The sequence below is a fragment of the Ruditapes philippinarum genome, unplaced genomic scaffold, assembly GCF_026571515.1.
Source record: "Ruditapes philippinarum isolate M1 unplaced genomic scaffold, ASM2657151v2 ctg1259_1_1_1_1, whole genome shotgun sequence".
NCBI classification, from domain to species: domain Eukaryota; kingdom Metazoa; phylum Mollusca; class Bivalvia; order Venerida; family Veneridae; genus Ruditapes; species Ruditapes philippinarum.
Window position 1 is genome coordinate 1 of NW_026853391.1, and position 131,382 is coordinate 131,382.

Below are 131,382 nucleotides of genomic sequence, written 5' to 3' on the forward strand. Positions count from 1 at the left end.
ACACTGCTAGCCCGCTACACTGTTAGCCCGCCCACTTCACACTGCCAGGTAATGTATCATAACATTTTTATGTTCAATCAATAAAGTTTTAGATTTTAGCCCGCTGGCCCGCCAGCCCGCCCAGTTCACACTGCTAGCCCGCTACACTGCTAGCCCGCCCACTTCACACTGCCAGGTAATGTATCATAACGTTTTTATGTTCAATCAATAAAGTTTTAGATTTTAGCCCGCTGGCCCGCCAGCCCGCCCAGTTCACACTGCTAGCCCGCTATACTGCTAGCCCGCCCAGTTCACACTGTTAGCCCGCTAGGCTGCTAGCCCGCCCAGTTCACACTGTTAGCACGCTAGACTGCTAGCCCGCTCAGTTCATACTGTTAGCCCGCTAGACTGCTAGCCCGTTAGCCCGCGTACTTCACGGACATCATATTTTTTTACTTTTTTTCTACAGTTAAAATGGAAAGAGAGCAGCGGAAAATTTGTGCATGAAGAATTTTATTGCAGCTACCATCTTCCAATTCCTTAACCTGAGAAAAATACCAGAAACACACAGTTTAAGTATTGAAAAACTCTATAAACACCAAAGTAGAAAACACACTAGATATAAAGATTTTCATAGTACCACAGTAAATGTCATTTGTTATAATGGACAAATGACTATGATGTACATGATGAATATAAAAATATAGCATAATATGATATATCATCTTTTGTTCAGATAATTTTGAACAATTGAAATACCTGTATTTAAAGATTAATTCAAAATGTTATTTAAGAAATATCATTAAATATCTCACTGGGTGATTTAAAAAAGTTGTCATATTAATCTCCCATGCTAAATATTCTGTGTATTATATTGAAAATGGTACATCATTTTCTATTCTATTTCAATATAGTTTAACATAACTTTTAATGTTTTAAGTGTAATCAGTGATTCTGTAGGAGCTGCATTCAAAATTCTCAGACGTAATTAAAAAAAGAGAGAAGGATAAGTGCCACAAAAGAGCAAAGACTTGCTCGTGTTAGAATCTCCAAACAATTGTTGAAACAGTTCCCTAAATACAACAATCGACCTTTCGCGTATACCATCACTGGCGATGAGATGCTGGTTTACTTTTATGAGCCCAAGCGAAAGAAACAGAACAAAATATGGGCAACCAAAGGAAGCCAAAGATCTTGCATAGCAAAACACAAAATTAACGTCAAAAAGGTCATGTATGTAATTTTCTTTACCAGTCAAGGTCCTGCTATTCAAATTGTCGTACCAAAGGGTAAATCTGTAAATGCCAAGTTTTACAAAGGCAAGGTCCTTCATAAATTGAAGAAATATTTAAAAAAACCGTCGACTAGCAACTGGTCTGCATGGTGTCAGGTTCTTGCATGACAATGCTCCGTTACACAAAGCGGCCATTATACGAGAATATCTGAAACAGGAACAGGTTGTTGAGCCAGACCTTGCCAATTCCCTGTGATTTTTTCCTATTTCCGAGGCTAAACAATAAAAACTTGCTTGAAATAAATATCAAACGCGAAAAAATCTTGGTTCTGCTATTTTCCAGTGTCTGAGCAGTATACCTCGAAAGATTATGAAAACGCATTTAAAAAAAATCGGATTAAAAGACTAAAACTTTGTGTGTCACATGGTAGTGAGAACATCGAAGGATTTAGATAATTAATTTGGCACTGTTTTTTAAGCACTTCTGAAAATTGACCCTGTTGAACTGATATTTTAACACACCTCCTAATTCCCTTTTAACCTTTTTTATTTCAATTTGTGAAGATGTTTAAACAAATGTCTCACCTATCAATTTACGTAACTGACTTCCTTACACAGGTTTAGCCATATGATCCTTGTTTAAACGGCGTCTATCAGAAATAGCATACCCTATACAGTAATTATACAGTATTAGGCAATGTATTAGAAATAGATAAAAAAGTCTATTTAAATTGAGTATTAATAATTGTTGTTAACCAGTTCGAAAATAATTTCTATGAAATTGTAATGCACTTATATATCTACAAACCTTTTTTATATTAATTGTTTTAAATGAGATATTTTTTCTTCTTAAAACTTCTTTTTAATTTAAAAATTATTGTTTTTAGAAATTATTAAGGCATACAAAAAAATTTAATCATGCCAAAATATGATAATATAATATTTTCACCTGCATATTACATACCTACAAAGTATAAGTATACAAAACACAACTCAAGATGTTTACTGTACATGCAGTTTTTGGGGAGGCATAGCGTCCCCAATGTTAAGGTCGTTCATCAAATCTTACAGCAGCAGTTATCAGGCCAAAAGATAGCACCGTGATATTTCAAAGCTGACTCATCACTTATCACCGTTATTTAATATTTACTGTACATATGGATTTTGTTAACTGTACATGATAAATTTTGGTGCACTGTATAGTTATTACCCCAAAGTATCTTCATTCAACACATATCCAAGTTATGATTACCCTAAAAAATTTTGATTTTAGTGGAATTGTTGAAAAACTGCATATCTCAATATCTTGTATTATATTTTCTGTAATATAAGCTCAGAGTGCAAAGCAAAAACACCTCTACATGCTCTATACATGGTGTTCTTTTCAGACGCATTCATTTCATTGTTTTTTTATATTTTCAAATATAGTTACACCAAAATTATAGTGATAAGTGAGAAAAGTAATTTTGAGTTTACTTTAATTTCACGGTAAGTTGGGAAGACGTCAGGTATCAGAAAATCAAAATATATTTGCGAGCGGAAGTTGAAAAAGAAGTTTGAGAAAAATAGTACATAAACTTAATTATATTATCACTACATTTGATTATTCGAAAATCTGTCACTCATCTGTAGGCTTGCATTTTAAAGGTTTTAACTACATTAATAGGTATATTTTAATGAAATATTTTTCTTTTGAATTTTCTAGAAAAATTGTGATGTTTCATGATATCATTGGGTATTTCAATAGATATACAAAACATATTTCTTTCAACAATGTATTTTTTTACAAGATTTGAAATGATAATTTAATTAACTACAGGCAGCTGATGGCTTTATGCACATGTTATCAATTGAAAAAAAAATTTTAATTAATGTGTGCAGAAAGTAATATAAACATGAGCACATGCTTCATGCTACCGTCAATTCAAATTTAGTTTATGTTGTAAATTTTTCTATAATCAAACTTAATCACATATGCAGTATACATTATTTTAGAGACATAATGTATAATTTTTATTAGAATTCTTCATTTTATAAAGCAATCACAATGAGGTTTATTTATTGTTAAAAAACAAGTATTTGACAGTAATCACAAAAGATATGGATATGAAATATTACACAAACTTTTGGTGCCATATTAAATGGCATATGCAGGGTATTTCACAAATAATTTATCCAGAACAACAATACTTAAGTGTAAGTATCATTCAATTAGAAATTGCAAATTTATTAAAATATTATATGCTCCATATATAATAATTTCAGTGATGCACCCCCTGTGACTGAATTTCGCCTTTAAGGGTTAAGGCATCAGAATGGCAGCCACCGTGTACCCATGCTTCAGAGGCGACTAAATAGGTTTGAATTACTGGCGTTAATGCATATAATAGCTCTAGCAAATGAGATGGTTTTGACCACTGGTGTTGCATTAAGTTTGTAACATCCGAGGTTAGCCAAAATCATCATTTCTGTTCTGCACCATATGACCTAAATTGTGTTGTTGCTTCGTAAAACTTAAACAAAACAACAACCATCAGTCATGAAACAGTGCACTTACTAATACTTACACATGTGACATTTACAAACACAATAATTCTATAAGAAACAACTAAACAAGAAATTAATGGAACTTGAAGATGACTTTTGTTTTATATTTAGTTACAGAAAGCATGCAGATTTGCATAATGCAAGAAAATGGAAAAACCTATTCAATGGAAGGAACTGAAAGGAACTGTCCAGAATGTGAATGATTAACTTGACAAAAATAAATGATGAGTTTTCTTAAAGTTTACAAGGCAATTTCAGAACAAAAACACAATTTTGACGATATTTTCCATAATAGAAACAATTAAATAACAATTTGTAAACTTAAATTGAGTTTTTCACTCTTTTCTTTTCTACATGGCATATAAACATTTTACATTATATTTTACGTCACACCGACACAGTTTAGGTCATATGTTGAAGTTTTAGCTTTACTGATTGAAGAAGAACTCAGGTGCCCTTCCGTGCACGAATGGGGGCCTGAGTATTACCACCGAGGTTCCGTCAGCTTGCTGTATGCTTCCTCACACAAAAGAAACCAAAGTCCCTTTTGGATTTAAACCCACAGCGGCGATGAGCAAGTGGTTTGAATTAAAAATGGCCAAATGTAAATGTATCGTATAAAGTACTTATATTGTCACTTTGTATATATTTTCCATAGAAGACATTATCTGACCAATTTAAAAGCATTTTTGTTTTAAATATGGAACGGCTGAAAAACATTGGTTTCTTCAAAATAATAACGGCAGTTCAAAATGTTTGAAACCCGAATTAGCATTGAAATACTTTCACGATATCGTGATATCACACGGCGTCTTTCAACGAGAGCCGATTATGTATCACGTGACAGGAACATGTAACCACACGGAAGAGAAATAAAAAACTTTATGTTTAGTATATAAAATATATCGTTGATCTTTATTGCCGGATGACTGGTAATTAAATAAATTAAATTAAATGAGTTATATTTCCACAGTATAAAAAATGGTAAATATCGTAAAAAGACCTTCATTCAAGAAACCTTTTACCCTATAGAATAGGAAAAAAAACGAATCCCTTGAGAACGTCCAAAGCAACATAATTAAAAATGTTACACGCTCAGTTTGATAGCGCCAGTTTATGTCCGTTAATGCAAAATTTCCTTTTATTAATGCAAGCAAACCTCACGTGTCACATACAATACAGCATACAAACTTTTATTACATTAAGAGTATTACTTGACGTGAGAGATATTACCCAAAATATAAATTACCGTTAAATGTCAATGTATTTATTTGCAAGCTGGCTCTGTCTGTGATACTAATTGACGAAATTAGATTCAGGTGGCAGATTATGCTTTGATTTATAAGGAAGAAATAATGAGATACCTTATAGCATAGACATTTATCTTGGAATGTTTAGTCCCAACAATTATGTACCAGTTTGTAGAAAATAATATATATATATTTCACGATAAGTGAAAAATTGACATTTTTTATTTATAAGACTGGATTCCGGAGTGAGTACATAAGACAATAACTAGCCTCCGCTATCTCTTTGCAAGTATGCGATTTAGAAATACAAACTTGATTGCATATTTCATAAAATCATTTAGATACAAAATCGCCTACAAATAAGATTGTTTCATAACAAAATAAAATGTTACACGCTCAGTTTGTTACAGTTTGTTTTTGTGGCGGCATGGCCGAGTGGTTAAGGCGTCGGACTAGTAATCTCATGATCGCTAGTCGCATGGGTTCAAACCCCGTCAAGGGCAAGTCGTTGTTTCCTTGAGCAAGAAACTTTACACTCATTGCTCAGTACTGGTTGGTTCCAGGAACAGATTCGAAAGTGTGTCTATAAGCTTATAGCTTCCTACACAATCGAACTAAAATAAATTCTGTATAAACCAAAATAAAATACAATAATGGAAACCACCGAGATCGCTCAAACAATATAGAATGCAAAATAAGTTGATGAAGAGGTACTAAAATATATTAACATATTGCAATTTAGCAGATTTCTACATAATTTTGACATACGTTTTTTCAGTTCACTTTTGAGATGGTACTGACCTTGACAATAATTTTTTATATATTTTTTTAAAATCTGTTGTAAATGTAATGGAACATTACTTTACATTTAAATTCAAGCTGCGCTTTGTTTTTACATTTGACTAATATTTTTGATACAAAATGTTATAATAATAAACAAAACTTATCTTAACAAGAAACAAATTGCTGAAGATATTCTGAGCAAAATTTCTAACTAACTTCTACATGATTAGTTCAGCATGTATTCAAGTTCTTTTTTCGCATATTGTGATTTAAAATTATCAAAAGTCAGTTTCATTACAAATGCATGCATGTTTCTCCATAAATGATTGCAATGCATTTCTATATCACTCTTCATTCTTTTAAACATTTCATGTGTGTATTTTAATAAGCTCAATTTCATCCCAAGAGTGTACAGTGTCAGCTATATTGTCCGGCAACGTCTCTACAATTGGCACATCTTCTTCATCTATAATATCTACTAGGGATTTAAATCCAGGTAAAATATCCCAAATTCTGGTACACGAAGTTTATATCCACTAATGAAAAACATTCCTAGGGTATGAAGTTTGATCGAAGCATACAGTCTATCGACAAAATATGTGTACAATACTGATAGGGCCATTCGGTTGAAGAATTTCCGAGTAATCAAACGTAGTCATCAATGCATTTGTTTTTATCATGTATGAAGTTACAAGTTGCCGTTCTCGTCGTCAGCTTGATAAAATCTGACAAACTGGATCACGTCTGCAAAGTCTCTATCTGCTATGACAGACACCTCCGGTAGCTTATTGTTGTGCTGATCTCTTTCATATTTTAAGCATTTTATAGCAATCTTCACATTCGAATCTTAGTCAAAGCTTTCCATCAATACGTGTTCGGTGTATGAAGTTGAAACCCGCCATTTGCATGTGTGACCTCTGTCCGATATGTAAGATGTTAAATGATACCCATCTTTGTCCAGTGCAATTCTTAAGGTGTTTGAAATAATACTTCCGTCTGTTATCCAATCGAATGCGTTTATACATGTGCGCCAGTTATCTACTTTTATACAGATAGTTATATCTACGCTTACTGTGAGATTCTCCAATGACCTTCCATTCCATATAAATTTTAAAGTTACTGCAGGACCGTGTATAAATGTTGGTTCAGTTCCTTTTTTGTAAGTAATATGGCACATCGTCTTGTGAGAGTGTTTTGAAAACATCCAGAACATGGAAATATAAAGTGTTCTTTACTGATATGCAGTCAATTAGATAGTTGGGCTCTTTCTTTTTTCCAATTTTCTTCATCCAAACACAACTTCAATCTCCATGCCTATTGGTGCAATATAGACTATTTCCAACATATTGAATCTTTCTTCTTCCGGGTTGACCTTCTGAACATTTCCATACATTCTTTGTTCCATTGAACCCCGTTGATCTAACGTTGAAGTCTTTGCCTTCTTTCATGTCAACCATTTCTGCCAGAAAATCAAACTCGTATTGAATACCTATCTTAAGACCGTCATAATAGCTTCCTACTTTTCTCAGGTTTAAAGACAGTCGCATGTTGAATGCGAAGTACTTCGTTGCCTTTGCTAACTCTGATTTTCCTATCTGTATCTTAAAGTTTTTGTGATAGTTTATCCATAATAGTTGTTGTATTATCATCAATGGTCTACTCACTTATGATAAAACAAAACAGAAAATGTTCGTATTCAACACCATGGCATTTTGATTTGAACTTTTGAATTCTGATTCGTATATTATAAATTGAAGTAATTGATTTGTAAGCGTTTACAAATAATATGATAGCATATCGATTACTCGACTCGTTTTCAAGACATGACAAAACAGTTTAAACATTTTATTCTTTCTCAAAAAAAAAAAAAAAAAAAAAAAAAACAACAAAACAACATGACAAAACAGTTTAAACATATTTTCTTCTTTCTCTTGCCGTGTATGTTGTTGTTAAACACATTATAAACAAACAAATAAATAAATAAACAAATAATTGAAACCAATATGAACATAATTAGAATTAAATAATTTATAAGTAAACAATTAAGAATTATATTTTAGAATTAAACTTGATACCTATTTTCTTTTACATGCTTTTGTTATCCGAAATACACATTTATTTACTGATCAATAACTTTGATCGGACTTAAAAAATCAATACTTGTATCTATTTATATCCATACCATTATCAGTGCATTTGATTAATGTTATACAACCGGTGTTAAAGTTTAAGTTAGCCATTGCAAACATAACATGATAATATTAAAATTTTAATAAGTTGGAATTGCAAAAATATCATATTATATATTATATGTACTCTCGAGATTTTTACATTCTATCGCGTGTTTTTATATGAAAAGTAAATAAATACGAGTCAGCACAATTGTCATAAATGTAAATGTAATAGCCAGGCCCTCTACGTATATACTTTTAGAACTTTTGTATTTTAGTCTATACTTTATTCAAGTCATTGCTAAGTTGTTGGAAGAAATTATTTTAATTTCAACATTACCATCAGCACTAGTAACTAATCAGAAAGATATTTTTTGGAATACACCACAATTTTTAAAATGAACCCATGGGGCATGATATCAATATCATTATATTTAAAATCATCAAAGAAATACTTCTTTATTCATACGGCCATCTGATAGAGTATCAACTGTTATTTCTATAATACAAGCGTACTTAGTGTTTGTTGCATTTTATGAACTGAGTAAATTCAAGCGTTCGTGGCGTCATCCTGGCACGGAATTAGACCCGATCCATTGTAGAAAGTAGTTCTTTTAAATTTTTAAGTGGCCTATTACAAGTTATTCATTTTGAGACTGGTTATATTTTAAGTATATCTTTTGCTATTGTGTACTTAAAGTGTGATTTCTGATTACTCTTAAGCTCATTTTGTCCATTTTTTGTTGGACTTCATTTGTGGGTGGAAGGTTTAAGGAATTACTTTGCAAAAGAAAGATGCTAGGTTGCAATGTGGCCATTCAATCTTAACAATGTCGCGAAAACTGCACTTCTCGTATATTTAAAATACAGTGAAATTTGAGAAAACCGGACGCTGAGAAAATCGGAACTCTTTAAATACCGGACGAATAATTTAGTCCCAAATTTTCCCTTCTTTAAACTATTGTATTAAACATTGACAATACCGGAATCTGTCAAAACCGAATATCGGACGGTTGAAAGGGGACTACAAAGTCCATTATATAGACAATTACTCTGACAATACCGGACGACGAAGGTGTGAATAACGTTGTGTACTTATCAATTGGTTGTGTCTAATACGCTAACTGAGCGGTAACGGAACAATAATTATCTGATTTGTTAATTATGTCTCTTTTTACAGTTAGATGTTACCGTTTAAATGCACGAGAAATTGATAAGTTAAAATCAGTATGAATGAAAAATAGAATATTATTATACTGCATTGCTTTTTGTATATTCATTTCCCAAAATGACAACGCAACGGAAACGACATTTATCAGTGCGAGGTTCTATTCCATAGCCTAAAAGAATTCGACGAGAGCTGTCTATAAGTGACAAATTTGAATTAGTTAAAGACAGTGAAACTTTGCCGAGACCTACTTTAAAAATCTCTATCTGAATAATATGGTATAAGCAATATTTACAATTGGCGCATTATTATAAACAAACAAAGTAAACTATGTTCGTTAAATCATTATCCATTACCCAAATGTAAACATATACGGGTGTAATTGAACTTTATCGTTATGAGGTAACTGCTGTTCGTTTAAATCCAAAATTTTATTGTATTTATATGCAATAATTGGACAAAAACAATTAAAACATATTGTAAAGTATTTTTATCATTTCTTTATTAAGCAATATACTTACTCATGATCATGAAAATGCAAATATACGTTCAGCATCTTGTGTAAATTATTGCTCGGTTTATAGGATCCCGAATAGCTGAAGGGGACATTGAGAATACCGGACCACTGAAAAAACCGGACAAAACCCGCGGTCCGAAAGCCGTCCGGTTTTCTCAACAAAATACATGTATCTCTTTTTTCAACTCTAATAATAATAGTATAACTATTTAGATATATTTCATGTCGTGCATTCAAATGATATAACTTCATCCAAATAATTTCTCAACAAATATCACCATAGACACTAACCAATCTTAATATAAATATCGTGATGAAAACAAGTTGGACACTTTCCTTCGGAAGTCTGCATGGGACACCGGATAACATATATTCACTACAATATAATTTTCCTGTAAATGTTAGCATTGAAACAAGTTGTATACGTCTGCAAAATAATTGTAAATGTTGAATAATATTTGTATCACGTGAAAGATGAATCATTTATGAGGACATATAAAATATCCACCGCAATAATTTGAGAACAATATAATGATTTTTTATAATTGGTATCGATGACAAATTATTAGGAGATAGGAAAACTAATATAGCATGTTTGAATTAAATACATTTAATATTAAAGATGTTTTCTTGCGTAAAACGAAATGAAAACTACAGCTATCAACAAGTCCCATAGCACTTGGTTTAAGTAGAATTAATTGTTTAACCTATACAATATGGTATTCATTGTAAGTATATATACAATTTGATAGAATTGGTATCCACTTGTTTGGTTTATCAAGATGGGAAATAATTCGTTTTGCATACGCACATAATCTTTGTATTAAACATAAAGGTTAAACTCCCTTTACCTGCGTCATTCCATTACAGCATATTTCAACATATTAATTGCACACTGATCGATCCACGCTTGAAAATAACATTTGTCTGTTAATATAAAGTGCTTGATAGTTTGTCCACTTACATAGTTTCGCTCTGATTAAAATAAAAAGAGAATACCAAAATCGCAATAATCCAAGCCAAAACAAGGGGACCAAAACAATGTGTTAACATAGTCACGCGCTCTTGTTTTAGCCCGGTTTTACTTATGCGCAATACATACAGGCCCCAGTGAACAAAAAAGGAAAAAAAACAAAGAAAAGAAAAATGACGATTTTGCCTGTTTGCCAAAGAGTCATGCACTCTTGTTATATTGAAATTATTGATTCGAGGGTCTCAATCGTATAACGGCGAGCAGCATTCAAGTAACCAAGTAATTACCAAACAAACAAAAAGCTGTAGTAAAAAAAACACAAACAATTTATCTATAGAAAACGATATCTAAATTAAAATGTCTACTGAATATTATCAACTAATACTGCAATAAGCAAATCATTTCAAGATATTTATGGTGTGTGGCAGCTGTGAAAGATAAGTTAGTGTTGGTTTATTTTTTGCTATTCCTTTCACGATAACTGATGCGGCTTCTATTTGATACTAGTAAAGCTTGGTCCAGTAGGCGTGATGAATTTTCATTGTTGTTCATGAATCCGAGTGTATGATTGACCTCAATAAACGATCAGCGTTAACAATTTCGAAAACATTTACCGAGGCTTGAGTGCGTAACTCATTGCTGTGTATTTTGTTACAAAAAATCTTTATTCTCACTTACTGATTTGTATTTACACTGTAATCGTGTGATCTTTCTAATGATGTTTTCAAGGTGTTTTTATAAAAAAAACCCCTAAGTTTTTGGTTTATCTCTAATTTCATATTCTAAATTCTTTACCTTTGGAGAAATTACTGATAAGCTTTATAGCTTTCTGCCCAATCTCAAAATGTAATTTGTAAATATTGTTCACTTGTAAAATCTTTTGTTGAATAAATGTGTTTAAACCAAATTCTTTACCCCAATAAAACAATGTTTCATTTAAATTGATGCCATTTCATCTGTAACTTATTTTACAATAGCGTATGAATTTACTACTTCATTCATAACGGCAAAATGTTGTCACCCTTAGCATGCATTTTCATTTTTTATACGCCGAAATGATGTCATTTTAACGCGGTTCATTTATACTATGCAGTAAAATGTTATCGACGCATCTAACACCCCATGCCAGATGAAATTTCCGGCATGGGTAAAACTAAAAGAAACACCAGTCTGACATGCAAGAAATGACTTTTTGAAAGGAACATGTTATAAAGTTAAACAATAACGTTTTAATTTCAAGCCATTCCAATTACAAATTCAATTTCTATATTTTATTTTATTTAAACGAGATGTTCATCAGATTGATAATATTTGGCAATGCAATCACTAAAAGTGACATTATGCCAATCTAAGTGTAAATTGTGAGTGTATAGGGAAAACGTAAATCAACATTTTTCCCTAATTTCTTTTTTATCCCCCGCCGAAAGGCGGCGGGGGAAATAGAACTAGTCTTCGTCCGTCTGTCCTTCCGTCCGTCCGTCCATCCTTCCGTCCGTCCGACATTTTTGTCCGGAGCATATCTCAAAAAGTATTTGAGGTATCAACTTGAAACTTCATAGGTGCATAGATCATATTAAGGAGGAGTGCAGTGCACAATAATGATAACTATACCTTGCATAATTTTTCAGTTATTGCCCTTTGTTATTTTTCAAACTTAATTTTTGTCCAGAGCATAACTTAAAAGCCTTTGAGATATCATCATGAAACTTAATGGGTAGATAGATCTTACTCAGGAGGTGTGCAGTGCACAAGAATGATAACAGCACCCTAAATAATTTTTGAGTTATTGCCCTTTGTTATTTTTCATACTTAATTTTTCACCTGAGTGGAGCATTACTCAAAAAGTCTTTGAGATTTCAACATGAAACTTCATAGATGGATGTATCTTATTGAGGAGGAATGCTGTGCACAAGAATGATAACTCTACCCTTTATGATTTTTTAGTTATTGCCCTTTGTCATTTTTCATACTTTTTGTCCGGAGCTTATCTCAAAAAGTGTTAGAGGTATCAACTTGAAACTTCATAGGTGGATAGATCTCATTGAGGAGTAGTGCAGCACACAAGAATGATAACCTACCATGCATTATGTTTCAGTTATTGCCCTTTGTTATTTTCATAGTTTTCAAATCTGTAATCACTTCAGCCATTAGTTTTCATTACCAAAATACCTCTTTAGATTGAATTATTCTGCTCAACTAAATATACATTCTTACAATGAGCAAACTTATTCGGCGGGGGATGGCCATGTTGACATGGCTCTTGTTCATTTTGTATTCTGCATCACAAAAATAATCACAATAATGGAAAAATCAATAGATATCCATCAGAATGTATCTGTAACGTTAAATTGTTAAAAAGCGTGGGACTGTCTTCCTACATTTAATGCAGTTTTTTTATATTCTATCATCAACATTTTTATCATAAAATATTAGTGAGTGAGCGTTATAACAGTCAATATTTTGAAATACATAAGTAGTTAAGCTCAACTTAACAGCAACACAAAAGATAAGCATAATGCCACTTAGATATCCACATCAAACCAGAATTAACATGGCTTTTTCTGTTACCTCATAAAATTGTTTCTATCGATACTGATAAATGCAGAAGGAATAAACTTTTTATAGTTTATATCGATATTGTTAAATAACATCAAATTAAATTTCAAGTGAGTAATAGATTTAGAATTTTCTGTTTCGGTTTATGTTAACTGGCCGCCAGAACCAAAAATCTTTGCATTTGCCGGTCCGAAAATATTCATGGCGTCTTTTAAAGCAATTTATATTGTGGTTATAGAGTCTTCCTTTATCTGTAGAGAAAAGATACCAGATGACGATTTTGTTTAGGGCAATACCCTATCGAGTTAGTCCTGGTACTTGAAATTAGTTGACCGTGACCTGCTATATCGCTTCTCTGTCACGTGCTAGTCTCAGGAGGGATTGGTAAATAATTAGCTTGTATTGAAGATTGCATTATTTTAAATGACAATATTAGTAAACTAGTTGACTGATTTAAGCATTTGAAACATCAATGCATTTCTAAACTGATAATATTCTTATAATTTACATTTGTCGTACAATATAACCTATCTCGTCAACATTTAATAGATTCAAGATGATTGTACTTTTGATAAGTTTCTTTGCCGAATTTGATAACATTTATATAGGTTTCATTCAAGGATAACTTGTATTATATTACCATAAAAGACGCGTTTCAGAAGTACAGTTAGATATACTGACAATGTCATTGCTTGTCATAAGCGTTATTTCTATTTGCATAAAGTGAGCATGTTAATCGAGTTTTTTATATTACAAATTATTTAAGCAACATCACAAACGTATATTGTACAATAAAGGTTTGAAGAAAGTAAAACGCAAATTACATACGTATTTCTCACTCAAGGAGATTGTAAGTAATGTTATCATTTTGAAATTTATACATCTTATACAGGCAGTTACCTTTCCCAAAATGAATGATTTGGTTTCTTTTAAGGACAAGGTGCAATGCATCAAAATATTATACCTAAGTTTTTAGAGTTTTGATCGGTAGACTCTTAGTTATGTTGTAATGAATGAAACGAAAATTAATGGATGGAAACTAGCAACCTCTGTACATTTGGGGAACTGTGTCCGTTCTCTTAAGAAGGCATGAGCAAAATAATTGTTACATAGTTTACTGTAAACTAGCAGAAAATGGTGTTACCGTCGGTAAATAGGGCATTTCATGTTAGACACATATTATCTAGGACTACCTATCTTGGTCAATATTGTCCAACAGAGCATTACTTAAATATTGACCTTAACGCAAGTAGGTAATTGTATATTATACTCAAAGGCAAACTTATATACACCGTTAAGTTTCCTCAGTACTTAATCATATATTGATAAGCTGGCCAAACCACCTCATCATTACGATACATTTCTTATCCATTTCCAGAGCAGAGAAATAGTAAATAACAATTATTGCGATGTGATTTCGCAAGACACAATACCTCATTGATATGAATCCCATTCGGAAAACATAAACAAGGTCAATGATATAAGTATTTTAATATAAGAAACAAATGACACCTTTTCCTGACTAATGGTGAAACTTCGCCGAATAAAAGGAGCATCATGAATTCGTATTAAAGGAATGTTTTTATCATATATTGTTCGCATTACATTGTCTTAGAGCCTTTTTTCAGGAAATAAAATGTTTGTGCGTATGCATGGATTGGATATAAACATCTGTCAAAATGAAAACTGTACAAAAGGTATTTTTTCAAATTTGCATGATTTCTTTTTTCTGTTAGTTCAGGTCATGAAAGATCATATAACTAATATATAAGTCTTACAAACCTCAAATTTATTTACTATATTCTTCATTTATCCTTGACTAAAGTACACAATTTCACGGGATTACTTGTGCTCCCTCATTCAATTATCCTTTGAAATTTAATGTTTTTGTTATTTCATTATAAAATTATTTCAAGTTTGAGTAAATTCTATAATACTGTTTTTATTCTGCTTTGTGTCTATAAAGTAAAGAATATAATTAATGATTATAAAGCATATATCATTCAGAATTATTCTAGCCTGACCCAGTGTCATTATTAACTGAATAAAATACATGTTCTTCTTCTCAACTGTCTTTATCATTTTCTTAAAAATTACAGTTACAGTTTGTTCTGAAACATTATTATATCTCGTTTTTTCTTTTTATATGGCACATTGTCAATATATACAACAATACAAATACAACACTCCTTTCATACCAGGATCTATGACGTCAAATGAAAAACAAATAAGAGTGAAGAACGTGTTAAACGTAGGAGTTCTATTTCAATTTACATATAGGCCAAATTTATTAAGTCAGAATTATATACATCTGTTCAGCAAATTGTTTGTTGAATTTTATCAGTATCATTAAACAATGATGCATAACTACAGACACATAAAATTCATAATTAAATCCGATAACTAACAAAAAGATCACCAAGAGGTAAATAATATAATTAACACTTATAATGAAAACCGAAAACTCAAAGACTAACTGATATTGTAAACCTTTACGCTTATTGTTCGGTTTCCAGACGGTCAATTATGAGGCATGTGGTCTTGGGACTTCAGGGAAGCACATTCAGATATTTGGAATAGGGGAATTCCCCATGTGTCAATTGATTTAAATAACTTTTTTTGTCTGAGAGTCCTATGATATATCTTATGTTATGCATTTAAATTTAATTAAACATAAAACTCACATAAAATCGTCGGGTTGGCAGAAAAATGTGTCATTGAAACTGCTTAATATTGTTAGACAGTAACATAAAATCATCGGACTTTGCAGAGAATGTTATCATACGGGACAGATATTTCGATCCAAACCGCAACATATGAAAGATATATTTAAGAAAGGATAAAATATTAATCTGTTTAAAATCGTCCTAGATGACCAATGTTCGAACTTATCCAAGCTATCACCTAGACAAACATCCTGACCAAGTTCGATGATGATTGAGGCAAAATTGTGACCTCTAGAGTGTTAACAAGGTTTTTCTATTTTTAGCTCCGGTGACCTAGTTTTTCATCCGAGATGACCCATGTTCGAACATCTGAGCTATCACCTAGACAAGCTTCCTAACAAAGTTTGATGATGATTGATGCAAAAATGTGACCGCTGGAGTGTTAACAAGGTTTTTCTATTTTTAGCTCCAGTGACCTAGTTTTTCATCCGAGATGACCCATGTTCGAACTCATCCGAGCTATTATCTAGACAAGCATCCTGACCAAGTTTGACGATGATTGATGCAAAAATGTGACCGCTACAGTGTTAACAAGGTTTTTCTATTTTTAGCTCCGGTGACCTAGTTTTTCATCCGAGATGACCCATGTTCGAAGTCATCCGAGCTATCACCTAGACAAACATCCGGACCAAGTTTGATGATGATTTAAGCAAATATGTGACCTCTAGAGTGTTAACAAGGTTTTTCTATTTTTAGCTCTTGTGACCTAGTTTTTCATCCGAGATGACCCATGTTCGATCTCATCCGAGCTATCAACTAGATAAGCATCCTGACCAAGTTTGATGATGATTGTGGCAAAAATGTGTCCGCTAGAGTGTTAACAACAAAATGTGAACGGACGACGGACGACGGACGGACGACAGACAATCATCGATCCTAAAAGCTCACCCTGAGAATGTATTTTATAGCTTACAATCAGTCCTTGCGTGCTCAATTAAGCATAAATATGCAATATCAACATTTACTTAACCTATTACTTCATGAGCATTTTGTGAAAAATGGATGTTTTAATTGAAAAGTCTCCCATTAAAGTTCAAATTGCTATAATACTATAAAAACTGCTTCAACACTAATCAAACTTGGCACAAATTTTGACTGGACCATTGCCTTTGCAACAACATGCTCAGGCTTAAATTTTCTGTTACCATGGCAACAAGCGGTCATCTCAAAATTGCCAAAAATCACTATTTTGCGTTGATTTATTCCGCCTTCAACCCCCCAAACAGAAGGGGGCACATCCCCCTTCTGGCAACCCCCTGATGTATCTTTTGGTGGGGGCCGCGTCGGAAAAGTTGTCACTTTTTTAAACAACATTTCTCAAACAAAAACAAGTATAGGGGGGCCTAAATAAGGCATATTTTTTCACCATTTGAGACAACAAAAAGGGGGGTGTATATCGCGTAATTAGTTAATGGATATATGCTAAGCATGTTCTGCTTTAGAATGTTATAAGCTTTCATGCTATAAATATCCAAATATGTTTGCTATGACAATACAAACCTACAATATCTTCCCTACAAACATGTAATACCTTCACTACAAACATGTAATATCTTCACTACAAACATGTAATTTCTTCACTACAAACATGTAATATCTTCACTACAAACACAATGAAAATGTAATGTATGCAATATGTTCACCACAAACATATTTGCAACAAACAATATTCTCTACAAACACGCACTATGATCACTACAAACATGCAATACGTTCACTACAAACATGAAATATGTCCTCTACAAACATGCTATATGTACGCTAAAACACGCAATATGTTTATTAGAGACATGCAACATGTTCAGAACAAACATGCCAAAATGAAATACGTTTTACAACAAACATGAAATGTGTTCACTACAAATTTATATATAACGACGTTTTATTCTTTTTTTTAAAGAAAATATTCTGAACGAGGACAATAATACGAACTGCTAGCTTTGGCAAACACCTTTTTATGTGTAATTTCTTCTGTTGCGCAAGTAGCCTCGAACATTAAACTTGGAGTAATAAAATTGAAAGACAGAAATTGTGATTTATGGCAGAGGCAAATAAAGTCACGAGCAACGACCTTCATCTAATAAAAAAATGTTTTTCTAAAGCAAGATATCGTAAACAAGAATGAAGATTTTCTAAGAAGTCGTTTGACATTTATCTGATACGAAACATTGCGATAATACCGAGCGAAGCTTTTATTTCACGTGAAGGTAATTATAAATCTCATTTACTAAGCTTTACAAAGACTAAACTTCTTACCTCTTATCGTGAAACTGTAATTTATAGACAAAAAGGAGAGAGAAAAACTAAGTAAAGGCCTCAACAGACGGTACGAGTACGTTTGTCCTTGTTTTCAAATGTCAAATGTCAAAAACCATTTAAGAAAAGTGTACAGTACCTCAGACATCATAGTATTATTGTGACCGATCAGTCAGCCTTTAAACATTTCTCGAACCGGAGCCGAATCGTAAGATCTGTTCAATGCTTAGGGGTGATTTGAAGGTAATCGAACGTCGCTCAGCTCAATGAAAGGTAGTGTTTTATATAGAAATATTACAGTTTACAACAATCAAGACAGTTGTATAATATTTATTAGTATAATGTAGCTATATTAAAGTTTGATTACAAAGCATCAGATAATAGAACAGTTTTTCATTGGTGTTTCTGGAACAGGCAAAACTGTTGACAGGAATGACATTTGGAACTGTTACAAGAAGCGGTTCAAATAAACAAACAGTTGTAAATAACGAATTATTATTTACTGAAAGCATTAGGTAATAATTCAGAATGTCATCACTGTAACCTCGGGGCAACACATATTAATTTGAGTGGTCTTTTTTAGGAGCCACCACAGCTATAAATATTTTCTTCTACTGGATTAATGGATGGATAGATGGATGGATGAACACCAAACTTTGTCTGTAGCGTTTTTAGAGGGTTATTTTATTAACGCTGCTCAAATTAATTTGATTTGCCCTTTTTAAGGACCGCCAGAGCTGAAAATTAAAAACGTTCCATAAGCGTGAGTTGACATGCTTTAATTGCCATATGTACATAAACAATAAATTTTGGCCAAGGGGATTTAAAACAATCGGAAAACTATATAACAAAAGAGGCAAAGATAGGACTTGGCTTTCGTCCCTTGCTCAGATACGGCAAATAAGGAAATGATAGTTAATTTATTATCAATATCGTTTATCAAGTAGCAGGTGCTGTTTCTGTTTCGGGAAATACGCAAATTATTTAATGAACCATTAAACGTATATATACTTGCGCTCTTTCAATTGATAAAGGAATTGTATATTGCTCGTGCTAGGTTAAATCATTAAAACATTAGCTTAAGGGGATTAATGTTGGTGTGAAGTGTGTGCTTTATGAAATGACCGACAACTATTTGATGTTTTATATAATGATTAACGCTTTGTTCTCAAGAATTTTTCTCACATCTGAAAGAATGAAAAATACTCAAAACATCATATTTTCTAGAAAACGCAGAAATCTTCTGTAAGAAAATATCAAATATTTAAGTTACACTCTTAAGTATAGATTTTAGTTATTTTAAGCAAGTATACGCATTTACAATTAAAACTGTACAACATATGAAATGCATAAAAAGGACCAGAACAGAAAGCTGATGCTTATAAAGGTACTCTAGTATTACATTGGTTTAATCATAATATATTGATTTTCGTGCAGCATAATTGAATTGAACTCGATTCAGATGTTCTGTTTGACAGAGTATGTTTATAGACAACGATAGGATATAAAAAGATAGTTATAACCGCCGCTCTATCACATATCTTTTATTTCATCGTAGTGCACGCAATGACCCATTGTTAGCTGTAAAATATATTGTAACTGCACTTTCGTATATTCTAGCAGTGCAAAAAAACCCCACAGGAATGATAAGTCGTTGTTTGTTTGAATGTGTTATCTTAACATTTATTGTCTTCAATTTCTTACAAATTGATAATGTTACGTAAAACATAACCTAAAGTTTTTAATACTTCAAGCTTTATTACGAACATTAGAAACCATTTTGCGGGTTAATTAATTAACTTTTCAATATAAGGCACTTTTTACTTCAAATGTAAGGCTTATATACAGTTCACCACGGCATTATGAACATAAAACGAGGCTATTTTGCAAAAAGCTCGGCATGTCTGAAAACACTCGGCTATTATGAGATTGGAGAATTTTGATTGGCTCTCCAGTTTGACCATTAAAATCTACTTTTTTTCATTGAAAAAGCCGCCATTTTGAATTGCTGTAAAACTAGGTCACAGGAGCTAAAAATAGAAAAACCTTGTTAACACTCTAGAGTTCACAATTTTGCCTCAATCAGCATCAAACTTGGTCAGGATGTTTGTCTAGGTGATAGCTTGGATAAGTTTGAACATTGGTCATCTCTGATGAAAAACTAGGTCACATGAGCTAAAAATAGAAAAAAACCTTGTTAACACTCTAGTGGCTACTGTTTTAATCCAAATATCCTGTAAATTGGTCTGAAAGTTAGTTTTGATGATTTCTAAGTCAAGTTCGAACATGGGTCATCTTGGATGAAAAACTAGGTCACACCGCCCAAATATGGAAAAACCTTGTTAACATTCTAGTGGTCACATTCTCGACTCAATTATCATCAAATTTGGTCAGGATGCTTGTCTAGGTAATTGCTCGGATGAGTTCGAAATCACATGTGAAACTAGGTCACCGGAGCTAAAAATAGAAAAATCTTGTTAACACTCTAGTTGCTATTGTTTTGATCCAAGTATCCTGGAAATTGGTCTGAAAGTTTGTTTTGATGATTTCTATGTCAAGTTTGAATATGGGTCACCAAGGTTAAAAAACTAGGTCACACTGCTCAAATATGGATAATCCTTGTTAACATTGTAGTGGTCACATTTTTTACTCACCTGTCATGAGACTTGGTCAGAATGCTTGTCTAGGTAATTGTTTGGATGAGTTTGATGGGTCAGGTGAGCGATCTAGGGCCATCATGGCCCTCTTGTTTATGATTTCCTTAAGTGTGTTGTCTTTTTTTCTTCTTACAAAACAAACTCCTTATGTAATAAACTACCATAGACACATTTGATAAGCCAGACTTAGTTATGAAATAAACATTTTTGCAATCAGGTGTTCAAGTATAATTTATTTATGTCTTATACATATTACTAAACTTTCTTTTAAGAAGTACTGACGTTAAACTAATTCTAGAACTGTTTTTGATTTCATTTGATCATGAAATGTAAACTGACAATGCTTATCGTTCATGGCCGAGTGGTTCATGTCAATGACTTTACACCACTGGCACCTCACTACCGTCAGTTTGAATAACGCCAAGGGCTTTGGACTTTAAAGGAGCTATTCAAATAGCTAACGGAACGTCGATTGTTGTACTTAAGATGATTTCACAGTGTAAAGTTTACTGCTTTTTGCTAAAATAATGAAGTCAGTTTAAAAAGTATTGAAAGGACAGGACCAGGGATCAAATAGTGTTCAATAGTGTTCATATATATTTTGTAGAGCTTATTGTGTGATATGAAGTGGCGACGTTTCCTGTAGGCCATTTTAAATAGTTGGTATCAAAATTAGCTTTGTCCGGCATCCCTTTCTTATAACACAATGTACTTAATATACAATAAAACACATCTCTTACACCTGTAACAATCTAGAGTAGGAAAAATAAATAGGGGTATAAGTGTCATTATAAAATCATTTATATATTCATCACCTTGCCAATTTTCAAATTTTCTTAATACGGTTTTCTAATTTTTTTTATTTAAAAAATTGCTAATAAACTTCAGTAATTTTTATATGTCACAATTACTTTTAAAGATCAGTAATGTTTGTAGGCATTTGCATAATTAAATGCACGAAAATAAGTGCATTTAATAAAGCACTATTCTTGCCTCAAAATATTTTGTGTTATATTATTTCCATTCCGTATTAAGAGATCGGTTTGCGTTACATGTGTGACTGTTTATTTTGAATAGCAATAACATTGTATGGACTCAAAAAGTTCAAACTTCAATCTGTTTTTTTTTCTTTTCAATTGAATGTTTTAAATGTTGGATTTTTCGGTTCAACTGGGTTATCTAGCAATCACTATGGATATTTGAATATACACCCAACTGTGATTTCAGGAATTCATTAATGTTTAAATCATTTAATTTATTTGAGCAATTTGAATATACGATGATTTCAAATGTTCTGCAAAAGATACAAGCCATAGTATAACACTTGAGTTACTTCGAGTGTATTTAATCAATTTTTAAAGCGGAGAAAATGTCAAATGAGGGAAACGAAAATTGAACTCTGGAATAACAAAAAACTAATTAAAGTGATTATCCGGCGCCTATGTTGTATGCACAGTATTTATGCAAAAGTAATGATTATACATTCATTTCCTGATCGAAATTTAAGTTTATATCAACAAATGATACTATGTACTTTTAGATCTATCTCTACATCATTGTATATTAATGATAATATTGCCTATCCATCAAATAATATAAACAGCTTCATATGATATTAAGGGAATAGGGGTTTGGAATAAAAGTTTTTGACAATTTTGGGTAATGGATTAGTTCGAAAGGGCACTGATCAGTGTAAATTTTCATTCATTAAAAAGCACTAAAGGGAAATTTGTTTTTCTATTTTGATAACGATGTATTTTACTAATTTCCCCTAAAAATTTGTAATACAAGTTCAAAAAAGGGCTGTAAAATGTTTTTTTTCATTTTTGGTTACGCAAATAGATTTTGTTATCGGGAATATTACTCAACCCCCAAAAAACAAAAACCAGTAAATTTTTTGCAAAATGAAAAAAATAAAAATTATGTATAACAAAAAAGGGTACAATTCAAAAAATAAAAACAAACGATTGGACAGGAACTAAGGGATGCAACTAAAATTCTGTTTTTATTGCAAATTGAAATATAAAAATATTATTTAAATCAATTAATCTTTCGTAGGTTGACGTTGAAATTTGTCAAGAAGGTCATTTACAGTGATAATGTTTTAGATATTCATTTCTCTTTTTTGTCTGTTTATAACCATTGATGATTTATATTGTACCTATTCTAAGTTTAAACCTTTAACTTTAATACAGATTACTTTAAACGAACATTTGCAAAGTGTTTAAGATAGTTAAAATATTGTCAACAATGGAAATGAAATAATCTATGAGTTAATGAGACACGGATGCATAAACAATGCATACACTATTTTATATGTATAAATATCCCTTACTCGTTTTTTCAGCATTGGCTATGGATGTTTAAATACGTATTTATCAAAACCTTGATGCTTTGTTAAGAGGGGGAATGCGGGCAATAAATTATATATGCCATTGGGACAAAAAAATGAAAAGAGCAGATCTAATACGGATTGAGAGGGTGGATACATGTTCCAGTGAAGCATTATCAACCGTAACTACATAAAAAGTAAGCAATTAACAATGTACGTGAAGGAACAAAAGATCTCATACTAAAACATTAGCATAATTTGTGTTTCAGGAAACCGATCTATATTCATAACTTTTCTTTCAAAAATGAGTAAGGCTGTGTTTTTTTTTCTATTAGTTTATGTATTTTCTAAATGGTTTGCATATGTGATGAAACATGTCAAATTATTACGTTATTTGATAAATGTATAACCGCTACTGTCTAATGTATTTGAAATTTTCTGTATGAAAATCTTTTGAAACTCATGGGTTGTAACTATAGTTTTACAAGCTATGCATTTATACTATATATAATATACATTTACATGTATATAACAACATATTCACATTTACTTACAGCATTTGCTACGAACACAGTACCACACAATTTGTTTAGGGAGTACCTTTAGATTAATATACTCTTTTCATGTATAAGTATTTTAACATGCTTACCTTTTATTGATACCGAATAAGTATGATACGGGAGATAAAATTTGAGTTTAATAGGTTTAATACGATCAAAGATTAAAGCAACCTTCCATTATGAAAACTCTTAATTATTGACAAATTTATGAATTAACTTAACATAATCTAAAATAAAGTTGAGTACTTAGTGCAAAAAAGTAACTTAAGTGAAATTCTGTTGTTGTGAGTTTGCAAATAACTTTGTCTCGGAAACGTCCTTGTTGCAATTCAAAATGGCGACGTTTTTCAATAAAAAAGTAGATTTATAATAGCCGAGCTGGAGAGCCAATCAAATTCTTTAAATTCATAGTAGCAGAGGTTTGTCATAAAGGCCACACTTTTTCAATAAAAAAGGTAGATTCATAATTGCCGAACTGGAGAGCCAATCAAATTCTTCAAATTCATAGTAGCTGAGGTTTGTCATAAAGGCCACACTTTGTACATAATGGCCTCGTTTTATGTTCATAATATCATGGTGAACATAGTATTATTGTTTGTTTGTTTCATTTTACGCCTTTTCCCAACAGTATTTCAGTCATATAGGCGGGTAGTTTCCTAACCATCGTTCCTGGAGAGTTACACCAGTACTAGACTACTTTCCTCCGCGCTAAATTTCCAAAGCATCTCCCGGGGATCGAACCCACGCCAGAGAGGTAATTTGATTAGAAGTCATCGACTCTAACCCCTCGACCGCGGAGGCGGCAACATAGTATTACATTTGAAGTAAAAACGTGCATTATTTTGAAAATTTATTTAATAAACCTGGAAAATAGTTTCAAGCTTGGACTATTAAAAGCGTTAGGCGTTATTTTGTCAGAAATTGAAGACAATGAATGTTAAGATAACACATTAAAAACCAAACAATAACTTATCATTCCTGTGTTTTTTGCACTGCTAGATTATACGAAAGTGCAGTTGCAATGTATTTTACAGCTAACAATGGGTCATTCCGTGCACAGAAAGTGAGCTTTACGATGAAATAAAAGAAATATGATAGAGCGGCGGGTTAAAACCATCTTTTTATATCCAACCGTTGTCTATAAATATAGCCTGTCAAACAGAACATCTGAATCGAGTTCAATTTTATAGTGCTGCACGACAAGTTTGATTATGATTTTTACATTACAATATACAATTAACCTAAAATCAGATCTGTTTCTTATTTTACAACTGTCATTTCAAGCATATTTCATTCTAAAACCATTTCTAGCTGTTTTGATGTATTTTTAAAGTGTTTTTAGTATATCTAGAGGTGAAATCAAATTCTTTGTTTTTAAGATATTAGTATTCTATGTTATTATTGAACTGTTTAATTTTTTAGTTATGGCCAAAATCCAATAATTTTTAAACAGCAAGACAAACAAATTACAAACTCTCGTAATATAATTTGATAATTTGATAGTTTATTTATGACTTACGTTTTGCAATTCTTTGCTTCGTAGACCACATGATGATATTTTTTTCAGATTTACTTTTAATACCATGGGATATTTATTTACTTACTAGGCGTAAAGTAAAATTGATTGGATCAGGAAGTCAAACAGGTGGGTTTAAGACGTCAAACAAATGGGTTCAGGAAGTTGGGTATGATAACTAGAGAATAATGGTATTTTTTATCTTAAAGAACATCAAAAAGGTTCATCAGTATATTTGTTAAATATAGTTCCCCAAAATGAACCCATCTTTCTTTCAATTTTGTGAAGTGACCAATATTTTTCAGCTTCCAAGAAGTGGTAAAGAAAATGTTGTAATGCAAGTAAGTTTCCTTGTTTTAAGTAAATCAGTTATTTATTTGTATTACAAAATATTTAACAGAATAAACTAACACATTTTTGCTTTAAAAGGCCTTAGCTTGAATGTCATGACATGCAGCTACGTGTATGATAACTATAAAAATACCAAAACATTCACATCTTACATGGAATATGCAAACGTCCAATATCTTCATTAAAACATACTATATATTACCTACAATCATTCAATATCTTCATTAAAACATACTATATATTACCTACAATCATTCAATTTCTTTATTAAAACATGCTATATATTACCTACAATCATTCAATATCTTTATTACAACATGCTATATATTACCTACAATCATTCAATATCTTCATTAAAACATGCTATATATTACATACAATCATTCAATACCTTTATTAAAACATGCAATATGTTCACTACAAACAATCTATATGTTCATTAAAACATACAATAAATTCACTACAAACATTGAATGTCTTCATTAAAACATACAATATGTACACTACAACATTGAATATCTTCATTAAAACATACAATATATTCACTACAAACATTGAATATCTTCATTAAAACATGCAATATGTTCACTACAACATTGAATATCTTCATTAAAACCATGTAATATATTCTCTGCAAACATTCAATATTTTCATGAAAACATGCAATATGTTCACTACAAACATTCACTATCTTCATTGAAACATGCAATATGTACACTACAAACATTCAATATCTTCATTAAAACATGCAATATGTTCACTACATCTTCTTTCTAATTTAACCTCAACAATATGAGCAAAAAGATTAACATGCTTGGCGGCGGCGGAAAGTAGTAAATGTTCCTCTGACTATAATAACTTATAAAATAGTGGTGAAATTCGCTCTATCAAAAATCTAGAAATACTAGTATTGCTATAATTATTATTGTTAACGTACGCGAAAGTCCTTATGTATTTTCAGATTGGGCATTTACTTAGAATAATATTGGAAAGGATTGAGATTGCAATGGCAGAGCAAATAAGTTAACGATTAATAAGCAGATCAATTAAAAAGTTTTTTTTCCCTAAATATGAGAAATAGCGTTAACATGGATATCAACATAATAAAAATCGTTGCTAAATTTTAAAGAATAATTTATTTACTGAGCATTGCAAATACTTATATCTTTTCGAATCCTTGTCATGTAAAAACCACTACTATAATATATGTACGTATATAAAAAGAAAGAAAAGCATCTTAAGTAAGCTATGAAACTATGCACACATGATATTTACACATGTTACAACTCATCATGAATAGGTTTTCGATATTTAAATTTTGTTTTATGACAGAAATAAATGTTATGTCTTCTTTCAATAATCGGATCTTTGGTAAACCCTGCGATGATATAGAATATTCTAGTTATTAAGGAAAGTATTACCGTATTATAGTCGTGCTTTATGGAAGGCATCTGTGATAGATAATAAAGTTTGAAAATTGTTTCAAAAATAATTATAATGGTTCGTGTTTTCTAGATAATATGAAATTTGAGTAGTTTTCTTTCTTTTTTTTTCAAATGTCAAGACAAGTTTGCAGAACAAGGCATTAACCCTTAGATAATACATGAAATAGTTATCGGTTTAAGTTATGTAAATCATAAGAAAAAGTTCACAAAAAGAGAAATTCTCTTAAGCATGTGACTTTTTCGTGATAAACAGAAATTATCGTCTTTTATTCTGCGGAAATCCCGTCTACTTTATTTTTTTGTTTTATTAGGTATGCCTTTGTCTGCAAATGTCAAACAGTATTGTATAATGTGATTAGCATGAATAACATAGGCATTTTTGTTCGTTATTGGGACAAATGTCTTAGCGACAGAGTAATTGTTGCAAATAATACTGTAAATCATGTTGCGAATAAATTAAGGCTAAAATAATTCCTTGGTCTTTGTAACTATTTTTAATTATTCGCCGAATGTTGTATTTCATCTCACGCTGCCTAGGACTGATGAGGACATAACTCGGCCCGGCCTTCCGTGCCAAAATCATAGCATATTTTTGTTGAATTAAGTTCATTTATCCGTTATATAATGCAAATAACACTTCTTTTTAATACATGTCATTTAATTATATCACCTCATTATTATATATTCAAGTTACTGGCCATAGTGGTTATTCATTAGGGAAAAATATGAATGAAAAACGACCGAAAAATCGAACATGTTGAATATGTTCATGTTTCTTAGTGGTAATTAAAGTAAATATTATTACTAAAACATTACTTTGTTCAATATAAATATCAATACATTAAAATAATATAAACATGCAATATGTCTACTTCTAACATGTTACTATTTTTCTACAAACAGCCGATGTATTCACTTAACGATTTATAGAAACAACGTCACAAACAACGAGCCTACCTCCTATAAAAAGTTAATGTTCTTAATACGAGTGATCGTAAACAAGAATATAAAAATCATAAAAAAACCGTAATATGCAGATTTAAGACAAGACATTGCCGTCTTAACAAATATTGATTATATGGCATTTTAAAGAATTAATGCTATTTACTGAGGTTCCACTGTTACAATAATTACGCAAAAGTCGCGTTATCAACCATGCAATAACAAAGGATAAAAGCTTCTTAAGAAAGGTCTGATATAACCACATCTTTATAAGTCAAAATGAAAATAATTCAGAGGGATTTTGTATTTACGCCTTGTTTCTTAACAGAAAGAGATATTATATATTTGCGGTACATACGTGGTCTCTGGAAAAGCTTATATATTTTAGTGAGACTTAAAAGTGCAATTTCATTATCATTTTGCTTACAGAAGACTTCTTTGAGATATATTTCCGACTGTAAAGTGTTTTTAAAAAAGTAAGTGCTTTCAAGATAATAATTTTATGGTGTTATGAGTTTTTACTTTCGAAAGTTATGCAGAACAAAGCACTAATCATAATTTATTAAATAGTGGTCGGTTTAAGTTTTTTCAATCATATACTAGAAATAGTTTTCGTCTTCAAATGTCAAACACTGTTTATAATGTAAATAGCAACATTAATATAGGAGTTTTGTTTTTTAAAGAAACTAAATTTTTAGCGACAGGTTAGTTATTGCAAGTAATAAAACAAACAGCTTCAAATAGATTAAAGCTAAAATAATACCTTGAAACATTGAAAGAACCTTTCAAAATAAAGTTACTAGCATATTGCAAAAACAGTAGTAAAAATGAAATAAACTTTAGTTTTAAGTTTTTTATGTTAGTAATAAGGAGCAGTAGTCCAGTGGTAGGACGCGCGCTTAGGGATTTCGAGGTCCCGGGTTCGAACCCCACCAGGGGCACTATTAATTTCCTTGAGCAAGAAATTTACGTGCGATTGCTTCACTTCACCCAGGTGTAAATGGGTACCTGCGAGGGTGGTATAATTCCGTTGCGCCAAGTGTCGGCTGCACTAAGCGGAGTTAAAAGACTCTCCAGGGAGATTGATAGATAGATACCAGTAGCCCGATGACCAGGGGTAATAGCTGTAAAGTCGGTGAACGTGCGTAAGCATGAAACTTAGACTATAAAATGCAATTACTTAAATAAGTTAATTGCCATTCCGATGTTTAATAACATGAACAAGGTCCAGTTCCCTTATCATTGGCTTTATCAGAGTGTAACAACTTACTAAAATACGGTGTAAATAAAATTTAGTTTGGGCTCATCTGTTACGGGGAGCATAGGACTTTAATTGTAAAACTTTCGTGCCATTCCATGAAAAGCGGCATATAATATTTGTTTGAAATACTTTTCTACCAAATCTTGTAGCTTGGTGATTATTATAGGCTGCTATTACAAAATACTCCTAAATAGTGTTAGAATAATTTAAGACTCTCGATTTCATTATTGCTTCTAAAGATTAATTCACAATAAGATTAGTTGTTGTTGCTTTTTTTGATTAATGAACGTTTATTTGATGCTTTGTATCTCAACGGAGCATTACACACTTCACGAAATTTAAATAGTGTGAGATATTCACCATTAAAGCAGAAAGTGTCACATTCATAACCATGTGCATACTTCGGTGCAGAGTTCTAAATTCTTGATTAAAAACCTTTATCCTGTTTAAATGTTGCGCTCTGATTAAGCCAGTTGTAAATGGAAATTGGCATTAGGGCTTTAGTTTGCATTTACAACTGTTGTCAATGAACCTGCACAACGTTGTTAATTTTACCTTACTGACCGACCTTTTTGGTTCTAATTTTATCTAGTTTTTCCTCTGTGATAAAATTAAAGTAGCGTGTAAAAGATTTTTAAAGAAACACTAAAAGAGACCCTAGATGTGTGTGGGAGGTTGAAAGGCCCCTAATCACAAACGTTTAACGATTTAATTTTCAATTTTGAAAAATTATAAAAATTGTGTAAAATCAAGGATGCGTCAAGTGAACGTTGCCTTTGACTTGCTGATATTTATTCTCGTCTTTTACAAAATTTCGAATGTACATGCACTTCATTTGTTTTGGTATGCACGAGCAATACACAAATACTTTAGAAGCTTTCCTTTATCAAAAGCTATTTTATTCCCTCTTTTGATATACTAAGTGGATAACAGTTATTTGTACATCGCATGATATTGAAAGAGCACAATCATATATATGTCTAATGTTTCGTTTATCATGTACTTATTTTCCCACACAGTAGCAGCACCTGCTACTTGATAAACAATATTGGTAATAAATTTTCTAACAATTCCTTTCTTGCCATGTTCTGCGGTTCATAACAAATTCATATCAGTGCCAGAGAAATGCTCTGAAGGCCAGTAACAATTAATTGTGAAAATAAATAATCCTTGTAAATTACAAATACGTTGTGTAAGACATTAAAACACATTAACAAATCAAATATTTGAAAGTTAAACACGTAAAGTATTGATATACGCTCTAGGTCAGTGATAATATATGGTGAAAATAAAAAACCAGAAATTAGATGACACCCCCTCACGCAAAACAAAAATAAGAAAGTTTAGTTATTATCCATCAATTAGTTCAGTAGAAGAAGATGTTTAAGGTTTACTCTATTTTTAGCTCTAGAGGTCCCTAAAGGAGCCAATCAAATTAATTTGAACAAATTCGATAACAAACCATCTTATAATGCTACAGACAAAGTTTGGTGATCATCCATTAGTTTATTCAGTAGAAAAAAAAGTGTTTTCAGGTTTTCCTATTTGTAGCTTTAGCGGCCCCTAAAAGGAGCCAATCTAATTAATATTTGACAAATTTGACGAAAGACTAACTGAGAATGCTACAGGCATTGTCTCTTGATCATCCATCCATTAGTTCAGTAGAAAAAAGATGTTTTGCTATTATTAGCTCTGTTGACCCCTACAAAGGGCCAATTCAATGATGTGAGCAAATTTAAGTGTGACCGTCACATGGATGCTACAGACCATTTTTGAAATAAATTTGCCTAGCGGTTTCAGAAAAGAAGATGAATGTTGACGCATGACGACGGACGACGGACACCAGAGCATCCTCTTTGTTAGTAATAACTCAGAAAAAGAATCATCCATCAACTATTTCAGTAGAAGCATGACAACGGACGATGAACGCCGGATCATCTCCCTTTAATACCTAAAGCTCAGTCTGAACCTTCGGTTCTGGTAATATAAGCTTATAATATGAAAAATCTAAATAATATAACCTTATCCTGCCTTCACATTAAATGGGAATGGTTAATTTTAAGGAAGTTTATCATTTAACGCCGCTTGCATCGATTAAGACAATATATATAATTGTTTTACCTTAATGCTAATATCGTTTTTCGCTTTTATCTATCAAATATTATTTTTCGTCTTATTCCTGCATATAACATAACTTCCTTTCATTCTAAGTCTTTTAATTCCTGAGCATAGTTTCATTCATAGATATTCGTATACTGAATAAAAAGTTTTTCACAAAGGTCGACCAGCATGACAATATATCACTTGTTCATCGACGGTAGTGTTAAATACAAGCTACCGTCTATTTGTCTTACATGACTATAGCATTTACCCTCGTTATTTAAATTTTCGACACATGCGCAGATGTTTTGTCACACAACAATTATTATTAAAGCGTCTACGACTCTTTCAAAAGAAGCGTATTGTACTAAAATAAATGAGCGCGTGTGTTCTTAACGAGAAAAATAAGGGGCAGAATGAAAAGATAAAGCAATACTTGGTTTGAGGTAATCAAGTCCATAAATTGTATTGAAACTAAAGTTTTTGCAAGAAATGTCACATTCCTTTATTCAAATTGCCTTTTTATCATGATTTTGATATATATTTAAACTCAACACAGAGTTCATTGGCATCTAGAATACTGTATACTGTATTGCGTCATTCTACGTTTGTGTTTTATGGAAACTTATATAATTTCTCTTTATGATGCCAATAAACCTTCTGAAGCCATGACACAATTAACAAGACTTTATAGTATTGAGAACAAATTATTATGAAAAGACACAACTAGCGTTCTTATGAAATATCGGTAGCCAGTTATAATCAATAAGCTCTGAGGACAAACGTACTTACACAAAAAGAAAGATAATTGGATTATCCAAGGTTAATTGCTAATAGTTTCTGTTTACCACGAAGGAGTCGCCTTGATTAAGAGTATTTTTCATCATTCTTTTAAAGGAAAAAAGACACATTTCCACGTTTATTAAACCTTAACCGACAACTCGTTGATATATATTTACTCGTAATTCATTAGATAGACTTACATTTCATTGACAGTCATGTGTTTCAGTATATTGAAACAAGTTAAATTGGCAAAAAATAGAGAAAGAACGTAATCGAGTAAAGGGTTTGCAGGTTAGTTTTTATTTTGATAAATTTAGTATTTCCCTGATGAGATGCTTTAGGGATTTCAGGGCTTTAACTGCACATATTATTTTGATAGTTTTCGAGAATTTCTGTCAAATGAGCAAAGCAAATATTTGCAAGATGCAAATGTAATAACAGTCGTTGAAAGCACAAACAATGTGAAATGTAAGATTGCTTAACTTTTCTAGTCAAAGTTATGTAAAATCTAAATTATACATATTCGGTATCAAAAAATAGCGTCAAAATATCCATAAACGAATAGAATGTTACATGAAATGTCAACTGTAAGGGTAGGTTAACTGAGAAGATTCCTCCAGACAAATTTTGTTGCAATTTTTACAAACTTTCTGGCAAGTGGTTTAAGCAAACTGACAAAATTAAATATTTACCAATTGCATAGGGTATACAATTTTGTTAATTTTTTGTTGGGTTTTAACCTAATGTACTTTTAGTGTTTGGATCTAATAAAACACTTATTATTTTAGTTATAAGACACAAGATTTAATACTCGTCCAGATATGTATTGAATACAATTATTTCTCTCGTAAAACAAATTAACAAAAAATAAGTGTAGTAAGTAGGACGCAGTTAGCATCCTTCCTATAATCTGTCCATGGCTAATACATAATACTATTTTTTTTTAATGATTATTGACGTTTTACTCATTCAAAGACTGGTTTGAATTTCATTTCAACTTTAAACTAGCAATGCTTATCGTTCATGACTGAGGGTTTAAGATCAATGACTTCACATCGCTTGCGCCTCATTACTGCCGGTTTGAATCACGCCAAGGTCTTTTGAGTCTAGGAAGCTACTTAAGTAGGTTATGGAACGCCAATGGTTGTATTTAAGTACCCGTAATGTAGATCGTTTCTAAATTTAATGTTGCATATTATTGCTTTTTGCTAAAAATAATGATGTCAAATAAAAAATTGTTGACTGGATAAAGGATCATTGATACATCTCTTTAAAAGCTTTTGATGTGATATTAAATGGTGACATTTCTTGTAGAACATCTGAAAAAGTAGGCCATCACAAAAAATAATGCGCTCTGTCCACCTGTCCTTTCTAGCATGTAAATGAACATACATGTATTTTACTACATATAGAACAAAACAGATCTCTGAAACCTATGGCAATCTGGAGCAAAACTAACTATAAGGGATATAATCGTTCACATATTCATCACCTTCACCTACTCCAATTGCTTCAATACGGCTTTCTTATTTTTGCAACTTAAAAAGGCTAAAAAATTTCAAACTTTGAAACGTCACAATTACTTTAAGTGATCAGCAATTTTGAGGCTTTTGCAGTATTTAATACACGAAAATAAGTACATTAGAAATATTTTTGCATAACAATATATCGCGTTGGATAATAGAGTTTTGTTATTTCCTTCATTAAGAGAGATCGGTTATATGTTACACGCGTAAATGACAGACTATTTCGAATTGCAATAACATTATAAGGACTTTGAATAGTGTCTTTTTTCGAGTCAATATTTTCAAATAAAACTGTTTGATACTTTTGTGCACCTGGATAATCTAGCAATTACTATGGATAATTGAATATACCCTCATCTGTTCTTTATGGAATTTCACCAATTCTTGAATCTTTCAATTTTCTTTGCGCAATTTCAATTCATAATGAATTCAAAAATTCTACAATTGCTACAATTCATTGTAGATGACCCGACTTACTCCAGATTATTAAATCATTTTTAATGAAGGAGAAAGTGTCATGAAAATCTCACTCTGGAATAACAAAAATGATTTTGATGTATTTACCCGGCGCCCATGTTATGTGCGCAGCATTTATGCAATAGTAATGATTATACATATAATTTAATGCTCGAAATTTCAAGTTATATTAATATTAACAAATGTATACTTTGTACCATAAGATCCATCTGTACTATATTTATTTTTTATATTACCTATCCATAAAACAGTTTCATTTGTAATAATGGTCTTATCTGATTCAGAATAATACGTCTGCGATAAAAGTATATAACAATTGTTGTTAATGGTAAATAGTGTCGTGAGGGACTTGACCGAGGTGTCTTACTTCCATTTATCAATTATTGTTTTTCAGTTATGATAGCCCTTTTGTTACATAACCAGTCCTATTAAAGCAGAAGGCCTCCAAATCCCTGCTTATTTTCATGAACATTTTGAAAAGTTATGAAAAAGTTAACTATTGTGAAGTGAATAAAAAAATGCTTTATACAGTGCAACCGGAACAAATAACCAATGTAAATTACAGAAAAAAAGTAAAAATATGCAAAAATCCCTTACTGTGTTAGTGAAGCGGTAAAAATCTGGTGATAAATATTGCAAAATCAGTAATTAATCGTATATAGCATGTATTTTTTTTGATAAAAATATTGGGATATTTTTACTTTTCTGAAAATTATAGTACATTTTTCTCAAGTTTGTTTTTCTTGAACTTTTTTAGTTCATCTGGAGGCATGAAGCTTTAAAGGATATATCAGCTATATACAAAAAGACAATCATAATGTTGTTTTCCTATAAACCAGTTCATTTGATTACTGTTTCTCTCAGATATTTTATACTGCGAATATTATGAAACAACAACAACAAGAATAACAACAACATTTTATTGGTATAAACGTTACAACAACACTTATAGCTATAAACAAACAAATATTCCATGGAATAAAAGGCAGATACATGATGTAGTCGACCAATAACATGACACATAATTAAGAAAAATTAACAAATGTTACTATATAAAACAATAGGACATGCAATTGAAGGAACACACAGTGATACAGCGCATTGGAACAGTTAATAGCAAGGTCGCAAGTGGGAAATTCAAACTTGTCTTAAGCACAAGCTATAAAGTCCGTAAACGTATTTGTAGTTTTGTCTATATGGAAAATAAATTGTCACTGGACATTAAGTGCAAAATATTTAGTTCTTACAAAGATCACAGTTGGTCATAAGAAATAAGAATATATATTAACAAAGCAAAGGTAGCGTTCGCAGGACGCAGCTCCCGACACAAACCAGCCACAACAGCAGGGCACCCAGAAGGCACCGAGCCAAACAAAAACCAGGAGAGGACTTTGATATGGAAATTTGGCTGCGACCACGGTTATAGATAAAATCCTATTGTTTTCCAAAAGCAGGTTTGCGGGTAAGATTATGAGCATACGGGATGCCATATTATGGCTTTATGGAAATGCCGAGGTATTTTGATGATTTTGTAAATCTACAAGTGAAATGCAGTGATTTTAAGATAGTTTTTGCTTGTGGCTTACAGGTTTTTTATGTAATTCATTTACCAAAAATATGTATAAAGCTGCCCGACATTGCAAAATTGAAAAAGTTGCCAGCTTGGTAGAGTTCTCAGAATTTTTTGGATATCCTTCATGCACTGTTTTATTTCATTTATTTAAACTATATTATATATTATTTATATTATTGTTTTCCTTTAGCCATACGGGACAAACATTGTTTCTTGCTTACTTTTAAAGTCAAATGAAATAAGAAGTAAAACAATTGTAAAATTGTAATTTATGCATATAAAATGAAGGTACCGTCCTTCTGTGAAAAGAAACTCGCTGTTTGCCGTTACCACCGTTTTAGGCTTTTCTTTCAGCAAATAAAACAAACATTTGATTTTCTGTTCTAGCCACTACGCATCAGTTTCAAAAATTGCATACTTTACAGGGTACATTATAATAATCAAATTTAGCCACGATATCATGTACTATTCATTGCTTGAAGCAATGTTTTATTTTATCGTGTTGTATGGATTTTGATGTGTAAAGCGTGACTTTGTTGGACATGATTATCATGCACTGTTTCTGGAAGCAATGCTTAATATTCCAGTTGCTGAAGTGTGATATAGAATGTGTTCGAATTGTGTACTTATGAATTAATATATTCTGAACAGATGATTAATAATTATCTTAATGATAAAAATTCTACGATTAGACTCACACAAAACTATCAAGGTAACGTAAAACCATTTTAATTCAGTTAACATTTTCGGACGGACGGATCAAATCATGTTTGGTCTTACATCGTAGTAGATCCGTTGTGTGTTAGAATGCCTGTTGACTTTTAATTAGCATATTTGGCGTCTCAGTCCAGTTAAATTTGTTTGCGTTTTTCCCCTTCGTTTTGGATAGTAACTTTTTAATTTTTGTTTATCTTAACGAGAAACAAGACTTTACAGCCTTCTATTTCATAAAATCTATTCACTTTTGAAAATTCTTTTTTTTAATAGGTATTAAGCTGATGCAATACAAATTGTTGTGGTTTAGCACATTTTTATATATAGAGGATATTGAATTAGTGTTGGTATAATACTGAATTTATTGAACGAGTTGAATAAAATTATAGAAACGAGCATAGTATTTTTTTTTTAATCAACAAGTTTAATAAATATAGTAATGAATCTTCACGAACGTAATTTTCTATTTATCACATACATACGATAAGAAATATTTACAGTAAAAATGCTGTGCGTCTTTGCCCTGCAAATGTCATCACGTTAAAATATATGCACGGCCGCGCAAAACTGATTTTACAGCAAATATGTAATAAAACAATGTAATACATATCTCGTTCGTTTATTCTCTTTTCTTAACCAAGTTTAAAGAGTTAAGCATGCCTTTTTTACTCATTAGAAGAAATATTATTGATTTCGAAGAAATATAATTGATTTCTGATATTCAATTGTAGGTGAATTAGTGACCGTCTTTGAATTGACACGAGTTTTAATTAAAGAAGGTTCTCTTAAAGGAATCGACTTGTGTAGTGAAAGTTTAAGTAAATCATAGTTCTCACGGTGAAAAATTTATGGATAAATAATTCAATGGTTTTAATGGCACACTTCTCTTTTTCTGCAAATATTTGCGTTATACATAAAGATATGTGTCCCACTTTATTTTATATTATTTCAATCAAATGCGCTTTTCTTTAGATTCGAACTTGTCACCCAAATGACACCAGGATACCCTCTGCCTTACTATCGGTGAGGTCAAGTCCTTCCGTCTTGAAGACGTCCACCTTATAAGAGTTTATAATATCAGTTGGCCTTTGACTTATCGGTTTTCATTATTTGTATTATAATAAGAAAACGATGCTATATATAAGAAGAAGCCGTCTTGTTATAGAGAAGTTATTTCTATTCTGATATTCAGATGCGAGGTTAAACATTTGATGGATATCGATTCGCAGTAATTTCAATTTTTAACTATTGACTTATTGAAGTAATAAAATATCGCTTATACAGCACCTCAAAACAACGGGTTTTTATTGTTAGAAGAAATATAAAAATTTTAATTCAACCGGTCAAATATCTTTTTTTTAAAAATGGGAGACTACATCGAGGAGATAAATAAACAACTTGTTGGTATATGGGAGCTCGACAGAACAGAAAATTTTGATGAGGCTCTTGAAGCTATGGGTGAGTTATTTTAGAGATTTTATGACAGAAAAAAGTGCAAAATGTGTTCCTGGATGTTACATTTTGCAATTAGATACATTATAAATTATTAATGTATGATTATAGTGATCAATGAGATATAAAAATGAGGAGTAGTTATAAAATCCAACTGTGCAATATTGTAAATTTATTAAAGTATACATTTTTCTACTTATAAAATATATTTTCTCATCATTACAGATCGTATGTTTCTTTAATGCATTTTAATCATGTTTTATAAAATTTATAAAATAAAACGGCAAAGAACTAATACAATAATAAAAGAGCAAAAACAAAATACACACACGAATTGAATTACACTGTTATGAAATTAAATGATGATTTAGTATATTTTTTTATTTGTCGTTTGAATTGTATAAAGATCATGGTTTGCTCATTTTATTATTTTTCTTTTTTTTTCTTTTTGGACAGCTTGATCTCTGCATGTTTTTTGCATTTTTCACCGAGTTTATCGATTACTGAGTAGTCGATTTTTGTAATCGAAGAACATCACTTAAATTTAGGTACTGTGTGTATATAACAAGTTGAAAATCAAATGGTATATGAAATGTATGTATATTAACAATGAATGTAATATATATGTCTGCATGTATTCGTTGTTGTTTTTTTTATTACATGCAAACTTTTAAGCTTGTTTTCTTTTTATTGATAAATTAAACCTGAATATTACGTTTTATCATACAAAAATGATTTGAAGATGGTAACCATAAAAATTAGTCATCCTTATTTGGATCAAATAAAGCATCGAACTATGTATGATGAGCACAGGCCCTATAATAAGATAAAACAACAACAACAAAACATGTATACACGCGCGCACACACAACCACACGCACACAAACACACGCCCACGCACGCAATATAATTATATGATAACGCAGAAGAATCTACAGCTTGCATTTTTTTTGCGGTTCCTTTACCTAAAGTAAATTTTAAATTTTCACTTCAAGCCTATTTATCACTATACTAGTTACGTCATTGGTCCTTTTTGTTAATGTTAATTTCCGTAACAACATTGGAATTATAGGTACGTCCATGTAATTGTTATTTCGTACGAACAATGTAAATAAAGGTCCAAATAATGACTTAGGTAAATGTTAAAGTATGTTCTGGCTTTTCAAACGTTTTTGTTTGCCCGTGTGCCCTGTCCTGTTTGGAGTCTTACTTGGTTTCTACCGGAGGCATCGTGTTAGGGGATGTGTTCATTGAATGCTGCCCTTCTTTGTTGATTTGAACGATATGATGCAACAGATGTTTATGTAAAAATTAATAAATTTCATTATCTCTTTAATGTGGTACAGAAGCAGCTGCAAGTATGTGAATCAAATTACTTAAGAATACGGTTGGCATATTTGTCTTCAGCTGTCTAGCAGTTTGATTATTATATAATACTGAATAGATGCCATAAAACAATCTACAGTCAGGTGTTATAAAATTCTCGATATGTTCTCGATAAATTCACTGAAAGTTAAGTGATCTCTGTAGATATCACATGTTGTCAACTAAGCTTTATTTCGCTTTGTGAGTTCCGTTAATGAAAGACATTTGATCTTATAGTGAGATTATGTCTTCTTCAGGTAAAAATATGATAAATATAATAATCATATATGTGCAAAGTATTTTTTATTAACCTTCGCCCGGCGGTCCCTCTAATCAGCGTGTTTTTCTCCGCGCCTTCGCCGTTTTATTTCTTACATCTCGCTCCGCGCCCCCCCAGGGGGGGGGGGCGAAGTTTTTATTCTTTAAACTTCGACCCGCGCCCCGCTTTTTAGCGTGTTTTTGCTTCCTGCCCCGCCATTTAACTTATTAATTCTAGACTTTTCGCTTGGTTGTGTCCGGGCCGAAAACACGAACGGCACAAATCAGCCACCATAAACTTTTGATTGTTTGATTTACAATTTGAATATACTGTTCATAAGGAAACAATATACGCAGTTCATATAAATAAATATAAAGCAGTAGCAAGAAACTGAATGCGTTCAACTTTACGACAAGGCTTTTAATTAACTCAGACGTGAACAAGATGTATAATAATTTCCGGATTTCTTAAGTCCATGCTTCCAACACATTAGATATTGTATTATCATAAAGTTAGTGCGTCCTAATCTAACCTAAAGCTGGCTATTTTGCCTGATAGATTAATTTCATAATGACCAGTTGATTGATTAAACTGTCTCTGCACCGACGTGAACTCTATATAATGTGTGAGCACTGGTGGTTCTGTCTATATCTTACGGTTAAAATTCAAAAACGTGGTTAATTATGACGTTTAAATACAAATGTGTTTATTTGGCTAAATAAAAAGTATAGACGTACCTTAAGCTTTATTTCATTAGTTTCAGGATACTTATTCAAAGAATAATAAGTTATCCATGTGCACGAGGGTCAGCCGTTCAAAATGTTCATGTTTCTATTCATAAATTCAAATGTACCAACAATTATTGAAAGTTGAAACAATCCTTAGATTACTTTCACTTCCTTTGAAAATGTGTAAAGTTATTAAAACCAATGTATATCCGTTACAATATTAAAGGAAGGAAGACTTTGGATCCCTCTTCGTGCATTATTTCTGACCAAAGAAAATAAACTAGGTCAATGCATTTTGTTTTAATGGCCAGTTTCTTTATGTTTTTGTAATTACAGGTCCCAATAACTTTAATCTTTGGACTTGAACAATGGTGTTGCAAATAAAATTCAAGAAGATGAATACACCACAAATAAATAAAAATATTTTTATAAGTATTGAAAAAAACTCGATCAAATGCTTTCTTAAAGCAAATAAATAAAATGCATTGACAAGCACTGACGTTGCCAGCATATCTAACTGTACTTCATAAACGCGTCTATTTAGGATAATGTTATTCGAGTTATTCCTGAAGGGATTTTGTATAAATGTTATCTAATTCGGTTAAAAACTTATCAAAAGTACATCTTGAATCTATTTAATGCAAAGAAGGCTGACGAATCTCTCTACTACAAAAGTACGACATATGCAAATCTTATCAATACAGTCCGTTAAAATGCATTGATCATTCAAATACCGAAATCAACTTTGCCGCCTTAACGAGTATACGAGTTAAATTATATATTAAAAAAGTATGAAATCTTAAATTCACCACAAATTTGATGTAACACTTTCGGGAATTATCAGTGCCTGAATAATAATGCATTTATCTGCCGAATTTGTATCTAGGGTTTGCTTTTACTGAATTTGAAACAGCCTATTTCAAGTTTCAGGATTTTATTATCTGAAGAAAAACCAAAAACAAAGTTACAGAAAAAGCCTGAGCAGTGATCATGGTCATTATCAAATAACATATTTTCTAGAAACAAATATTGTTTAAAAATTCATGTTTACTAGATATATTGTCCAAATATTTGTATCAATCTTCTAAACTTGTCATAATCTTTATCAAAATCATACTCGGATGTAACTGAAATATTGAATACCAAATATTAAAAGTTTCTTTCGTAAAGTTTGCGTTTGGTTTCAATTAAACACTTTTGAGGTCAATTAAACACTTTTGAGGTCAGAAGTTTATAACAAATTAACTAAAAGTGAATGATGCTCAAGGATCGTTTACTGACTAGAACACAATGACGTTTTACAAGAAATCTGTTTCTGCATTCATTGTTACTTTCAGGAATAAATCGTTTTTAAGCTCGTAGACATTTTCCGATAATCATTCTTTGAAACAAATTCTTTTTAGTGATTGATAATCAGTGAACAATCGATTATAGCGTTGAATATTTTGAAGCATCTGTAACTTTCTTACTATTTTACACCTTTTTTTGAAGTATGTCTCTTTATCGCATTTTACTTTTTGTCTTGTTTTTTTTTGTCTTGGTTTTCATGCATTTCAGGCGTGCAAAAAACTATAAGAGTAAAGATTTTTTGCCTTTAAAATATATTTATTTCCTATGTAAAGGAAAGTTCGTGCACTATTTGAAGAAAATCTATTCCGAATTATGTTAAAGTTAGCTTAATCGAAGATATTTTTAGATTTTTTTCGAAATATACGTTATCCAAGTCACATTGGTTCGATACTCTGAAACCCTGACTATTTTCGCTTTGGTAAAAGTTTCCTTGTTTACATGGTAATGAGAACGCAAAGTTTGTATACCCCCAAAAAATAAAAATAATACAAAACAATATATCTTTGTTAAATCTTTTTGATGAGCACAAGTTCTTGTTTCAAAATCCTTAGGAATAAAATGAAAACAACAAGAGCAATATGCTTTACTACTTTACAATGAACACGATATGCACAGTTATTTTAACCGTTTTTTTTTACAAGTTATACGCGTTATTCCTTACTTTCTGTCAGTAATTAAAACAGCTACCTAGATAGCATCAGGGGCAAATCGCCAAAACGCTTATATAGGACAGGTTGTTAATAAAGTTGGAATCACTTAACGGAATATTTACTAATATTGTTTTACGAGGTAATGTGTTCTTGTTAAGTCGCCTAAAGCTGTATGAGCAGATAGAATTATTGTGCAGTTACTTGCAGAAGGTAATGTTAACATAGCTTTTGAACATTCACGTATGATTCAACTTTGTAAGGAACGGACATATCTTTTAATTTAGAACTGTATCGCTTAATGAGTGCATCAAAATAATTTTTCACAGCTGATCCTGATGTAATAACTAACTAACTTCAATTTTTGAAAGTTGAAAGATCCTTTTGATCATGGGTAGTGAGCAGTTTAATGAAGTCAAGGAATCAATAGCTGGTAGTTGGCTACTGGATCGCTCGGAAAATTTTGATGAGGCATTAAAAGCAATGGGTTGGTAATAGTATTTTGCACATTTTCTCATTTCTATCATAAATGCATGCATTTAATTTTTATGTAGTACAAAAATGAATTCAAAATCAAGTTATTAAGGTTAACATTTTCTTATTTATTTAGATAATAATTACAAACAATAATAAAAAAAACATTTTTTTTTATCACAAAAGAAATGTATTTAGGACTTCAATTATTATTTTTAAAATATATAAATATGTAATTCTTGAGACATTTCAATACTGTCTCTTGTATAAATTTTCAATGATATATATTTAGTCAACATTTTATATGAGTTTATTTAAGTGCTGTTTAACTTACAATTCAACATTCAAGTTGTAAATACTATTTTGGAAGATAAAAAAGATTCTTTTAAAAATTATAATATTCTAAATAAGCTGTGATCTTTTATTTCCTGTTCATAACAACACATTAGAGTTTAGCATAAACAGCTGCATTTGTGGTTGTTTATTAACTGGGGTATTCATTTTAGATAATTATTAAAGGTTTTACAACCTGTAAATAAGTCTGGTTTATTGCACGTTTCTTTATTTCTATTATTATATCCGAGGAAATATTTTTAAGGCATTGTAAATTTCGATCATAAATAACTCGTATACATGTTTACTGATTATAGAATGATGACAAAATGAGAAAAAACGTAATTAATTACAAGGTATTTTTGTGCTGGAGCTATTTTAAAAAATGTCTATAACAAATGTAATTCTAAATGTATACAAAAAAGTACTAAATAATACTAAAAAAGTGAGAAAAAAAAAATAAATGAAAAAGCTAAGTTTTGTTTTAAAAAGTCATGTTGACATTTATAACTCATTAAATGTTTACTATCAAACTAAAGTATGATATCGAAGATGCTGGACAGGAATGTACTATAATCAGCCACGTTCTTTATATAAAAATTCGCAATTACTAGAAATTCTGATGATACTACTAGTAATTACATACATAAAATATAGGTGAATTTAGAATATACTTGACAATAAACCTGCGAGGAAAAAGAATATATCTGATTGAATACTCATATTTGCAAACAATGCATTAGAATAGATCAAAAGTTTCATTTTATTAATATGGCTGCTGTTTTCTTGATACTGCTTGCAGCTTCCACGATTTTAGACGAGAAAGGCGAAAACAAGAACATAATTGAATGTTCTTTCATTAATATTGCTGTCTAAATTAAGGCAATGAATTTCTTCTATTTAGTATAATAATATGTAGATAGCGCCTGTGGGGAATTCGTAATAAATATAATCAAATTCGGGAAAAAGCTTATCGAAAGTGCATCTTGCATTCACTTCATGTTAACAAAGCATACAGCTTTTTATATTGTTAAAGGGCAACTTATGCAAACAAGTATTTGGTCTGTCTGAAAGTTTACACTACTAACTCAACATAGAAATAGTCTTTAATCTGATGTTGATGAAACGCCAAGAGTTTCACTAACAAAGTTTGATATTTGTAAATCATAGACATTTCAATGAATTTACATCAAAGACTTCCACACTTTTGTCGTAAAATGCATCTTCAATTTGTTATTTTTTATAACCCGCTTTGATAAATTGTAAGAATAATTCAAAGTAAAATCTAATCTATTTTATCGTTGACTTGAACGTTGTGAGATCTTTTTGATCATGGAAAGTAAGCAGTTTATTGCAGTCAAAGAGTCATTAGCTGAAAGCTGGCTATTGGGTCGCTCGGAGAATTTCGACGAGACATTAAAAGCAATGGGTTGGTAATTATATTTCACCTTATTTCACTTATATGTCATACATGCATGCATTTCATGTTTATGTAGTATAAAACATTATTAAGAATCAAGTTTTTAGGGTAATGATTTTCTAAAAGTTATCGAAAAATGAAATTTTTCATGACACATTTACTTTTTCACCTCATAGGAAAAGTATTTAGGACAGCTCATATTTTGTATTCTTTTCAATTTTTCTTTAAAAATATATATGTAATATATGTATTTTTTAATTCATTGCTGTCTCTTTTCAATAATAAATATTTGATCAACAACTTTTTTGAATTAAGTGAAGTGCTGTTTAAATTGCAATTTTATATTTAGATTGTACATAAATAAAATGATCCTATGATAAAAGTCACGCTGACCTTTAAAATGGCTACGAACAAACTAACATTTATAGTGTATGTACTATATCAGCTTCGTCTATTATATGATCATTGGCAATTATTATCTTTTTAATTTAATGACAGGCACAATGAACATTCACAGAGTTTACGGGAAATTCTGATGGTATTACTAGTTATTAAATAAATAAAGTACAGATGATTCTAAAGTATCCTTGACAATAAACCTGCGAGGAAAATATATCTGATTAAAAACTCTTACTTAAGTCTTGCAAACAATTTGATAACATATATTAAATTTCCTATTTCAAACATATAACCGCTTTTTTCTCGATACTGCTAGTAAACTAGACGATTTTAGACTGGGAAAGTGAAAACATATTAAAGTCGCAAAAAATTAAATGTTCTTTCATAAATATTGTCGTATAGCTGTCAAAATTAAGTTTCATTATGAATTCATTTCATATGAACAAGACAGACATATTTTTTGTACTGATAAAGCGTCACTAATGCAAAACTAAATCAACACGGAAACTTTTTTTAAGCCGATGTTGACGAAACGCGTTGACCTTTATTCCCCATAAAACAGGTTATTAACAAACTAACATTTATATTTGTATGATACAGAAGTGTCTGCTGGACAGGAATGTACTATATCGGCCTCGTCCATTATATGATCATTTGAAATAATTATCTTTTAAATTTAATGACTGACTTAATGAACATTCACAGAGTTTACTAGATATATTTGTGATATTACTAGTTGTTATATAAATAAAGTACAGATAAATCTAAAGTAAACTTGATAATAAACCTGCGAGGAAAATATATCTGATTGAATACTCTTACTTTAAGATCCTGTAACAATTTTTTTATGATTTTAAATCAAAGATGTGATGCTCAAATTAAGATGTATCAATATTGTAGGTTCCAAAAAGCATTATTCATAAAGATTGCACCGAATTTAACATTCATGTAAATAAAAAGAGTTCATAAAAATTTATTTTATATAAAGTTTAAGTCAAATTTTACAATAAGAAATGAATGCATATATTTTAATGATTACATAATATTCAAAAATATTTGCAATTAATTTTTAACATATTCTGTGATGTTTGAAAATTGTTTCATTTGCATAATTATGTACATATATATAATTTCACTAAGTGTGGTTTACCACTTTGATCACAATATACAGGATCTTAAAGTTTTGCAAACAATTTGATAAAATAAATCAATTTTTCTATTTCAATCATATAACCGCTGTTTTCCTCGATACTGCTGCTTGTAAATAAGACGATTTAATACTTGGAAAAGTGAAAAAAAAATTGAAGTCGCAAATAAAATTAAAGGCTCATAAATATTGACGCATGGCTATCTAAATTAAGTTTCTTCTATTTAGTTAAATGATATACAGACAGTATCTGCGGGGATTCAATAATGAATATGATCAAATGCGGGAATAAACTTATTATCAGTGCATCTTGCATTCATTTCATATGAACAAGACAAACAGCTTGTTTTGTACTGTTAAAGGGCAAAAATTGTTTATCCTGTCTGAACATTTGCATTACTAACTCAACACAGAAACTGTCTTTAATCCGATATTGATGAAACACAATCAAAGTAAGATATTTGCAAATCATAGACATTTCATACACACACAAAATTTAACTTTTCCGCACTTGTTTTGTACAACACATGTAAAATATTTTGTTCTGCTATGATAAATTACATGAATTGTTTTAATACCAATCAAATCTATTTTCTAATCATTGAAGCAACAGATACCTTTGATTTTTATTGTTCTTGTTTTGTTTTTGCTTTACTGTTACATAAACAAAACTCGGTCCGTTATCATATCTTCTGTGAATGAAGCTTTTCGTTAATATTTCAAAAGTTGAATTTATTTTATAAAGATGGGACAGACATTGATTTCAGTAATGTTGAAGTATGACTTTATAATGCTTCATACATTTGTCCGTTCTAAAAATTTACATTGATAATTTTAATTCATTATGAGACGAAGATATGCTTGCTGACATGTTAAAGAAGATTGCATCTTATCTATTTCCGTTCTGACAATTTTCATTTAAAATTTTACTGTCAAACATTTTCTTCTTGAATGTCATGATTTTTCACAGGCCCTTAATAGATTTTATTGTGTAAATTCACTCAAAGAATTTTTTTTATACAATTCCATTAAAAAAACATCATTGATTATTTGAAAGTGAAAAACTTGTATTCTAGAATCTAATTGACACATTCTTATTGATATTTTACAAAGTTTTACATAACATTTCAGCTTATTATATCATTCGGTACGATATGGCCAGCTATGTGTTGACACGCCGTAAAAATCAAAACAAAAGCATTGATAACTGTCAAACAAAAATCAAATTTGTCTTTAAAACATGTCAGTTGGACACACATACCTGTCTGTAATGTTTAAGTACGACCAAAAAAACAAGAACAAAATAAACATAATATGTTTGTCCGCTCTGACAATTTTCATCGATTTCTCCAGTTTTAGTATCAAACTTGTTTATAAAACCATAATTATATAAATGAAGAACACATTACTTTCAGTACGATAAGTAAAAAGTACCATTCTGAAAAATTGAATGAATACAAACTGTTATATTGTTTAACCAATTAAACCTATTGCAGACAAGATAATTGAATCAGTGCATCATATTCAAAGTAAAGAAATAATGTTTGGCGATAAATTCACCATTTCAGTTGCAATAGTTAAACTTTTAATATATGAACAATTCCTAAATCATGGCGGGACAATTACATTAATGTTTATTTGAGGTCAGAAGTGGAAATATTTGAAGGCATAAAATTTGGCATTTTACACATTTTTCTGATCATTCAGGCTTTTCTTCAGTTTTTCCTCTATTATTAGCATTAATCACTGGTAATAATAATTGATTTTTACATATATATTTCGTGTGTCAAATATATTAAAAAACAGATTCAATTAAAATGTCAAAGAAAAATTTGAACTTACTGATTATCTGAATTTGAGATACGATTCAACTTAAAGACATAATGCTGATTTAATCATTCGATACTATTATGCTTTTTACAGATCGAAATCCTAAAATAAAATAGAATGAGACTAAGGCGATTAATGAAACATAATGTATCGTAGATTTTATTATCAAAATTACGCATCTTGTCAAATAGCTAAATTAAAAGGGATGTTTAAAAGACCCTTACGATTTAAAATTGGTAAGTCTGCAATGGATACATTTTCCATAAGTATTTTAAATATTGATAAAAACAATAGACATTTTATTACAATATATTTCTTGAAAAAAAAAATATTGATCGATCGAGTTCTAAATCATTTAGATTGATCGTTGTGCTAAAACAATTTATCATCTACTCAAATTATATAAGTTCGGATAATGGATCTCACGCTTACAGAAACATCAATAAATATTTTTGTCGTAGTTTGTTGTCACGCTTGATACTTAATACTATCAACATAATATTTTATGGTATAACATACCTCATATAAACCTATTCACTTTACATGAAATATCTGAAATGCACTAAATACCGTCTGCTTAACCATGCACTTTTAAAAGACACTGATTGATAAAATGGTTAAAACCAGCAACTCAGAGATTGATGTACTGAAAAGTCACTGGCATTATGACTATATTATAACTTTCTACGATATCTTTACAGGTGTTCAACAATAAAGCGTAGGAGTAAATAACAAACATGACAAACACTATATTATAAATAATTGTATTGTTTGTTAAGGTGATGAATATAATACACGATAAGGGGCTGTTTAAGAGTAAACATTTCGCCAATTTTGTTATATATATTCTACTCTTTGACACATCATATAAATGAAACATACAACATCATATTGACATTTTGCATACCCTTTAGATTAGGCCATAAGTTTTTAAAAACAATTATATAAATCTCCCAGGTTTGGGTTTTCTTCATTTTTCAACATAATACATAAAGACGATCTTTATGAAATATATTCAATAAAGTTGACGATTTTGTATACAATGCCACAATGCCTTAACATCTATCAGATCGTGTCCCCGTTCACTATGTCGGGCAAATAATTTACCAGACAGTGGACAGTTCTATTCGATGAAATGTTTGCTTACGAATCGGAATGTTGCAATCTGGTCGGTGTATCATTTCTGAACTAAACCCTTCTTGCTATTCTCTGAAAAGTGTTCACTTCATTCTCAATTCCCGTCAGTTTGACTCTTGCTATCAGTTTTTAATAAGATAGGAAAACAGAAAATTCCCCACTTCTTTCAAAACAGCGGCTAATGTCTTATGGTATGATATATTATGTTTTTTCTGTCACAAGCTTATGTTGTTTCTGTCACAAAGCATAGAAAATATTAATTTTATGAAAAGATAAATGCATATATTTAAAGTAGAGGTATTACTCTGTAGATTTTTGTAAATATTGCGAAACAAATTAACAGTAAAGTTTAAGGGATAATATCATCCGTAGAAGGGGTGTACACTGAAGTTTGACTTATTTGCGGTTTATAAAATCTAGAGCGGAAATACCTTATGGTCTTTATGGTTGTATATAAGAGTAGTTAAAGCCCCAGTCACAATAGAGCTTACGACCAGTGAAGACTAGTTCACGATCACCAGTGACCTCTGGTCGCGGACAATCTTTAAAACGTCTTACGACGGTCATCGGTGATCTTTGACAGTCGCAGGTTATCTTACTTAGGTCCCACGACCAATTTCAGTCGTAGAGAGGTTTTTGAGTTTGCACAAAAACCTCCTTGCGATCAAACAGGTCGCTAGTGATCTTATAAGGTCTTAGGGTTGTCGCACGATGGTCGTTCGGAAGTGCGACAATCTTACGACAGTCTTTACAAATTGCCACTAGTCACTGATAATCTTAAGTAGTCTTTAGTTATCGTGTGATGGTCGTACGACAAGTTGTAGGTGATCGCATGTTATGTCACGGGTAGTCGTAAGTAATCCCAGGCAATCTTGAGAATCTTGAGACCATCGTACGTTTACTTATGACCTGTCGTGCGATTGTCAATGACGACTTGTCTTACGATACCAGCAAAAGTAAATTTATCTGTGCAAAAATGCTTTTGGTCGCTTACAATCGCTGATGATCGTCAGTTTTACAAGTCGTCGGTGGTCGCAAATAATCGTAAGCTCTAGTGTGACTGGGGTTTAAGTAAGATTTGAACACTCAATTAACTTATAAACATACCGAGTTTTAAAAGATGGAAAGTAAATATAATGAAGTAAAGAATATATTAGGAGGGACATGGAAGTTAGGTAGGTCAGAAAATTTTGAGGTAGTTTTAAAGGCAATAGGTGAGTTATGTTATTCACTTTGAATATTTGAAGTTGACTATCTAGTAATTAGTCCCCTACCGGTATACCGGAGGGGATTTCAGGTTTACCCTCCGTCCGTCCGTCTGTCCGTTCGTCCGTCTGTCAGTCAGTCAGTCCGTCTACAAAACTGGATTCCGCGATTACTTTAAAAGTACTGAAAATATTTTTATGAAACTTGATATATGTATAGATGGCAGGGTGGAAATTATGCACGTCTTTTTTTTCTTCCTGTGTTGAAAATTCTGGTTGCTATGGCAACAAATAGGCTGAAAATATGACAAATTTTACACATAAACTGGATCCAGTGATAACGCAAAAAGTACTGGAAATATTTTTATGAAACTTAAAATATGGGTAGATGGCAGTCTGGAGATTTTGCACGTATTTTTCTTTTTAGGCTTAAAACATGGCAAATTTAACAGTATGTGATAAGTTAAAAAGAGCTGAAAAAATTTATGAAATTGCATCTTTATTTCCCTTTATCTCCACTTTAAGAATTTTTGTTATTAAAAATGTTATATTTTGGTAACAGGGATATGCTTCAAATATTAACTTTAGAGTGTCATTCAATCCGTCTGTCTGTCTGTTCATAAAAACTTTTTCCTGTGATCACTTTTAAAGAACTTTTTCAACAAATTTACTTAAGATAGAGAAAAATTGAAACAGAAGTGAATGGCCAATGGCCTTTCAGAATGTTGATGAGGTTCTAACCGGTAGGGGAATAATGGATTGCTTGCAATACTATGATAATTGCTTGTTTACTTTTATATTTCTTAAGATTTCTTTTTTTATGATTTTTTTGACATATAAAATGCATTAAGCTAGAAGACTCGTCTGACATGAACTAACTTAAAATGGTGTTCTCTTTGTAGATTTTGACTACTCAGCCGAATTGTACATTTCTTTAAAAAACAAAGTCGTTAGTTCTTTTAATGGTTTTGGGAAAATGAAATGTATTTCCGATTTTCGCGCGGCTTATGTTTTAAAGTTGTATAGTTACTTAGATAGTAAAATAAGGTAGGGTCGAAATTCTACGTTTGTGTTTAGTTCTGGTTCATGTGAAATTTATATACCATACATTGTATCTGCACTTTAAATTAAAACTAGTTATTTTGTATCAGGAAATGGTGTAGATGCAGAACAGTTGAATATCAGATAAAAATATGTAACTAAGACTGAACAATACTCACTGATATAACTTAAAATTAGGTATTTTAAGTATCTAAACAGAGTATGCATATCTATACTTGTACATGTAAGTGCATTCTACATATTCATATTACCTTTTTATACCTTTCCCAAAATTATATTGTTTCTTTAAAAAAAAGAAAAGTTTGTAGTTTATGTATATGGCAAATAATTTCATCGCGGTCTATCAAATGTAAAAATGCACACACATAACATAACAAAAAACAAAGCTTAGGTTTTATAATTCCTGTGGTTATTGAACGTATGTAAGTACTTGCGTACATTTGCAGTGCACTTAATTGCTTTACTAGAGTTCATTTCGTGCATACTTATTGTTGTGTATTTTAACAACATAGCTTTATCATAAACTTTAAAAGTATTTTAAATTATTTTATCACTAAAAGTACACATGTTTGTTCAAAAAATATATTCAAAACAAAAAGAATGTTTTGCTGTACATGAAGATGTGATAACAAATTCGTTAGTTTCCATTTGTCTGCACTCACATTAAGATACTATGAATATATTATAAAGCGTAACCTTGTATGAAGTATCTATGGTGGCTGACTTGGAAGGCTTTTGTGCGCCGTGTTGTCGCTAGCGATATCACGACAAGGCGCCAAACGGCGCGTTGTCGAACTTTCGTCTTATCGTCCTGTCACTAATGATGCAAGCCAATGTGCGATGTGTTGTTGCGATGTCACCTTGTCGCTGGGCTCAAATCGAAGGTTCAGCGACATCGCAACAACGCGCCACACGACAACGTGAAATGATTCCTATGGAAGCAAATATGACGAAAAAGCGATATCGAAAAGGTTGTTACACGCAATGAGTACCAAATCAGCAACCATAAGTATGTGAAGTTTTCTGTCCCATTAAAGTGGTACTGGTAAACTTTACTTAATATGTGGTAGATAGCTGTTGATTAATGAACATTGAAAGCATCGACAAGGGGATAAGTGGTTCCATTCATGTATTTCAGTTGGTGGTAGAGTAAAAATTTAAAGTGAAATTATGGTCATTTTTTGACTGTCGAGATAAATAAAGCTTTATATTTCATCGTGATTGAACCATAGTTGTAACAAATGAAGATGATGAAATATAAAAATTGCCTATAATATAAAAAATCTGCCGCACTCCTTTTTATAAATCAAACATTGCCGATATTTTCCTAATGTATTTATGTTGGTAAAGGGGATGGGAGATTTTAAATAATCATTATTAAAATTTTGAAAAAATTAGATAAAATGTAACGTTATTTTAAATTTACCTGAACACTTACCATTTCTTATAGATGGTTTGGATGGGAATAATATCACTTTACATTTTACAATGAGGTTTTGGCCGTTTAACCGTTTGGTTTGTTTGAACTCATTAAGTTTAAATGATGTTATGTTGGATTCGGTAGAGACCGAGACAATTACTTAGGCGCTTTGCCGTATTTATAATTGTATAAAAGACTAAATAAAAGTGAAGTAAACTAATCCGATAGTGTAGCAGCTTCCTTGTGGTTGTTCATTTTATCGGATTTCTAATCTGTAACTAAAAGTCTCTGCTTTTAACAATACTGAAGGTCTTAGAATAATTTAATATATAATATCAACGATGTTAATAAATACAGCAGTGTTGTTTCTTGTGAATAAACAGACATTGCAATATCAAATGCCTTATTATATTGAAATTAAATTTTGTGTTTAGTGGAACCTTTTGGACATGTATTGTTTTTTGAAAAGGAAAACTGTAAATTAAAAGTAATGCCAATACTTCAATGGATGATTTCATTGGGAATTAATATATCAGCTGTGCGACTTCTCAGATAACCTATTTAAACTAGGTATTCAGGTGTGATTGGATACATTTCAATTACATTCTACAGATTCTTTCCTTATATCTGGAAATGGGGAGTGAGTTAGATGAAATCAAAGATAAATTATCAGGTTCATGGGTGTTAGACAGGTCTGAAAATTTTGAGGAGGCTCTTCAAGAAATGGGTGAGCTCAAATTCTGAATAAACGAATAAACAATCAAATAAGAAATCACTTTATTTTTAACAGTGTAAATTAATCGATTAGGAATCAACATATTAATATCATAAAATATAATTGTTTGTTTTTGAACCACATGTCATATGTAAAACAATAACGAATTTTTCAGTTTTTAACTTTCCAGTCAAATTTATATTATGAAAAGGAAGTAAAAAGAGATTTTATACTCATGTAAATGTTTTTTTTTAATTTGCATATTATTTATATTGGGGAAAAGAAGCTAGTTTTTTAAGTTATAGAAAAATGCATGGTCAAAAAATCAATATAATTAAAGAAAGCAAGGTTTTTATGGAAAATTACAATCACTTGAATTTTCTGTCAGAAAGAAAGTTTATTGTGATACGTTTTAAGCATAAAGTTTAAAGTATTAAAGAAGCATGAAGACATTTGACACGAATAGAAAAAAGGTTATATAAAACGAGAAAATTGTGTTCCTTATATGAGAAATAAACGTCACTGATGATACAATTATGTTGAGAAATATAATTTTATGATACCTTCGACAATGACAAATTAATATTGGTATAATTATAAAATTTACTTCAATGTCTACTTTCAGGACTAAATGTTGTGTTCCGGAAGTTAGCTAGCCATGCCAAGCCAAGTATGGAAATACAAGTGGAAGACGGGAAAGTTAAGATTATTGCCAAAGCTTCATTCTTCACACAAACTATGACTTTTCCTATAAATGAACCGTATGACCAAGAATTTGAAGGGATCAAAATGAAAGTAAGTAAGTCTTTACTTTCAAAAAGTTAAAAACATTATTTTTTATTTGTTATTTCTGGAAAAATGCCAAAATAAAATGTCGACTCTTATTGAAAAATCTTTTATTTAAAAGTTCATCAACAAACATCTGACAACGTGAATCTTTTAAATTCATATATTTTTTGCTAAAGGTTGTGGAATGCACGTCAAATATATAAATATATAAGATATAAGCAGTTAAAGATGGGCACTATATCAGACTGTATTTATATACTTAATTTTATATTAAGAGTGTGCTATGTTTAAAATGGTCTAAAAGTGTTACATCCAGAAATGCCCCAAAATGTTCTATTTAGAAATGCCTCGTAATATTATCAAAAGAAATGCCTATTAGTAAAATATATAGAGTTGATTGATTCACACTGTAGATTGAGGCTGTATTAAGATAAAAAGTAAAATAAATAAATAAAATGTCACCAATCATGGGACGCCGTCTTTCCTTGTTGATCATATTTTTGGACCTAGAGATAGTAGTTACATGTTATATATGATGTATATAGTTATATAGGCATACATATTTTTAGAATGATATGCCTTACAACAAGTATCTTGCGATATATTTGTGCTTAAGGTTGTGGAAATAATAATTGTTTTTGTTTTTTTTTTCTTTTGGGGATGTCAATGAATTTGTTACAAAAATAAGACCTTTCAATATATTTTTTTCAAATAAAAATAATATTCAATAAAATTATATTTAATAAAATTGAAATAATTTTCATGATGCGATAAGCTGCCCTATTATTCCAATTTTAACCCGATATTTACTATATTTCTTAGATGTATTTTTATTTCGTTAATTCATTCTTGCATTTGGGTCATTAAGGTATTGAGTAGTACCGTCGTTTAAAAACTTTGTACATTTATATTTTAGTGTTTAACAAAATGGGAAAATAACAAACTGATCACCGAAGCCAATCCTGTGGAACCAGAAAAAGACAAGCCTCAGAAATTTCATAGGGAACGAATAAATGACGAACTTGTTCAGGTATGAATGCTCTTGAAGCAGAAATGATTACCAATATTCAGTTATGTTTATAATTTGAAATTTATGTCAATTAAATTTTAAGCAATTACCATCAACGTCAAAAATATAACACTATTGACAGGAAAAACACGCTTAATCTTCTGTTCATTTTTATTATCAATGATAGAAAAATTAATACTTATATTGATTAATCATGGGGAAACTGACCCTAAACTTCAAACGTGTCGTTATTAGTTAGTACTCCTTCAAATCATACATTCGCTTTTTACTTCAACACCATAATTTATGAATTGATAAAGTTACATAAAACAGAAAAGTATAAATAAAATATTCTATGATTTTTATTTGTCGGGATTATCAAAGGATTTTAAAAAGCTATACCATAAAGGAACTCTTAAATGTTGATGGTCATTTTATTTTACAGACGATGTGGATAGGAGATGTTAAATGTACTAGATGGTTCAAACAACAGACGTGATGGAAGAAAAGGATAATTTAAAATAAATTGACTTTTATATCGTGTCTTTCAATTTGTATACGTTGTAATGCTTTTTGTCGCGAACGTCAGTTGGTCTTACCGCTTTTTGTATTATTATATTTTTCTTAAAATTACTATTATTATGGAGGGGAAAATATTTTTTCTAAGAGTTGAATTTTGTTGTCACTCATGAAAATTTTGATAAAAAGAAATTACTTACTTTTAAATTAAATAATTCGAATAAGTGACCAAATGAAATAAGTATTACACAGAATTTTGTATTCCAAAGACATAATGTCGGCAATTATTATTCCACCCCATAAGCATAAAGTACATATCTGTTCAAATTGTTTTTTTACAAATAAAATGCACATCAAAATTGCCATCAGTGCAATACAACTCTTTCTTACTCAAGAAGTAGCTATCATAGTAATGTTGTGACTTCAAGATTTTAAAAGCTTGCTTTAAATATATGTATTTTACACCGAAGAAATGATTTATCGTGTTTTCATTTTGTAAAGAAACAAATGGATCATATGACACTTAACGATGTTTGCATAATTTGTGGTTGTTTAAAGAAAATGAAAGTATGCATTTTTGTTTGTTTATTACAAGAAGAAACATATTTTAACAAATCACGTGAAAATACTTTGCAAGTGCGTGTCATAAAAGAAATCTCGTTTAACTGAATACCAACTTCAACAAGTATGGCACATTTAAAGCATTGTTTTTACTGCTACTGAGGATTTAAGTCATCTACACTGGGATAGTCATATTCTTGAAGTCAGGAATCCTTGGTTAGGAAAAGGCATCGACAGAGCTCACATGTTTTACATTTTGGACGAACGATTATGTTGGTAAAATCCCTGGAAGATAGCTTTGTAAAAACACTCATGAAAATAGCCGAATCCACGACCCTCTTGATATGTGGTTGATGCCACTACCGTTAAAAACTTAGCAACAGATAAACAATTTTCAACTATATGATACATTTTGAAATTTCAGTTCCATGATCAATACACCGAGGTATAACGGCTAATGTGTGACAGAAAAAATAATGTTTTTACTGAGCAAAGATTCATATGTATTTATGCAATATGTACATATTCTATTCGAATTATTATGTTTTTTTTTCACGTACTTAAAGATTTTCAAAATTTGTTTTTTATTGTTGGTATTTATAATTTGCAGAACTGTATGTTTAGTATATGGCAAATTCATAATGTTTAAATGTTTTCGCTTTTTGAAATATTGCTTTTGTCTTTCTTAATACATGTGCAATATGATTAATAAAATCTTGTATATTATATGATATATTCGTATTTTCTTTTTCTATTGTAATTTAACAAATTACGATTTACATTCTTACATGCTAGCAGCCTTTACACCAATAATGGTAAAGAATGTGAATAGCTCGACAGTAATAAAATTTCCTGTTATATATAACGCTATTGTATTTCATTTTGTTAATGTATTTTTTATCAAGTGTAGTTTGACATAATTGTACTTATGGAGTCTACTTATTCGTATTTAAATATAATGGAAATAGCTCTTACAGTTCAACTCGTGGGTGGAGAAAATATATAGTTGTTTCTGTTAGTGTTTGATTGAACCAGCTAATGGACACTTCTACGGTAGTAAAATTAATTTCAATATCCAGTAGTGTATCGGGGGAATATGTAGGCGTTAGTAAATGAAAGCTTGTACATAAAAGATCGGATTTTCCAATACCAAATTTCAATTGGATAATATTTGATAGATTTGAACAATTCTTCCTGCACATTTTCATGTATTTATAACTTTTAAATAGAAATAGATAATATTAATTGTAGTATAATAATATTGTCTCCAAATTCATCATACAAAGAGACACAGCAATGTGTTGATAAAGAAATTCTTATAAACACGTGATAACATTCTTACTTCAGGCGTACATGTTTTCAAAGTATATAAAACATATAATTTTTTTCTAACATACTTCACTCAATGATAATACACTACAACCAACTACGAAATCATTTGTCTCCCTATTATTGCATGCCATTTAGATTTAAATGCTTAAACTTTACTATATTTTAATCGTCTAACGATACACATCATGAACGTGAGCATCATAGACAGCACTGTTGTAATAAAGAATCTGCCAATAGGTTAAGTTATCTTTTTATTATTTATCTGTAATTATCTAAAATTTTTATATTATTTCATATGTCTAGTAATTAGAGCCTTTGTAAGCAGTGCTAAGCATGCTCTTTAGATTGACGACTAACGTGCATCTCAAAATAAGATTACCCCCCCCACCTCTTAAAAATAAAAAAATAAAATAAAAGCAAAATTCACTTTAGTCCTTATTCTCATTAAGAATAATTACATAACATAAAATGTAGATCTACGATTATTTATATATAGAGGATATCGAATGAGTTTAGTTCAATACTAAATTTATTGAACGAGTTCGAAATTGATCATATAATGCCATAATATTGTTTTATTCAACGAGCTATCTGCTGCAGTATGGTATACACTGACGATCTGAAAACCCTGAGTTTTCGCTTACATATGAAAAAGAATAATACCAATAGATCCGACTTTTATTTTATTTCGGAGAGAATGAACACATTGAAAATGATAAAATTATAACATTTTTATATTTAAATAATACTTTATCGGTATTAAAAAAATATTTTTATGAACAGCCACTCACCTGTCTGATAGATGCTCAAACATTGAACATTCCAACTGCTACGGCACGATCCTGCATCGACATCCGTGCCATGTTTTATGTTTTTCGCTTATAAAGTTAACAAGGATTTATGCAATGTAAAATTTAATACTTACCACGCTCTGCACGAATACTTCGTGCCAAAATGTGTAAACTGCTCCCTGTCTCCCGCATGAGTGCATGGAACCGTATCAAATTATTTTCCTTTCCACAAATCGGTAGAAAATGACATAAAAATCAACTCTGCAAAATTTTATAAAGATCTATTGTCTATTGACACGTTATAAAATAATCAATATTTAAAACAAAAAAGTGATCGGTTAGAACTTTTGTTAAGTGTATATCAACATTTAATTGGAATTGATTGATGAAAGCTTTAATGAGAAACGAAGTTAAGGTTTAACATTCATTTAAATAAATATCTGAGATTAAAAAAAAAGAGAAATGCAAGTGAAACTAAAGTTAGAAAGACCTTGCATCATGCGTTTCCACCATTTAACCATTTCATTTTTCTTAAATGTCAACACGCTAAACATTGATTATTCAAAAAGTTTCATCACGCTATATTTATCCTTTGATATGCAAAATATAATATTTACATGTGAATTACACGTTATATACACGACATCTCAATTAATTCTTTTTCTATTAATCCGGATCCTTTTTTATGTTATTGCAAACGTCTAACCTTTCCTAAATGTCACACAGTTCGGTAAGGTTGTAAGCAAACAATATCGTGTTTCATTACGTGTAAGAGAGGTGCTTCCAATAATCGTAAATATTTGATGTATTTATTATAATAACACCGAGTTTTCTTAGACAACTTTGCTTGACTTTTTAAATCTTTGAATGAAAATACAATGACACTGCGCACAGACACAGGCACAAACACACGCTAGAGTCTGATACGAATGCGTATTGTAAACTCCATAATAATACAATATCAAGAAGGTCACTGGATGAAAATATTATTAATAGTATTTCAATGTCTTTGAAAAACAGTTCTCTGTAAAGCTAAAAATACAATTGTATTTATGAAATATGACAATAGGCTATAAATATTGTTTGAATCTTCCCTTCCAATACTGGAAAACCACTTTCGAGGTAAAGTTTATATGTGAGAGACTAGATATAATAACAACAGAATATTGTGAAAATGTCATTTTATCTTAAGGTAAACTGGGATGTACTATAACGGGATATGTCACTCGCGCTTTCTTATCAGTGCCAATGTTGGTGTCCAATTGGAATCGATCGATCGATAAGCGCCGTGTTTAAACGCCGTTATCACGGTACATGCCGGGTTGATCGGATATATTCCGTGCATAAATTTTCCGGTGATTTTGGGAGGTGGGCAATCAAAATAGTAGGAAAAAAAGGTTGTTGGTTTCTTAAATACTTTTTTCATTGGATCAATTTTAATAATATTAATATTAATAAATATGAAACAGATACAGAAAAGTAATTTACCATATTTAATTATGATAGAAAATTTACGTTTTGTAATTAAAATACGTTCAGAAATAACTTAATCATTAAATTTCAATTATAGCTTTAATTACATGGTTTATATTAATTATAGAATATAATTATGTCAAATGTGTCAATAAACATAGAAATTATTTTGTATTGGGACTTATTATTTATGTAATTAAAGTGTACAGCTGCTATAAACATGTTTATAACATGTAATAATTTTTGGTTTAATAAAATGTCTGACCTTTGTTTTATTCATGTTTGTTTTCAACATGGCCTTTGATAATCTTTGATGTTTAAACATATTTTTCACATATATTTGTAATTATGTTCTTATTTAGCTTTAATCTTCATTTTTGAATAGATTGTTTTCTTACTTCACACAATAATGCCCTTTTAAAATATGCTATTGAATGACAGTTTTAATTATAAATTATAACTCAAATTTTTCATAAAAAGATAACATTTAAGATGCAATGTTCATATATGAAATTTATACATACTGATACACTGCAATATGGCATATGGAAAATCGGATTTTGTTCTCTTTGAGGATATTGATTTAGATTTTTTTCTTGGTGAATTTACAGCTAGTAAATATGAAAATTCTGATGATGAGGATAAGATAAGTGTAAAATCTAAAGATGATAGAAGAAAAACTTATGTATGTGATCAGTGTGATAAGTCATATAATTCTGTATTGGGTATTAGAGGACATTTAAGGAATAAACATGGAGTTAAGAATGTTAAAGGTTAGAAAAACTTTTTTACGCAATGTTTCTTACTGTGGTCTTTTTCAATTGTAAATAGTATAACAACTAAGATTCACATTTGCAATGGCCACGTCATACTGGTCATCAACCTGCATACCCATTGTTAAAGTTCCAGCTTCGACCCATTTGTCATGTGACATTTCTGTATGTATATATATGCATCAGACCAGTTGACAATATATCTGTGATTTTTTATACTGAACCACTGACTTATTAAAATTCTTTTACTCGTTTATTAAAAGGCTAGGCAGCATGAAGGACTACCCAGTTGATAAAAAAACACTTTATCAATATATTACACATTACAATTTTTTTTTAAATATTTATTTCATCTTATGAATATTAGCTGTACAAATGTAAACATAATTGGAATACAAATACAAAAAATATTGTGAAATGAACAAAGAAATACTTGACACATTGAAATCGGCACTTATAATCTACATAAATTACCAAAAAGAAGTCAAAATGTACATGAATGGCCCCTACTGCGTTAGTAACTCAGTATAAATATGGTGATAAATACTGCAATATACAGTCATTAATTGCACATAAGGTATAAATTATCACTTGAATCTTTGATCTGTTTACTTTTTCTTAAAGTTTTAGTATGTTTTTTTCCAAGTGTAATTTCTTTGAAATATTTTGGGTAATGTGGAGGCATGCAGCTTTGAAAAAATGTTTCATCAGTTATATGAATGCACAAGTAGGTCCAACTTCATTTTCTCTGTGACACGAATACATATTTTAATCCTTCAATCTGAATCGACAAATTCATGGTATCTTTTGTGACCTTACACTCAGTATCTTGTTCATCATTACTGGTATTCTCAAGCAAAAAGAAATTTGTGAAGAAAGCATCTGATGGAAAGTTTTCAATCTTCGATAAACCTGCAATTGAGATTGAAATAATATTATACAAAAAATAAGGAAATAAAAGACTTTAAAAGTGCAAATAGCAATTGACACCATGACAGGATATCATTCATGATATCCAATGACACAGCTAAGGAATCTATAATTTTTAATAAAGATGGTGTTGTTTTTTCATTCAGATAACAAATTATGGTTTTCAAAAATTAAAAGAAACCCTACCTATTTCTAAAACATTATTTTTTCTACTTTTTAAATATCAAACGACTTAACTGCAAATTCGTCAATTTATGGTTTGGTCTCAGATTTCACCAAAACATTGTTGAAATTTGACACAGCGTAATGAAAAATCCTACAAGATAATTGATCCAATTTTATTTTCTTGCTATAGATATGTTTATGTTTTACTAAAAAATACTAACATGGGACAAATTTAATAAACATATAACGTTCATTTACGGGACAAAAAATGTACATCACGTTTGCATTCCGCCATTTTATTTTTCGGATTTTTGTCACAGTTCATAAAATTGGAACCCGTAAAATTTCATTTTATCTCTCTAAAATTCCATAATCTTAACGTTAAACCAAAGATACTTAAAGGATCTATCAAAATATTCTGTCAGTTTTCTTGTAATTTACTTATTAAGACGAAGTTTTGCAGACAAAAATTACCCTTTCACGGCGATCAACACAAAACATCAGTTCGATTGAAATTTTTATTCTTTCAACAGACACAGTTTTTCACATTAGATACTTTATACACCATGTTAAAAATACATCGGATCAATGTCATGATACTTACAGAATTATTTCATTTACTTTCTGGGGACTTAAACCCCATTAAGTAAACATACCGATCGATTTTCTGACCGAACATTTCCTCCGCTTTGAACTAAAATTGTAAAATGGCGGCGCTGATTCCTGATTGGACGAAAACATAAGGAGCGATAATCTCTGTGTTTCCCGTCCCCGTATCGTATGTTCCAGAGTTAAATGACGAAAGTAAAGAATGCACAGGAAAACAGTTATCAAAAGAACATTTTCAAATAATGCAGGCTCCACACATAGGTGGGTATGTAACATAAAATCAGTATACTCGTATATTAATATGAATAACTATCGTGTACAACAATGAGACAAATTGCAACAATAAAGTAAATATCAACATTTGAGACACATTGCAACAATAAAGAAAATATCAACATTTGAGACACATTGCAACAATAAAGTTAATATTAACATTTGAGACACATTGCAACAATAAAGTAAATATCAACATTTGAGACACATTGCAACAATAAAGTAAATATCAACATTTGAGACACATTGCAACAATAAAGTAAATATCAACATTTGAGACACATTGCAACAATAAAGTAAATATTAACATTGGAGACACATTGCAACAATAAAGTAAATATTAACATTTGAGACACATTGCAACAATAAAGTAAATATTCGTCGTGACAAAGGAGGTTGTTTGGGGATGATGGACGGAAGACTTTGTTGTCGATGATCTATCTGTTGTGTTCACGTTAAAACATCACGTGTCTGAATGATCAATAATGGAGGGGCTGCCTCAAAATATTACTATTAATCTTTTTCCAGGGGGCGACTCAAACGGAATCGCAACGAAAGACAGACAGACAAAATGCCGTCCCAACAAAAGAAAAGCACATCAATTCACCGACCCGACAAAAACTCGAAAATAAAAAGTCGATTTTTTTTTGTCAAAGACTCTTTGAAACAGTTCAACAAATATTTATTGATTCATAGTCTGGAGAAACAAAATTGCGCTCGTTACATTTTCGTTATCATAAATTTTGGAAGTCATGATTAAAAAAATGAGTAATTGTATTATTACAGTAGATCAGTGATTTGGAAAATAGAGAAACAATTTATATCTCGACTAAATATCTTGACATGAAAGCATTGACATGAACTTTTTACGGACATTACAGATTATAAAAGGAAACTTGACACAATATTAAATTCTAATGACATCTAAATTAAAATTATCGTTTATTAACATCTAATAAACAACTAAGGTATCTAAATATAAAATGTGTTTATACATACCATTTTACGTTATCTCTAGACATGAACTATTGGGAGTTTATAACTTGTTTTCCTATTGTTGTTTTTTTAATGTAGAAAGTCAAATGTGGGAATAACTCATGGAATATTGAAATGTTGAATCGATCGAATTAAAACAACATATTTCTGGCTAAGTATAATTTTGCAAAGTCAGAGTCATAAATACGTAAATAACAGGCACTGATAACAGTTGTATATTTATAAATTGTTACCAGCCTACAGGGCATCTCTTTACTGCATACAATGTATCTTAATGTATCTTAATATTGAAAACATTTCTGACAACGGAAAAACCTGTCTGTACATTATTTTTTTGAGGCAGTGCTAAACAGATGACCAAAGATAAATGATATATCAGATATACTTTACTTATGAGATTTTCAGATTTTGTAATATTAGGGAATGCCTCCAGGAGGGATTTTTACGATGACAATTTGTTTGGAAACTTATTCAAAGGCACATGACGTCTGTCTGATATAAGAATCAGCACCAATCTCAGAATGATATAAAGTAATAAAGCAATAAAACTTTATCAAAATTGGTTAAGAAGTAAGTTTAAACTTTTACAATCAGACGGACTGCTATACTTTCATGACTAGTTTTACATACACTTTACAAACGATTCGATATTGCTTGCGAATCACAAATAAAGAAGTTAATAAGCTTTGATTAATTCAACATGCAAACTCTATTTGCTTCTTGAATGCATCTTTTGTGATGCAAATTAGCATGTCCGACTTCCACTTATTTTCCACAATATTCATATTTACAAAACAAAAACAAGGACTTTTTAAATCTATAGAAACCATGCCATTGTGTATGTAACTAACAGTTGAAACGTTTAATTTTAGTAATTCTTTACAAATATTTTTCGGAAAATGAGAAATGTTTTCTTTTAAAAAAAGTTGAGAAAACACAATTCAATAGCCCGCCAAACAAGTGTCTGTGGATCAATCCAGGTTCTTTTTTTAAGAAAAGGGGAGATGACCTCACTTCGTGTAACAAAATATATTTGAGGCAGTGCTAAACAGATGACCAAAGATAAATGATATATCAGATATACTTTACTTATGAGATTTTCAGATTTTGTAATATTAGGGAATGCCTCCAGGAGGGATTTTTACGATGACAATTTGTTTGGAAACTTATTCAAAGGCACATGACGTCTGTCTGATATAAGAATCAGCACCAATCTCAGAATGATATAAAGTAATAAAGCAATAAAACTTTATCAAAATTGGTTAAGAAGTAAGTTTAAACTTTTACAATCAGACGGACTGCTATACTTTCATGACTAGTTTTACATACACTTTACAAACGATTCGATATTGCTTGCGAATCACAAATAAAGAAGTTAATAAGTTTTGTGATGCAAATTAGCATGTCCGACTTCCACTTATTTTCCACAATATTCATATTTACAAAACAAAAACAAGGACTTTTTAAATCTATAGAAACCATGCCATTGTGTATGTAACTAACAGTTGAAACGTTTAATTTTAGTAATTCTTTACAAATATTTTTCGGAAAATGAGAAATGTTTTCTTTTAAAAAAAGTTGAGAAAACACAATTCAATAGCCCGCCAAACAAGTGTCTGTGGATCAATCCAGGTTCTTTTTTTAAGAAAAGGGGAGATGACCTCACTTCGTGTAACAAAATATATTAAGTGTTAACTCACCTATTTATTAATAATTTTCGTGTCATATTTAAAAAAACAAACAAAAAAAACAATTACCTTTTTAATGTAACAGGTTTGAAATTATTCGATTAAAAAACTTTAAAGTAAGCTGTCTTTATTTTCTATAGACGGACATATTGTGTGCAAAAGTGTCTATGGATCAATTCATAATTCATCGTCATATGCCCATATTCTGTTACAATCTAAAACAGCTCAGTTAAATAACCCTACAGACCCTTATGTGAAATATTTGTTTCAATTCAGTCAGTTTCTATAAATATATTTAAACCCATTGATCTTCAGATAAATATTTTTTTAAATTGTGAATTTATAAAATGACAAGGATTTTTATCTCAGAAGATTTGTAAGTAATTACGATCTTTTTAATTGATGACAATTTCACTTCTTTATAGATTTTTTTATAATTATGAATGTTATATCAATGATATTTCTTCCTTTAACAACGAACATTTAAAATATATTGGTATCTATTTATAGTGTAATGATAATGTTTGAAGAACATATAGAATGTAAAATTATTGGGACTTATTAATAGGGCAACATAAACCACACCTCCTCCAAACCGGCTTAAGCTATATTTAATCGCAACCACTCAAATTAAAAGTCAGTGATCCCGAAGACCAAGACAAATTGTAACAACACTGAGATACAGTGTGTGGTAGAAACATAAATCAAGACAATGGTGTCAAAAATTTGGAAAATACACAAAACAAAGTGAACATTTTCTTTTCAAGGTTGACCTTTTTGCTTTAATGTCGACCAATACTAATACACAGTTTCATTATATGTAAAGATATAACTTCATTTTAAACATTAACAGAAGACAAATCGAATTGCCAGTTGACCACGAAAAGGTTAGAACTTTTTCCTTTACAAATAACCTCAATCATAAAATTAAGAACCAGTACTATTTTAACGGACATAAAAGCAAGAAACATGTACATTAAGGTTAAAGAAAAGAATAAATGTTAACTTTATTCATTGGAACGATTTTACTTATAAAATCTTAAAAGAAAGCCACCCGGCTGAATCGCAGTTCATTTAATGTTGAATATGTGTGATATCTCGCAGTAGCGAAGAGATTAGTGCACAAATCGTGTTCGCTACCTAGTAAATTTCTATGCCTAACTAACTTCTGTTTCCTTTCGCCTATTCACAATTTCTTTCTAAGTTGGTTGTTAGCCAAAATGAAAAGATTTATATAATTAAAATATGTGTCTATATGTAACTAATTCTGCAAATTCTTCATGTGTCTGCATCTAGTTTATTCATGTTTTGCAAATATTACTTGCAAAAAATAGTGGAATCAATTTTATGCACTTAAAAACAAACAAAATAAAAAATTGCATCTTTGTCTTAGGACTAACGTTATATAACGCTTAAGAATTAATTTTGAAGCGGTCACTTCTCCGCCTTCTGTCCGTCAGTTATGAAAACCTTTCCAGATTAGTATTCACTTTCTAAAGCTACTGGTGCCATTTGTCCAAGTTGAACAGGAATTTACAGTACTAAGTCTAGATTAGAATACCGTCGTCACTTTCCAGTTCTTTAATTTTGTCTGAGCTATGTCCCTTTCATAATGTTTATTCTTAAATTGTTATCGCACTACTCTTCTATTTCTAATGCAATTTGTGTGAAACATTACAGGATTGGGCGAAACTGTGAGAGTAGCATTTATTATTTTCTGAATATATTTATTAAATTTGTCAAAATATGCTGCACTTGATTTTTTGTGGGCTTTTTTTGTGAATTTGAAACAATTCTTTTACGTTTGATAATTACTATAATATTTTTCAATCGCTCACTTGTTAATCAATCTACAAATATCTGTTTATAAGGACGATAAATCGATAGTTTATAACATTATCACGGCCAGGAAATAACACACAGAAGGTGATAAAGTAATTTTCTTGGTGATAAAAATGTCAGTTTAATCAAAGGTGATACACTTCAAATATGCGATTAGTCTTTCGACGGTTTTAATTAATCAATTTATTTGTAATTTCAGTTGATATGAAGTGTTTATTAAAATTGGGCGTGTTTGTGTAATTCCTGGAAATATCTAAGATATTTCAGCATTTTACATTGAACACATTTTCAAATTGAAGGATATATATTTCAAATTTAAAGATTTTTATTACGACGAAAATTTAGTGGTTATTTAAGCTTAATAATAAGAGAATGACATGTCTGTTTTACAATGTCTAGTAAATAAAGCCTTAATAACATATTGTCCCTTTAAATTACTTGAGCAAATTCTTTTTTAAAGAAATCAGAAACGAATTATACTTTTTGCTTTCGAAAATAGAAGAGGCCATTCCAAATTTCTTAAATGTTAATGTGCTTAAACAAAGAATGTACCATATGACTTAAAATTGGACATTGTTTATTACAAACAGAATTTAATGCTGGAAATGTTTTCTTGTTTGTTTACATGTTTGGAGGAATTACTGCATCAAACATTAAGGTATATTTATAATATTATATTCTTTATGCACTTTATTTTTTATTTTTGTAAGATGAATACAAGTGCAAGCTATTTTTGATTGTAAAAATGGCAGCAAAAAACATAAGGTAAAATGTAAATAAAATCTGCTTAGTCACCTAACATCGTTTTGTTTCGTTTTTAATACAAGGTGTAATATGAAATAAGTAAATGCAATAAAGCATAATTTCAGCTGGTTAAAAAAGACATTAACTGGACGGTTGATGTTCGTTGTTCATTTATGTTCTATAAATATAAAGAGATAACTAAAAAAGAAATAAAAAATAACATTTAATAAATATGTATTTGCTTACTAAAGTTAATAAGATAAAAATGTGTCATGTCGAAAATACGTCATCATCATCGTTGTCGTTGTCATCATTTATTATTTCATTTGTTTTGTTGTTTATTTTGTAACTATCCCGTAATTGTAACTATAGTATCTCAATATCAAATATTATCAAACCATATGAGAAATAAATCAAGTGCAAAACCAAATATATTTTGTAAAATATTTCATTTTCGACTCCGCCTATTTTCACTGAAATATTATTGGACATTGTTATTTATTGCTGTCGTGTAGCTTCAATCAAACACCATTAGAAAGAACATTTATCTTTTCTGTCCACGAATAATAATGTGGCAATAAACATGTCCTTTTTACCAGAATGGAGACGAAACTAACACGTAATATTCAATATCATACACATATTTTTTCCAATTTATTTATTGCACATTTCATTTAAAACACCATAGAATAATTCCAAATCGATAAAAGTTTAAACTCATAAGTAAGTCAGATGCAAACATACATTTGTGCAGATTATACATGTAGTTACCATTGATAAAGTTTTTTCTAAATTGAAAAACATAAAAAAACCATATCGTTTTTGTCCCTTTGCTTTAAGAAGATTTTATTATTTTGTTGGTTAGGTTGTTGTTGCTTTTGTTTCTTTAAGTGCGTTGTTGATAATATCACACAAGGTTCGAATCGACACTATTGTTGTGTTGATGACTTCAATCACAGGAAACATAAGCTATAAATTTATTATTTTTGTTTAAATCGTTTACTTGTATCAATAAAATGATTTTTACCTGGAAATAATATAATGTATTTTCTAGTAAGTACTTACTATAAAAATCATTCATTTGACTATTCATACCAACACATACATTTAATTTTTCTGGTACGATAATGATTTGTACCGGTTACGATAACATTCCTATGTCTTACGGTCAAGCTTTTATTTAAGCTACTAATTCCCTTTAGTTCATTCATCGAGGTGTTTATCAAAGCATATTCTATATGGTTTAATTTTTTGTCCTTTATTGCCTGAATTTTAGAAACTTTTTAACAACTTGTCAGGAATGGAAATATCCCATTTAGAAAACAACATGTCAATTCCATTTGTATGAATCAACACAGAATTTTTTTAAAAGCAACTGGACTAACTAATTTACATCAGATAAAACACCACAACATTGACGTATTGAAAGACAAATGTTTAAAGAGCTAGTAATCTATTATGATATCGTCTTGTCCATCACGTCTGTTGCTTGAACCATCTAGTACATTTAACATCTCCTATCCACATGGTCTGTAAATGAAACAAAACAAAATTCATTCATATGAATTGCTCGTTTGAATCCAATGCTTGCCCACACATGTCTAATGAGAGTAATTTAAATCTCAAAATGTTTGTAATAATGCAATTTACAAACAAGTTATTTTAGTCCGATTGTGTTTGAAGCTATAAGCTCTCGAATCATTTATTTGAACCAACAATTACTAAGCAATAAGTGTTAGTTTCTATCCATAGGAAAAATAACGACAGCCATTTTGAACCAACGCGACAGACAAATTTTAGATTACAGTGCCGACGTGTTAATACAACAACGCCACAATTTAATACAACTGCTTTGTCATTTTTAAGCAATATTCTATTTAAATTACACTGAAACAGAAAACTAATGATGGAAATTAGTGACAGTTACTAACCATTATATTCAAAAAGTCATACCTGAACAAGTTCGTCATTAATTCTTTCCCTATGAAATTTTTGTGGCTTGTGTTTTTCTGGTTCCACGGGATTAGCTTCGGTTATCAGTTTATTATCCTCCCATTTTGTGAAACACTGAGATACAATATACAGTTTTAAATGTTGAAGCAACTAGACCAATAATACACCCATTGGTTTTTTTTACAACCAGAATACCATTGACAAGTGTCTAAATATATATAAAAAAAGAATCACAAACCACCAGTTTTTGTCAAATGTTATTTATTCATATTGATGGTTTGTACTTTCTCACTGTGATATTGTTTTAACCCCAAGAATTTGCCGTACACAAACGGATTAGCCAGTTCGTGTTTTTTCTTGTTTCTGATGTATATCTGTTTTAATACAGACTAACACATGCAGAAGCCACAGCCTCAATCAAACCGAGTCTGCAATTTTTATATGCCCGAAAGAATTTCGAATAATTATGTTATACCCCCTGGCGTCCGTCCGTCTGTCCGTCGGTCCGTCCGTCCGTCCGTCCGTTAGCAATTTGGTTTCCGGAGCATAACTTAAGTTCCATTTGGCCCACAATATTCAAACTTCATAGGATGATTGTACATATTGGGTAGAAGACCCCTATTGATTTTGGGGTCACAAGGTCAAAGGTCAAGGTCACTATGACCTTAAAACTGAAAACAGTTTCCGGAACATAACTTAAGTTCCATTTGGCCTACAGTGTTCAAACTTCATAGGATGATTGTCCATATTAGGTAGAAGACCTCTATTGATTTTGGGGTCACAAGGTCAAAGGTCAAGGTCACTATGACCTTAAAACTGAAAACAGTTTCCGGAGCATAATTTAAGTTCCATTTGGCCCACAGTGTTCAAACTTCATAGGATGATTGTCCATATTGGGTAGAAGACCCCTATTGATTTTGGGGTCACAAGGTCAAAGGTCAAGGTCAATATGACCTTAAAACTGAAAACAGTTTCCGGAGCATAACTTAAGTTCAATTTGACCTACAGTGTTCAAACTTCATAGGATGATTGTCCATATTGGGTAGAAGACCCCTATTGATTTTGGGGTCACAAGGTCAAAGGTCAAGGTCACTATGACCTTAAAACTGAAAACAGTTTCTTGAGCATAACTTAAGTTCTATTTGGCCCACAGTGTTCTAACTTCATAGGATGATTGTCCATATTGGGTAGAAGACCCCTATTGATTTTGGGGTCACAAGGTCAAAGGTCAAGGTCACTATTACTTAGAAATTGAAAACAGTTTCTTGAGCATAACTTAAGTTCCATTTAGCCCACAATATTCAAACTTCATAGGATGATTGTCCATATTGGGTAGAAGACCCCTATTGATTTTGAAGTCACAAGGTCAAGGTCACTATTTCCTTAAAACTGAAAACAGTTTTCGGAATATAACTTAAGTATCATTTGGCCTACTGTGTTTAAACTTCATAGTATGATTGTCCATATTGGGTAGAAGACCCCTAATGATTTTGGGGTCACAAGGTCAAAGGTCAAGGTCACTTTTACCTTAGAATTGAAAACAGTTTCTGGGGAATAACTTAAAGTTCCATTTGGACCACAATATTGAAACTTCAAAGGAGGATTGTTATTTGAAGGAGGTAATACTTTATTTTACTCCCATGTATTACAAATGCTTCATCTTTACTAAAAAAAATCACTTTCGGGCATATAATGCTCCGCCTAGCGGTGCTCTTGTCATTGTTGTCCGGAAAGACAAATGCTGCATGAATTTATGAATTTCGAAATATATTTCAAATATAACATTCATAATGTTTTTGAAAAAAAATCCAAGTGTAACAGTTGTTGAGGCGAGTCTGTTAATCTTTCTTGACAATTTATTTAATTGTAAAGCATTTGCGACTGTTCTGGATAAAATAGTTATATCGTATTAATTGACGTTTCTATTTCCAGCTAGACACATATTTATATTTGAGGCACGGACAAATCAGACATACTGCTGACAACTTGTTGTGAAAATAATTAACAGAATCTTGTGCAATCGATAAAGATTACGATATATTATGCATACGACATTTGTAGAACGTGTATTTAAAAGCACAAAATAGTAATGTTACTCTGGAAGATTGGTACACACTATTAGATTCTGAATAGATTCGTTAAGATCCGTATGTAACACCTTAAATTCAATTGTAAGGCTTCTCTTAAGATGTCAAAATAAAGTATTACAAATTTGAATTAATGTAATTATTATAACCCTCGATGACAATTGATTCCTTGCAGAATTAAAATCACAAACTATTTTGTCTCTGCAAAAATTTGTTTCACACTGTTAGATTCTTTTTAATTTAAGTAACACAAGTAAACACTAAAATAAAAATGGCAATGATATATTCTAGACTCAAAGAACTCAAATGTTAAAACAATATCCTGAGAACACTTGTAAACAGTGAACATAAAAAATAATTCTTACTTTCATTTTGATCCCTTCAAATTCCTGGTCATATGGCTCATTTATAGGAAAGGTCATAGTTTGTGTGAAGAATGAAGCTTTGGCAATAATCTTAACTTTCCCGTCTTCTACTTGTATTTCCATACTTGGCTTGGCATGGCTAGCTAACTTCCGGAAAACAACATTCAATCCTGCAAAATACATACTAAATCAAAATACTGTTCTTTTCGTGCCTAGATAAATACCAAATTTTCGACATTTCTTGATACCAGTTTATCATAATTAAAAACATGTTTTCCACGCACACAAAGAAGAACATTTTTTCGTTTGATATCAACTATGTATAGTATATATAAAATATAAAAATATTCATGGCCATTTTATATTTTAACTAATGTGAAATATTTTATAATACTTATTTCCTACTGAATTTTGTCCATCAATAAGAGTTTTTTTCTTTAAAAACTGTGCATAAGCTTATTTTACATTATGTTTATAATGAATATGGCCCTCGACAATTTATTTGTCAATAAAACAAGAATATTAAAATGAACAGTGACGACATTTTTACATTTATCTTAGCATGTGAATGATAGAAATATTTCATTTTATGAATTATTTGAAAAAAAATATTAAAAACCTCAAAGTTGTTGATAAACTTGAAAAAGATCCCCTAAATCTTAAGTAAGGTTTAAATCTTATCGAATCAAATGGAAATCTAAAATTATTTTAAATAACTACCATTATGTTTCTTTATATGTTTCAGCACAATTTAACATGATGACATGAGCCGTGTCAACGAACTTTAAAGACGCAATTACTCATTCAAGATCAGACATTCTATTTTCGTTATTTCCTTCCACTAGTCTATCATTTAGTATTCTTTTCAAGTTGCTTGCGACTTACAAAGACGTCATTAACGTTGGATAATTTTACATGAGATATCGGAAATATATATATGACATAGCAAGTGAAACATTCATACCGTTGATATGTCGGTAATATTCAAGAGATTTCTCTTCATTAAATATATCTTGTTAATGTTGTATAAGACAGTCTAAAAGGATTATTTGCGATTTCAGACGATAAAAACGCAATTATAAATGTAGATAGTTGCACCGTTGCTAAGGACCCCATCTTTGAAATAGTATATATTTTTTTACTTTTTTTGCAGATATAAATAATTATAAATAGATAATTACTTTTAAAATAATTTTATATAAAGAAAAACAAGAAGTAGTAAATTCGTGATATGACAATTTTTAATCTACGAATTTTTTTTGTACAATATTCAGCTTATTGATATCACAGTCTGTTTCTTCATTAGATTTATGTTGTTCCGAACCAAAAACAAAAACAAAAACAAACAAACAAAAAAAGCAAAAAAAAGCATTATAATTATGGAAAATGACTTAGAAAAATACTGCATTTAAGAAATAAAAGTTATGATTTTGCAAGAGAAAAAACAGTAAATACATGGTATTGGACACATCAGTATCAACTTTTAAATTTGAAATACCGTTCTTAAGAATAATTCTAAAATAATTGTATAATGGTTTTGGTTGTCGATATATCTACTTAAATAAGGTTTGCGCCAAAATGACGGAACTAAATAAAGACGTTATGTCCAAATGTAATTAAGTATTTTTTAAGAAATGATATATCCCAAACAGTGATTTTGTAGCGCTCAATAACATCTCTGTTCAGAGTTTTGATGCAAGGAATAATATTACGAGGGCTTATTATCATGCGCATCCGACAAACAACAAACAGTGATGTAAACAAGCGATAAAATCACCGATTTGAATATATTTTTTTCGATTCTAACACGACATCAACAAATAAATGCTGCCGTTACTGTTATTAAGCTAAATGTTCCTGATTTATTTCCGTACTTATTTTAGCGTGTCGCATTTTTAGTGGTTACGTCACATGTATAATTATTACGTCACATGTCTAAATATAAAACGTCAACAATGACTTTGTTGCTAATACATGTAACACACACTTTCGGTTCTTCTATGTTCTATAGGGAAAAGTGTGGGTCGTGTTAGAATATATAAAAGTATAATACAAATGATGGTATAAAGTATTAATATTCATATGAGAAATATTCCTGGTTGTGTATCATAATTTTGTGTTCAACATGCACTGCGTTTTTTTTTATAAAACAATATTGAAACTTTTACATTTGATATATGTATTATTGCAATTAATTGTGTAATCATTTGCTATGTATGATTTTAGGTCAATATATAGTATATGTGCCCAGCTTATATTTGGTGTCCAAGGTAAGTCAGGAAATTTATCAGAAATTATCTTGTACTCGTGAAATTCTGAACATGTAGGAATCTAAATATAATTAGAAATACAAACAAATTAAAGGATCCCCGGGTTTCTGTTTAATTACCACAGCAAATTCGTATTGTCGCCTTTCACAGAATAATTAAAATGTTCATTTCGTTAAACTAAATGATATAATTGAAAATATTACAACTACATCTGGACTAGGGCAGTTAGTTTTTATTTCTACATTTCTTGAACATTTGGAGTTATTTCATTATATAAGGTTTTAAAGCAGTATGCCTCCAGATTCATGCTGATATTCATTAAACTTTTAAACAAAACGTATATAACCGTAAAATATTGTAAAGCGAACAAAAAAAAAAAGAAATTTTAAGAAAATTTGAAAAAACGAGGTCATAATATACATTTTTTTTATTTCCGCTTTCTTTTAATTAAAATCGAGCTCACCCATTTCTTGAAGAGCCTCTTCAAAATTTTCTGTCCTGTCTAACACCCATAAGCCCGATAATTTCTCTTTGATTTCATCGAAATAACTTCCCATTTTCCAAGTTGTTAAAGAAAAAAATATTAATTATCAAAATTTATCCAAACGACTTATTTTTCTATTTAATTTGAAGAAAATATATGCAACTTATTCTAAAAGCTAGTATATTTGTTTTCAATGAAACAATTCATAAAAATGTGTCTGTCACCCGATCATTAATTTTCAAAAGTCAATTTTATCCAGAAACACTAGCAATAATTCCAAAACAACGATACTTTAATCAATAATCCAATATTGGCTAATTCACGACAGGAGAACCGTCTAAGGTGCTAAACTTAACACCGCCGTCTTATCTTTGCCTTATATACTGCTGAGTATACTTCTTGTGATAACAAAAATCTAACCAGAAAGTTTTAGTTACCAGACTTTGAAAATCCGATAGGACTTGTGATAACAACCAACACTATTATTCTTAATCGTTGAAACTTACTTTCGTTCAATCTGTGTTGGAACAATTTAAGTCAATAACATTATGTTCTTTATATTTTTCTTTGGACTATATTTTACAAGAACATCAACATATTTCTTTTTTTGCTTAAATGAAGTAATAAATAATTTTAACGTATCATTTAATTAGCAGTTAAATGTAAAATTCCGTTCATAAGTGATATAAATCTGAAAATAAAACAGCTTTTGATAGTAAATTTTTTGTTACATCTTTCACATCATTTATATATCTTTTTTCTGACATCATGTTTTTTTTTATTTGAAAGGCACCTTTTTATAATCCCTAAAAATAGTTTAATGTGATTAATAATGTATCATCAACAAAAGACCAAACCAAGAAGTTTGATATTAAATTTATGATGATACAAAAACGACAGGTTTATATTTTTATAATAATTTTGACTTTATTTATAATTATTATGATGAATTAAGCATTTGGTAAGTGTATCCAATATTTGATGTGTGCTGTAATGTAATGACGACGAACTGAAGCAAAGATATGGACATGGATAGACTACAATAATCCGAACTCAGTCAGTCGCCTAAAACGTTCACGCAGCGTTAAAATTTGGCTGAAATTCTAATGCTTCAACCAATGATAATAAAACATATATTTCGAATATTTCTTTTAAATTAAATAAATAACATTTGACATTGTGAAAAGTCAAGGAATTTGCTATCACCACAATCATACACATATACGTGTATATAAGTTTGAATGGTAAAGCTTCAAAATATTTTCACCTTCTTGAAAACCATTTTAATTAGAACAAGGAAGTAAACTGAATGTTTGAATGACGGTATTCCCGTTTCAAAATATATAACCTATAGCGTTCAGAAATAATGTTGTATAATATAGAAATAACCGTCTGTTAAGTTATAAATTATATCACCTATAGCGTTCAAAATGTTGTAATTCGTAGGAATGTATACGGAATTACCCTCTGTAAAGTCATAAGGTGCAGTGCAACTGCAGGGAAGTACATATCCATGATAAGTGTTGATTTTATTTAACAACTGATGAGTTCTTTGTTATCCTACATATGTTTTGCTTTAAAACCATACACAAATAATGTTTTTATAATAAATATCAGTTTTGAGTGCATCATTGTAGAATGATGCACAGTACGATTCAAATTCGTAGAAATATAATCACAAAGACCGATATGCCTTAATGACTAACAAAGCATTTGACTGATAAAATGTGTATTATTGTACTATAATGCATAAAAAATTAATATTTATTTCTATTCTAACATCATAATAATAAAAACAAGAATTGATATAAATATGTTGAACTACATTGAAGTAATTTCTGAGCTCCATTGGTTTATTGACGTAATATCATGCGTCAAATGACGTGCAAGCACTCGTTTTTATGCTATGCATATATCTGGTAGTAATGCACTTGATTGTCCTATTTTATTGATAGTGGTATAGCGTGAAGCGTATTAGAATATGAAACGATGTACGGTCAAGATATAAATATGCTTACATTTGATTCAAGTGAATAAAAAAAACGAAATCTTTTAACAACAGATACATATGTTACATTATCTTAAAATCCGATATATAAAGTAAACAATAGACATAATACAAATCAGCTTTCGAATGTGTTTCCGGTTCATTAATAGTAAAGATACGTTTATGTCTTGCACCTAAATCACACGTTGAAATATCAATACTACACGGTTCAATTTCAAAAAGCAAATAAAAAGATCAAATAAGATAAAATCGGAAAATGCTTTACCTTGTGTTATATAATATGCTTAGAGTTTTGAATACTTTAAGTGATTTAGTTTTTCTACAGCTAATGTAAAATGTTTCGAGGCTTTGTGGGATGTTTACAAAGATAAATTAACACACACAATGAACAGTGCGATAAGTAAAATGTTGAACTTGTCAATTAAAATGAAAATTAAAGATCCTTTATGAGTGCCTTGCATATAACAAGTGTACTGACATGTAGCTGTTTGATAAAAGACTTGATCAGAATAAGACAATCATAAAACTGTCAAAACTTTCTTTAAGAAATTGTTAAATAATATTCCTGTTTTTCTGACAGAGTATCAAATGAATTATAATTTAAACTGAATATTATATTGTTTCCATTATTCATGGAGTTTCTCCAAGTCATCAAATAGATTCCATGCACATTTCAAATTACAATAAACCCAACAGTTTGATATTTTTAAGCATTTAAATATTTTTGTTTTTGTTGCTTTTTTGTTTTTGTTTTGTTGGTGTGGTTGTTGTTCGCATTCGTAGATTTCAGTTGATTGGATTATTTATAATCCATATTCATGATACATAATGCTTGAGAAACTTTTTTAAACAAGTAAATTAAATTTTAAAATATCTCAACTCAACCATGGACCATGAATGCCACTAAAAGTCATGTCAAAAAATGAACAAACCTTTATTTCATCTGCAAATGTAAAGTTACAATCGCAGAAAAAATCAATAGTGCCATACTAGGCGACGCTTGTGATCTCGACGTATTTATTCGATTGCCAGAGAAACATATTACTGTATCGATTAACATGCAATATCCAAAATCTCTAAGTTAAATTTCAATATTATTACGAATCTAAAGTAAATTCTGATTCTTTCAAGTTTAAAACGTTCCAAATTGGAAAACAACTCACCCATTGCCTTTAAAACTTCCTCAAAATTGTCTGACCTATCAAGCTTCCATGTCCCTCCTAGTTCTTTATTTATTTCACTACATTTACTTTCCATTTTTTTAATTGTTTCTCTTTTATTTCTATAAAAGGTAAACCTAACCGTCCGTTTAACTTGTGTTGAGTGATGTATTTCGACTATTCTTCAATTACCAAATGAAATATGGATATCTCTTTGTTTACCGCAAACATATAGATCTCTGACAAGCCCTTGTGCGAAAGAATGTTATCGCCTTAACATTGTTGATAATTTGTTCCATACAATTTACCCAAATCCAACAGCACTAGCATACTCATAAACGTTCTGTTAGAAAATCAAACAATTGAAATCACATATCTAGCCATTTTATTCAGCAATGTAATGTATTTAATTTTTATTGACCAATATGTAATTTTAACGAGAAAAAAATCATCGGTACAAAGACAGAAAAACATGACAAATATAAGGAATGAATTACATGAAAATTCATATGTAAAGTAGTTGAAATATATATTCAATTTTGAAACCAGTTGGTAAGTTTATTCTTATTAAATGAATAAGATAAATAATAGTTTACTGTAAAACTTGTTTGTTTGTTCGTTAACTAAGCAGTAATAATCACTATGTCATCAAGTTGCAGACTACTAATCCCCATATGATATCTGAATCAACGATAAGAGATATATCATTATTAGACACAATTGTGAAGAAGAAATATCGCCTCGCCAGAGGATCGAAACAGCGACCACTACCACTGGCATGACTGGGTTACAAACGAATACTCTCTCAATTGAACTAAGCGGACTTATACTCTCTCTATTGAACTAGCGGACTAATACTCTTTCTATTGAACTAAGCGGACAAATACTCTTTCCATTTAACAAAGCGGACTAATACTCTCTCTCTCTTTTGAAATGAGCGGACTTATACTCTCTCCATTAAACAAAGCGGACCTATACTCTCCCTATTGAACAAAGCGGATACATAAGGCCGAGAAGAATATGAAATTGATAACAAATTTAATTATAAGGGCATCCATCTAATAGTTTAAAACTAGACTGTTAAATGAACAAGTTAATAAATATTAGAACAGATGTTTTTTTTTTTGCATTTATTGATTTAAGTAAATATTTGCATAAAATAAAATATATCATTTTAAAAGAAACATTTCTTGTTTAAATAGTCCCATGGAGTGAAAATTGCATATTTTCAATCGACAATGAATTATACAAATTCATAATGTGTATTTACATATGCTCATTCGTATATATTTACCCACAGGTAAATAAAGTAAACTATTAAGACGAATGACCTCGCAATTTCCGACGGTAAAAATTCATTCGTTTACAGTTGCAAAGCTATAAAAGTGCAACATTTGCCTAACAGCCTTTTCATTATTAATGCAAAACCTCACTTGATAAATAGCTTAAACTGATTTCTGCTAAATCCAGTTGAATATTTTATAAACAAATCATGTTGTTATCTAACAAAATTCGGAATGTATTTGTTTTCATATATGTCTTGTCATTTAAATTTAAAGATCTGATTGCATGAAGAAAAAGTATATACAAGAGCAAATTTATAAGTCTCGAAGAAATTCATATGTTTTTGCCACTAAATTTAAATTGTATCGTTTGTGAATTTTGGAATTTGATAATGACTAAATTCATTTAAATTCTATACTTTATTTAAATTTGTAAGATTTTCTTTATTATATAAACTTGAAATTGAAATTACATTAGTGACTAAATACATGACTACCAAGCCAAGTTATCTTAATATCATTTAAATTTACTATTTAACATTACCACATTTGACTTGTCGGATAAATGTAATGTATCTTTTCTCTTTTGAAATTGTATCACATGATAAATGAAAGTATCCGATAGACTAGAGGTTTGAGAGACTGATGACACATGCATCATCTTTATGTTATATTTATCAAGAAAAATGTTTCTTTCTTTAAATATGATTGACAGAAATGCGCTGAAGTACTTAATGATTTACATCAATTCAAATTGTAATCGCAGAAACTAAGTCGTTTAATTAACCATTTTATCTTTTTTCATATGTTTTTTTTTGTGCATTTGTTCAATCAATTTTGCTGCATATACTTCATTGGTCTTTTATTGCGTGCATATCTATAATTACATATATTACATTAATTATCGTATGGAGTACTTTTGGTACTATGCGAATGCATTGAATATTTTGTTCCTTTGTAAAAAGGATAAACATGCAATTTTTAACGATGATATTATAGAACAAAAATACGTAAGATGCTTTACACCTTAAGGAAATGACGTTTAAGGTGGAATAACTTTTTAGGTATGTTTTGAAATGGTATTGTGAAAGCCAAACAAAATACTAAATCACTTTAAGTGTACTATATTCAAAATTGCAAGAGAAGCAAAAGATGATTCAGGTATATGGCCAATGAGTAACTTTTGGAAAATGTATGAGAACAACGCATATGAATGGTTTTTAAAAAATGAAAACAGTGGCATTTCTAGGTATTAAATGCCTTTTAGGTCATATATTATGCAATCAACAAAAAAATTAGAACAACATAATATTTTGTACTTGGGCTATAAAAGTGCACAAAATGACTCTTTGGCGTTACTGCAAGACACGCAAATAAATGATTATTGAAAATCGTACTGTTATAGTGCATAAAAGCCACTTGTCTGTCTTGTGAACATAAAATGAATGCAAGATGCACTGTTGATAAAGTTTTTTATATTATGTATTAATAAAGAATCCCAGACAGACAGTCTATACATTATACTAAATAGAAACATTTCATAATTTTGACAGGACAGCGTTACGCCAATGATAAATAAAGAAACTTCAATTTCGTTTACAGAGTTAGACCTTAGAAATATTTTACATTTTATGATTTGTAAGAACGACTTTAAATGTACTTCTCTAAAAACGAATGTTTTTGAAAAATAATTTGGAAACTCGCCGGCATATTATTTTAGGTGTACATAGTTTGATGACAAATGCTAAATACGTTATGGTTCAGATATATGATATTTTCCTCCTTTTTAAATATTACACACCGTAAGAAGATTGTTAATCATTGTAGTGAAGGTTTAATAATTGTGGCAAGTGTCATGAGAAGTGTTACTGTATTCTAGTTCTGTGAAGGTCTGCAATCAAATGATAGTTCATTTAACGTTGCTTTTGTCTTTCTAAACTTTGCTACAGCCCATGCATTACGTATCAATGATATAAATTATGTGCTGTTTTTGCAATGTGAATTTTTCTCCCGGATGAAAAGTGTATGTTAAAAAGGATGCTCGTCATTTACAGCCTTTAAACTTAAAATATTACTTACGCCTTTATGGTCATGCTATTCTGTGCATTTGATTATAATGGGTTTCTGTTTTAAAAATCCCATTGAAAATGAAAAGAATAGACATCATGGTAGGAAAAAATAAAAACGAATTTCATGTCTCAGCTGATTATTCGAACTGGTTTAACAAGATCTGTAATAACAAAGATTTGGCTTACAGGAAATTATAAATGATCTCACTGAAAGAGATGATAATAGAAAGAAAGTGTAATCAGTACACGGGCACTATCTGACGTTTCCCTCAAAAGATATTTTCAAATTACCTTTAAGTTTTTCATAACATCTGAAAACATCAAATACTTCTCCATTAGAGCTTCTAGAATAATGCCCCAGAAGTTTAAAGATATACATCAAAAAGAATTGTTTGACAAGATTTATTTTTCTATTTTGGTGTGTTTTTATTTTTAAAAAATGCTTCTCTGAGAGACAAACTATATTTACTCTACTTTTTTCGAACAATTTTGAGAAAGCATTGATTCGGCGGACTTTATAAGTAAATCGATTACTTCAAAATGATAACAAAATCCTTGGCAACGGTCATGTCTAAACATTTTCACTGCTAATATAAATACTAGTAATTACTCTTCAAAACAGAACATGTGGTACTTAGCAAAAAATCTAACGCTATTCAGGGAACTCATCTATCTTAAGTATCTCTCAACGTTATTAAACAACTTGAACAAGTAACTCATGTGGGGTTGTTTTATAGTATGAAATTGAGCAGTTAATACAATACAATAATTAATGATATAATTTCCTTTAGTTTTTCTAATTTTAGTATTAATTCTTAATTGTATTGCGTGTTTATTACATATCATTGCATTGCTGTAGATTTTGATTGTAAAGGTTTTCATTATACTGATGCTGAGTGATTTTGCAATTTTGTATTTAACTGAATCTGATGTATTATTATTATTAAAATAGGAAATTTAATACAGGAATTGAATTCCCGTATAAATAATTTTTACAAAAATATGAAATCTTTGAAATAGTATTGAAATTTGATACAAGATATTGCAATGATTAACTTTAGATACTCATTCATAAACATGTATTCAAATGCGTAATTTGGCCAAGGCCTTAACCCATATTACGCTTTTACAAGAATAGTGAAATAAAATGTCAAGATGACTCGATTAATAAAAATACTGTTATTTAACTTGTGTTGTAAATAAACACGATATTCGATATTCTTGCATATATAAAAGCATTTAAAGATATACTATGCACATCTTTAAGTAGTTTATTTTCATCACAGGTGTTTGCCGCTATCTTTTCAATTCTTACTGAATATATCTTATTTGAATAAAAGAATAAATAAACTAAGTATTTATTGGAAACTAAGTTCCCTATTACAGGTTTAGTAAATTTGGTCTTTTCTAAAAAAAAAAACAACAAAAAAACTGCCATTTTTTGATGTCACTATACATTCATACTATGACCAACTATAGCGTGTAGAATTTAGAACATATCTACTTTGTGTTAGTCAAAACATATTTATTTCATATTTACAAAGAGTCTGTGTAGCAATTACCATTATTTGAGCACAGTATATCTTTAAAATTCTGTTGAATGTTGTTACTAACCCATTGCTTTTAATGCTTCGTCAAAGTGTTCAGTCCGGTCCAGTAACCAGCTACCAGCTAATGATTCACTGACCTCATTTAACTGCTCACTTCCCATTATAAAAATGATCGTAGAAATATATACATGTATTTTATCGAACAAAAACAACTCACTATGTTACAGATTCATTTTGATTTCTTTCCTTTTAATTACTATTATTATCATAAGGTTTATTTATGCAATCCTTATTATCAACAAATCATGCTTATGCTAAGATTCCAATTTAAATTTTGATGATGTCTTTCATATGTCTAGCTCTAGATTATTACAATACGCGATATACATATTCTTAGTACTTATAAATTTCATTACAGTATAACTGAAAATGCCAAATTCGACATAAAAAATCCTAAATATAAGATAACTGCACAATCACTTGGGTAAATCTACCTGCTCGTCAGTCTCCTGGCGGAATTATAAGAAAATATTTACCACTAACACTTAACATTCCGTTTAAGCTTCCCATCTTTACAAACAACCTGTTACAAAACAAGCATATGAGAAGCGTTTAAGTGTTGTTTTGCTAACTAGTTAGGTGTACCACTTTATTACTAGCAAATGTAAGAAAACCTGCACATGATATACACGTAAATCAAACTTTTAAATAATTAATAAGACAAACAGATAACATTATTTAAATAAACAACTCATGCAAGTTCTGAGACTAATACGACGCCAATTAAAACTTAATCAATCTATATTATTTAATCGTTTTGAAAAGATGACTCATTTCAACTCAACTTAACATATTGTGTTCTTAATGTTACATTAACCTATATATACAGATCAGTTAATGAAAATATTATAATTTGTGAAAAGGGAGATACATTGGTAATATGCAAACAAAAATATGTTTATCAAAACATGTTATGAATAATTTAAAAATAGCCAAAGTAAGAAGATGTTGGTAATATTTAAATTGGTACATGAACATGAGGAAATTTGAACTGATTTCATTAAATCAAATTCTCGGTTAAAGTCAATGTTCATAACAATACTTTTTCAGAACCTACCACACTTGCAATTTGCGATATTTTTACAATAGCAATGACTTTATGCTCTTTGCAAAATGTCTCCCCGCTGTACTCTATTTTCGAAAAGTGACCTAGTGCAGGTTTTAAATCCAAACATTTTTCTAAACATCCTTAGCAGACGAACTTTCTGAACTTTCTTTTAACTATTATTTTTACGCTTGAACAATACATATCATACCGTAAGTCCTGCAATATACGAATCAAATATTGTACATGTATTAAATGAACGCTGTCATTACATTTATAATATTACAGTACTATTAAACAATATAATAAAAATCATGAGAGTGGTCATTTGGGACATTTTAAAAGAGCAAAGTGTTTTTAAGTCTCTTTTTTTATTCATTTTATTTATTTATTTTTCTTTTATTTAATTTTTTTGTTTATTGAAATTTTGGATATTGTCCTTCTGTTAACGTTATCCAATAAATCCTTAAGAGCAATTTAAGATCCATAATTGAACTTAAAGTAAATAGAATCAAACAATACCAGAAATGAAAGCATAAATAATCTTATATATAATTATTTATCTGTACAGACTCTACTCTTATGAAAAGCCAACGAACAGTAAGCTAAAGCTTGTCCCTATTTTCTTTTTTTTCTTTTGCTAAATGAATTTAAATTACACAATATAAAGAAAGTCTGTCAAATATGACAAAAATTTAAATAATTGATGTCCGAAATTAGAATACAGAATCCCAGATATGTCTGATGTTTTGTCAAAGTCTTATCGTCGGCTCTCTTACCCAAATGATCTGCCTATAAATTATCTGTTTAGAATAAGTTAGTTCAAAAGTACAATTTGGTTACTCTATATATTATATTATGCTTTCTCAATAAATAAATAAATACGCTTGTACAATATGCAATGCGTTTTATCGTGACCTAGTACATTGTTACTCCATCTGACAAACAAAGTGAATATGGTAACAGTGTTTCACCATTACAAAGGGCACACAAGAAAAGCATCAAAGGGCGTCCCAGCAAGAAATGCAGCAAGTGAAGATGAACAAGTAGACATCTGATGACCAGATATTATTATAAACTTTCAATGGATAATTGGTTGGTTTTTACCAGAATCGTATATCATTTATGAGTGGGCTGACGAAAGACATTGTTCATCACGAACTTTGTTAGGCATGCTAGAGATTAGAATACTAAAATTGTTTTTTTTTACAGGAACTTGAAATTCTATCAATATTAACGATAATATCTAAAATATGCAGGTCTGATATATCCAAACTATACCCCCTTATATGGTATAAGTTTATTTATATTGTATAGGGGGTAATTTGGATATTATCATGAATATCGGTTATTTGATTCATGAATATCGGTTATTTGATAGAATTTCAAGTGGAAAAGACAATTTCAAAATTATTATACAATAAAAATGGCTTGCTTAATATGTTTCTATAGATTTATAAAGAGTGCAAATAAGTGTTTGAATATGTTTGTATTTCATTTCCTGAAAAATTCTCCAGTTCGCTATTTATTACCATAGCACGACACGAATGACCCGTTTTGTTAAACTGAAACTACTTCTTCAGACTTTTACAATGTTAAGGTCATCATGCTATTTAAAGGTACAGCAATATATTATAACCCACTGTTTACTACAAATGGATCAATAATAAACAAAGAGCGCGATTAATTGCCACTTGAATACGTTTGCATTGCAAAATTCTCCAGTTCGCTATTCATTGTACATATCGCGACAATTCATTTATTATAATCAAACATGACCGACGAAAATGCCCGAGATTTGCAATTGCCTTAAATCTGATTTCATTCCATAAGGGGCGTCGCGCTTCGGCGTGGTCATAACACAATCAGATATGTATGTTAAAAGCCCAAATAACCTTCCTCTAATTGTTATTGTTTCTCAGATAAAGTTATACTGAAAAGAAAGGCATAAAAATTATTCACATTTATATAAAGAAATACATTTTAGCATCACTGTGTATTTTAACAGAATCGCATCTCACATCTTCTATGAAAATGATGTCATTTTGATTTTATAGACACCTGAGTTCTTGTGAGGAAATCTTTCAATCGAATAAATCTATCATTTGAAAACGAAATTACATTTTGCTTACTTGACTGATAGCCGCCGTTTTTTTTTACAAATTTATAAAAAATGCATTGTTGAGGATTTTTTTTGGTGGGGGGGGGGGGGTTAACACATTTTTAGTAATATCTCAGCAGCCAGACCACCTAAACATATTAAGCTTTTATCTTTAACATGATACAAATATCTAACAATTACAATAACGTTTCTGACAAAGACAACTTACATTTCGTCATATTTACTTTCATAGGAAATTTGTTTATATCGCCCTTCGTTTACGACGATTCAAGAAATGATTTTCTGGCGTGCAGACTGTTAAATGTCGTCTAGAAAATTAACAATATTTACAAAAATAAATTTTTTTAACATCAAATTAGACCCTGGAAGGAAAGTGTCTTGCTAATTGATCAAAATTAATGTTTTTATTGAAAATTATAGAAACAATTTTATTTGTTTGGGTCGCCAGAACAAACAAATATTGGTAGCGAAATCTTAGACCCTGATATGCTTATTTGCAAAATCCGAAAGAAGTTCGAACTCCTCGAAGCGGTTACTTCCCTTTACAAGCACACAAAGACCGATAAATAAAGGGGAGACCACTGCGTCAAGATTGTGTCAAGTGACAGGCTCATTAGATTTCAAGCCTTCTCGGGGAAGAAAAAAAAGATCCCGATTGGTCGATGATTTCTAATATTGTGTAATTCATTACATATGTAGATGCTTATATTTAGCTCCATGATAATTTTATCAAACAACGGGTTTACTGTTAACAAAATATCTCGAAATTGATAAGGGTTATAAACCCTAATTAAGAATAATTTGATTTTCTTTAGGCCGTAGTCTTATTACTTCCCCGTTGTCGAGAGGCTACTCGCTCGTTTAGGAAGCGAAAGGTATGGAGTTCAAACACCAGTTTTTTCGGTGTTTTTTTTTTAAGTTTTAAAGCGAAATAAACATTGAATTAAATTTAAGTGTTGTAATTAGCCTTATAGCCAATTTACTACAGTACATTGGAGGCACTATACAAAACAAATTGGTTTATTACCTCACAACTTTCTGGGCTTTGATTTATAAATCTTACAACGTTTAGCAATTATTTTTTTCCTTTATATTATTTGACAACATATCGACAATATGTTAACTGTCTATCAAATGGCTTTGTTGCTGAAGAGAACTCATTGACTTTTTTAATTTTGCATTTGCACTTTATTTTGCTTTATGATGGTTACATGATAGAAAACACATATGACTTTCTAAATAATTAACTACTAGGGACTGCGGTGATTTGGCATTAAAGGAATTTTTTGAAACAACAAAGTGATAGATATACTTTTCATACAATTGAAGTGTAAACTACCACCTGATTTTGAAATCTTATATCAAATTTACAGACGTCTGATAGAAAGGCCATGTAAACTGAAACACTGCCATTTCCTTGTAATTTACTTCCCTATTCTTATCCCTACGGTTATTAATATACACTGCCTACCATTGCGGATTACAATGATGAAACTACTTGAAAAAGTTCGACTGAATCACATGTCAATGCCATAATGGCGACACATTTTCTCAGACGCGTTTTATGGTTAAAAACGCATATAGCAATTATCTTATTCAATAATTTTAAAACTAAACTCACATATTTTCCCTAACTAAACGTTAAAACTGAATTATATGTTTTCTTTTTTATATTGGTTTAAAGTAATAGAATGTTTCATATTTCTCCCTGATATAAGTTATTTATGCCACAAGATTCCAAGATATTCGATCGCAGACAGGAACAGCAATTTGACACACTGACATTTACTGGTAGCAATTTATTTCACAAGTCAAGTGACATACTGACATACTGTTCAAAGTTGACGTTAACAGAAATCTAAATATATTTGAAAAAGTGTTAGAAAATATTAAGTTCTAAGGACGAATGATCAGGCCGATTTTGCTGCTTGAATTACTGGATTTAATAGTTTTAAGAGAAACATATACTATCAATTCACTAAATTTAAATGTGACTTTATATTCATTTTCGGGCCGTCAATTGAGTTGAATTAAATAAATATTTCAAGATAATGACTATTTATGGTGATTGACCAATAATTTATAATGAAAATGTTTAAAATAAAATAAAAAAGTACTCTAATTATAAAATAAATATTTTGAATACATTTCTAACGATATTTTTAGAAATGTCCGTAGGTCACATTATTTTCCCATAGTATCACAATCATGGCAAAATGTAAAGTAATTTTGAACTCAACATTGTGACTTGGATTAATATAATGTCACTTTAATGCTTTCTTCTAATATATTCTAAAATAAAATTATATCTTGGCACTTTGCCAAATTGCTACTAAATGAGCTAAATTTGGTTGTTTTTTTTTATATGTTTTAAATCATATCTCATGAATATATCATAAGTGCAGCTATCTAACAGACACGGTTTATTAGCAAAATATGAAAATAAACGTGTTAAAATGAACATTATTTTCAATACATAATTGATATTCGTGATGTCTTTAAGAGTAAGGAAAGGCTGTACAAAGTATATTATTGAAAAAACCTATTCAATAGTAAGTGGCATTTATCTTTATCTTCAACAAGATTAACATACAGCTCCTCAATGTGGATAAAGGACAATGTCGTGATGGAAAATATGCGATTTCGTTTCGAATCACAAGGTTGACATTAAGCTGAAAATATATCTGACATTTGATAGTGTGGTGGCGAAATTCGATATTTCCTTTTGTAGTCTACAATGTTTTCATAAATATAGTTGTTTCCTTGGGAAGAAAATAAAAAAAGATAGAGTGTGCTACTGTTGAATGGTAATGAATAGTTTAATAATGTTTTTTTTTCTCCTTTTTTAAGACTTTGCTAATTTCATAAAAATGATGGCCTATTTGAAGCATTTTCAGTAAAGTTTAAAGGAGTAAACAACACAAAAAATAAAAAAAAAAATATCTCGTGATCAAGACGAAAAAAGTTTAAAAAACGGTAGTTTTAAAAAAGACTTTGTTACAAGTTTGAATAAATTATCTTCCCTTGCAAAATGACGTTTCAAATTACCAGTAGTATCAATAAAAAAAAATCAATGACCCCTAATTACTTCGAATTCTCTACTAAAAAAATAATAGTTTCTACTCAAACGTATTTCATATGCATAGATGACGAATAAATATGCGATGGTGATTAAATATGTATGGACAAAAAGGCAAAGTGGAATGTGACAAATTGGATGATAAAATTTGCTAATATTTAAAATATAAATAAATGTTTGTACTATCTAGATTATTTCTGGGGGAAAAAAATTAAAAGTCTCGAAAAAGCTGGATCCTATTGGTGCCAATTATTGTCTGTAACCCTTAGACGAAAACCCATGAACACTGCTTCAAGGGACTCCACTGAGGTTTTAAAGCATAAAAACGTAACATTTGAATTTCTTACATAAATGAGCTGGGGCACTTTAAACAGAATATCTATGCAAAGATAGTTAAGACATATTCTTTGAAATAAATTGAAAATCGTACTTGAATGCCTTTCTGAGCCTAATTAAAGTGAAAAACATTTAAAAGCTTTTCATTTGGGTCATTTTTTTACAATTTGAATAATTATTCTGGAAAAACGACGTACGTAAATGAACTGAAATTTTGCACAAAGATTAGTGGTCTAAATCTCCATCAAATGGTACATTTATCTGGAAAAAATATTTTCAATCCCATCATGTAAAGAAAAACTCAGTGGAGTCCCTTTAAACATAATTATTTCGATTTTAACGTGGCATAGTAAAAGCCTTAGGGAGATCACTAAATCTACTTTTCATGCAGATTTCTTAGAGAAATTATCTGGGGGAAAAGTGCTTGTCTTAAGCATAAAATATATTTTCCAAGTGATGTTTTATATATATTTATACTTAAATATTACAATAGATTTTCTATAGCTTTTGCCAGAACAAAATAAACGCATTAGCTCTTTTTCAAGTATTTGAAATATTGCAAACTTTAATGACGTCATTCTAACGCCTTTGAACGAGTTGCTCGCACTCCGCTGGTAATAAATGGTGTAAAATAATACATTTAATAATAAGAATAATAACAGAAAGACTGAATCCACACCTAGCCACAACAGTGTCTGAGAGATGTATTATACCCTTGATTTATTGATATTTTCTTATATAATTCAGCCTTAAGTACTACCTGGCACGAGGAGGATAGGTAAGAATATTGATAATATGAGCCGCGTCACGACAAAACCAACATAGTGCGTTGGCGACCAGCATGGATCCAGACCAGCCTGAGCATCCGCGCAGTCTGATTAGGATCCATGCTGTTCGCTATCAGTTTCTCTACTTGTAATACGGTTGGTAAGGAAAGAATATGGATCCTGATCAGACTGCGTGGATGCACAGGCTGATCTGGATCCATGCTGGTCGCTAACGCACTATGTTGGTTTTGTCGTGACGCGGCTCATAGAAAGTACCGGAAAATATCAATAGAAATTCAATATCAATGTTGCCTCTGCTCATCCTTTTTTATTGGAGGAATGTTCATCTATAAATAGAACAGTCTTATATTACAATATTTTTTAAGCAGCATCCATTGTCAAAAAACGCCTGCTATTTTCTTCTTTGTGTATAATAACAAAATCTCAAGTCACGGTCGAAATTGAGAAACAATTTAATGGTAAATGGTGGTGATAAAGATAATTATTAACAAATTATTTTGTTTTATAATCACTGAGTTTTTCCTAAAGTATAATTTCTTTGATAATTGAGTTCCAAAGTTGCGTATTTCATTACAATAAGTAATTGTCAAAGTTAAGGAAACCATTAAACAAGTTGAATAGTTCATGGTTATTGTTCTCCTTTTTTGCCTTTTTTTCCTATGGGCTTCCTGATTTGAAAGTATTTAAAAAGCGTCACTTTATCAAGAATATTTTCTTTTATTAACAACATAAAATTAAAAATACTAATGAATGACTACAACTTATTTAGTGCGTGCAAATGATCCAATTATTTAGTGCAAAAAAGCAAAAAATCTAACTCAGATATATGGCGTGAAACTAAAATATACTGTTGTGTTTGGATCAACCATATATTCGTACAATATTCTGCCTCTTTCTGTTTTATGATCAATATAAACAAAACCTATTTATAAATAAAAAACAAAAACAACAACAAAAACAATTTTTCAAGTAGACATGTGGGTTCGGGGTATGCATTAGCAGACATTCACAATTTTAATACAATGCAAAGAGTGTAAGTGGCGACGTGTTCAAGTGTTTAACACGTCAGACTAATAAGTTGGCTGGCCGCATGAGTTCAAACCCTGTCAGGAGCAAGACATTGTTTCCCTGATGAAAGAAACTTTACACTCATTGCTTAGAATTGTCTGGTTCCAGGAATGGATTCGAAAGTGTTTAAATGAGCTTATAGCTTCCAACATTATAGAACTAAAACAAATTAGTATATTATTAAGCTTAAAAGTAAAAAGTATATTGTTTTATTTACCCATTTCTCTCAAGGCAGCTTCGAAATTTTCTCCTCTGTGGTATGCCCAAATGCCTCCTATCTGTTCCCGAATCTCCTTGGATAAATCTGCCATACCTTACGTTATTTACTGGTTAGATTTCTAATTCCTTTGAATATGTGTAGTTCTTTCTCGAACAAGATTGAAATTTTTATATATGTCGTTTGCTTAAAAAATATATACAAACCCTTTGTAATCAATTGTAATTTCTACATACATACATTTGCTAATCAAACCACAAAACTAACGAAATTTCTTTAACATGGCTATATATATTTACTGATTAATCAATTGCAATCGCATACGGTTGCCCTGGGAACAGTTGACATCATAAAAGAATGTCAAAGTGTAGATTTGTCGCGAGACTATTGTGTTATTGTATTGCATTGCTTGTAGATAAAGTTACAGACATATGTAAGTAGTAAAACTAGGAAGTAAGTAAAGATAGTAAATGTATATTAACAATATATAAAGAATATTGAGTGAATGTATATAACGAGAATTATGTGAGCCTCTGGCGAGTATAATATTATTTCATTCTACGAGTTCAATAAATTCAGTTGTGATCCTACATGAATATAATATTATATTTATCACATTACAAATGAAATGTTCTCAGTAAATACAGGAAAAATCACTTATTCATTGACACACATATACATTTAGCGCGTTTTAAGCCTTGTTCGTGTAACGAAAATGACGTTACGTCAGTACCATTTTACGGTGTCGCAAAAGCGGTACGGCGCTTGTGATAAACAGTTCAAAGCAATAAACAGACCATTTGGGCCTATATGTCACCTGTAACAATATCAATTTTATATCCATATTTTAAGGTAAGATATACGACTAGTATATTATAGGTAGTGGTTGCAAAGAAGAGATTGTTGAAAAAAGGAGATATGTATCAACGGGTCAAATTCAATCACTTTAAAACATGTTAATTTAAATCTTTTTTTACACATATAAGTTTCTCGCAATGATCAAGTAATAAGTGCTTTATAAACTTTTACACTTTTCAATATAATAAAAAATCAAGGAGTGCAATAAATTATCGCAGTGTAGGCGTCGTGTTTATTGATTACTCCGAAAAAATATATCTTGAATGAGAAAAATATCACCATCATTGTTATTTATTAATATTATAATTAATAACACAGCAAGTTAACAGCAAGGATTGGAAATAACACCTCGAAATATATACATGTTACCATCAAGCCTTGAGTATTTTAAACTTATTTGTTATGATGCTACTTATAGCAAGAACTACACGAATTAAAATAACATTTTTCTGGCACTAATTCAGATAACATTAGTTTCGTTAACATTTTTATCGTACACGAATTTAAATAACATTTTTATCGTACACGAATTCAGATATCATCTTACTTAAAAGTATTCAAATAGCATTTTTTTTTCTTACACGAAGGCAAATATTTTAATAACACGAATTCAGATAACATTTTTCTTATAGGAATTCAGATATAATTTTCCATATACGAATTCAAATGACATTTATCTTACACAAATTCAAATAACAATTTTTCTTATACAAATTCAGATTACATTTTCATCACACGAATTCCGATAAAAAATTCTTACACGGATTCAGATAACATTTTTTCATTCACGAATTCAGAAAACATTTTAATTACACGAATTCAAATAACATTTTAATTACAAGAATTCAAATAACATTTTAATTACACGAATTCATAAAACATTTTTCTTACACGAATTCAGGTAACAAATTTTTATTTTTTTTATCTTTTATTTAAAATACTTTAAAAACATTTGCACAAATAACATTTTCATATAATACTTGTACAGTAAGTGCATTTAACATATCAAATACATGTATTATATTATATAAGAATTACAGTTAATAAAAAAGGTATACATAGCTGTAATAAAATATTACAACGTAATTTTACTCATCTTTTAACATATCTGACAATATTAAAAGTTTGTTGTAAAGCGTTTAATAAAATGAGAATTATATTTCTTATGTAGGTATAGTTTCATATTGTTGAGTTCGTGTAGAAAGATTCCATTAATGTTAATAGTATCGGCACGTTGGTTACTCATCATATAAGCTTTGTATATACTAAAGCCAATAATTGTAAAGATCAAATTAATTTGCCAAAGATTTGATTGCTGCGTATTTTCGAAACTATAACCTAGTACAATATTTTTGAGATTGAAAATATGTTAACAGATTCCTAGCGACTAAAAAGTTTCAATAATCTTTTCCAGAAAGTATTAAGTGATTGACAATGAATAAAGAAATGTTCTGTGCTATCAGTACAATTGCATAAAACGCATTTCGGGCTATTTTTCAATTTCCATTTGTATAAGTTATCCCCTGTCGGTATTATATTATGAATGAGTTTATAACGTAACAAATTTTCTTACACCAAAAAGCATGTGTTTATGAATTAATGAATGATTACTTATTTGTTAAAGAATGTTATAATGGATCTTTTAAAAACAATTTATAGCTAAAGCATGTACTTCTATTTGAAAAAATGTCATACAGATGTAAACATTAACATTTATTCATATCGGTGATTGATTTTTGTATTGTGTAGAATTGCAGATTGATTGCGGTATGAATACATAAGAAACGATGTATTCAAAGTCATTGGCATTTAGTTTTCATGATTAAAACGTCTCTCCAATGGATAAAGTTCAATTAAGTCATTGAAAATGTGCAATTCGTTTTGGATTACCAGTTTGACATTTTGCTTGAAAGAGAAATCTGACATTAAATACAGCGAAGTCTGCAATTTCCTCAAGAACAAAATAACAGGATTAACTTGCTTAACTTAAAGAAATGAATGGTGAATGCCGCTTCAGAAATAAATTAATAAAACCCAGGCACTTTGGGGTGCGCTTTTTAAGTGGAATGGCCAACAATAGGCACATTGTGCCACAAGTACTTAAAAAAAATTACAAAAAGATATTAATGTAATAGTTGGATATTCTATTGAAAACCTTTTTGAAATTAAAATGTTAATCAGAGTTTTAATTGAATTAGCATGAACATTTAATTATTTGATGAATATCAATAATTTGTTCTATAATGATTCATTACTTGCTATAAATGGATGTCAGAGCAGCAACTTTAAATAGATGTCGAAGTATTAACCTCACACTAAGCGATGATGATAATGATATTTTTGAGAATATTTTACAAATAAACGCTCTCAAAAACTACACTAACTTTGGTCTGAAATAAAAAAAAACTAACTTAAACAATCAGTACCCGTACGCCAAACAGTTTCTGTATGGACAAATTGGATTGGTTCTCGTCTTGAGGTCATAGAGAAGTCGTTCTTTCATTGCGTTGTCTTTCAATTAGAAGTTACCAAAAGAATTGGAATAAAATCATGAAAAACTGATACTCAAACATGTTAAACAAAAAGAGTTGAAAACTATCACTTGTTTCTAAAAATCGTCGTAGAAACACCATTTTCTGTACAAATGTATAATACTTTTTCTTTCTCTGTTTATCTATTGAAAGAGCAAATGACTTGCAAAAATTAAGATCTCAAAGCACATAGCTGTATGTACTGGTATATGTTTGAACAGTTGGTATGTCAGTTACACAGAGCTCAATGTCCTTACACCAAATCGTTGGCTAATTAACACTTGGGATTTAAATTAGTTTACAAGTATAAATGTTGCGGCAATGCAGCAATTGAGAAGCTCCGCGCAAAAAAATGTGCTCATAACAGATACTTTACCAAATTATTCCTACGCACAGGTCATGTTATATCCAGATTAAGTACTACTGTAGATTTTATCCGAATGTTTTGTAAACCATTTTTTGCATAATTATACTTATCTTATGCACTGTCCATAATTAAAAAGAGGGGAAAGATATTTAATATAAAAATGCTTTCACTGATGCCTACCTGGTAAGGAAAGTAATTCTATTGAATACAAACAAGAGTTACAAGACTTGTAAATGTTATGTAACATGACTGTACTGTGTTCTGTTTGTGTCATTACTGTAGTCAGGTCAGTAACATAAGATGATAAAAATATCAAAGTCTGTTTTTTATTATTATAATTGTAACAAAATTAATATACAATTAGTAACTAAAGGGACTACTATTATAATACAATGTATAGTAATATAACATGCATTTTTTTCATGTCAAATTTAAAAAAAAAATGGTTTCTTTCAATACTGAAAGTAGAACACACTCTGGAATGAAAAAAATGGGATGAATTTCAAAAAGACCAAATTCAGGAATTTTTTGTTTGTTATATACGCGTTACAGGGTGATACAGTATTCATCAATATAATAGAAGACCTGAATTTTAGGCAGGTATGAGGAAATTCACTAACATCATGTTCGTGCGAGTCAAAGATATAAAAGCTATTTGACATTGGTGATATATAAAAAACTATTGTTTATTGATTTATTGGGAATCAATACACTTTTTTTGTTGAATTGCTTTAAAACCATTCATAAATAACATTACACTTCATGCATATCAAAGTTTCTGTTGTTATCAAAGATGCTATCTATCTGTATCCTATGCTTAATGAGGGTCCATCCGCTCGTAAGGCCACAAAATGCAGCTTTCGCTGTTGAGTACGGACCCCCGGACATGTCACCAGTCATACTCTTAGAGAGTTAATTTTGAAGCACAAATAGGTATGCAATACCGCTGGTGCATTTATGTATGTAGTTAAAGCTTAATGAGGGTCCATCCGCCCTTTCGGGCACAAAATGCAGCTTGCGCTGTCGAGTACGAACCCCGGACATGTCACCAGTCATGTCCTTAAAGAGTTAATTTTGAAGCACAAAATGGTGATAATTTACCTCCATGCAATTTCCACGGAGTATTAGCCAAAGATATGAATTTTGAGCCGAAAAGTAGGATGAAATGTAACCTTATATACTAAATTTTTATTATTTCAAAACAACCAATATATCAACATATTATTATTAAACATTTAATTTCATAAATATAAATTAAGAATAACTATCAAAAGCAAAATTATGAAAGTCTTTTGCCTGAAATTTTCATTATATTGACAAATTCAATCACTAATAGTATACTTGATATACTGTGTGAAAATGTAATTAAAAATGTAACAAATTATAAAACAAATTATAATTTCATGTACTACTAAAAAAGGGAAATAACAAATTTATAACCCAAGTGTCAAAAATCAGAACATTTATAGCTATTTATAGCTTTCGAATTCATGTACAGCAGAACTGCTTTCCGGTTCTCATTCATTAATATGACATGCTGCGAATCACCGAAGGGGAAACCAATATAGAAATCGAAAGGAGTTCTTGACTGCGGATTTATTTTTAGCTGTAAATCGAAGGGATTAATTGATCAAATCCGGGCCCATGATCAAATCCGCCTGTGGGCGCGGAGCAATGACTGTGTTATGAGGTTTGCTTCTGAAATTTTTGAGCCGTGTCACGACAAAACCAAAATAATGGGTTTGCGACCAGCATGGATCCAGACCAGCCTGCGCATCCGCGCAGTCTGATCATTCGCTATCAGTTTCTCTACTTGTAATAGAGTTGGTACATATGGAACAATTCGTTTATTAAATAATGTGAAAACGGACCCGTTTTGTGACTGTCATTTATTCTAAATAAGATACGTGTAAAACTCAGAGTTACATTATTGTTAATGTATTTTGCGAGTCAGTATGAAAGTTTTATGGGCCTTATATAAAACGCCTTTTAAACCAGTCAGATCAGTATTTATCATTATGTCTGCAAATAATCTATATAAATCAACAAATTATATAAATGTACTTAATATTATAAATGGTATTGACTTGGTTTCGTTGAGGTATCACTAATTATCTTAACTTTCGGTAAATCGGCAGTGATTGTATTAATCATTAAAGCTTGGTCATTTAAGCAGCATGCCTCCAGATTCATGCTAATTTTCCTGAAAATTTTGAAAATGTATTGAAAAGGAAAATATTGTTAAGTGAACAAAGAAAGTAGTTTACACATTGCAAACGGCACTTACAATCCACGTACAATACCAAAAAGAGGGCAAATTATACATAAATACCTCTTACTGCGTTAGTAACGCAGTAGAATTGTAGTGATTGATACTGCAAAATCAGTCATTAATCGCACAAAAAATGTAAATAATTAATAAAATGTTGAATCTTTTAACTATATCAAGATCTTAATATATTTTTCTAAAGATTACATACGATGTCTAAAATGTGAGCAAAAAGCTTCTTGTTACATTATATAAATAGTTCACCCAATAGACACTGCTAATAGCTTCACTTTCGTTCAAATTCATATAATAATCATAATTTCTATGTAATTTGATAAATTCAAGAAAATTACAGTCATTAAATAGTTTTGAATTATGTTTGTAAATATCGGTCATAAGAAAATCCTGCACAAGTTAAATGTTCCGTTATAAGTATGAAATTCTTAGGGTCTAATTTTGGTAAGAAAACGTTCGTTCAAACAATAGGTTCGTCTCTATATAGATATAAGTGCATACGAAATGACCACATGAAAGTTCATTTCGTGTTTTTAAGTATATACTTATATGTATGTTCACACTAACCACATGAATTTTAAACTGATTGTTCTTAGTTACAGCTGATTCGTCTTACATGTTCCTGTTGGTGGTTTGTTCATACATTATACAAACGCAATGTGAATTAATATGGAAGGTTATTCAAAAAACAATACATATATTAAGAAACGGTATCTTTTGTATCGAAGCAGATTTCTTTAAACCCTCTGAAACTTATATTTTAACCCGAAATTTGTGTAAACTAAAAAGAAAACAGATAAGCTGGGCTTCGGAACGCGTTTTGTTCCATTTGCACTTGGGAAACGTTTCTGTATTTGTAACAGTCATTTAAAGTATAGCAAATTTTATTGAGATATATTGATTTTGTATTATATGATAATTGACTAGTGAGTCATTGAATATGATGTGATATTCACCGGCAAATGACATACTGACCAAAGCGATGGCAACCATAAATGTATTGGCAAGAACTAAACTTATTTGAGTATTTTTTAAAAAAAAAATAATAATAATGCAACATGTGCAATATGATTGTATGTATATATATGAATGTCCCTTCATCTCTCTATACTCTTATCTACATTAGTAACACTGTAATTTGTCACGGAACAACCATGCTCTTAAATCCCCGAATGTCATTCATAATATGAATAAAATTATCATCATTTTACAAAATATATTATAACTGCATACACCCATCGGATTTTTGAGTAATTACTTTATACGTACGGTTTCTTTCCTTATTCTTTTTTCTTCATGCTCATTTATTTTTAGAATCAGCGTCTCAGACATCCAGTGTGCCATTTTCAAATATAAGTTTCATATTTTTCCAGGAAAACGTAAACCAAGAGTAAAATATTTACAACAGTCATAGTCCATATATAATTTTACGATCTAAACTATGCAGTACAATTCACAAAATATAAAACGTGAATATCAATTTACATTTTAAAAAATATTTCAATGAGAAAATGAATTTGAAAAAGAATAGCGTATTTGTTTTGCAACCGTTTGAATATTTTGGACGACATTTAACCTAAAAGGAACTCCACTTATGTTGTTTGCCATGACAAGGCTGAAAATATTTTTTTAGAAATTTATGTTCCACTAGATTAAGGTCTTGACAGGTAACATGTATGCAAAACTTTACATCAATCACTGTCTCCGTTTTTCTATTATGGTTATTCTAATAATGAAAAATGACAAAAGAATTGGAAAGGGTTACAACGTTACAGCGTTTCAGGTAAACAATTGCGCAAAATATGATTAAATTTCTGAGTACTTTTCTTATTTATCTTTTGCATATATTTCTGTTTAAGTGCCAAATCTGATCTATTTAGTTAGGCTTTCGGACCTTTGTGAAGTTTCTTTAAGGTTTAAGGTTTCTGTATATTCGGGTGCAAAGTCAACACCTGCACTCTATTTAAAGGTAATAAAACAAAATATTAACTTTAAAAACTACCCTGAAAAGAATTTTTATTATTGTATTATGATGTACTCAGATCGAGCTAATTTGACCAAATATTTTACCATAATGTATTAAATTTATTTAAATTTTGTATTTAGTTTTCATATATTTTATTAGAATACAGTTAACTTGTGTGAATTAAACATATTCATGTATACAATACAATATAGCTGTTAATGCAACTTTTCAGGATGGTAATAAATCGTACTTTTAAGTACAGAAAAGTCATCTGTCTATTTTGTTAACGGTAAATAAAATATTAAATGCAAGTAGCTCTCTTGATAATTTTCTTTGTCGGATAAGATATTAAAAAAAGAATCCCCAAATAGCAGTGTGTACATCATTATTGGAAATGAAGCATTTCAAAACTGCGTTTGACAGCGTTTGACAGCATTATTCAACATCTTATTTTGTTTTCAAGGATAATAAAGGCGATAGAAATATTTAACACCTTACGATATTAATGAGCAGCATAGTTATTTATCTGCGATGTATCCCTTTTAAAATTGTGCAGTTGATAAGCAGTGTAGACGTAGTGTAAAGTATAATCAAATCCAGTGTATAAATAACAGTAAAATATCATAAATAGGTATACATATGAAATAGCATCTGCATTATAGTATTATGTGTGTCGTGAATAATAGTGAATATAGTAGTTTTTAAGGATTGTTTTGCGGATGTGTACGTATCATGAGGCTGAGAATTGTATTCATTTTCAAAAAGGTCTGTAATTTAATAAAATTACAAATACAAAGTGGCGTCTTCTTTATGTTAAAAGTAGACGCTGTCTGCAGTTATCTAATGTTATTTCAATAACTGTTGATTTTTGTTCATTTATTCGTGCATATTTTGTATTTCATTTTTATGGAAGACATATTTAAAATAGGTTTAGCAGAAAATACTTTAACATGTTTAACACTACGTCAGTGTAACAATTACTATGTATTGGTTGTTATTGGATGTTCTACACAGCTGTATTTTCAAGTCTAAAATAATGCTTGGAGAGGCACCTGGAACATAATGCTGACTTTAATATGTTTTGATAAGCATTGAGCATAACAAGGTGAGTAGGAGTTTTGTAAATGATTAAGAACATGTTAACCCTTTCCCCCATTAGCATATTGTGAAAAATGGCCATTTTCACTGAAAAGCCTCCTCTTACAAGTTCAAACTGCTATGAAACTATGAAAAATGCTTCAATACTAATCAAACTTGGCACAAATTTTGGGTGGACCATTGCCTTGTAACGACATGCTCAGTCTTAAATTTCCTGTTACCATGGCAACGAGGGGACATCTTAAAATTTGCCAAAAATCACTATTTTGCCTCGATTTTTTCCATCAAAATTTATTTCAAAGTGCTGCAACTTCTCAATGGATTGAGATAGAGTCAAAGGCTTTTCAGCGTTGGTTACACGTTACTTTATGATCAACCTGAGGTCATTTTAAGCCTCTCACAAGTCCAAAATTTTCTTGGCGATGAGGGGGACTCCACCCCCTTTCAAACCCCCCAAACAGAAGGGGGCACATCCCCCTTCTGGCAACCCCCTGATGTATTATTTGGATGGGGGACGGCGCCGATAAAAAATGGTCACCTTTTTTAACAACATTTCTCAAACGAAAAACAGTGTTTGGGGTTTAAATAGGACATTTTTTCACTGTTTGAGGCCTCAAAAGGGGGGGGGGGCAAAAAGCCGTCGAAACACGCTATTATAAGGGAAAAGTTTAACAAAAAATGATGAAAAACCTTGAAATCACCCAAAATCTAGTTTTTCCATGTTAACATGTGGTCTTTTACCTAATTTTGGTGAAAAATTGTTGTTTTAAGCCTCCTCTTACAAGTTCAAACTGCTATGAAACTATGAAAAATGCTTCAATACTAATCAAACTTGGCACACATGTTGAGTGGACCATTGCCTTTGTAACGACATGCTCAGTCTTAAATTTCCTGTTACCATGGCAACGAGGGGACATCTCAAAATTGCCAAAAATCACTATTTTGCCTCGATTTTTTTCCATCAAAATTTATTTCAAAGTGCGGCAACTTCTCAATGGATTGAGATAGAGTCAAAGGCTTTTCAGCGTTGGTTACACGTTACTTTATGATCAACCTGAGGTCATTTTAAGCCTCTCACAAGTCCAAAATTTTCTTGGCGATGAAGGGGACTCCACCCCCTTTCAAACCCCCCAAACAGAAGGGGGCACATCCCCCTTCTGGCAACCCCCTGATGTATTATTTGGATGGGGGACTGCGCCGAAAAAAATGGTCACTTTTTTTTAACAACATTTCTCAAACGAAAAACAGTGTTTGGGGTCTAAATAGGACATTTTTTCACTGTTTGAGGCCTCAAAAAAGGGGGGGGGGCAAAAAGCCGTCGAAACACGTTTATATAAGGGAAAAGGTTAAACAGAATTATCCTTCTTAAACGTTCCATTTGAAATATGACTTACGTTTTTGCGAGTTAATATCTTTGTTGCAAATAATCCTAAAGGAGAAGCAATTTTGATAGATCTCAATTGAAATATAACAGTAAAAACAATGTACATGGCAGGATACATTAAATCATTTCATGTTTCAGCTCAGTGTCCTATCTAATATTCATTTAATTTAAAAAGTCAGTAAAAACAATACTTACATTTGATAATCATAAGAAATAGGAAGAGTAAGGTTTACACACAGATAGTTGATGATAGTTAAAAAATTAAAAACAATGATCAACAATGGAGAAATGAAAGCCTCCAAAACAAAGCCCGCCAAACATAATCCGGGCATTACTTGGCAGATAATGGGGGAGAGGCATCCAAAACAATGAAACAATATAACCTACGAGGCATAAATGGGACAATCAAAATAGATTGGTAAGAAAGGGAAGAGGGTAGGGAAAGGAGGAAAATAATATGAAACCAATATATTTTGATAAAACTAAAAGCATGGCGTGGAAAAAGGTTTAACCTTTAATCTGCTACCAGACCAGACACATATGAGCCAGCAAATCTCACCATCTGATCATGATTAGCATTGATCTTTTTTCAGTCAATATGAATTATGATTTTTAGAAGTTAAAGGCATGCAATACATACGTTTAAGACCGAAATACGTGTATTCTGGAATACTGTTATTAATTAATTGGTATTAAAAATCCTGTTGATGTAAACAATAAAATCGACTAATCCAGAATTAAAGGAAAGCAGATCCGATAAAGACAATATTCTAAAATTATGGCGTGACTGTTTTGCATTTCCGTGGCAAATGACGGATCAGTTCATTTTTGTGTGCGCTGTGTACCGGATTCGAGACGGACAAACGGAATATTATTTTCTTTCTTTTAATTAACAACTGTAGCATTGATATATATTACATATTCTTAATGTTATTTTATTGTGAATGTATTAGCTTTACCTCATTTAATTGAATTTTCAAAACCAATAAGAAGCTATAAGCAAACCCACTTAGCTTGATTAGTAAGAGTGTCTATAAAGCTTGAAAAACGTGCATGTTCTCCTTAGCACTTTGAAATAAAAAAAAATGTGTTTGAAATAATTTTAACTCCTCATATTAACAGAAAACTATTTACTAATCTGCGGATATATCGTATGATATGCTGCAAACAAATAACGAACATGACAAAAATGAGCTCGCATTAAACTGTTTGTGTTTGCACTTAAGGCCAGCGTTCTACATCTTCACCACGGAGCGATCTGTATCAAATACTTGATTAGATTTTGATCCGCCAAAAGAAATTGATATAACCGAGCAAGACAGATAATATATACATAAAGCTTCCCTTTGGGTACCCCAAGATGTAAACAACATGCGCTGTGACGATGCGCGTACGGTCCGACGTTGTGCAGTGTAAATTCCAATATACAATCATTTCGTAACTGTCAAATAAAATAAAAATATTTACCAAAACAGCGTAATAATAAATATTCTCAATAATAACAACAATAATAACCGTAGCAAATAACATCAATAAAAAAACAACAACAGTTTTTCCCTTAGATTTGGATTTTGTTTGTTATTATTTTGAACTGTATCTGTGTGGTTTTGATCGGACGGATGTTTTACATTAGGCGCTGGGACTACTTTGGCAATATATCAGAGCAGGTCCCTATAATTCTATTGACCCCTACATAAATATATAATTTTATATGAGCCTTGAGGACAGTGAACTGTGTACTTTAAGGTTTTTTTATTCTCCGTACGTCAATTATTTAAATGATAGCATAGCCATAAATTCTTGAAATAGAATCAGAGTCAGCATTTCTAGATATTTGATTCCTATTATATTTCTTAGGCATGTAACTAGAGCCTACTTCAATTATTACAATTATTACGCAAGACACGAGATCATAATGTTTATGTCCACGAGGAATTAATGTACAAAACCAATGATATAATATGATGACGTCGGCTCCATAAAAACTTTGGATCAGACATGTACCCTGATGTACTTTTATATTTTACCATTTTTATTTCTTTTATCATCAAAGATTTCACTGATTTTGGTAATTCAGAATGGCAGTATATGTGTTAATATAAAAAAAAAGACTCAAGAAAGCCTGAGTATAGGTGATAAAAAAGTCACATGGTAAAATAAAATAAAAAAAAACAACAACAAAAATAACTAGATTTATTATGGTTAAATCAATTGTCATTAAAGAATTCTGATCATTGTTTCGGATATGACAAATTCGAATATGTGTGGGCTGGTTTCGAAATAAACATTTACCTTTAAAAGTAATTGTTCTCTATTGAAATTCACGCCAATACTTATAATGATACGTTGATAGCGAACGAGTATTTGTAAATAACCTTTAACAGCCATTATGTAAGTATTTTAAAGTTGATATATATAATACGGCAGTTATTGATAAAAAAAAAAAAAACATTTAAGAGACTTTTTCATATAAAAAACTAAACCGTCATTTATTGACGATTTATTACATGGATTGAGGTTTTATATTCTCAATCTTTAAGTTAATTACACTCTTATATATAAAATATAGTATAACCCGTTAATCGCATTTAGATATAAAAAATAAAGCAATAAAATTCTATTTTTGTGCGAAATCGTTGAACAAAGAAAACAACACGAAATTATTACTATCACATATTCTATAAGTGTTTAAACGACGATGAAACAAGCATAGTAACTTTTCTTAGCTAATTTGATATTTTATATTTATAAACATTTCAAAACAGTATTTCTGTTGAAAGACTTGTGCCCAGTCCTTTTGTTTGGTGTCTTGCTGGGCTCCTTTCCGGTCGCCTTTTTTTGTTGGGATGTGCTTGAGGATGCGTTTATTAAATGTTTCCCTTCTTTGTTGATCTTGTATTTTTATATTTTGTAACCATTTTTTTATTAACAGATGCACTATCTCAGACATTTCAATTCGACCTGAGGTGAATATATACAAGGCAAATAGACAGTAGGCGCATAGACTGTAGGCGAAAAAAACTGCTTATTATTTGACTTTATCTTGTCTACAAGAAAGAAAACCATAGCCGTATAGTAATTAGATAATAAGACCCTTTTAGTATGCTTTGTTATATAACAAGATAAGACGCCGCCTCTTATCAGAAAATGGCAACTCTGATGAATGGAAATAAAATATCTAGGTCACGTGCCTCGCGTGACCATCCGTAGTAATTGTTATGTACTTTCATAAAAGATCCAGTAGTTTGAATGAATAACAACTATAAGAAAATAAAATCATTATCAATAATGAATAAGTTTCATAGTCGTATTAAGAGTACAAATACTCGTATAAGTGCATAATGTACATTTGTGTTTTTATACTGAATAGTGAATTGTGAATAGTTGGAGTTTTCGGTGTATCCAAGAAATCTTCTTTTTAATATTAATGGTATGTAATTTGAACACGTTTTATTTCTTTTCGTATCTTGTAATTATTGTTCATCGATACAACTTATCTAAATAAAAACATATTGTTTTCAGATTGTTACGGTAGATATTCTACAAAAGTTAAGTAATCACTTTTATTTAAGGCCCATACCACTGTTCCTTAGAAATGCTATCACTTTGTGTCTTAAAAACGATCTCTTTTCGATTTTTTGGTAAATTGTTACAATTTCCAAAAAATACTTCTTTGTCTTCTACCTTTGGTTCTTTTGTTCTGTTAACAGTATGTATGATTATATTGTTAATTGGTATTCTGTATGAAAGTCAAAATACTACTTTGTTTATATTCATAGGGGAGATCACGTGACTTTGTACAGTAATACCCACGAGAAAATGGCGACTGCTGAGCTTTTTTATGTTAAATTAAGGCGACAAACGTTCCTTGAATCAAAACAAAACCTAGCGTATCATATGCGCGCAAATTTTCTTCAAATGACAATACAAAGTGCATTATCCTACGTTTTGTGATTTTTGAGAACATTGTTTTAATTTTGTAAAAATTGCACATGCAGCGATAGTAATTCGCACGAAGCGGTATACTTTGATACCAAAATAAATGAAAATAAACTTTTTTTCTTCACTCAAGACACAAATTCAATCATTTTATTGACTGTTATTGTTATATTCTGTTATTGTTAGAGATGAAATATAAATATCTATAATATACCAGAACTGCAGTTTTTTTTAGCGACATGATTAAGGTTAACCTTCCATCTGTCTTTTGCATAGTACTGCCTGAAACCTTCTACCCAGAAATGTAGTCCAGCAAAAATGGACAAAAATCAACTTTTAACGTACTCAGAAATGACACGATAGCAAAAGATATTACAGCCCACTTTTAAATTTAAAGGAACTACTTTCTAGACTACAAAGGGTTGGGTCTAAATCTTTGCCTTGATGACACAATTAACGTTTTAGTTTTCTCCGTTCATATAATGTAACAAACACTAAGTACGTTAATTTTGTATTATAGAAATAACAAACGACACTGCACCAGATGGCCGTATGAATAAAGAAGTATTTCTTATGATGATTGTAAATATAACGATAGTGATAACATGCCCCATGGGGCCATTTTAAATAATTGTGGTGTATTTAAACAAAGATATTTCTGATTAGTTACTAGTGCTGATGGTAATGATGAAATTAAAATAATTTGTCCAAACAACTAAGCAATGATTTGAATAAAGTATAGACTCACAAATGTTCTGAAAGTATATATACGTATAGGGCCTGACTATATCATTTACATTTATGACAATTTTGCTGACTCGGATTAATGTACTATTCATATGAGAAACACGCGATAATGTAAACATCTCGAGAGTACATATGAAATATAAATTGAATGACAATTAAAACTCATTAGAATTTTATTATTATTATTATGTGCTATTGGTTATGAATAACCTAAACCTTAACACCGGTAAAACTTTTTTTAAAATCCAATACACTGACTTTGGTTTTGATATAAATATATTTACCTTATACTTTAAGTATTGCTTTTTCAAGTCCGATCAAAGTTATTGATCAGTAAATTAATGTTAATATTTCGGATAACAAAGACATGTAAAAGAAAAGAGGTATCAAGTTTATTTCTAAAATACAATTCTTAATAAAAGTATATATTCTTATAAAGTATTTAATTCTAATGTTCATATTGGTTCCATTTATTTATTTATTTATTATATGATTAATAACAACATACACAGCAAGAAAAAAGAAAAAATGTTTAGACTCTTTTGCAATATCTTGAAAACGAGTAGAGTAACCGATTTGTTGTCATGCTTAATTTTTAAACGCTTACAAATCAATTCCTTCAATTCATAATATATTGATCTGAATTCAAAACAAAATCGAATGGTGTAGAATAACAAACAGTTTTTGTATTTGTTTATTAGTGATTAAACCAGTGATGACAATATAACAATTATAATGGATAAACTATCATAAAAACTTAACGATAGAGATAGAAGAATAAGAGTTAGCAAAGACAATGAAGTACCTTGCATTCAACGCTCAATAGAAAGAACGATGCTCACCTTATTGGATAGGGTGATACTTAGAGACACGCGACTGTCTTAAACCTGAGAAAAGTAGGAAGCTATTATGACGGTCTCAAGATCGGTATTCCAGACGAGTTTGATTTCCTTGCAGAAATGGTTGACACTAAAGAGGGAAAAGACTTCATCGTTAGATCTACGTGGTTCAATGGAACGAAGAATTTATGGAAATGTTCAGAAGGTCAACCCGGAAGAAGAAAGTTCCAATATGTTGGAAATCGTCTACATTGCACCAATAGGCATGAAGATGAAAGTTGTGTTTTGATGAAGAAAATTGGAAAAAAGAAAGAGCCCGAATATCTTATTGACTGCATACTAGTAAAGAACATTTTTTTCCATGTTCTGGATGTTTTCAAAACACTTTCACACGACGATCTGCCAAATTACTTACAAAAAGAAACTGGACCAACATTTATACACGGTCCTGCAGTAACTTTAGAATTTATATGGAATGGAATGTCATTAAGGAATATTACAATAAGCGTATATATAACTGTCTGTATAAAAGTAGATAACTGGCACACATGTATAGACACATTCGAATGGATAACTAATAACAGTATAATCTCAAACACCGTAAGAAATGCACTAGACAAAGATGGGTATCATTTAACTCCGTACATATCGGACAGAGGCCACACATGTCAATGGCGGGTTTCAACTTTATACACCGAACACGTATTGATGGAAAGCTTTGACTATGATTAAAAAGTGAAGATCGCTATAAGATGCTTAAAATATGAAAGAGATCAGCATATCGGAAAGCTACATGAAGCGTCAGACATGGCAGATAGAGACTTTGCAAAAGTGATCCAGTTTGCCAGGTTTTATCAAGGTCATGGCAAGAAGCAACAACTCGTGACCTCATACATGATATAAACAACTGCATTGGTGACCTTAGGTTTGATAACTCTGAAATGCTTCAACCGGGTGCCCCTGTCAGTATTGTACACATATTTTGCCGATAGACTGTATGCTTCAATCAAATTACATACTCTACGAATGTTTTTCATTAGTGAATATAAACTTCGTGTACCAGAATTTGGTGATATTTTACCTGGATTTAATTCCCTAGTATAAATGATAAATGAAGAAGAAGTGCCATTTGTAGAGACGTTTCCGGACAATATAGCTGACACTCTCTCTTTGAATGACATTCAATTAAAATTTAAATACACACATGAAATGTTTAAGAGAATGAAAAGTGATGTCGAAATGCATTACAATCATTTATAGAAAAACGTGCATGCGTTTGGAAGGAAATTGACCTTTGATAAATTGAAATCAATATATGCGAAAGCATTACATTGAAAGTATCCTGAACTATGACGAAGTAATCTAGAAATTTCTGCTAAATCTGTTGTTTTCGGTTGTTAGTTTTTTTTGTTGTTTGTTTGTTTTTGTTGTTTTTCTCGTTTTTTTGTTGTTTTGTCTTTTTAACATTTTTGTGCATGAATTCCCTCCACATTTAGTTTCTTGCTTAGATAAATTTTGTTTATTTTTAGCGCTCGCCAATTTTTTAAGCCAATCACCGACGAGGAATTTTCAAATTTTCAGGTTTCAAATCTTAACAGAACAGATTTTATAGAAACTGGAAGTTTTATATTATAAAACGCAAGTAGGCGGAGCTAAGTTTCGAAGAGCGCTAAAGTGAAATATACGCATGTGCAGAGATCTTGAAGTTTACTCCTACTAATCAATATTTATGCATCACGTTTTTTTCCATACACGCACATGTATATCGTCACTACGGCATAGAATTAAAAAAAGAGGTTCATTGAAATGAAAACAGGCAAAATAACAGTAAAAATGTTTCATTACTTACGGAATCAGTATCATTTTATAATTTCCAAATAAAAAGTTCACTTTTTCCAACAAAGTATGTATGTAATATTTCTTAATTTTTATCTACCGAAAGTAGGGTGTTTTTATCAATTTTACATTTATTTTTGACAATATACTGCCATTGTCCGAAGATGATATGTATAGGAACATAATAAATATGTATGATGAATATATAATCAAGCTACAGGTGCAATTCAGGCCGAAAAATATGTCGAAGTAACGGGCGAGGCAAGACATGTCGACTTTTGTAGCTTATTGTGAAGTTGCAGTACATGAAAATCGGGCACATGACAAATCAGCACAAATAAAACATTCTAGTGTTTTGTGGTATACATTTTTTCTACGTGTCATACCTCCTTTCCTTATTACAATGAATTTTACTGCATTGTTATCCATCGCTGGTTTGTTTTTAGCAGAGAATGACCCTTGTATGTTCAAAGAGGGTACCGTTTGAGAATATTTCGCAAAGAGGGTACCGATATGGATATGCACCGTGATATTGTCTGATTTACCTAGACAGAATGCGGGAATAAGGTATGCAAAACACGTGACCCAAAAATGTGTACCGTTACCTCTTCCAAATACAAGTACAAATGTTGCTGCAATGCAGCAATTAAGAAGCTCCGCGCAAAAAAGAATGCGCTAATTACAGATACCTTACCAAATTATTCCTACGCACAGGTCATGTTATATTCAGATTAAGTACTATTGTAGATTTTTTCCGAATGTTTTGTAAACCATTTTTTGCATAATTATACTTATCTTATGCACTATCCATAATTAAAACAAGGGTGCCATAGTCACAAAATACGCCCGTTTACGAAAGCTTTAGATGGAGATGGGGGCATTATGGATAAGTGTTATCTAGCAAGCAAGTTTTTATTCTTGGCACTGTGTTGTTAAATGAACCTTAAAACAAATCAGTAGGGAAGATATGCACAGGATGTTTGACCTTGACCTTGGTCGCAGGGACCTGAATTTTATGCACGGCACTCAGTCTCACAATGATGAACATTTGTGCCAAATTATATTGAAATCCCTCTATGCATGTAGAAGTTTTGCTCCAGACAAGCGTTTTTCTATGAGCTCTAACTGTGACCTTCACCTTTGACCTAGAGACTTGGTTCATGTACAGGGCACTACGTCTCATGGTGGTGAACAATTCTATAAAGTAACATTAAAATTCCTCCATGCATGTAGAAAATATGCTCCGGACAACATCTGGATATTTAATCATCTCCAGTGACCTTGACCTTGTAAATATTAACCTAAATTAAATGTGTCACACCTGTAGTCATGATAGTTACCATTTGTGCTACAATCCATCAATAAATGATGACTAAATGGTCCTATACACATCTTCAAATTTTTATCTGAACTTTGACCTCTATGTGTATTCTTGACTTTGGTCGCAGGGATCTGAATTTTGCGTGCGACACTCAGCCTCACAATGGTGAACATTTGTGCCAAGTTATATTGAAATCCCCCTATGAATGTAGAAGTTTTGCTCCGGACAAGCGTTTTTCAATGAGCTCTAAGTGTGACCTTGACCTTTGACGTGGAGACCTTGATCATGCATGGAGCAATACATATCATGGTGGTGAATATTTCCATTAAGTATTATAAAAATTCTTCAATACATGTAGGAGATATGCTCCAGACAAAATCTGGATATTTCACCATCTTTAGTGACCTTGACCTTGCATATATTGACCTAAAGTACATGTGTCACAGCCGTAGTCATGATAATGACCATTTGTGTTACAATCCCTCAATAAATGATGATTAAATTGTCCCTATACACATCTTCATTTTTTTATCTAAACTTTGACCTCTATGTGTGACCTTGACCTTGGCTGCAGGGACCTGAATTTTGTGCGCGACACTCCGCCTCACAATGGTGAACTTTTGTGCCAAGTTATATTGAAATCCCTCTATGCATGTGGAAGTTTTGCTCCGGACAAGCGTTTTTCAATGAGTTCTAAGTGTGACCTTGACCTTTGACCTAGAGACCTAGTTCATGTGCGTGACATGGCTTCTCATAATGGTGAACATTTCTATGAAATTTCATTAAAATCCCTCCATGCGTGTAGGAGATATGCTCCGGACAAAATCTGGATATTTCATCATCTTTAGTGACCTTGACCTTGCATATATTGACCTAAATTATATGTATCACAGCCTTACTTCCGACTTCCCTTCGTGGCGTGCACGTCGCTCGGAAGGCATAGGTCACACCAGATGGGTGACCTAGTTAAGTCACTTAGCTGGTGTGACCTAACCAACGACGAAGGGTGTGGCCCTAAAGAGAGCTGCTGCTCCCGGAAGAGGTGCCTTTCCTCTATTGTCATTTGTTCATGAAGCGAGGAATTTGGTCCTAGAGAAGGTCTACGACGATCGACAGCTTGAAAAGACCTCCGTCGCGGCTCTACGACATCGACAACGTTGCAGGCGAATAAGTCCTCCGTTGCAGGCTCTACGTTACCAGCAATCGTAATAGAGGCCGACTAGTCTGGGACATATGGGAAACCGGCGCCCAGTATAAATAAAACTAAAAACACACAGTATCACAGCCATAGTCTTGATAATGACCATTTGTGTTACAATCCCTCAATAAATGATGACTAAATGGTCCATATACACATCTTCATATTTTTATCTGAACTTTGACCTCTATGTGTGACCTTGACCTTGGCCGCAAGGACCTGAATCTTGCGCGCGACACTCCGCCTCACAATGGTGAACATTTGTGCCAAGTAATATTGAAATTCGTCTATACATGTGGAAGTTTTGCTCCGGACAAGCATTTTTCAATGAGCTCTTAAGTATGACCTTGACCTTTGACCTAGAGACCTGGTTTATGTGCGCGACACTGCTCCTCATAGTGGTGAACATTTCTATGAAGTTTTATTATAATCCTTCCATACATGTAGGAGATATGCTCCGGACAAAATTGGACGCCGCCCGCCCGCCCGCCCGGCCGCCCGCCCGACCGCCCGGCCGCCCGACAGGGGCGTTCCCATAATACGTCCCGTTTTTCAAACGGGCGTATAAAAAGGGGAAAAATATTCAATATAAAAATTGCTTTCACTGATGCCTACCTGTACCTGGTAAGGAAAGTAATTCCATTGAATACAAACAAGACTTACAAGACTTGTAAATGTTATGTGACATGACTGTACTATGTTCTGTTTGTGTAACTACTGTAGTCAGTAACATAAGATGATAAAAATATCAAAGTCTGTTTTTTTATTATTATAATTGTAACAAATGTACAAATAGTAACAAAAGGGACTAATATTATAACATTGTAATATTACATGCATTTTTTCATGTTAAATTAAGAAACAAATGGTTTCTTTCAATACTGAAAGTAGACCACACTCTGGAATGAAAAAAAAATGGGATGAATTTAAAAAAGACCAAATTCGGGAATTTTTTGTTTGTTATACACGCGTTACATGGTGATACAGTATTTATTAATATAATAGAAGACTGTTACCTGAATTTTAGGCAGGTATGAGGAAATTCACTCACATCATGTTCGTGCAAGTCAAAGATATAAAAGCTATTTGACATTGGTGATATATATAAAAACATCTTTAATTTGTTAATTGATTTATTGGGAGATCAATATACTTTTTGTTGAATTGCTTTAAAACCATTCATAAAAAACATTACACTTCATGTTCAAAATGCAGATCAAAGTTTCTGTTGTTATCAATGATGCTTTCTATCTATAGCCTATACTTAACGAGGGTCCATCCGCTCGTAAGGCCACGAAATGCAGGTTTCGCTGTCGAGTACGGACCCCGGACATGTCACCAGCAGAGCTGCATCAGTACTAAGGGTGTAGTTCTTAAGTACCAGTACCAGTACTTGGCAAATTATGCAGTACCATTATCAGTACCAGTACTAGATTTTAGCTCAGTACTGCAGTACCAGTACATTTTTTGGTCAAGTAATTAAGTATCAGTACCATTACTTTTATTATATTCATCACAGTTTGAATAAATACAGTGTCAAATCAATAATAGCAAATATTATTCAGCAAAGAAATAAAATCATGATTTACTATAACATTTTACAACTTTATAGTTTAACATACTTTTTACAAACAATATTGACAACATATATTCATGTCATATCTTATGGTTTAGTAACCAGTCAACTGTAATACAATGCAATCATCTTTCATTTAAAACACAACAGTCCTTTGTTGCCTTTCACACCTCTGTTCAATTTATACCAAAGTAAATAACAACTTTTTATGGTGCTAACAATATCACTTGAAATAGGATTATTTAGAATAGAAGCAATTACTTAGTGATCGTTTTGCTCTTTTACTAGTAAATACAAAGTAATAAAAGATTTTAACAAGAGGGCCATGATGGCCCTGAGTCGCTCACCAGAAACAACTGCTTTTCAATGTTGGAATGTCAATATTTCCTAATATAAAATTTAAGCATAGAATATGTTTAAACGATAATTTGAAGAAATGCCATGATCTGGGGCATTTAAGCTTTAGCTTAAACAGGGCTAATCAAATTAAAAAGAGCAAACTTGATAAAAAAAACTACCTAAGAATGCTACAAAATTTGGTGATCATCTATCAATTATTTCAGTAGGAAATGATGTTCGAAGATTTTTTCTATTTTTAGCTTTAGTGGCCCCTAAAAGGGGCTAATCAAATTCATATGAGCAAACTTGATAAAAGAGTACCCAAGAATGCTACAGACAAAGTTTGGTGATCATCCATCAGTTAGTTCTGTAGAAGAAGATATCTAAATGTTTTTTTCTATTTTTAGCTATAGAGGCCCCTAAAAGGAACCAATCAAATTAATATGAGCAAATTTGATAAAAGACTACCAAAAATGGTACAGACAAAGTTTGGTGATCATCCATCAATTAGTTCTGTAGAAATAGACATTTAAAGGTATTTCTATTTTTAGCTTTTGCGGCCCCTATTAGCAAACTTAATAAAAAAAATACCCAAACATGCTACAGACAAAGTTTGGTGATCATCCGACAATTAGTTGTCTAGAAATAGACATTTAACGGTATTTCTTTTTTTAGCTTTAGCGGCCCCTAAAAGGGGCCAATCTAATTAATATGAGCAAACTTGATAAACCACTACCCGAGAATGCTACATACAAAGTTTGGTGATCATACATCAATTAGTTCTGTAGAAATAGACATTTAAAGGTATTTCTATTTTTAGTTTTTGCGGCCCCTAAAAGGGGCCAATCAAAATAATATTGGCAAACTTGATAAAAGACTACCCAAGCATGCTACAAACAAAGTTTGGTGATCATCCATCAATTAGTTCTCTAGAAATAGACATTTAACAGTATTTCTATTTTTAGCTTAAGCGGCCCCTAAAAGGGGCCAATCAAATTAATATGAGTAAACTTGATAAAACACTACCCGAGAATGCTATAGACAAAGTTTGGTGATCATCCATCAATTAGTTCTGTAGAAATAGACATTTAAAGGTATTTCTATTTTTAGCTTAAGCGGCCCCTAAAAGGGGCCAATCAAATTCATATGAGCAAACTTGATAAAAGACTACCCAAGAATGCTACAGACAAAGTTTGGTAATCATCCATCCATAAGTTCTGTAGAAGAAGATGTTTAAAGGTTTTTCTATTTTTAGCCCTAGTGACCCCTTAAAGGGGCCAATCAAAATAATATTAGCAAATTTGATAAAAGACTACCTAAGAATGCTACAGACAAAGTTTGATGATCATCCATCCATTAGTTCTGTAGAAGAAGATGTTTAAAGGTTTTTTTCTATTTTTAGCTCTGCTGACCCCTAAAAGGGGCCAATTGGAATGACATGAGCAAATCCAAGTGTGACTGTCACAAGGATGCTACAGACCAAATTTGAAGTAAATCTGCCTTGTAGTTTCAGAGAATAAGACGATTATTGACGCATGACGACGGACGACGGACGCCGGAGCATCCCCCTTTGATACTTATAGCTCACCCTGAGCCTTCGGCTCTGGTGAGCTAATAAGGATATTTTAGGGTAAAGAGTTACTGAGTCTGTTTATCTCAATTTAATTTTCATTTAAAGTCTTTGGTGCTTTTTTATGATGAGTGCTATGTTAATGTATGGCAGCAAATTATTTATAAATTTGATAACTTACTTTTCAGGCAGCAAATTATCTATAGATTTGATAACTTACTTTTTCACTAAAATAAAATAATGTAATTTACAGCTTTATTTTATGAAAAAGAATTGATGCTATATTTATCAAAACCAAAAGTACTGCCTAGTAATGCAGTAGCAGTACCACTAACGCAGCTCTGGTCACCAGTCATACCCTTCACGAGTTAATTTAGAAGAACAAAGCTGTGTAAATGACGCCAATGAAATGTAACATTATATACTAAAGTTTAATTATTTCAAAACAACCAATATATCAACATGTTATTATTAAACATTTAATTTCATAAATATGAATTAAAAATAATTATCAAAAGTAAAATTATTAAAGTTTTATGCCTGAAATCTTCTTTATATTGACAAATTCAATCACTAATAGTATACTTGATATGCTGTGTGTAAATGTAATTCAAAATGTAACAAATTATAACTTCATGTACTACTAAAAAGGGAAATAACAAATGTATAACCTAAGTGTCAAAAATCAGAACATTTATAGCTATTTATAGCTTTCGAATTCATGTACAGCAGAACTGCTCTCCGGTTCTCATTCATTAATATGACATGTTGCGAATCACCGAAGGGGAAACCAATATAGAAATCGAAAGGAGTTCTTGAATGCGGATTTATTTTAAGCTGTAAATCGAAAGGATTAAATGATCAAAATAGTGAAATACAGAATACAAATACAAATCCGGGCCCATGGACAAAAAAAAAATAGTAAACACAAATAGCTCCGCGCCTGTGGGCGCGGAGCAATGATTATACACATTTATGCTATCGTGTGACGTCACGCAGTGTGTTGGGCGAAAAAAAATGGGCGGAGCACTAAGTCGGTTAGAGTGCATATTGGATGTTCTTCGTAAATAAGAAAGCTACAGTCGCTTCGCAAGCTCCGCTCCTTTTTAGCTTTGTTATTTACGAAGAACACCCAATATGCACTCTAACCTATACTTAGTAAATTTGATATATAAAAAAATGAAAAGATTTGCGAAATTAATTTAATGAGAGAAATGTCCATATGGTACTTGTGATGACTTCTATCTTAACTGTACCATAAAAATAGTTTATTAATAACAATTTATAAAGACTTTGCTAAACAACATCAATTTCCAGATAAAACTGCAATAAACATTTTGAAAAGGTTTTGAAAGTTCGAAACTACGAATTTTCAGTCTAAAGAGTAAGTGGTAATAAAAAGTATGTGCAACATCCAAAATAGATATTAGATCAAATAAGTGGACCTTATTTACTTTTTTCTATTTTCAATTGGTTTTACAAAACGAACATATATAATATATACAAGCTCCGTATATATGATTTATACGATAAACTATTCTCCGGACCGGTCGCTTCCGGTCTCCGGTCTCTCCCGGTCTATCTTTTTACATCTCTGTACATATTGAGCTCCGCAACAGAAATCTAGGTGCGTATCACGGCTTTGGTTGTACATGTAATTGACAGTTAATCAGTATAATAACATATTAAGAAACAATTTAATACATATAATTTATGTACAGATTTTTTTTTATCTGTTTATATCGATTAATGTATTGAAAGGTAATAATAAGAGATATTCTTAGTACCCTGTTACTTTTCGGGTCCACTATGAGGCTATGACGGTACATAAGTCCAAGTCAAATCACTTTTAATCAATTCATTTCAATATAGATTATGTCAATGCATAGATGAGAGGAAACGTTTAACGTGTAGACCTGCCGTATGTTAGGGGGAGAATTAACTCCTCGCCAGTGAGTTTTATTTTGGATGATGATGATAGCTCGAAAGGATTTTAATATGTCACATGGAGAATAAAACAGACATTTACCGCTATTGAATTGTAATAAATTTATGGATTATAAAAAACAAAAAAAAAACTACGAAAAATGCTTACTGAATAAAAAAAGATTTAAATTATCTTGATAGTTTTGTTTAATTCTAAAGTGAACTTTTATTTTAAAAATCATCTGTTCAGAATAAATTAATTCATAAGTACAATTCGGACACATACTATATCACAATTTCTCGTCAAATACAGCAACTGTAATGTAAAATATTGCTTGAAGCAATAAGAAGCACATGACATCGTGTCCAACAAATTCACGCTTCACACTTCAAAGTTCTTACAACATTATGAGTATAAAACATTGCTTCAAACAATAGTACATGTACATGATTTTGTGCCTTTACACATCAAAGTCCTTACTAGACGAAGAATATAAAATATTGCTTGAAGCAATAACAAGTACATGACATCGTGTCCAACAAATACAGGCTTTACAAATCAAAGTCCAAAACAAATCTTTTAGCTTTATCTGATATATTTTTTAATATAAATATACTTTATTATTCAATATTTAAATTGACTGTTTGGTGTTTTTTCTTTGAAAAACAAAATATGTTAATTATATAATTTTATAATGTACCTTGCTAATGTTCGATACTGAACCAGAAATTTAAATTTTTGTGTGTTTTTTATTCGCTGAAAGAAAAGCCTAAAACAGTGGTATCGGCAAAAGCGAGGTTTATCGCACACGCGGGGTACTTATCATTTTATAACTTTATTTTACTTCTTATCTCATTTGACTTTAAAACATAAGCAAGAAAAAATGTTTGTTCCGACTGGTTAAAGGAAAACTGTAATTGATATAGATAAATAATTAAATAAAACAGTACATGAAGGATAGTTTCTGAGAACTCGACTGAGCTTACAACTGATTCAATTTATACGTAATTTTGATATTTTTTTGCCAAAAATATTATGACAAACAAAAAAATGTCTAAACATCACTGTATTTCACTTTTAATTACTAAAATCACCGACATATCCCTGCGATTCCATAACGGCTTCTTAGTCATGATATGACATCCCGTATACTCATAGCAAAATAAAAATCTTACATAGAAACCTGACTTGCTTTTGGAAAACAATAGGATTTAATCTAGAACCGTGGTCGCGGCTAAATTTCCATTTCAAGGTCTTCTCCTGGTTTTTGTTCGATGTCTTCTGCGTGCCCTGCTGTTGTTGCAGGTTCGTGTTGGGAGCTGCCTCCTTAGAACTTTGCCTTTGCCTTAATTTATCTTTGTTCTCATTCTTTTGTGTAAATAAGATAGGTTTTAAGACCTAAATAGTTTGCACTTGATGTCAAGTGACAATTTACTTTCCATATAGTCAAAAATACCAATAGGTTCATGGTCGTTAAAGCTTACCGTTAAAGCCATTTCGAACTTCCCACTTATGACCCTGCTATCAGCTGTTCAAAGGAAGTGTTCCTCTTTGTTCATTCACTTTCATGTCTATTTTTACTGCTTAGTGTTTTATATTGTTACATTTGTTATCGCTTCTTCAGTTTGTATCATGTGATTGATCATCTACAGTATTCATTTCATAGATGATTCCCGTTTGTTTTACTGTTCGGTCCAATATCACATCATTTCCTGTAAAATACTTAACTATGCACATAAATGGTTTTATCATTCACAGTCTATGGCTGAATTAACTTTCTGTATTGCCATGTCTATATGCATATCCCATCCCGTTAATTTCTCATTGACAACTGTGTCTAATAATCATATATCTCTTACCGCTGATTCAGAAATCATACGAGGATAAGAAGTCGGCAACTTGCCGACAAAGTGGTTATTACTGGGCAGTTAAAGAACAGACAAACAAGTTTTACATCCAACTAATTTTTAGCATTAAAACAAAATCTAACCTATTGGTTACAGTAATAAATTTCAATAAATTTACATATGAATTGTCATCTAATTCATTCCTGATATTTGTCACGTGTTTCTTTTTTTTTCAACCATGAACCTTTTTTCTCTTTAAAATTATATATTGCGTCAGTGAAAATTAAATGCATTGCATGTCTGAAAAAATGGCATGATTTGCAATTTTTATTTTGTAAATTTAGTTGGTAGGCTAGTGCGATGTATTTGTTCGCATAGAAAACATTTACAACAGTTTTCAGGCGATAATATACCTTCGCACAAGAGCTTGTCAGAGATCTTTTTGCGATAAATAAACCTAAAGAGATAAATGCATATTTCATTTGGTTATTGGAGAAAGTCGAAATAGATACCAATGGAGTTTAACCAATAAATTGTTAAACCATTGTTTAACCATTGAGTTTAACCATTGGAGATATCAATGTTAGGTTTAAATTTTAAGAAATAAAAAGAAACAATTAAGAATAATGAAAAATAAATGTAATGTAATTAAGAATTAACTAGGAGGGTCATGGAAGCTTGATAGGTCAGACAAATTTTGAGAAAGTTTTAAAGGCAATGGGTGAGTTTTTTCCCTTTTTTTGAAAGTTTAAAACCTTAAAGAATCAGAATATAATTTATATTCGTTATAATATTTCATTCGGATTTGACTTTTTTTTGGATTTTGTATGTTTATCGATACAGTAATATATTTCTTTGGCAATCAAATTAATACGTCGAGATCACAAGCGTCGTCTAGTATGGTGCTACTGTTCATTTTTCTGCGTTAGTTACATTTACCTAAAATACAAAATAAAGAGTCCAAAAACCACATTTGAAGAGAGAGGGTTAGTTTATTTCAGTGGCATCCATGGGCGAGTTGTTAACGTTGTTGACTTAAAACAATTTGCCTCTCACAACTTAGGATTTTCTATCTGCAAGGGGCTTTGGATTATTTCATTTGTGAAAGCTATACAACTGCTACGGAACGTCGGTGAATCTGCCCAGGTGTCCGTTCGAGCTTGAAATAATCATTTCAGGTGTTCCTTCTCCAGTAAAGCTGGAAAGTCGCCATACGATAATAGCACTTTTTGTTCGACTTAATCAATGCAAGCATTTACTTTTTGATATTTTCTAGCTTGATAATAAAAGTGTCTCAAGCATTCTGTATCATTAATATGGATTATAGATTATCGAATTAACTGAAATCTACGGGAACAAACAACAATAAAATACAAACAAAAAGAGGAACAATAAAAAAGACAATTGAATACTGATATATATGACTATGTTTTTAACTTAGTGTCATACTCGTCATTATACTAAGAATAATGTGAAAACTCGTGTTATAGTTGAAAATGTCTATATCAAAAGATATTGTGGTGATAACAAAAAGGAAAAGCAAGATAACAGAATACCATGTATCAAATCTTTAAATATCAAACTGTTTGGTTAAGTTTGATTCTAAACCTGCATGAAATCTATCCTATGAATTGACGACACTCCACGAATAATCGAAACAATATAATATAATATTCAGTTGAAATTATATTTCATTTGATACTCTTGTAGAAAACAGTCTTTTATCAAACAGCTACATGTCAGTTCACTTTTTATATAAATGGCAGTCAAGCATGATGTTTAATTTTCATTATGATTTACAAGCTTAACATTTTAGTTATAACAATGATATTGCACTGTTCATTGTGTGTGTTAATTTATCTTTGTAAACATCCCACGAAGCCTCCAAACAATTTACATAAGCTGAAGAAAAACTAAATTCCTTTAAGACCCATAATCAAAACTCTAAGCATATTATATAACACAAGGTAAAGCATTTTCTGATTTTCTCTTATTTGATCTTTTATTTGCGTTTTGAAATTGAAACGTGTAATATTGACATTGCAACGTGTAATTTAGGTGCAACACATAAACTTATGTTTACTCTAAATGAGCCAGAAACACATTCAAAAGCTAATTTGTATTATGTCTATGGTTTACTTAATATATCGGGTTTTAAGATAATGTAAATATTTTTCTATTGTTAAAAGATTTCGTTCCTTTTATACACTTATATATAAACCACTATCAATAAAAAAAGACAAGTGCATTATTACCCGATAAATGCATAGCATAAAAAACGAGTGCTTACACGCTATTTGACGTCAAATATGACGTCAATAAACCAAGGGAACTCAGGAAAATACTTCAATGTAGTTCAACATATTTATATCAATTCTTGTTTTTATTATCATGTTAGAATAGAAATAGATATTATTTTTATGCATTTTAGTACAATAATACACGTTTTATCAGTCAAATGCTTTGTTATTCATCAGCCAAGCATATCGGTTTTTGTGATTATATTCCTACAAATTTGACTCGTACTGTGCATTATTCTACAATAATGCACTCAAAATCGATATTTATTATGAAAACATTATTTGTGTATGATTTAAACCAAAACACAGCAGTTGATAATTAAAATCAACAATTATTGTGCATATGTACTTCCTTGCAGTTGCAGTGCAGTTTATGACTTTACAGAGGGTAATTCCGTACACATTCCTACGAATAACAACATTGTGAACGCTATAGGTTATTAATTTTATAACTTAACAGACGGTTATTCCTATATTTTAATGCTGAACAAATACAACATTATTTCCGAACGCTTTAGGTTATATAATTTAAAACGGGAAACCGTCATAAAAACATGCAGTTTACTTCCTCATATTAAAAGCAATTTTTAATTAAAATGGTTTTCAAGAAGGTAAAAATATTTTTATTCAAACTTTTATAGACGTATAATTGTATGATTTTGGTGGTAGTAAATTTCTTGACTTTTCGTAATGTCAAATGTTATACATTTAATTTAAAGAAATACATGTATTCAAAATATATGTTTCATTTTTGCTATCATTGTTTGAGGCATTAGAATTCCAGCCACATTTTAAATCTGCGTGAACGTTTGAGGCGACTGATCGAGTTCGGCTTACTGTAGTCTATCCATGTCCATACCTTAGCTTCAGTTCCTCGTCATTACATTACGGCACACATTAAATTACAGCATAAACTAACACAATGCTTTAGTTATCATAATAATTATAAAAGTCAAAATTAAAAAGATATAAATCTGACGTTTTTGTTTAATCACGAATTTAATATCAAACTTCATGATTTGGTCTTTTGCAGTTGTATACTTGTAAGCATACTTTATTAATCACATTAAACTAATTAAATTCCATCCTCTCCTTGATTACTTAGTTAATTAAATAATTATTAAAGGGAATAATAAAACCGGCAGATGCCTTTCAAATTAACAAAAGAAAAACATGATGCCAGAAAAAGATATTTAGATGTCGTAAAAAGAGTAACAAACTATTTGCTATCAAAAGCTGTTTTATTTTCAGATTTATATCACTTATGATCGGAATTTTACATTTAACTGCTAATTAAATGATATTAAAGATATTTATTTCTTCGTTTAAGCAAAAAAAGAAATATGTTGGTGTTCTTGTAAAATATAGTCAAATGAAAAATATAAAGAATATATTGCTATTGACTTAACTGTTGAAACACAGATTGAACGAAAGTGAGTTTCAACGATTAAGAATAGTATTGTTGGTTTTTATCACAAGTCCTATCGGATTTTCAAAGTTTGGTTACTAAAACTTTCTGGTTAGATTTTTGTTATCACAAGAATTATAACATCAGTAGTTTATAAAGCAGAGATAAGACGGTGGTGTTAAGTTAAGCTCCTGAGACAATTCTCCTGTCGTGAATAAGCCAATATCGGACTTTTAATTTATGTTACATTGTGAGTGTTTCTAGACAAAATTGACTTTTGAAAATTGATGATTGAGTGAAAGACACATTTTTATGAATTGTTTCACTGAAAACAAATATACTAGCTCTAAGAATGAGTTGCATGTATCCTCTTCAAATAAAATAGAAAAATAAGTCGTTTGGGTACATTTTGATTATTAATCTTTTTAAAAACTTAGAAAATGGGAAGTTATCTCGATGAAATCAAAGAGAAATTATCGGGTTTATGGGTGTAAGACAGGACAGAAAATTTTGAAAAGGCTCTTCAAGAAATGAGTGAGCTCGATTTTAATTGAAAGAAAGCAAAATAAAAAATGTATATTATGACCTCTTTTTTCAAATTTACTTAAAATTTCTTTATTTGTTCGCTTTACAATATTTCACTGTTATATTCATTTTGGTTAAAAGTTTAATGAATATCAGCATAAATCTGGCGGCATGCTGCTTTAAAACCTCTTATCTTGAAATGGTCCAAATGTTCAAGAAATGTAGAAATAAAAACTAACTTCTCTAGTTGAGACGTTATTGTAATATATTAAGTTAAACAAAATGAACATTTTGATTATTCTGTGAATGGCTCGAAAAAGTAGAACGGTATATAATTGCAAGATTTGCGACAATGAAAATTTGCTGTGGTGATTTGTCAGAAACCCAGGGATATTTTAATTTGTTTGCATTTCTAATTATATTCAGATTCCTACATGTACAGAATTTCACGAGTACAAGATAATTTCTGATAAATTTCCTGACTTACCTTGGACACAATCAATAAGCAGGGCACATATACTATATTTTGACCTAAAATCATTCATAGCAAATGATTGTACCGTTTGATAACACAATAAATTGCAATAGTATACATATGAAATGAAAAAGTTTCAACTATTGTGTTATAAAAAAGCGCAGTGCATGTTGAAAACAAAATAATGAAAAAAGTTATAACACAACCCGGAATATTTCTTATATAAATATTATTACTTCATACCAACATTTGTATTACACTATTATATAATAATACATAATTAAATATGGATTCAGTACCGTCATTTTGGCGCAAACGTGATTTCAGTAGATATCATTGACAACCAACACCATTCGTTTTATAAAATTATTCAAGAATTATTCTTTAGAACGGTATCTCAAATTTAAAAATTGATACTGATTTGTCCAATATTATATATTAAATGTTTTTTTCTCTTGCGAAATCATAACTTTTATTACCTAAATGTATTTTTTCTAAGGCACTTTCATAATTAAAATGTTGTTTTATTTTGGGTTCGGAACAACATAAATCTAATGAAGAAACAGACTGTGATATCATTTAGCTCAATATTGCACGAAACGTTTTAGATTAAAAATTGTCATATCACGAATTCACTACCTCTTGTATTTTCATAAAACTATTATTTTAAAACTAACTATTTATTTATAAATTATTTATATCTGCAAAATGTATAATTTTTTATACCACGCTGGCTTCTAAATTTCAAAAAAATGTCTTGTCACATACCCAGAGTTATTACTGCGAGTAACTGTGCAACTAACTACATCAGTTTCTTTTTTCATCTGTAATCGCAAATAATTTTTGTCATATTGTCTGACAACAGTTACGAAGAGAAATGTCATGTTTTACTTTCATGTATCGTGCTATGCCACTTATATTTCCGATGTCTGATATACAATTATCCAACGTGAATGCCGTCTTTGTAAGTCGCAAGTAACTTCAAAAGTATACTTAATTATACGAGACAAGCGGAAGCAAAGAACGAGAATAGAATGTCTGATCTTGAAATAAGTAATTGTTTCTTTAAAGGTTGTTGACACGGCTTATGACATAATGTAAAAATGTGCCTGACAATTAAAGAAACGTTATGATAGTTATGTAAAATTATTTCAGATTTCCACATAATTCGAATAGATATAAAACGTTTAAGGACCCTTTTTTTATTTTAACGATTACTTTGAGTTTGTTTTATATCTTTTTATATGATTCATAAAAGGAAATGTACGATTCATTCACATGCTTAAATATATGCTTAAACGGTATTACAGTACAATTTTAGGTTCTGTTTTCTTTTTTTGAAATGTGTTCTAAAAGATCATTTTCATTATAAACATAATGAAACAATAAACTTTGACACAGTTTTAAAAGACAAAATCTTATATATGGGCAAATTTAAGCAGAAAAATAGATCAGTAAACTATAAGTAAAAATATCAAAATGGCCATAAAAGACATTTCATACTCAACATTTAATGATGAAATGTTGTTCTTTGTACGCGTGGTTTAGAAATGTTTTGATTGTGATTAAAGGGACTCCACTGAGGTTTTTTGACATGATGGGACTGCAAACATTGTTTTCCAGATAAATGTACCATTTGATGTAGGTGAAGATCACGAATCTTTGTGCAAACTTTGAGATCATTCGCGCACTTCGTTTTTCCATAATAATTATTCAAATTGTAAAAAAATGACCCAAAATGAAGAGCGTTTAAATGCTTTTCAAGCAAATTAGGCTAAGAATACCATAAATTTACGATTTTCGATTTATTTAAAAGTACGTTTCTTAACTATCTTTGCATATATTTCTGCTTAAAGCGCCCCAGTTCATTTATGTAAGAAATTCTAATGTTATGTTATTAGGCTTTTAAACCTCAGTGGAGTCCTTTTAACTGGTGTTCAGCAACGTAAACATTTGATTTCAACAAGGCCATTTGATAACAGCAGTTCGAATGTCTTTCTGTATTTTGCAGGGCTGAATGTTGTTTTCCGGAAGTTAGCTAGCCATGCCAAGCCAAGTATGGATATACAAGTAGAAGATGGGAAAGTTAAGATTATTGCCAAAGCTTCATTCTTCACACAAACTATGACCGTTCCTATAAATGAACCATATGACCAAGAATTTGAAGGGATCAAAATGAAAGTAAGAATTAATTTCTATGTCACTGTTTAAAAGAGATTGTTGAAATTTCATTAACTTAATTCAAAAATATTAAATTGCCATGTTTATGTATTTGTAAACTTGATTAGCTTAAGGTGACAACAGACACTTTCCGTGGTACTCACATAAATGTCATTTAAACCAACTTATTTAAGTAATAATTGTTAATTATTTAATCTTTGTGCATTAAATGTCGTTGATCATCATAAAAAATAACATATTTGAAAAAAATGCATTTGTAAATGATTGATTTTTAATAAAAATCCAAAAATTTTAAATCGTCATATTAAAGTCATTTTTTATTTTTTTGTCATCAAACTTTTGGAAAATAAACATACTTATAATATCTGGGGAACCGTGTATCAAATTTTTTCTATCTTTTCTCAAAAAAATATTACGTAACGTCAAACATTTTATGCGACTTTTTTCACCATACATATTACGTAATTAAAGATAATTAAGTCGCTGATTGAGCAAACAAAAATCCCTTACCCGATTCCCTCCGTAAATGAATTCCCTTTCATGTGCTTTAAACCGCATGTTGATGTCTTGATTATTAAAAAAGTTATGCCGTTTCAAAGTTAGTCCGACCCGCATCAAACGAAGTGTCATAAATCGGCTGTTCTCTCTCGGACCCCTACGTTTCACGTTAAATAATTGCATAATACACAAATATCGCACCAGAGAGGGTCACAAGTTGCGGTAACATACTCTAACAACATTGTATGACCCAGTGGCATCTGACCAATTAAAAAGTTGCTGAATAATATCAGTTTATAACAGAAATCTTCTCAAATCTTAAAGTGATTTACCATCCTTCTGGTATCGGTCGCACATGTCACGTGACTTTCGGTAAAAATTGAGGCACTCGGTGGGGGGAAATGGAACGTAGCGGGGTATTTAATTGTTTCACTTTAATTTGAAGTATATTATTATTATCATCAGCATTATTATTATATTATACCAGTGTCACTCTTTCTGTGTATTCGTGTATGAAATTCCGTTAAAATATAAATTAAAATAACAAAAAACTGAGCTTCTGACGGTCTTTTAAAGTCCATTGTAGATGTACAAATTAGGTATTATATATTGTTTCCTCCAAATTGATATAAATGCTTCACATATCTTAATAGAAATAAAAGGTATCATTCGATCATTATGATCTGACCTTCTTGACTTCTATTATCATGAATACACGTATCATCTATGCACGGCATAGAGATCCAATTCCTAATGGGATATACAATAAATTCCATACTTTGTCCCAGGTTTATTAGTAGGGGCCTCCGTGGCCGAGTGGTTAAGGTCGCTGACTTGAGATCACCGGTTCCTCACCGCTTTAGGTTCGATCCGCACTGGGGTGGAAATCTTTCATGTGAGGAAGCCATCCAGCTGGCTTACGGAAGGTCGGTGGTTCTACCCAGGTGCCCGCTCGTGCCTGAAATAATGCCCGAAGGGGCACCTGGGGTCTTCCTCCACCAATAAAGCTGGAAAAAACTCGACGAAAAAATCTCGGCGGGACGCTCTAGGATGGCCCGACTAGAGTGTACGGTCGCCCATATTGGCTTGCCGGCGGCGACCTTAAATAAACGCATTAAAACAAACGGTTTATTAGTACTGTGTTCGATTTACTGTTGAATAATATATTCAAAGCATTCACTGATAATATTTTTTATTATCTTTTTTTATTGATTCATAGAAAAATAATCATCCTTAGAGAACCAAAAATGGTTTAGAAATTTGTCAGGGACACCTTGACACAAGTCCTATAAGCGTTCACATAAAAAATGTTGTCTATTAATAGAAATAACTAACATCACCTAATACTGATGCTTTGTGGTTCTATTTTACAAATCCCTACCATTGTCATAGGTATTCTAGTGTTAAGTAATACGGTAGAAATTATGTTTGGTCTATTTGCATCACCGTTTTAAACCTTGTTATATTCATATTCTAGTGTTTTACAAAATGGGAGGATAATAAACTGATAACCGAAGCTAATCCCGTGGAACCAGTAAAGCACAAGCCACAAAATTTTCATAGGGAAACAATTAATGACGAACTTGTTCGGGTATGACTGCTTTTTTATATAATGTTTAGTGCGGCCCCAGTCCGCTTTATATTTGATCATCGCTCGTAACTGTAACTAATTTCCATCACTTTATTTGTTTCAGTATAATTGCATTTCCTTCGATCTGACAATATATAGATTAAAGCAGTATTGAAGTGACATTATGCTCATTTTTTTCATTGTCAAGATGAGGTGAATATACTTTATATAAATATCACCTTGGCAATGAAAGAAATGAACATAATGTCGCTTTAATACTGCTTCAATCTATATTTTGTCATACCGAAGAAAATGCAATTATTAACTAACATTTGATATTGTTGAAAAGAGTTTAGATAAAACATAAATATTTCTAACATATAAAAAGATCGTCCCACTCTTGCTATAAATTGAACGTTAAATGTAAATTCTGACAGATATGTAGAAAACTTTTCTTTGGTCGCATGAGTTATTCATGGTCCATGCGAAGTAGATAATGAAACTGATGGCAAAATGTTTCGACTTTCACATGTTCACTCACTCTTTACCCTTGGATGGGCATAATGTCACTTTTAAATTTTGTTTTGATAAACTTTAGCACATCGGACTTGTTGTCTAATAATTGCTGGTCACGTGGGCTCATAATGGATGCTTGAACTGGCTGTGGTGTTGTTGACCTATAAAAATAAAAACATTACATTTATTTCTTAGTAATGGTTGTTTCGAGGAAAGTATTCGTGAGTCTGTCTATAAGTTTATAGCTTCCTACACTATTGAACTTAATAACTTGTATGTGTATAAACAACTAACATTATTACAAGTCTTCTACAGTTATTGTGAGTTAGAATCGAATTTAAACGAGGTATAAATGATATAATATGATAGAATTTTGTTTTGTTTCCTTTACAGACCATGTGGACAGGAGACGTTAAATGTACTAGATGGTTCAAGCAACAAACGTGATGGACAAGCAGATATCATATTAGATTTCAAGCTCTTTAAACATTTGTCTTTCAATACGGCAATGTTGTGATGTTTTATCTTATGCTAATTTGTTAATCTTTTTGCTTTTGTAAACTTCCCGTGCTAATTTTAACAAGTTGAATTCACGTGTTTCTTTCTGAATTGGTATTGGAATGATATTTTCAGGTTAGCAGGTTAATGAGAAGCTATGAACATATTCATTGTTTATAAAATTAAAAAGGGGCAATCTTAAATCATAAAACGTATGCTTTGATTAATAAATCGATACTTTAAAATTTGACTTAAGGGAGTACTAGCTTATATAAGAGTTTGGGCGCAAGTCATAAAAATGTTCTCGTATCATATCGTGGCAGAGAAATGAAATGTATGTGTTGGTGTGAGTTGTCAAAAAAATAATTTTGTTTTTGTAAAATACATTTAATAACTTTCAAAGAATTTATTTTATTGATTTTAGTAAACGGTTTAAACAACAATGGTTTATTTGCAGCTTATTTTAGCTGGGAATATAAGTCATCAACACTGCAATAGTCTCGCATTGAATCTTGTGTATCAGTTCTTGAACGCACGGACACCTGTGCAGAACATTTGGCAAGTAGTTTGATAGACGAACAAATTTTACAGACCTAATTCGATGCTATCAATATAAATAGCAACCACAAGTATCCACATTTTTGACATTATAAGATATATATTGGCAATTTTCTTAGCTATAAATACACAATGGAAAATTCTATTATTTAAATAATTATATATTTATTACAAAGATAAAAACGATATGTTTTTATGTATTTTCAATTTTGCCAACTTTATCATTAGTAACTATAGTCGGCAAAAGTGTATGTTTGCATCTGACGTACATACGAGTTTTAGTTTGTTTTTAAAAATTTTCGTTTGTGTTTATATGATATGGGCAATACAATATATTAAAAAATTGTGTATCAAATTGACTTTTACATTTTAGTTGCGTCTCCATTCTTGTAAAAAAGACATGATTATGTCCATAGTATAATTCGTGGAGTAAGTAATTTTATGCAGTTTTGTCTAATGGTGTCTAAAAACTCTGCGACAAAAATAAATAAAACGAAGTCCAATAATATTTAAGTGGAAAGAGGAGGCGTCGGAAAATGTTGAATGAATTACCTTTTCCTTTTTTATTGACAACTGCGTTAGTATCGTAGTAGATTATGCATAGAAGAAACACGATATATTGACACTTTTGTTAACATTCTTTCTTGAATTAAGGTGCCAGTAATGGATTTACACATTAAACTTAACCTAATCTTAATATATCGTTTACTTGAATTTTTTTCTCATTTTTTTCCATATCCATCTAGAAGCCAGTGACTTTAAAGCAAATGTCTTTTCCCTCTTTGTTAGAAAAAAATTGGTTCAGTATGTTTCATAGAAAACTTGTACAGTAATAACTTCATTTATTTCATACGTCACATGTTTGCATTTTATTTAATTTGATCGGTGATAAATCAATATTAGACCCTGAAATGAAACTTGTTTATATTAAACACACTAAATATTAAAAGACATCTCCTGGATAACACGTACATACAAGAATAAAGAAGCACAATGTAGTTTGAGAAGAGCGGCATTTCATGTGTTCTTTACCGGTATGCAATTTGGCAATCATTGAAATATTCTGAACTTCCACGTCTATCAATGTCTACCATCAAAACATTGTTGAGTAGTATCTAGAAAAATAAAGAATTTTATCTTTTATTAAACAAATCAAGATATGTTCTTTTTAAGTTCATTTGTAATTTATACACAAATGTAATTATATTACAATACTTATCCATGAAAATATTACCCACTAGAACTTTCCAAGTCAAACATATCTGCATTAAAAGTACTTAACAACTACTTAGAATAGTAACGCGAGGCACATGATAAGAGTTATTTCATTTCCTCCATTCATCATAATACTCAGTAAAATTACTACTTCCTGATTGGTCGGCGTCTGCTCCATATATTTGCTACATTTAAATACAGGGAGGTCTTTTACTTTATAAAATACTACTTTA

At 30.8% G+C, this 131,382-nt stretch overlaps 2 protein-coding genes across 7 annotated transcripts; one reads left to right on the plus strand and one right to left on the minus strand.

Moving 5' to 3' along the window:
• Positions 1-42,417: 42,417 nt before the first annotated feature.
• Positions 42,418-56,935, plus strand: LOC132736743 (cellular retinoic acid-binding protein 1-like). 3 transcript variants are annotated; one of them, XM_060723944.1, is made up of 4 exons: positions 42,418-42,685; positions 53,966-54,135; positions 55,046-55,159; positions 55,584-56,932. In XM_060723944.1, exons 1-4 carry the CDS (start codon positions 42,589-42,591, stop codon positions 55,635-55,637), a joined length of 435 nt encoding a protein of 144 aa, XP_060579927.1. In that variant the 5' UTR covers positions 42,418-42,588; the 3' UTR covers positions 55,638-56,932. The 3 variants fall into 3 exon arrangements, with proteins under 3 accessions (XP_060579927.1, XP_060579928.1, XP_060579929.1); XM_060723945.1 differs by lacking the exon at positions 42,418-42,685 and adding an exon at positions 44,314-44,434 and having other exon boundaries at positions 55,584-56,935; XM_060723946.1 differs by lacking the exon at positions 42,418-42,685 and adding an exon at positions 52,868-53,352 and having other exon boundaries at positions 55,584-56,934.
• Positions 56,936-69,306: 12,371 nt separating this feature from the next.
• LOC132736745 (cellular retinoic acid-binding protein 2-like) lies at positions 69,307-92,034 on the minus strand. Of its 4 annotated transcripts, none has more exons than XM_060723951.1 (4): positions 91,779-92,034; positions 72,240-72,409; positions 69,788-69,901; positions 69,307-69,364 (listed from the first exon to the last, which is right to left on the minus strand). In XM_060723951.1, the coding sequence occupies exons 1-4, from the start codon at positions 91,870-91,872 to the stop codon at positions 69,311-69,313; spliced, it is 432 nt and encodes a 143-aa protein (XP_060579934.1). In that variant the 5' UTR covers positions 91,873-92,034; the 3' UTR covers positions 69,307-69,310. The 4 variants fall into 4 exon arrangements, with proteins under 4 accessions (XP_060579934.1, XP_060579930.1, XP_060579931.1 ...); XM_060723947.1 differs by lacking the exon at positions 91,779-92,034 and adding an exon at positions 83,128-83,607; XM_060723948.1 differs by lacking the exon at positions 91,779-92,034 and adding an exon at positions 78,165-78,336.
• Between the last annotated feature and the right edge of the window lie 39,348 nt (positions 92,035-131,382).

What these genes read in the sequence shown, in the direction of transcription:
- LOC132736743 (XM_060723944.1), top strand. Translation starts at nt 42,589, where the DNA reads ATGGGTAGTGAGCAGTTTAATGAAGTCAAGGAATCAATAGCTGGTAGT. An exon ending in TTGAAGGGATCAAAATGAAA is followed by an intron (nt 54,136 to 55,045) that starts GTAAGTAAGTCT and finishes TTTATATTTTAG; the next exon opens with TGTTTAACAAAATGGGAAAA. An exon ending in TAAATGACGAACTTGTTCAG is followed by an intron (nt 55,160 to 55,583) that starts GTATGAATGCTC and finishes TTTATTTTACAG; the next exon opens with ACGATGTGGATAGGAGATGT.
- LOC132736745 (XM_060723947.1), bottom strand. Translation starts at nt 83,224, where the DNA reads ATGGGAAGTGAGCAGTTAAATGAGGTCAGTGAATCATTAGCTGGTAGC. An exon ending in CGAAGCATTAAAAGCAATGG is followed by an intron (nt 72,410 to 83,127) that starts GTTAGTAACAAC and finishes TGTATTTTGCAG; the next exon opens with GATTGAATGTTGTTTTCCGG. An exon ending in TTAATGACGAACTTGTTCAG is followed by an intron (nt 69,365 to 69,787) that starts GTATGACTTTTT and finishes TTTCATTTACAG; the next exon opens with ACCATGTGGATAGGAGATGT.